Here is a 118,121-nt window from a genome sequence, read left to right on the forward strand (position 1 = left end):
CAGACTGATATTTTATGTAGCCTTGTAGCCTATAAAAAATATTTTAGATAGTGTGGTTGGCATGAGTTGCATGGTAGCGTATAGCTTGATAGCTCTCTTCGAGTGTCCATGCAATTTGGTGGCTGGGGGGTAGTGTAATTGTAATGCGTGTATATGGGAGGCAAAGTCAAGTGGAGTATAATAAGCAGGCACACTTTAATAGCGGTTACCAAATGACAGCACATAACACATACAAGTGCCAAAAACACGGTCTAAAACAAAAATGCAACGCCTGACAATTATCCACGTAACAAATAACAATCACTCACAAATACAACATGGGGAACAGAGGGTTAAATAATAAACAAGTAATTGGTGAGTGAAGCCAGGTGTGATATGACAAAGACAGAACAAATGGAAAATGAAAAGTGGATCGGCGGTGGATAGAAAGCCTGTGACGTTGACCTCCGAACGCCGCCTGAACAAGGAGAGGGACCGACAGTAATTTTGATATTGCAGGCTGGCTGGTAGATGGAAGCAGCTGTATTGGGAATGTACCGGTGTAAATCCTGCAATTTCTGTTTCCTAAATATTAAAGCATTCATTACTCATGCAAAAAAACAATGTGGCGAACTACAGTTTTGCTTGTGGGGTAGAGTGCCCTTGCACCAAAGCATCACTACTTGTTACACTACCCCGACCTCATCCTGCAATTTGGGCGACTCATTTGTTTGTGGACACCGAGGTTTAAGAGCAAGCACTCCTGCTTCAAGGAGTGTGCCAGAAAACTTGTCTGAGAGCCACCAGTTACTCCAATCTTACTTATGCAGCTGCCAATTGTTTCCACATAGCATTGCAGTTGTTGGTGTCATGAATTAATGTGAGGAGCAATTATATAACAACGCCATTCAGGGAGCTGTACAGTCAAAAGGGTTCACAAAGCAAAACACTGCAGAGGTGTCAAAAATGCAGAGGGGCAGAGGTGTCAAAAAAACTTACACTAAAGGCCTTGTTGTAATGGGAGAAAATGATGACGGATACACATTTGGAAAGATCTCACCGATTCTGGTCACAGAATCACAGGTTCATTTAATTGTTGGAGTGTATCGGTCTGTGTCACTGGTCGATCTCGGGGTTCATTTTATACCAGATATTCAGATTAATTATGTGTGTGTTTAATGAAGATTGTCTAATAATTACTCACCCACTACCAGTTTATAAAGTGTCAGGTTTCTCTGTTTCCCTGCATCACTGTGTTTTCTCCTTAAACCAGTGTAGGCATGGAGGGTCTTCAAGATGCAATTAAACAGCGCAGCGCATAGCCTAAAAGTTGTTTTTCTTTGTATTATTTTTTAAAGAAAATGAAGAATGGATAGGATTTGTAACAATGGGATAGGACACTTGTCCTTCTCCAAGCATCAGTGACCTCCAGGAACAGTGGCCTTTCCGTGGCCTTTCCTTTTCACCAAGTTATGGCTCTGCAACCACTTCAATACTCGTGATTGACAGTCACCTGACTCAAGCTCTCCTGAACAAGGGTAAGAGAATTGTCAACTTTTCGAAAAGCCAAAAGACCAAGTTGAGAGAGTTCCAGTGCCTCTGCTGAATGAAATCGGCGGGTTACATGAAAGGCAATGACGGTCCAACAGCCACTGCTGCCATTATTCTGTTGATGACCCACTTCAAAGAGAAGGACACATCTCTGTTCCTCTTGGCAGATGTAAGGAATAGTGTTTTTATACTTATAAAGTTTATATGATTAATGGTGTTTATACTGTACTATTACACATGATTTGAATATTTTTTATATAGGTACAGTTGAAGTCGGAAGTTTACATGCACTTAGGTAGGAGTCAATTAAACTTTTTTTTCACTTTTTTTCCACACATGTCTTGTTAACAAACAGTAGTTTTGGAAAGTTGATTAGGACATCTACTTTGTGCATGACACAAGTCATTTTTCCAACAATTGTTTACAGGCAGATTATTTCACTTATAATTCACTGTATCACAATTCCAGTGGGTCAGAGGTTTACATATACTAAGTTGACTATGCCTTTAAACAACATGAAAATTCCAGAAAATGATGTCATGGCTTTAGAAGCTTCTGATAGGCTGATTGACATCATTTGATTCAATTGGATGTGTACCTGTGGATGTATTTCAAGGCCTACGTTCAAACTCAGTGCCTCTTTGCTTGACATCATGGGAAAATCAAAACAAATCAGCCAAGACCTCAGCAATAACATCGTAGACCTCCACAAGTCTGGTTCATCCTTGGGAGCAATTTCCAAACGCCTGAAGGTACCACGTTCATCTGTACAAGCAATAGTACGCAAGAATAAACACCATGGAACCGCACAGCCGTCATACCGCTCAGGAAGGAGACGCGTTCTGTCTCCTAGAGATGAACGTACTTTCGTGCGAAAAGTGCAATCTATCCCAGAACAACAGCAAAGGACCTTGTGAAGATGCTGGAGGAAACCGGTACAAAAGTATCTATATCCACAGTAAAACGAGTCCTATATTGACATAATCTGAAAGAGCACTCAGCAAGGAAGAAGCCACTGCTCCAAAACCGCCATAAAAAAGCCAGACTACGGTTTGCAACTGCACATGGGGACAAAGATCGTACTTTTTGGAGAAATGTCCTCAGGTCTGATGAAACAAAAATATAACTGTTTGGCCATAATGACCATCGTTATGTTTGGAGGGAAAAGGGGTAGGCTTGCAAGCCGAAGAACATCCCAACTGTGAAACACGGGGGTGGCAGCATCATGTTGTGGGGGTGCTTTGCTGCAGGAGGGACTGGTGCACTTCACAAAATTCATGGCATCATTAGGAAAGAAAATTATGTGGATATATTGAAGCAACATCTCAAGACATCAGTCAGGAAGTTAAAGCTTGATCGCAAATGGGTCTTCCAAATGGACAATGATGCCAAGCATACTTCCAAAGTTGTGGCAAAATGGCTTAAGGACAACAAAGTCAAGGTATTGGAGTGGCCATCACAAAGCCCTGACCTCAATCCTATAGAAAATGTGTGCACAGAACTGAAAAAGCATGTGCGAGCAAGGAGGCCTTACAAACCTGACTCAGTTACAACAGCTCTGTCAGGAGGAATGGGCCAAAATTCACCCAACTTATTTTGGGAAGCTTGTGGAAGGCTACCAGTAACATTTTACCCAAGTTAAACAATTTAAAGGCAATGCTACCAAATACTAATTGAGTGTATGTCAACTTCTGACCCACTGAGAATGTGATGAAAGAAATAAAAGCTGAAATAAATAATTCTCTCAACTATTATTCTGACATTTCATATTCTTAAAATAAAGTGGTGATCCTAACTGACCTAAAACAGGGAATTTTTACCTGGATTAAGTGTCAGGAATTGTGAAAAACTGAGTTTAAATGTATTTGGCTAAGGTGTATGTAAACTTCCGACTTCAACTGTGTATAGTATTGTGGTACCTATCTAGAGATTAGAGGTCGACCGATTAATCTGAATGGCCGATTAATCAGGGCAGATTTCAAGTTTTCATAACAATCGGAAATCAGTATTTTTGGGCGCCAATTTTTTTATTATATCTTTATTTAACTAGGCATGTCAGTTAAGAAAACATTCTTATTTTCACTGACAGCATAGGAACGATGGGTTTAACTCCCTTGTTCAGGGGCAGAACGACAGATTTTCACCTTGTCAGCTCGGGGGATTCAATCTTGCAACCTTACAGTTAACTTGTCCAACACTCTAACCACCTGCCTCTCATTGCACGCCACAGGGAGCCTGCCTGTTACGCGAATGCAGTAGAAGCCAAGGTAAGTTGCTAGCTAGCATTAAACTTATCTTATAAAAAACAATCAATCAATCATAATCACTACTTATAACTACACATGGTTAATGATATTACTTGTGTATCTAGCGTGTCCTGCGTTGCATATAATCAATGCAACGCTGGGGGATGATTTAACAAAAGCACATTTGCGAAAAAAGCACAATCGTTGGACGACTGTACCTAACCATAAACAACAATGCCTTTCTTAAAATCAATACACAGAAGTATATATTTTTAAACCTGCATATTTAGCTAAAAGAAATCCAGGTTGCAGGCAATATTAATCAGGTGAAATTGTGTCATTTCTCTTGCGTTCATTGCACGCAGAGTCAGGGTAAATGCAACAGTTTGGGCAGCCTGGCAAATTGCGAACTAATTTGCCAGAATTTAATGTAATTATGACATAACATTGAAGGTTGTGCAATGTAAGAAGAATATTTAGACTTAGGGATGCCACCCGTTAGATAAAATACCGAACGGTTCCGCATTTCACTGAAAGAATAAACGTTTTGTTTTCGAAATTATAGTTTTCTGATTCGACCATATTAATGACCAAAGGCTCGTATTTCTGTGTGTTATTATGTTATAATTAAGTCTATGATTTGATAGAGCAGTCTGACTGAGCGATGGTAGGCAGCAGCAGGCTCGTAAGTATTCATTCAAACAGCACTTTTGTGCGTTTTGCCAGCAGCTCTTCTTTGCATGCACAGCGCTGTTTATGACTTCAGGCCTATCAGCCTAATGGCTGGTGTAACCGATGTGAAATGGCTAGCTAGTTAGCTGTGTGTGCGCTAATAACGTTTCAAACGTCACTCGCTTGGAGTAGTTATTCCCCTTGCTCTGCAAGGGCCGCGGCATTTGTGGAGCGATGGGTTACGCTGCTTCGAGTGTGGCTGTCGATGTGTTCCTGGTTCGAGCCCAGGTAGGGGCGAGGAGAGGGACGGAAGCTATACTGTTACACTGGCAATACTATAGTGCCTATAAGAACATCCAATAGTCAAAGGTATATGAAATACAAATGGTACAGAGAGAAATAGTCCTTTAAATACTATATTAACTACAACCTTAAACCTCTTACCTTGGAATATTGAAGTCTTGTGTAAAGGAACCATCAACTTTTATATGTTCTCATGTTCTGATTAAGGAACTGAAATGTTAGCTTTCTTTCATAGCACATATTGCACTTTTACTTTCTTCTCCGACACGTTGTTTTTGCATTATTTAAACCAAATTGAACATATTTAATTATTTATTTGAGGCTAAATTAATTTTTATTGATGTATTATATTAAGTTAAAATATGTGTTCATTCAGTATGGTTGTAATTGTCATTATTACAAATAAAAATAAAAAATCGGCCGATTAATCGGTATCTGCTTTTTTGGTCCTCCAATAATTGGTATCAGTATCAACGTTGAAAAATTATAATCGGTCGACCTCTACTAGAGATGTCTAGTAAGTATACACTAACACCCTTACTTTTGTGTATTTCAGGAAATACTCTATTGGTTTCCTCAATGGATTGTGTCGATCCAGGGGAGCGTGGTCTGTGTTTTGGACAGTGAGTCCAACTTTGCTGCTGCCCTCTCTGTGCTCTTCAGCACTTTCTATGGTTTTAACATAGAATACCAGGAGTCAGCCTCTGCAACATTGGAGCTGATACAGAGGTAAGAATTGAACATTCATTGATCCAACACTTACATTTAGCATTTCTTAGTTACATTGCAATGATATTTCTTTTTGTTATTTTTTTCAATGCCTCAACTGATTTAATCTACTCTATATTTGGTTGTACAGGTTCCTGGTTCGAATAAACCCTGAAGGAACCAAATGCACAGTGAAAGCAGGAGTGATCCGCAAGACCGGAAAGGTCGCTCAGAGGAAGCCGTTGCCAATTGAGCCACGTGTTACACGCTTTCTCGCAGAACTGACGGAGTTTGAGTGGAAAAACTCCAACATGTAAGTGCACAAACACACACCTGAGGAACACAAACTTTATTTGTCAGTTGTAATAGCCTTTTTACCTAGCGAGTAGTGATAGTAGTAGTAGTAGTAGTAGTAGTAGTAGTAGTAGTAGTAGTATTGATAGTAGTATTAATAGTGGTAGTATTGATAATAGTAGTAGTATTGATAGTAGTAGTAGTGATAGTATTGATAGTAGTAGTGATGGTAATATTGGTAGTAGTAATAGTAGTGGTAGTAATAGTAGTAGTATAGATAGTGGTAGTAATAGCAGTAGTATTGATAGTAGTAGTATTGATAGTAGTAGTGATAGTAATAGCAATCTCTCTCTCTAAGGAGGATCAGAGTTTCGAAGATTGGGGTGATAACCTGCACGCCACCGAGATGCCACCGAGATTTATTTGAGACTTGTTTGCAGCTCTCATTCTGTCAGAAATCCTGCCATGCGGGTTGGGTCAGCAAATGACCTGCTTGTGCCATCCCGGAGCCCGTGCTGGCTTGCGGTAGCATGCTACTCTGGCTCCAGTCTAGCCCTGCTCGCTCCGCTCTATCCATCCTTCTCTCTCAGCCTCTTTCTTTCTCGATCTCTTTTTCTCATTTCTCTCTCAAAGACAGGCAGGCAAGCAGTTCTTGTTATAGTTTTTTGTAAAGATTTCTCCCTGTTCAACTGTTGTTTTCCTATTTTTCATTGATCTGTTTACATTTTATTTTTTTCTTACATAATCCTGTATTTTCAAGAAGGACCTATTCTGATGTCTTGGTTTGTGTATGGTGAAGTACATTATTTGCTAGTATTTGTCAATGTTCTTATCACTATCTCTCTCTCCCCTACTATCTGGAGTTGTAATGTTGCTCTTTTCAAATGTTGTTCTTTGTGGTTTAAGTGCAATTCATGTGATGAAATTGGATAAATATATATTTGTACACGCATTGTTTTTCTTACAATATTACATTTCAGCGAGCTGTCTTCTAAAGACAACCTGAAATGCTGCTTAGTACTGTAAAATAATTGTATATTACTGTATGTATTTTCCTGTAAATGTACAGCATTATACTGGCACCACAGTTGCCAGTTTAATACTGTCATTTTGCTTTACAGCAGTGATGCTGTAATATAGTTTATAGCATGATTTTCCTTATTGTAAAATATATTACAGCATCCTTGCTGTAAATTTACAGGGAAAAGTTTTACAGTGTAGAAGAAACTTAGAGAGGAACCATGTTCTGGGAGGTGGCCAGTCCTTTTCTGGCTGTGCCGGGTGGAGATTATAAGAGTACATGGCCATTAAGGCCAGATCGTTCTTCAAATGTTCATAGATGACCACCAGTGTCAAATAATAATCACTGTGGAGTTGAGGTCATCTCTATCACTTGAATGGCCCAGAGTGATGTATCGAAGGCTGGCAGAGTATAGCAACGGATAAAGTTGTCATCTTACCTTCTTGAGCTGGTTGGGAAGCCTGGGTTTCGATAGCTATTTGGTCACAGACACTCGTATCCCCCCAAAAAATTCTGAAATGTACAATTTCACTTTGTGAAACACTTCACACAAATTATGCCCAATGTTTCACAGGGAGTATCGTATCTAATTTAATTCAGAGCATATAGCTTTCAAAGACATTTGGACCGTGACCAAGGTTATGGTAGTGAGTATGAAGCTTCCACTGTGTGTATGCAGCATGTGTCAATCCTGCTCTCAAAGCAATGTGCTTTCCCCTGCGATGACCAGGAACCACAGAGGACATCTATATGGGTCATGGGCAACCCCCTTACACTTCATCTGAATAATTCAGTGGTGTGTGTGTGTGTTAGGCTATATCATGCTTTCAATACTCACTGTGTGTACAACATGTAATATTGTTGGTATACTTTGATGGCTGTGGTGATACGATATGGGTGTGTGTTTGCAATGCCTGATAAAATGCAAATCTTGATAGCGCACCTGCAGAAGATAAGTTATATATTTGCCTAACAATGGATCATACACTGCAGGCTTATTGTGCATCCTAACTAGTATTGCAGAGAAACAGACCACATAGGCTACAGGGTCCAAGATAGGCCACTGCATTGTAAGCACATGTGAAGGTCTTTTGCAAACTATATGCAGAGGTAGGGGAATGACATTTTGCCCTGTTATGGGTGACCTGCACATCTCTCATCTCCATCCCATCCTCCCAGAAGAGCACATAATTGAACCTGGGTCGTTGCCATGACTACGGGAGGGACCAATGAACTGCACCATAGGCTACTGCACTAGGCCATTTTACACGTGGAGGAGAACACAGCATCATCCTCGCATACAACCGTCCTTTCCCTGGGAAACAAGGATGCAGGCTCGAGCCATTGGATGATATCTCATAAACGCGAACTGTTCCTGGGCTGTCAGATTGGCGGCACCTAGCCGCGTCGCTACGCGCACCGATCATGCGGGAACAATGTGAGCTCTCGTCTCCTCCTCTTCAGCTAGCCCCTCTTCAGTCAAGAGGTGTTGTCGTGGTGAGACGGCGTTTTGTCAGGAGTAAAGGGACAGTTTTACTGCAACGCTATCTCCATAGCTCCGAATGAGAGCAAGTGACCCGGAAGAAAGGTTGTTGCCTTGCTTTTGCCTGCCCGTGCACGGTGTAGTAGCAACGGCCATGCGCCGTTTGCTAATTTGAAATTGGACCGAGCTAATTGAGGACTTCGAGGCAGGTGTGCGGTGTCATTCGTAATTCTGCTGGCCAAAAGCGTATACGCGGTCCATTTTCCCTTCTCTCAGATGTGTATGGACTTTAATACCGTCCAAGCAGGCTCCTGTCGACGAGGTTGATACAGTATTTTGTTGCAGAGCGAATTTCTTTCAGATGTCTCCGTGTTCGCTTTGAGGTAAGCAATGTCGCAACAGCCACTGCAAGCTACCGCTACTGCAATTAACGCACATCTGATATTGTAGCTAGGTTATATACATAGTTTCATATCATAGACAAAACATTATCCAATATCCTGAGAAAAGTCTACAATGTTGCCAATGTTCAAATTAAGGCAACATTAATGGAACATCGTGTTTTGCGGTTTGTTTATTTGGGAATGCATTCACGAAAACAACAGTGCGGATGCTTAGCCTAAATGTCCTCTGCCATAGTGGAATAGTTGTTGTTACGTATCCCAATACATTTTCTATATTGTAGCATATTTATAAAACATAATTTGAACAACAAATTTGAGCTTTTATTATGGCGAGTTTCTCCTTGTCAACTTCTCGATAACTCGACTTCAATTCGATCGAAGTGGGTTTGACCACATTCCAATGGACCGGTGTTGCCAGTTCTTGGCAATGAATAATAAGGTTTACGGTAACCCAGTCTAGCTTGACCTTCTTGAACAAGAAAGGATGCTCTCGAGTTGATGCGCCAATATTTTTCCACGTTAATTAACATAACAATTAGACAAGGACCATCATTAAACTGTCATTAGTGGAGACGGGCCCAGGGGGTTGTGAGTAGAAAAGTGGATTTCTTGTTGAATACAATAATTACATTGTTGCTCTGTTCTTGCTTGTGTGTTTCCCAAACTCGGTCCCGGTGCCCCCGCTGGCAGCCTGGTCTCATAGACTAGACGTAACGTAGTAAATGTAAATCCGGCACACTCAAATTAGTGTAATATGTTACGTTTGTTATGGTTACATAAAACAGATGGTTACTTAATATTAAATTAAGGCAAAATTGAAAGTATGTTGGATGGGTGAGCGCATAACTTAACCCTAGCCTAGCTAATGTTAGCCAGCTAGCTAACGTTAGCCACCTAGCTAGAGTTCTGAAGATATCATACGTTTGCAAATTCGTAACATATAATACAAATTGTATTTCGTAACATAATGGGGTGGGGGATGGACATCCACAAATTAATACATATAATACTTTTTGTATGGTATCATACTAATTGAAAGGTCTTAGATTTGCATACAGAATATTACAAAATGCTCTGAGACCATGTTGCCCCTGGGTGTACATTTTTATATTTTTGCCCTACACTCTAAAAAGAAAAGGTTCCTGGAGTATCCTTTAGGGGTTCTTTAAATTAAAACTGTAGGTGAACCCCTTTTAATGGTTCCTCGAATATCCTTTTTGGGTAATTTTTTTAACTACCCCTTAATAATAATACTACGCATAACAATAACATTTGAGTTGTCAGTGTTTATTGTGTTTTTTAGTGTCAAAGCAGAATTAAAAAATCCAAATATGAGAAACTCCCACAGAGCCCCAAATATATTGGGTATATCCTCTAGTGTGTTAGTTTCCCCAAAGAACCCCCACCAACTAAGGAGGTCCCTCGATGAATCCCACCTCCCATGGAAGAACCTTTTGGGGGCAATTTTCAGTGCCAAGAACCCTAAGGTTCTTCAAATAACTTTACAGCTATTAGAATAACCCCTGTTGAACCCTAAGTTGCCAAAGCTTGATGATGAGTTGTTTATTTGAATCGGTGGTGTTAGTGCTAGGGCAAAAACCAATCCATGCACCCAGGGTGCTGGTGTGCCCAGGCCTGAGTTTGGGAAACCCTGGACTAGGTGATCATTAGCCAAGCCAGCAATCAACACCATCCATGTTTACTTTGTAAGTTGTGTAGGAGATGTTGAGTGAAATGATTATAGCCTACTTGGAAAACCGGACATTGAGTAAATTACGTTATGTTTTCTCCAGTTTTCATACTTACCAAATAATGCCCTCTTCTTCCTTTGAATATTTTAAAATGAATACAGTGATACAATTGATTTTAATTTGTTATCACCCATTCACTTTCACTGAAGAAAATCCCTTTCTTTGAATTCAAATGCTCATTAACCTCCCTTCACTCACTAGGCTCTAGCAGAATGGACTCGCGTCATTACACCATCCCCACTGCATGGGCATAAAAGGCTTAGTGCACATTAAGAAGATTACCCTGGCCAATTGTTGCAGCATTACTGGGGTTTCACTTCCTTCACTCACTGCTATGCCCTTCAACAATGGCAATCAGTCTTAACATTTGCCATAGTAGGCAATTATTGATTAGTCTTAAAATTATAATAATTATCAGCCTGAAGGTGGTCGTATGATGTCGGTTATGTTTTGCATAAACTATCAAAATTAAGTCGCACACTCCATGTATAAACTCCCAGCAATTTAATGGGTATTTACCAACGTTTCAGCATCACTGTGCCTTCCTCAGGGTGTTTTGCATCACATTAGTTGATCAATTGTATTTGTTATATGCAGTAGCACAAAATAAATGACTTGTTTTACATTATCATTTTTTATTTTGAAGAAAGTTGATGGTATTTCATGGCCTATTCAATTGGTGAAATGAATTCTGTCACATAGAACAGCTGAACTGTCATGTAGGCTATTTAAGTCAGACACGATACGGTGGCTGTGAAAAAGACTACCGTGTCTGACATACAGTAGCTCTAGTGAGCTCACTCATGCCCAGCGATCTGACAGGAAATGTTCAAGACTGTAACTCGGTCCCACCCACAAATAAAGGGATGACATAATGAGAAAAAGTGAAAGGCCGGTGGTGACTTCCTGTTGTCAGTCTAGTCATTTAGACACACACATGCACGTACAAACACACACACTCATTTTAATGTCTTCCCTTCTTCCTGTTCAGTTCCGATGTGTTTTGTTTTGAATGAATACTGTGTAATGCTATCACTATGGGAACCGTATACCGTGGTACCTGCGAGCGAGTCTGGGGTGTGTGTTTGCAGAATTGTCAGTGTGTGGGTTTGTGTGTAATTCTGGAAGTAGGTGTGTGTATTTGGAAACTACTTTGTAATGTGTGTTTGTGTGTAAACAAGAGAGAAATCCAACCTAGTCCAATGAAACTCATAATGGGAATCAACAGTTGGCAACTTGGCATTTGAATGGATGTCACTAAGACGAGCTAGCCAATAAACAGTCCGGAGGGACGGCTTAAATATAACCATACATTAATGAGACAATCATCGCATTTTCACTTGATTGATTTCCCAGGGAGGGATGGCGTTAGTGTCCTGCCTCTACAGCTATGTGGCTGCACCTGCTACCTGCCAGTTAGAGTTACTGAGGGGAGTGGTGCAGGATCTAGGCGGGCCATCTGGGATTTGGAGAATGCGATACGGTTTCTCCCGAAAGTACAGAACAGGGGTCGCACATTCTCTCTCTCTCTCCCTCTTTCACTTGCTCTTGCTCTCTTTTATTACCTCTTCTCTCCAACTCTCTTCCTTTCTATGTCCCTTTCTTGCCCATTCACCCTTCCTTTGTGTGTCTCTCTCTCTCTCTCTCTCTTTCTCTCTCTCCTGCTTTAGAAGAAGAGCTGATGTCATGGCTCAAGTGGTCTGTCTTTGAAAAGCTTGCCTGACCTGTTTCTCAGAACCCTTTTGATTAAAGTGCTGTGGAGGATATTTGCTGGTCTCCAATACAGCAACTCAATTACCTTTTATTTAGACATACTGTAGTTTTCCCATGACAGTTTTCCACAGAAACGTTCATCTTAGTAGCCCTTCCAACTATCTACTGTGTTTGCCATCAGTTTAAATGGACATTTTAGTCATTTAGCAGACACTCTTATTTTACGGAGATTTAGTCAGTGAATTTAACTGAAGTAAGTTAAACGACTGCATATCACGGTAAATGTTAATTGTTCGAAATGATGAAGTGAAGCTGAAGGTTGCATGCCGTGGACTTTAGGGCTTCCCTCATAGTAAGCGGCTCAGTTGCCCTTAGCCTGATTTAGCTATAGTGGGATTACAGTCACAAAAGGCTAGATTTTGTCTTGTTTTTAAATAGTCATATTGTTCTTAATTCATAGTGTTCTTAGTTTAAATTTGTGTTGCTGTTCTTTTCCATTAGTGTTTTGTGTGGACCCCAGGAAGAATGGCTGCCGTTTCTTATAAGAATCGTAACGGATTGCGTTAGGAGATGGGAGGCTAGGATTTGAGAAAGGTGAATTGAGGTGGCGTGACAGAGGAAGCAGGGATCCGTCCAATCAGCTTTTCTTTTTTTTTACCCCCCCCCCCCTCCTTTTCTCCCCAATTTTGAGGTATCCAATTGTCTCATCGCTGCGACTCTCGTACGGATTCGGGAGAGACCAAGTTCGAGAGCTGTGCGTCCTCTGAAACACAACCCAACCAAGCTGCACTGCTTCTTGACACAATGCCCACTTAACCCGGAAGTGAGACACACCAATGTGTCAGAGGACCATGTCAGCGTGCACTGCGCCCGGCTCGCCACAGGAGTCGCTAGTGTGAGATGAGACAAGGACATCCCTGCTGGCCAAACCCTCCCCTAACCCGGACGACGCTGTGCCAATTGTGCGCCCACCCCATGGGTCTCCCGGTCGGCTGCTACAGAGCCTGGACTTGAACACAGAATCTATAGTGGAACAGCTAGTACTGCAATGCAGTGCCTTAGACCACTGCGGCACTCCGGAGGCCACGTTAATTTAAAAGTTTAACAAACAATATGCACCAGGACTAGAGGTCGACCGATTATGATTTTTCAACACCGATACCGATTATTGGAGGACCAAAAAAAGCCGATACCAATTAATCTGCCGATTTAAAAAAAAAAAAAAAAAATATATATATATATTTTTTTGTAATAATGACAATTACAGCAATACTGAATGAACACTTTTATTTTAACTTAATATAATACATCACTAAAATCTATTTAGTCTCAAATAAATAATGAAACATGTTCAATTTGGTTTAAATAATGCAAAAACAAAGTGTTGGAGAAGAAAGTAAAAGTGCAATATTTGCCATGTAAAAAAGCTAACGTTTCAGTTCCTTGCTCAGAACATGAGAACATATGAAAGCTGGTGGTTCTTAACATGAGTCTTCAATATTCCCAGGTAAGAAGTTTTAGGTTGCACTATAGTATTGCCAGCCTAATCTCGGGAGTTGATAGGCTTGAAGTCATAAACAGCGCAATGCTTGAAGCACAGCGAAGAGCTGCTGGCAAATGCAGGAAAGTGCTGTTTGAATGAATGCTTACGAGCCTGCTGCTGCCTACCACGGCTCAGTCAGATTGCTCTATCAAATATCAAATCATAGACTTAATTATAATATAAGAACACACGGAAATACCAGCCTTAGGTCATTAATATGGTCAAATCCAGAAACTATAATTTGGAAAGAATAAACGTTTATTCTTTCAGTGAAATACGGAACCGTTCCGTATTTTATCTAACGCGTGGCAACCCTAAGTCTAAATATTGCTGTTACATTGCACAACCTTCAATGTTATGTCATAATCATGTACAATTCTGGCGAATTAATTACGGTCTTTGTTAGGAAGAAATGGTCTTCACACAGTTCGCAACGAGCCAGGCGGCCCAAACTGCTGCATATACCCCGACTCTGCTTGCACAGAACGTAAGAGAAGTGACACAATTCATGTTAGCAGGCAATATTAACTAAATTGCAGGTTTAAAAATATATACTTGTGTGTTGATTTTAAGAAAGGCGTTGATGTTTATGGTTAGGTACACATTTGTGCAACGACAGTGCTTTTATCACAAATGCGCTCGTTAAATTCGATGATAAATTAACAGGCACCGCATCGATTATATGTAACGCAGGACAAGCTAGATAACTACACATAGTTGATGATATTACTAGTTTAACTATTGATTATGTTAAGATTGATTGTTTTTTAGCAGCATCATGCAGTGAGGATGTTTTTCAGCAGGAGGGACTGGGAGACTAGTCAGGATCAAGGGATAGATGAACGAAACAAAGTACAGAGGGATCCTTGATGAAAACCTGCTCCAAAGCACTCAGGATCTCAGACTGGGGCGAAGGTTCACCTTCCAACAGGACAACGACCCTAAGCAGTGGCTTTGGGACAAGTCTCTGAATGTCCTTGAGTGGTCCAGCCAGAGCACCATCACACCACCACCTCCATGCTTCACTGTGGGAACCACACATGCGGAGATCATCCGTTCACCGACTCTTTGTCTCACAAAGACAACGCAGTTGGAACCAAAAATCTCAAATTTGGACTCATCAGACCAAAGGACAGATTTCCACAGGTCTAATGTCCATTTCTTGTGTTTCTTGGCCTAAGCAAGTCTCTTCTTCTGTGTAGAATTCTGAAGAGGGTGGCAAGCAGAGATGGGTGGAATGGGAGTGGAGTTGCTTTGCGGGAGATTGAATGATGGTCAAAGATAAATCAAAATAAAACATGATTAAAAAGTGAGTTTGAATGACACTGAAGGGCAGTGCTTTTACAGCTAATGCCGGTTTGCCTGAGGCTGATGATGTGCAGGTGTTTATACACATGCATATACACACACTCTCATTCAAATACACACATACACATGTAATAGTGCCAGATGTGCACTCAAAATATACAGTTGATTTTGCTGTTATGATTTTAGTTGTCCTTGATGTCCTTTTTTTTTCTTTGGTTTGCTGTTTTCTTTTGTCTTTTCTCTCTTTAGTTCATTTTCTTGGTTGTTGGTGCTTTGGGGGGGGTGGGGTTCTTTGGGGTGGGGAATGGAATTAATTGTATTACATCTTTTCATGGGGGGGGGGGCTGTGGGAGGGGTCTCAGATGGTTGAGTGACAGCTATTGGGGAATTGTGGGGGGATCTTGGAAGGTTAGGGTTCACGTCTTTTGGCCTGGTGGGAGATCTGTCAATGTGCCCTTGGTTAGGGCGTTGACCCTGGATGCTTCTGTGTGTCGCTCTAAATGGGAGTCTGTTGGATGATTTGATGTGATGTAGTTGTTGAGCGGCTTCACTGCAAGTATATTATATGTTTTGGAAATTCAATAAAATCTTCTTATTGGTGTCCTTTTAGTAGTGGTTTCTTTGAAGCAATTCAACCATGAAGGCCTGATTCACGCAGTCTCCTCTGGACAGTTGGTGTTGAGATGTGTCTGTTACTTGAACTCCGAAGCATTTATTTGGGTTGCAATTCTAACATATCCTCTGCAGCAGAGGTAACTATTTCCTGTGGCGGTCCTCATGAGCGCCAGTTTCATCATAGCGCTTCATGGTTTTTGCGACTGCACTTGAAGAAACGTTAAAATTTCTTAATTTTCCACATTGCCACATTTCTTAAAGTAACGATGGACTGTCATTGTTCTTTGCATGTTTGAGCTGTTCTTGCCATAGTATGGACTTAACCCTATTTGGTAAAATACCATCTTCTGTATACCACCCCTACCTTGTCACAACACAACTGATTGGCTGAAATGCATTAAGAAGGAAATAAATTCCACAAATTAACTTTTTTTTATCAAGGCACACCTGTTAATTGAAAAGCATTCCAGGTGGAGCTGGTTGAGAGAATGCCAAGAGTGTGCAATGCTGTCATCAAGGCAAAGGGTGGCTACATTGAATAATCTAAAATATTTTTGGGTTACTACATGATTACTACATGATTCCATATATTTTATTTCATAGATTTGATGTCTTCACTTTTATTCTACAATGTAGAAAATAGTACAATTAAGAAAAAATCTTGAATGAGTGTGTCCAAACGTTTGACGTCAAATGTTTTTATAAAGCCCTTTTTACATCAGCCTATGTCACAAAGTGCTGTACAGAAATCCAGCCTAAAACCCCAAACCGCAGCAATGCAGATGTAGAAGCACAGTGGCTAGGAAAAACTTAATAGAAAAGCAGGAACCTAGGAAGAAACCTAGAGGAACCAGGCCCTGACGGGTGGCCAGTCCTCTTTTGGCTGTGCCGGGTAGAGACTACAAGAGTACATGGCCATTAAGGCCAGATTGTTCTTCAAGATGTTCAAACGTTCATAGATGACCAGCAGGTTCAAATAATAATCACAGTGGTTGTAGAGCATGGATCGGGTCAGAACCTGAGGAGTAAATGTCAGTTGGCTTTTCATAGCCGAGCATTCAGAGGTAGAGACTGCTGGTGCGGTAGAGAGAGCGTTGAAACAACGTAGCACGTACGGTGAACAGGTCAGGTTTCCCTAGCCGCAGGCAGAACAGTTGCAACTGGAGCAGCAGCACGACCAGGTGGAGTGGGAACAGCAAGGAGCTGTTCCCACTAAGTAGTCCTGAGGCATGATCCTTGGACTCAGGTGCTTCTGGAGGGGAGGGAGAGAGAATTAGAGGGAGCATACTTAAATTCGCACAGGACACCAGATAAGACAGGATAATGACACCAGATATAACAGACTGACCCTATCCCTCCGGCACATAGACTATTGCAGCATAGATACTGAAACGGGTGGGTCGGGGGCACACTGGCACGGTCCGACGATACCCCCGGACAGGGCCAACCAGGCAGGATATAACCCCACCCACTTGAGGGATATCTTTAACCACAACTTACTACCCTGAGACAAGGCCGAGTATAGCCCACTAAGATCTCCACCGCATGAGCATGAGGGGGGGGGGGGGCAGAACCGGACAGGAAGATCACGTCTGTGACTCAACCCACTCAAGTGATTCACCCCTCCTAGAGAGGGCATGAAAGGGCACTAGACAGCCAGTGACTTATCCCCCCCGTAATAGGGTCAGAGGCAGAGAATCCCAGTGGAGAGAGGGGAGCCAGCCATGCAGATACAGCAAGGGCAGTTCGTTGCTTCAGTGCCTTGCCGTTCACCTTTGCACCCCTGGGCCAGACTATACTCAATTATCGGACCTACTGAAGAGATGAGTCTTCAGTAAAGACTTAAAGGTCAAGTCCGAGTGCATCTCTCTCATGGATAGGCAGATTATTCCATTAAAATGGAGCTCTATAGGAGAAAGCCTGCCCTGCCTCCAGCTGTTTGCTTAGCAATTCTAGGGACAGTAAGGAGGCCTGCGTCTTGTGACTGTAGCATACGTGTAGGTACGTACGGCAGGTTAGCAGTAAAACCTTAAAATCAGCCATAACCTTAACAGGAAGCCATTGTAGAGATTTTCTGTGTCAAGGTTTGGCTTTTTCAAGAGAGGCTTTATTACTGCCACTTTTAGTGAGTTTGGTACACATCCGGTGTATATGGTAGAGGTCGACCGCTTATGATTTTTCAATGCCGATACCGATTATTGGAGGACCAAAACAGCCAATACCAATTCATCGGCCGATTTATAAAAATAAATGTATTTGTAATAATGACAATTACAACAATACCGAATTAACACTTATTTTAACTTAATATAATACATCAACAAAATCAATTTAGCCTCAAGTAGATATTGAAACATGTTCAATTTGGTTTAAATAATGCAAAAACAAAGTGTTCGAGAAGAATGTAAAAGTGCAATATGAAAGCCAACATTTCAGTTCCTTGCTCAGAACATGAGAACATATGAAAGCTGGTGGTTCCTTTTAACATTCAATAATCCTAGGTAAGAAGTTTTAGGTTGTAGTTATTATAGGACAATTTCCCTCTATACCATTTGTATTTCATTACCCTTTGACTATTGGATGTTCTTATAGGCACTTTAGTATTGCCAGTGTAACAGTATAGCTTCCGTCCCTCTCCCTGGGCTCGAACCAGCAGCACAACTACAACAGCCACCACATCAAAGCAGCGTTACCCATGCAGAGCAAGGGAAACAACCACCCCAAGGCTCAGAGCGAGTGACGTTTGAAACACTATTAGCGCAAGCTAACTAGCCAGCCATTTCACTTCGGTCACACCAGCCTCATCTCGGGAGTTGATAGGTTTGAAGTCATAAACAGAGCAATGCTTGACGCACAACGAAGAGCTGCTGGCAAAACGCACGAAAGTGCTGTTTGAATGAATGTTTACGCGCCTGCTTCTGCCTACCACCGCTCAATCAGATACTTGTATGCTTGTATGCTCAATCAGACGCTAGATAATATCAACCATGTGTAGTTAACTAGTGATTATGATTGATTGTTTTTTATAAGATAAGTTTAATGCTAGCTAGCAGCTTACCTTGGCTTACTGCATTTGCGTAACAGGCAGTCAGTCTCCTTGTGGAGTGCAACGAGAGAGAGGCAGGTCCTATTGCGTTGGACTAGTTAACTGTAAGGTTGCAAGATTGGATCCCCCGAGCTGACAAGCTGAAAATCTGTCTTTCTGCCCCTGAACGAGGCAGTTAACCCACTGTTCCTAGGCCGTCATTGAAAATAAGAATGTGTTATTAACTGACTTGCCTAGTTAAATAAAGGTGTAAAAAAATAATAATAATCGGCGCCCAAAACTACAGATTTACGATTGTTATTAAAACTTGAAATCGGACCTAATTAATCGGTCGACCTCTAGTATAGGGAGCCATTTATTATGTTCAACATAGGAGGACCAAGCACAGGAAGTAGCTCCCTCAGTAGTTTAGTTGGAATAGGGTCCAGTATGCAGCTTGACGGTTTAGAGGCCATGACTATTTTCATGAATGTATCAAGAGATACAGGATCTAAAAACTTGAGTGTCTCCATTTTTCCTAGGTCCTGGCAGTTCTGAGCAGACTCCGGACAAATGAGCTTTGGAGGAATACGCAGATTCAAAGTGGAGTCCATAATTTGCTTTCTAATGATCATGATCTTTTCATCAAAGACGTTTATCACTGCCGAAGTGAAAGCTATCCTCTCGTTCAATGCTGTTTTTTGCGACAGTATCAAAAATACATTTTGGTTGTCTCTTTCTCCTCAATTAGTTTGGAAAAATAGGATGATTGAGCTGCAGTGAGGGCTCTTCGATATTGCATGTTACTGTCTTTACAAGCTAGTCGAAAGACTTCCAGTTTGGTGGAGCGCCATTTATTTTCCAATTTTCTGGAAGCTTGCTTCAGGGCTCGGGTATTTTCTGTATTCCAGGGCGCAAATTTCTTGTGACAAATGTTTTAGTTTTTAGGGGTGTGTCTGCATCTAGGGTATTACGCAAGGTTAAATTAAGATCCCCAATTAGGTGGTTCAATTATTATTTTTACTCCAACATCCTTGGGTAGGTGGAGGTAGTCTGGAAGGGCATCTAGGAATCGTTGGGTTGTCTGAGAATTTATAGGACAGCTTTTGATGATCCTTGGTTGGGTTCTGAACAGATTATTTGTTGTGATTTGCAAACGTAATAAAATGGTGGTCCGAAAGTCCAGGATTATGAGGAAAAACATTTAGATCCACAATATTTATTCCACGGGACAAAACTAGATCCAGGGTATGACTGTGACAATGAGTCCAGAGACATGTTGGACAAAACCCACTGAGTCAATAATAGCTCCGAAATCCTTTTGGAGTGGATCTGTGGCCTTTTCCATGTGTATATTAAAGTCACCAACAATTGCAATATTATCTGCCATGACTACAAGGTCTGATATAAAATTCAGGGAACTCAGCGAGGAACGCTGTATACGGCCCAGGAGGCCTGTAAACCGTAGCTATGAAAAAGTATTCACTTCTTCCTAATATTGAGTTGCACTCCCTTTTGACCCTCAAAACAGTCTCAATTTGTTGGGGCATGGACTCTACACGGTGTCAAAAGCATTCCACCGGGATGCTAACCCATGTTCACTCCAATGCTTCCCACAGTTGTGTCAAGTTGGCTGGATGTCCTTTGGGTGGTGGACCATTCTTGATACTTACGGGAAACTGTTGAGTGTGAAAAACCCAGGAGCGTTGCAGTTCTTAACACACTCAAACCGGTGCGCCTGGCCCTTACGACCATACCCCTTTCAAAGGCACTTAATAATTTTGTCTTGCCCATTCACCCTCTGAATGGCACACATACACTATCCATGTCTCAATTGTCTCAAGGCTTAAAAATCCTTCTTTAACCTGTCTCCTCCCCTTCATCCACACGGATTGAAGTGGAATTAACAGGTGATACCAATAAGGGGTCATAGCGTTCACCTGGATTCACCTGGTGAGTCAATGTGCCTCAGTGTATATGCCTTCATAGACTCTTAGCTTTCATCCGGCACCCAATTGTACATGCTCTTATGAACTTCACATGTTGGTGCTCATGAGTCCTTTACATGGAAATGACCTGGATAAGGAAGTCCCACGGCTGAGTTCTTTGTGACAAAGGACCCCATTGACCTTTACCATTAGGCAGCGGGATATGACAAGTTGAGTGTCCCAAATGGCACCCTGTTCATAGAGCTATGGTTGGAAGTAGTGCATTATATAGGGGTTAGGGTGGCATTTGGGAGCCAGGCGTTATTTTCACAGCATTAAGAGGGGTCGATGTCACTGGAACACCAACAGATCTTCTCTGTGTGAAAGAGGACACACAAATGAGCTATTTTCACTACATGTAGCAGGACTATTGTACTTTTCGAAAGTGCTTCAGTGGGGAACAAAGTTACAGTTAGTTGAATTGACCCCCCCCCCCCCCCCCCTCTAGAAACAGCTATCGCTGAGTTAAGCAAATCCTCTATAATGCTTTAGGGCGCTGTAGAATATTGTAGATATCAACATAAAGTACTGAAAGCTTAAGCCTGCAGTGTTTTCAAATGTAGGAGTTATTTCTGTGGTTATTAAATGTACGAAGCCTACGTTTCTTCATGAGACCGTTATGTTTTTATAGTGTCAAACCAGCTACTCCCTTCCCGTGTCTCGTTTGTTTACGTCCTGTTTGTTGCTAGCGGTGGAAAAAGTGTGCAGTGATTCATGGTGGTCAAAGGTCAAGCTCTCTCTGAAAAGGCACAGTGGTGGTGCCCCTCTTGGCCCTGGCCCAAGGCTTGTTCCTCTGTGACCTTTCTGTGGGCCCGGGATAAGCTGTGAAAATGAGCGGTAAGGATTACGGAGGAGGAAAGTATTAATGACAATCCTACATCCGTTTCACTCTTTTTCTCTCTCGGGCTCTCTCTCATTCTCTCTGTGTATTCTATTGTGGCGATGACATACGCTACCGGACGGTGCACCAGCTGCGAGAGTAGTTTGCGCCAACAACTGCAATAAATGCCGATATGGCGGAACTGGCGTTGGGGTATGTAGAGGAAGTAAGGGCTACACACACACACACACACACACACACACCACCTCTCTCTTTCCCTCCCTTGCTTCTGTCTCTCCGGTTTGATGAGAGGTATAGCGCTAAAGAAAGCCCTCCCGTCTCTAAACCTTGCACCAGTCAAGTATGTGTAAATCCCGGGGTCGACACGTCCTAAGCCAAAATGGCTGGGCGCCGCCGTCAACAGTTTGGATCCCGTTACCGGGCAGAATGCGAGGGAAGTAGTGAGCGTGGGTGCCCGATTGGCTGCCGGGCGAGGTGGTAGGAAATGGGCCCGTCGGTGCGTCCCAGGGCAGAGCTGTGAGGGAGTCTGGGAGAGGTTGAGCAGGGTTGATGGATGACTCGTGTCATAATGTTCATAACATTCTTACGGCACTCTATCATAGGAGAATAATGTTCCCACTTATGACATCGATCTCCCAACACTTCACGTCCCAAAACGTTTGATAAGGTTCAGGCTCAACAGTGGGATGCAGTTTATTTTATATGTGAAGGGTATGTTAACTTTAGCCACAGCCTACTTTGAATTCTATTTGGGGCCATTTTGACATTAATCTTATAGGGCTGCATCTAGCCTTTACATGGCAAAGGTCACATAACCTGCTACTGTATACTGTAGCTCTCTATATGATTTAACTTAGACCTAGTTTAAATAGACTATTATAACAGGTTTTATATAATCAACATACCAGGACAGTGTTCCTTGTTATCCGTAGGTGACATACATTAAGCCAACCATAGAGTATTTGTATGAAGCCAACCACCCAAACATAAAAGTCACTGGGCTTAAGGTTCTTTTCTGGGATGTTTGCTAGTGGGGTGAAATATAGGCCTTGGTCCTCGTTTTTATATTTTTGGTCCACCCCTAAACTGAGTTCATATGTGCCCCAAATGGCGCTCTATTCCAGGGATAGTGCATTACTTTGACCAGAAGTAGTACACTCTATAGGGGAAAAGTGTAATTTGGGATGCAGACATTGTGCCACTGTAATGTGTGTTTATCCTGCTCCTCTCTGCTTTTTATAACTTGTCACTTACTTAGCTGGGAATGGCTGGACCCATATTGGTGCTGATAATGGATTGGGTGTTGAAATCAGGCCGGTGAGACAATGTTGACGTGCCCCGTCTAGTCCTGATTGGCTCATAGGTTTGTGTGTGCGCCAGCTTTTCGTCTCTGGTACTTTAATGTAATAATTCCAGAGCTGTTCGTGCAACATATTTGGTTCATTAGTTTCTCCCTTTAACAATCATGTATTACTGAAGTCTCTACCTGAACAGCAATCAGCGACAATGCCCAATTTGTGTTAAAATGCCGTAAGACTGGCCAGTACCAGGTTGGATGAAAACGTCCCATTTTATCTTTCTTCATGACTAGAACTGAAATGGAACAGGCTGAAAATTGCTCTCTTTCTGGCCCTCAGAATAACAGACAGAATGACAGACCGTTCCTTTTAGGTGCATGATTTGTCTGAATAGGTTACATCATTAGCACATGTCAATTCTCTGCTCGTCGAGATACCGCAGCTGGCGCTGCCAGTTGCCACTTAATCATGACAGCTGACACCCCAATCGCTGTGGTCCTCAAGGTGCCAGGCTTAGAATGGGACTAATTCAGTGGCAGGAGACATGTTATCATGTCGTCAGCGCTGCTTATTTCCATAGTGGCCGTCTGTACCTTTTTTAGAGGGGATTTGAACGTTACCACTTCATCATTGGCAGGGTGACAGGGACTCGGACTGTGTTGATCCAGGACGGGCAGCTGGCTGAATCGATGCTCCATTTACCTTTTTGTCACACTGCATAGTTGCTGGACATGCAGGTGGTTGAGAGTTTCTCTGGGCCTGCTTGTTAGCACTGAGCTAGCTAGCGGTAGCGGCTCAACTGTCGGTAGCTCTATTGCTAGGACTTAGTTTGTTGTTAGCATCAGTTAGCACCAGGTTGTTGTTGTTAGCACATTTCGCGGTTGACTTGTTGCTAGCTCTATTGCTAGGAGTTAGCTTGTTGTTAGTATACGTTAGCATCAAGCTAACTAGTTGAAAGTATGAGCAAAGACTGCGCAGTATGAAGAGAGGCTGTAATTGCTTCTCAGTGTGACATTGGCTAAGCTCATGTGCAGAAACACGTCATCGGGTCTAACAGTCGTCTCGCGCCAAACTTCACGAGAATAAAAACATGCCAGTTTGCCACTTCACGAAGTTGGAGTAATAACATGTACGACTTCTTAGGGCTGCAATCCCGTTAACGGGATGATATGACAACAGCCAGTGAAAGTGCAGGGCGCCAAATTCAAAACAACAGAAAACTCATCATTAAAATTCCTCAAACATGCATGTATCTTATACCGTTTTAAAGGTAATCTTGTTGTTAATCCCACCACAGTGTACAATTTCAAATAGGCTTTACAGCGAAAGCACCACAAACAGTTATGTTAGGTGACCACCAACTCACAGAAAAACCCAGCCATTTTTCCAGCCAAAGAGAGGAGTCACAAAAAGCACAAAAAATTAATCACTAACCTTTGATGATCTTCATCAGATGAAACTCATAGGACTTCATGTTACACAATACATGTATGTTTTGTTTGATAAAGTTCATATTTATATTAAAAAAAATCTGAGTTTACATTGGCGCGTTACGTTCACTAGTTCCAAAAACATCCAGTGATTTTGCATCATAAATGTAGATGAAAATACAAGTTATACACATGGAATTATAGATATACCTCTCCTTAATGCAACCGCTGTGTCAGATTTCAAAAAAACTTTACGGAAAAAGCAAACCATGCAATAATCTGAGACGGCACTCAGAAAATAAATAAAATTTTCTGTCTTCGCTATCATGTGAAATGCGCGTGACCAGCCCTTGGCTCTCTGCCAGACACCTGGCTCATTCAGCTCCCATTCAGCCCCACAACACAGTAGAAGCCTTTTTCAAGTTTCTAAAGACAGTTGACATCTAGTGGAAGCCCTAGGAAGTGCAACTTCATCCATATCCCACTGTGAATTCAATAGAGGCTGGGTTGAAAATCGTGACCAACCTCAGATTTCTCACTTCCTGTTTGGATTTCTTCTCAGGTTTTTGCCTGCCATATGATTTCTGTTATACATCATTCATACAGTTTTAGAAACTTCAGTGTTTTCTATCCAATACTAATAATGATATGCATAAATTAGCAACTGGGACTGAGGAGCAGGCCGTTTACTCTGGGCACCTTTCATCCAAGCTACTCAATACTGCCCCTGCAGCCATAAGAAGTTAAGACATTGGCGCCAATCTAGGTTGTGCCTTTTTTAGATTTCGAGAAAATGAACAACTTAAGAATTGTTCATTTCTCACATTGACTTCTCAAACCACAAACCCTGGTCTGCTTGGTTGGCTTCACAAATGTTCCCGGAAGTTTTGCGATTTCGCGCTACTGGGTTTAGAAACTATGTGGTGTTAGTTAGCATCACATTAGTTAGTTAGTGTCAGAATCATTTCAACACCTATTCTATTAACAGGGATTTCTGTGTCTCGAAGCATGTGGATGATAAAGACTTGCAATTCAGGTTGCATGACCTTAACTTTACAATTAGACTACTTTCATTTCACACAAAGTATATTTGTCTATGTATTGTATGGTACATTCACATGCGAGGCATGCATATTTATAGCTCAATAATACATGATGTTAAGTAAAGTTCGCAAGTAATCTTTGCAGACCATTTTAGCCATTTTAACGCAAGAGGAAGTTCTAGCAGTGGATGGAATACAACTTATTTTTCCTCTCATCACAGATAGGGATAGCATTGTCCTCATCTCTCCAACAACATGAAACTCTCCGTTTCCCTTAGCACGTTCACAGTGGGGACCCCATAATAGACACTGTGCTGTACATCATTGTGCCTTTCTGCAAACAGCATAAATGCATCGCAGACCTCACAACACACAAAGCTACACCCCAAATGGCCAAAGTAGCTCTTGTGGTTGGCAATTGTAGGAGTCACCCAAAATCCACAAGAAAAGGGAGTGGTTGGCACAGCAGTTTCTGTAGGCATGTTTGTTATGGAAGCCTCTGCTTCAAAATGGTAACAAGTAAAACATCAATCTCTCTCTTTATTCCACTCCTTATTCCTCTCCTTGAAAGCTTCCTCATCTCATTTCCTTCATGGCCACTGATTTTTAAATGACTTATCTTGATGAAAAAATTTAATTGAAAACCTATCCAGTCTTGTCATCCATCTGTTTTGATTGGAAAGTAGCAAATTAAGTATGAGTAAGTAATGATGTATTACAGTATATTGGGGCGAAGCCGGTGAAGTTCACCGGAGAAATTGCGGTAATGAATTGAGGTTCGTCCACGATAACTAACTCCTTTTGTTAAATATGTTGAATAATTTATCAGTCTTGGCTACCTCATCAGTGACCACCAGTGAGTTTAATTTGACTCATCCAAAAGGGATCATTAAAGGAACTTAATGAACATCTCAGGGACCAGGCGGATGAAGCTTATGTTATGTTGTGTATGTCCCTTGCTGCATCTATTTGTGTCTGTTTGGTTTACTGCTGCGTTTAGAGAGGTGGAAGTTGCCCAGTAGCTGTGTTACGTTATGGGATGACCAGCCTCTAAATGCAAGGTGAATATAGCTCTAGTTACATCACTTGCCTGCGAATAGCAGGTCGGGATAGGGTGGAGGAGACGGTGTGCGCGACGTGTGTGTGTGTGTGCGCTTAATGTTTATGTGCTCACGGATCATCACACTGAGCCGGGCCAACTTTTCTGACGGATGATCAAACCGTCAACAGCAGAGAGCAAAAGCTTGTGTCCTGCATGGGGTATATCAAATGTGGCTTGTTGCTCAACATAATTTCTGTGTGGGAACTCCACTTTACATGGCGCCCATTAAGTTAATGGCACACACATAATCGTTCAAATAGCGACGCTGTGGAGAGATGGTTTTGCGTTACCTATTTGACACCTCACTCCGCGCAGTCTGCCCATTCCGTCCCCCTTCTAGTCTATCCATCATTTATTTTGACTCTGCTGCTTATCCTGACAGAGGAATGCCTGTCTGCTACTGAGCTACTGCCCCGCTGACATAGCTCATGCCTGGGATGGGGAGGTGTGTGTGTGTGTGTGTGTGTGTGAGCTTGTGGGTTTGTAACTGCGTGATGGCTACGTGTATTGTATGTATGTATGTAGGCATATATATTCAGAAGCAGATCCTGTCACTTTATCCACCCCCCATACACATTCCCACACACTCTGACCCACCTACTCTAGGGGTAACTTTCCAGTCCTGTAGTTGCAGCATGTCTGTGTCTCAAAATAGCCCTCTCTCATCACTGCTTCACCTAAACAGGGAACTCTCTCGCTCTCTCTCTAACTCTGTTTTCCTCTTCTCTCTGTTGCATCTGGGTGCTTCCCAGGATCGGACAGACTAGGCTCTGGATTTAAAGCCTGAGGAGGAGTGCGGAATTCTCCGGAACGAGTGAAGAATTGAGATCACTGATGCCCGTCTCTCCCGAATAAGTCTCCCAGCTTTTGATTTTTATGACGGTAAGATTTTTCTTTTTGCCACTCTTGCACTAGCTGTCTGTACGTGAAAGGTCATGAGTTTTTGCTGTGTTTGCAGGTGTAATGTCAGTCAGAGTAGGCTTTGTTGGAACGGACATGCCTCACAAACCATTGGGAGTCGAGCACTTGCGTATCAGTGGACTGGATGTATGATTTTGATAACAATTCATAAGATCAACAATGAGGGCAAAGTGAATGGAATAGTCCAGCAGTAATTTATTTTTTATTTATTTATCCGTTATTTTACGAGGCACTCCAAAATTATGAATAATAAACAAGTATTTATTTTTTACTATTTTTTTAAAGTCTATTTGCTTTTTGCATTATAGTATTTGATTTTAGTAATTTGTTTTTGATTGAGAATCTGCAGTTTAAAAATGTTTTTGTAATATGATTAGATCGGATACTCTTTGTCTGTTGGAACAGAACAGTACCACTACATCCCAGCACTACACCATAGCCAAACCCAACAGTGGACAGGACAAAAATGGTTTCAATTAAAACCAGGGTTTTTCTTCCCGAACCTCTAACCTCAGGAAAAAGCCAGACAAAAAAACCATACTCTGCTTTCGTTTGGAACATAGGAACATCTAACCCAAACCAGGCTCTTCAAATAGTCTACAATACAGCCACAAAAAAACAATACGTTGCTTGCATTTTCAACTCTAACATGTCGGCTGCCTGTCAAAATGGTGTATGGCCTTTAGGGCTTTCGCCTCTGCAGTCTTGTCAATGCTCATCATGTTTACACAGCCTTGCTGGTCCCGTGCCACTTGTCTGTCTTGAACCCTGATGTGTCATCATATTGCAAATACAACATGGCTAAAATAATGAGAGGGAGAATGGAGGGAAGATGGAGGCAGAGAGAGAGAGTGACATGGATTGAATTTTGTGCAGTATCCGGAAAGGCTTCCATAACTCTAATTTGAACCCATATTGAAAGACAACCGAAACCAACCAATTCCCCAAACCCTCCCCTGCCTTTTCTCTCCCTCTCTCTCCCTCCTACTTCATTCTACCCTTTTCACTTTTTCATCCTGCTCTTTTTCCCCTCCACAATTATCTGTCCATTAGGCCAGTCTCTGAGGTGTTGTGGAATGCCACCTTGACCCCACCCACCCCTTGAGTCCACACTCTCACATGCAGAGAGAGAGAGAGAGAGCGCGGATCCCTTGGCCCTTGTTCCCCCTGACCTCACACACACACACAGGGACGCTTTGTTGCATGCCCATTGGCGAATGGGACAAGGACATTTTTACCCCCCCCACCACCACCACACTTTCGGGTGACTATTTCACCTCACAGGGTTGTGTACGCACAGTGTCCACAGTGATCAATCGATAGGGCGTTAATGGATGGAATGTGGTTCAGTTTTATTTACAGGAAAAGGATTTCAATTTAGTTCAGGAAGATGAGGGCTGGATAGGCAAGAGGTCTCAGTTGAAGTATTAGCAGATTTCGGGTTAGGTTGAAAAATGTTGAAGATAAATGTGTCTGGTTTGGCAACTCTTGTTTTTTATTTATTTTTATCTTCCTCATACCATGCCGTTTAGGGTCATTTGTTAAAAGTCCCTGTCGTACACAAAGACAAAGATTGCTTTGCAGCAAGCAGTGAAAAACAAGCTTCTTGAGTTACAATGCCGTGTAAGAAAGTGAAACTCGGCAAACACGTATGCACAGCTACACCAACACGCGTGCATAACGACAACCACACGCATACAAACAATTGCATGCTCACACACACACACTCACTCACACACACACACACACACACTCCACACACACACACACACACACACACACACACACACACACACACACACACACACACACACAGAGGTCAGCAAAGACACCCACAGATCTGCACAGACAATAACACACACACTCATTTTCAGTGCTATGTAATGTCTGCTATTGCTTACCGTTAGCTGGGCGAGTAGTGTGTCAGGGTTGTGTCACAGCGACACTCTTGAGGCCTGTTGCTATTTGATGACGGCAATGAAAATAGAAGTAGAATTGTCTGTAACAAGAGCCCAAAACACCAGGAGGGTACTTCAAGTATTTTTCTGGTACACAGTCCTACCCCACAAGATTGAGACTGGTACCAAAACAAGGGCTCTCCAGTCCAACTATACACACCAAGAGTTTGTCTTTACATGTCAAGCCTTTGACTTTGTCCCCTTTCCCAGATACTTTAACCTCTGAGTTTATAAACGTTGTTCGGTGACCTTTTCTGATCCACTTGCCCCACGATCTCGCGGGGAACTTTCGGAGTGTTATGAAGTTGCCCCTTGAAGCTGATCAGAAGACAATTTTGCATTACCCCCCCCCCTATCCCTTACTCCACCCTCACCTCCGAAGGTTGGGGGTGATAAGCTGAGCTTAGATCAGTGTCTAAGGACAACGACTCAAAACTCAAAGTTAAATGCGGCACCATTACAGAGTGCCTATCCGACAGTAAAGCATCCTAGCCCGGGAATATCTTAACTCGCAGAGGTTAGTGTTACCCTCTCTGACACAGATCCTATAAAGTCCCCTCCTGATAGGCCAAGGCGCTAAACCCTAATTGCTCTTGTAAGTCGCTCTGGATAGGAGCGTCTGCTAAATGACTAAAATGTAAATAGACTTCTCTCTCTGCTCCAGAGCCCTCTGGAGGGCAAAGGGCCTGTCTAAGGGACGTAAGTATAACCCACTCGCCCCTCGTTTAAAGACCACCTTATCCTACAACACACAGTTCACGCTGGCACCTGGGGAATTCAGTCCGTCTATGGGGAGGTAATACTTTATAAGCTACAGCTGATAGTCAATCTTGTTGTGTTGACGTCTACGTCTCTTTTTAATCATGCTTGTCTAGTAGCCTGATTGTAGGTTAAATGAATATTAATGTTATATCCACCATGTATTCATTGAGTGGGGTAATTCATCAGCCATACCGCTAAATTGTCTTTTGCAAGGATGCAGGGAGCGCTGTCCCCCTTTGCAGTTGAAGGGCAATTGTCTTAGCATGACATTACCCCTACTGGTTCATTCCCGCAGATGGCCACATTCACCTACAAACCATTAGCATTGAGCCAGAAAGTTTGAATTCATACGTGTCTCATTTCTCTTCACTGGAAGGGCAATTCTCTTTGCGCCAGCTGCTTCACCCCTCATTCCACATTCCACCTTCGCCTTCAAAACATTTAGCAGTTAGCTATTATCATTAGTGATGTAGCATTAGCATTGAGCCTGCCTGAATAATGATCCTCTCTATCCTTCTTTCCTTCAGTGCTAGGCTAGCTGCTTCATTCTTACTACCACATTCCCTCCAACTTCAAAGTCGTTAGTGTTAGCATTAGCATTAGCATAGGAGTGTTTTAGAATAACGAGGCTCTCTAGCCTGCTGTCCAAAGACTCTGCAGGTCCCCCGTGGGGCTATTTAGCTCTTCGCACGTCACAAAAGGTCTTCTTTCCAAGGCTAAACACCCAGTTAACAGACGGTGCTCTCGCTCCCAACTTCCCCATAACGTCTGTCTCCTCCACACCGCCTAGCCGCGAATAGGAAATGTCAGGCCGGCTTCACAGAGATGGAAAGACGGTATAGAAGCCCTCACCAAGGCCTTTTAATCACAGGCCTGCAGAGCTTCCGTTTCCTTTTCTACCTAGTTGCTCGCCAATGGATTGATTCGTGTCGCGATTTAAAACGTAGATGAGGAACACCAGCAGTGTTTGGGGCTCAGCCCTCCAAGCATGGAGTTGAAAAGTTCTGCGTCCTATGCCCTCCTAGGACTTCAGAACCTATTACCCTTCTCAGCAGTGGGACGTTTTAGTAGGACCCTTCTCAGATGCTTAGCAGTGACTTTTCACTGATTTGACTTACCAAACTTGGCCTGTCAGGAATGCCTGCTGTTTTACAGAGAAAGTCTCTTTATGGAGACTATCTGGCAGGGCAAATAGCCATTTCTGCAGCATTCAAGTAGACGATTCCACGAGACTCCATAGGACTGAGCATGGCACTTGACAGGTGAAATATGATCGCGAGACAGTGGTCAACATTGGGCTTCCGTCATACTATCAGTCCACTGACTCCACTCTTTTCTGTTTTGTTTGTGAGGTCACATGGTGCCAACGTCTGCCAGGTCTATTCATCAGGGTATGCAATATGGAGATGATGGCCTGTGGACAGACAGTCCCTCAGTAGAATAAAGATGTGAGCTGAAATACCACCGCTGACGAGGCTCCTCCTCCAGCGTGTCCACACACACACACACACAGAGAGATAGGCAGTCCTGCCAGACTGCAGACTTTGCAGGTCTACAGAGATGGAGGGACAGACCGAGGAACTGACAGGACCACAGGTAGACAGAATGACAGAGACGGGCAGACAGAACAACAGAAAGAGTGCCAAAATGAGCAAGATTTATGGGCAGTCCTTTCACTCCAGGCTACCTTGACTTGTTTATCCTTATCCACATCTCCACACATTGGTAGGGAACCACATTTTGAATGCATACAAATTACTCATATGATAATTCCCTACTTTTCTGATGAACCGGTTCGATCTGGTTTTGGATAGCAGTCCATCTCTATACTGCAATTACTTCCCGTTAGCGCTAACTGTTAATCGTTATGGCCATGGTCCAGTGGGGTGGAGGAGACCGCAGAGGCAACTCTTGAGGTATTGTTCACTGCTAGAGGACCATTCTGCCATACAGCTTACATAACGCTACCATGCTAATCGTAGCTAGCGCTCTTGCTAATGCTAATGCTCTTTCTCTGTTTCTGCCAGATGGGATGAAGTGGTGACCTGAACGAGTCCTATTCTGCTCCCCATCTCTATTTCTATCTCTCGTTCTCTGTCGTCATGGTTTTTTCGAACTGTCACTTTGCTCCCTCTGGCTCTGCCCCTGTTTTCCATTTTCTTTCTCACTATTTTTCTGTCTTTCTCTCCTCACTCTTCTAATCATCATCCTGTGCCTCCAGAAGTTTCTACTGCTGCTCTATAACAATACAGTGTAATCCCGGACCCACACTGGACAGAAGCAACACCGCAGGTTGTCATATCCAATTGCTTTTGCCCCCAGCCACAGAGCAGGGCCTTGTGTTGCGTAATTGCATTAGCTTACATTAGCGCTCTCAGGGCAGTGGCTACTGCTCGTTGGCGGTTAGCCGCCATAGCAATGATGTGATGCAACCCTGCTGGACAACACTGGGCTCTGTTGTTGCCGCCTCGGACCCAGTATGGGTATTGGGAATGAGGGGGTCAGCGTATTGTCCCCCACCCCCCTCCCAGGCTCATTCGTTCACACAGAGGGGGGTCCGCTAATGAGTAGAGAGGTTGAACAAACAGATCCCATGTAACGGGGAGATATTATTTGATTTAAAACTGTTAAGTCCAGTGGAGGGCTTTTTGGGGATCAAATCTGATATGGGGTCTAAGTAGTTTGATATTTCCATTCATGCATTTAGCAGACGCTCTTATCCAGAGTGACTTACAGGAGCAATAAGGGTGAAGTGTCTTGCTCAAGGGCACATGGGCAGATTTACTATCCCATAGCAGCTTATAGCTCCTTTTAGTAAAGAGGCGTGGGCTAAAGATGTTCTCAAGTCTTCTACACTCCAGCTGCCTATTTGGCCGGGGATGTGACGGAATTGTCATACTCTACGTGCTGTTTAGTGAATAATACTTTAGGACTGTAAGTAAATAAATAGTAGTTGCCTATTTGGCTAGGCCTTTGACCGAGTTATCATAAATGTACTATGTATACTGAACAAAAATATAAACGTAACATGTAAAGTGTTGGTTTCATGAGCTGAAATAAAAGATCACAGAAATTTTCCACACGCACAAAAAGCTTATTTCTCTCACATTTTGTGCACAGGTTTGTGGATTTGCAAATTGTGGGTTTTAACAACCAAAGGATTTCTGCACAAACTGTCAGAAACCATCTCAGGGAAAATCATCTGTGTGCTCACCGTCCACACCAGGGTCGTGACCCGACTACAGTTTGGTGTCGTAACTGACTTCAGTGAGAAAATGCTCAATGGCCACTGGCACGTTGGAGAAGAGTGCTCTTCACAGATTAATTCTGGTTTCAACTGTACCGAGCAGATGGCAGACGCCATGCATGGTGTTGTGTGGTTGTGCGGCTTGCTGGCATAGTTGTGAACAGAGTACCCGGTGGTGGTGGGGTTATAGTATGGACAAGGAACACAATTGCATTTTAGCGATGCCAAATTGAATGCACAAAGATACCATGACGAGATGCTGAGACCCATTGTCGTGCCGTTCATCCACCGCCATCACCTAATGTTTCAGCGTGATAATGAACGGTCCCATGTCATAAGGATCTGTACACAATTCCTGGAAGCTGAAAATATCCCCGGCATGACTACTCACCAGACATGGCACCCATTGAGCATGTGTGGTATGCTCTGGTTTGACGTGTACGACAGCGTGTTCCAGTTCCTGACAATATCCAGCGACTTTGCAGAGCCATTGAAGAGTAGTGACACAACATTGCACAAGCCACAATCAAAAGCCTAATAAACTATATGTAAAAAAATCTACGTTTTTGTCACGTGCGCTGAATACAACAGGTGTAGACCTTACAGTGAAATGCTTACTTACAGGCTCTAACCAATAGTGCAAAAAAGGTATTAGGTGAACTCCATAGATTAGGGCCTAATGTATTTATTTAAATTGACTGATTTCCTTATACGAACTAACTCAGTAAAATCATTGAAATTGTTGCTTGTTGCATTTTATTTTTGTTCAGTGTAGTAATACAAGCTACTAAATATTGAGAATTCTGGGAAAAGGTATTCTTTATCACAACGGCACTTCCTGATTTTAAAAGGCTAAATAAAAAGTCAGAGTGCTGATTTACAGTGCATTCATAAACAGATACCTTATTTACATAAGTATTCAGACCCTTTGCTATGATACTCTAAATGGTTTCCGTTGGTCATCCTTCATGTTTCTGCAACTTGATTGGAGTCCACCTGTGGTAAATCCAATTGATTGGACATGATTTGGAAAGGCACACACCTGTCTATATAAGGTCCCACAGTTGACACAGCACGTCTGAGCAAAAACTAAGCCATGAGGTTGAAGGAATTGCCCGTAGAGCTCCGAGACAGGATGGTGTCGAGGCACAGATATGGGGGAAGGGTACCAAAAACATTCTGCAGCATTGAAGGTCCCCAAGAACACAGTGGCCTCTATCATTCTTAAATGGAAAAAGTTTGGAACATCCAAGACTCTTCCTAGAGCTGGCTGACCGGCCAAACTTAGCAATCGGGCCAGAAGGGCCTTGGTCAGGGAGGTGACCCTAAAGGACGCTCAGACCATGAGAAACAATATTCTCTGGTCTGATGAAACCAAGATTGAACTCTTTAGCCTGATTGCCATGCGTCATGTCTGGAGAAAATCTGGCACCATCCCTACGGTGAAGCATGGTGGTGGCAGCATCATGTTGTGGAGATGTTTTTCAGCGGCAGAGACTGGGAGACTAGTCAGGATCACAGGAAAGCTGAACGGCGCAAAGTACAGAGAGGTCCTTGATGAAAACCTTCTCGAGTGCTATTTAAAAAAAAAAAAAACATTTACAAAAATGTCTAATCCTGTTTTTGCTTCGTCAAAAAACGATTTAATACATTTTAGAATAAGGCTGTAACGTAACAAAATGTGGAAATAGTCAAGGGGTCTGAATACTTTCAGAATGCATTGTATCTGACCGATATATGAAGGAAATCCACTTGCAGCCATTTGAATGACAGGCGTTAGCTGATGGGCACATTTTAATTGACACATTTCTAGATCAGATGTTGCTCTTAGAGAACGTGCTGACTGTGTGGACAACAGTGGGTTTTACTGACCTTGGATCAGTTAACAGAATAAACTGTTCTAATCCTGGATTACGACCCACATTTTCATCTATTTCCTTCTCAGGAATTGTTCAGTACAGCAGAGGAGCTTTTGTATGATGTTTTGTTTATTGTTTTGGGTTTATCAGATTTTTTTATTTCAAAGCTTAATGGGAATCATGCTTTTGCTCGGACAATACCGCTTAGAAGTGCCGCACTAAAATACCCACATCTGAAACCACAATTGGACCTTTTTTACCTTCTCTTTGCTTTTGTATTTTGTTTTGTTCATTGTTTTGGGTTTATTGATTTATATTTCAAGGCTGAATGCAAATCACGATTTTTCTCTGACAACACTGCTTTGAAGTAACGCACCAAAATACCCGCAGCTAAAACCCCAAGCAACCCATAAAATGGACCGTCTCCACCAAAAGCACACTAGCCCTTCTCAAGGTCTTATTTTGTTTCCCAAGCGTCTCTTTTCCTGTGCCACCGGCCCGAGTTCCCCACATATTTCCCACCAAAAATACACCACTAAAATAACTTGGCCCCAATTCAGTTAATTGTGGAAGAGAGTAATTGTGGATTCTATCCTTTTTTGGCCGTAGCGTTGAGGTGCCCCGTCGGCATCGGACGATTTTAAGGTTGAGTCTCAGACTCACCATGTCGTGACTGAGATTTACTTTGGATTTGACGGACATTCCTTTGCTTTTACATTTCTGGTCTCCGTCTCTCATTCTCTGTCGTAGAGATCCTCACCAAATTGCCAGGCTATGGTTTATTCTCAACCCCACAGTACATTAACTGGGACTTTGAAACCATCTCTGGGGCTTCAATTACCGGTAATAATAAAATGAACTAATTTCACATTTACCTCCGGATATTGCACTTAGTCAACCTCCATTAGCACCAGAACCAAAGAAACATTTTTCACAGACAGTTTAAGTAATTCTTATGCGTGCCTAAAAATAGACTCAACCCAAAAAAGGCTATCGGCTGCGTTTTTGGTGTGCATCTTTAAATAGCCCTTCCCCCACCCCCTTAGGACTTGCTGACCTCTTGCTAGCGTGTGTGGCCACTGTGGGGTCATGGCCCCCTTGTAGAGGAGACCATAGTCAGCTTATCTAACAGCGGCCGCCCGAGTCGCTCATGTGTCTGCGTACACACAAACGCGTACAGACACTCACGTATACTGTACAAATTCAAACAGTCTGGCCATGTTCACCAACTAACCTGAACTGACACATATATATATATATATTACACACACACACACACACACACACACACAAAGGAACCTTCCATGTACACTAACCAAACTGAAAACATAACCAGACGCACAATCAATCCTCTTTTTAAACGCTATATGTTTGAATGTGTGTGTGTACATGCGTGTGTATCAAGGAACACAGAGATCGAAACCACCATCTGCACCTGGCTTTTTTCCAATGGCAAACATTATGCCTCCGTTTTTTGACTTTTTAAATGAAAATTACAGTGAGCGCAACTGCAGTGTATTACCTTGGTCACGGATGTCAAACGGCATATAGCATGTCTCTTTTGCATCCATTATTTCATCAGGCCTTTCCAATACAATACACCAACCAGCTCCTTTTGAGACATAACCCTAGCCTCTAGTATGATTAGGTCTTTGATTTGAAAAGTCTGTATTTGGAGAGGCAGAGATTGGAGACATTGGCAATGCTTTTCCCCCTCAGCCTCTTTGCCGAGATTTTCCTTGACGTATATAAGGATGCGTCCCAAATGGCACCCTATTTGCTGTTAGTGCAGTACTTTTGACCAGGCCCAATAGGTGCCATTCCAGTCTCTGTTTCCAATAGACTTCCCCTATATTTACTGTCACTGAGTGATGCTAGCGGATGGCCCTAAGCTTAGTTTCATTTTCTGCTCTGTTTTTATTTACCTCCAAGGCTGCAGCCAAGCTCGCTTAAATGCATTTGAGGGACCCATGTAAAGCATCTGCGATCACACTCCCTTTCTCTCCTACTCAAATAACATTTGTGGCCAATAAGTTTTGTTGAGGTCATCATTATTATAGCACTAGCTCCGACAGGTCGGGAAAAGTGCCAAGTCATCGGGGGAGATGGAACACCTCAAATGGCCACAGATGGAAGAGAACGCTTTAAGAGTCACCACCTCTCTCCCCAGTTATCAGCACACAAGGACTCTCTAAAGTGGGAAACGGTGGGAGGACGCTCTTCACACAAGTCACTATCTAATCTCTTGAGTGCATTTAACACCCCTGTGCATCAGGAGTGGTTCGATCCACTGATAGAAAGTGACTGGTGATCCCTGGAGGTCATTCATTCAATCAATCAATCAATCAAATGTATTTATAAGGCGTTTTTACATCAGCCGATGTCACAAAGTGCTATACAGAAACCCAGCCTAAAACCCCAAACAGCAAGCAATGCAGATGTAGAAGCACGGTGGCTAGGGAAAACCTCCCTAGAACCTAGAAAGGCAGGAACTTAGGAAGAAACCTAGAGAGGAACCAGGCTCTGAGGGGTGGCCAGTCCTCTTCTGGCTGTGCCGGGTGGAGATTATAACAGAACATGGCCAAGATGTTCAAACATTCATAGATGACCAGCAGGGTCAAGTAATAATAATCCGTGGTTGTAGAGGGTGCAACAGGTCAGGAGTAAATGTCAGTTGGCTTTTCATAGCCGAGCATTCAGAGTTAGAGACCGCAGGTGCGGGACAAGGTAGCACGTCCGGTGAACAGGTCAGGGTTCCATAGCCGCAGGCAGAACAGTTTAAACTGGAGCAGCAGCACGACCAGGTGGACTGAGGACAGCAAGGAGTCATCAGGCCAGGTAGTCCTGAGGCATGGTCCTAGGGCTCAGGTCCTCTGAGAGAAGAGAAGGCAAGAGAGAGAATTAGAGGGAGCATACTTAAATTCACACAGAACACCGGATAAGACAGACTAGAATGGTCCAAACACACCAAGACCGCCGTGAAGAGGGCACGACAAAGCCTATTCCCCCTCAGGAAACTAAAAAGATTTGGCATGGGTCCTGAGATCCTCAAAAGGTTCTACAGCTGCAACATCGAGAGCATCTTGACTGGTTACATCACTGCCTGGTACGACAATTGCTCGGCCTCCGACCGCAAGGCACTACAGAGGGTAGTGCGTACGGCCCAGTACATCACTGGGGCTAAGCTGCCTGCCATCCAGGACCTCTACACCAGGCGGTGTCAGAGGAAGGCCCTAAAAATTGTCAAAGACCCCAGCCATCCCAGTCATAGACTGTTCTCTCTACTACCGCATGGCAAGCTGTACCGTAGTGCCAGTCTAGGACAAAAAGGCTTCTCAACAGTTTTTACCCACAAGCCATAAGACTCCTCAACAGGTAACCAAATGGCTACCCGGACTATTTGCATTGTGTGCCCCCCCCAACCCCTCTTTTACGCTGCTGCTACTCTCTGTTTATCATATATGCATAGTCACTTTAACTATACATTCATGTACATACTTCCTCAATTGGCCCGACCAACCAGTGCTCCCGCACATTGGCTAACTGGGCTATCTGCATTGTCCCGCCAATCCCTCTTTTACGTTACTGCTACTCTCTGTTCGTCATGTATGCATAGTCACTTCAACCATATCTACATGTACATACTACCTCAATCAGCTCGACTAACATGTGTAGCCTCGCTACTTTTATTTTTTACTGTTTCAAAAAAAAAATCTTTACTTACCTATTGTTCACCTAATACCATTTTTTTCCACTATTGGTTAGAGCCTGTAAGTAAGCATTTCACTGTAAGGTCTACACCTGTTGTATTCGGCGCACGTGACAAATAAACTTTGATTTGATTTGAAGACCGGAGAAATACTCCAGATATAACAGGCTGACACTAGCCCCCCGACACAAACTTTTGCAGCATAATTACTGGAGGCTGAGACAGGATGGGTCGGGAGACACTATGGCCCCGTCTGACTATACCCCCGAACAGGGCCAACCAGGCAGGATATAACTCCACCTACTTTGCCAAAGCACAGCCCCCACACCACTTTAGGGATATCTTCAACCACCAACTTACTACCGTGAGACCATGCCGAGTATCGCCCACAAAGATCTCCCCCACGGCATGAACCCGAGGGGGGTGCCAACCTGGACAGGAAGATCACATCAGTGACTCCACCCACTCAAGTGATGCACCCCTCCTAGGGACGGCATGGAAGAGCACCAGTAAGCCAGTGACTCAGCCACTGTAATAGGGTTAGAGGCAGAGCATCCCAGTGGAGAGAGGGGAACCGGGCAAGGCAGAGACGGTAAGGGTGGTTCACAGCTCCAGTGCCTTTCCGTTCACACCCCTGGGCCAGACTACACTCAATCATAGGACCTACTGAAGATATGAGTCTTTAATAAAGACTTAAAGGTCAAGACCGAGTCTGCGGCCATCACTCATTCATATATTTTTATGTGCATGTTCTTATTCATTCCTTTACACTTGTGTGTATAAGGTAGTTGTTGTGAAAGTGTTAGGTTAGACTACTTGTTAGATATTACTGCATGGTCGGAACTAGAAGCACAAGCATTTCACTTCACTCGCATTAACATCTGCTAACCATGTGTATGTGACAAATAAAATTTGATTTGATTTGGATAGGCAGACCATTCCATAAAAATTGAGCTCTATAGGAGAAAGCCCTGCCTCCAGCTGTTTGCTTAGAAATTCTAGGGACAATAAGGAGGCCTGTGTCTTGTGACCGTAGAAGAAGGTATGTACGGCAGGACCAAATCGGAAAGATGGATTGGAGCAAGCTCATGTAATGTTTTGTAGGTTAGCAGTAAAACCTTGAAATTAGCCCTAGCCTTAACAGGAGGCTAGCACTGGAGTAATATCAAATTTGTTGGTTCTAGTTAAGATTCTAGCAGCCGTGTTTAGCACTAACTGAAGTTTATTTAGTGCTTTATCCGAGTAGCCGAAAAGTAGAGCATTGCAGTGGTCCAACCTAGAAGTTAGAAAAGCATGGATACATTTTTCTGCATAATCTTTGGACAGAAAGTTTCAGATTTTTGCAATGTTACGTAGATGGAAAAAAGCTATCAAGACTGTTTCAAGGACATGTTCAACAAAAGAGAGATCATGGTCCAAAGTAATGCCGAGGTCCTTTGCACTTTTATTTGAGACGACTGTGCAACCATCAAGATTAATTGTCAGATCCGACAGAAGATCTTTGTTTCTTGGGACCTACAACTAGCATCTCTGTTTTGTCCGAGTTTTTAAAAGTAAAACATTTGCCGCCATCTACTTCCTTATGTCTGAAACACAGGCTTCCAGGGAGGGCAATTTTGGGGCTGCATCGTGTTTCATCGAAATGTACAGCTGTGTATTGTCCGCATAGCAGTGAAAGTTAACATTATGTTTCCATATGACATCACCAAGAGGTTATATATTATATATGTGTAAACAATAGAGGTCCTAAAACAGAACCTTGAAGAACACTGAAAATTACAGTTGATTTGTCAGAGGACAAACCATCCAGAGCCGAACCAATATATTTTCGACAGATAAGATCTAAACCAGGCCAGAACTTGTAGACCAATTTGGGTTTCCAGTCTCGCCGAAAGAATGTGGTGATCAATGGTATCAAAAGCAGCACTTAGGTCTAGGAGCACGAGGACAGATGAAGAGCCTTGGTCTGACGCCATTAAAAGGTAATTTGCCACCTTCACAAGTGTAGTCTCAGTGCTATTATGGGGTCTAAAACCAGAATGGAGTGTTTCGTATACATTGTTAGTCTTCAGGAAGGCAGTGAGTTGCTGCGCAACAGATGTTTCTGCATTCTAAAATGCTTTTTCTAAAATGTTTGAGAGGAATGGGAGATTTTGATATGGGCCAATCTTTTTTTCTGGGTCAAGGTTTGGCTTTTTCAAGAGAGGCTTTATACCGCCTATTTTTAATGAGTTTGGTACACATCCGTTGGATATGGAGACGTTTATTATGTTCAACATAGGAGGGCCAAGCATAAGAAGCAGCTTTTTCAGTAGTTTAGTTGGAATAGGGTCCAGTATGCAGATTGAAGGTTTAGAGGCCATGACTATTTTCATCAACAGACTATTTTAATTCAACAGACTAATGAATCTCGTGGGTCTTGTGGGGGCGAACCGGGGGCCTTTCTGTGGCTTAGACATTGCTAGCTCTGGGCTGTGTCTCTGGAGACCCAGTGAAACTATACTGAACAAAAATATTTACACAACATGGAAAATGTTTGAAACGTGTGCCATATGCACAAAAACATACAGTGGGGCAAAAAAGTATTTACTCAGCCAATAATTGTGCAAGTTCTCCCACTTAAAAAGATGACAGAGTGGCCTAGCCAGTCTCCAGATCTCAACCCCATAGAAAATCTTTGGAGGGAGTTGAAAGTCCGTGTTGCCCAGCAACAGCCCCAAAACATCACTGCTCTAGAGGAGATCTGCATGGAGGAATGGGCCAAAATACCAGCAACAGTGTGTGAAAACCTTGTGAAGACTTACAGAAAAGTTTGACCTCTGTCATTGCCAACAAAGGGTATATGACAAAGTATTTAGAAACTTTTGTTATTGACCAAATACTTATTTTCCACCATAATTTGCAAATAAATTCATTAAAAATCCTACAATGTGATTTTCTGCATTGTTTTCTTCTCATTTTGTCTGTCATAGTTGAAGTGTACCAATGATAAAAATTACAGGCCTCATCTTTTTAAGTGGGAGAACTTGCACAATTGGTGGCTGACTAAATACTATTTTGCCCCACTGTACCTCTCAAAATTTGTGCACAAATTTGTTTACATCCTTGTTAGTGAGCATTTCTCCTTTGCCAGATAATCCATCCACCTGACAGGTGTGGCATATCAAGAAGCTAATTAAACGGCATGATCATTACACAGGTGCAACTTGTGTTGGGGACAAAAGGCCACTCTAAAATGTGCCGTTTTGTCACACAACACAGTGCCACAGATGTCTCAAGTTTTGAGGGAGCGTGCAGTTGCTATGTTGACAGCAGGAATGTCCACCAAAGCTGTTGCCAGATAATTTAATGTTAATTTTTATACCATAAGCTGCCTCTAAAGTTGTTTTAAAGAATTTGGCAGTACCTCAAACCAGCCTCACAACCACAGACCACGTGTAACCACGCCAGCCAGGAACTTCACATTTGGCTTCTTTACCTGTGGGATTGTCTGAGACCAGCCACCTGGACAGTTGATGAAACTGAGGAGCCACCCCCTTTTGTGGGGAAAAACTCATTCTGATTGGCTCCCAAGTAGTTGGGCCTATGCCCTCCCAAGCCCACCCAAGGCTGCACCCCTGCCCAGTCATGTGAAATCCATAGATTACGCCTAATTAATTTTTCAGTTGACTGAGTTCCTTCAGTGAACTGTAACTCAGTAAAATTGCTGGAATTGTTGCATGTTGCGGTTTTATATCTTTGTTCAGTAATTATATACACAACTCTCCAGAGGTCTCCACCAACACCTAAATTACAAGCTACGGATAAACCACTGTGACTCAATAAAATATAACGGCTCTAGGCAATCTCAATGTATGTTTTTAGGGCTTGTAAACAGAGGAAGAAGGGAATAGTACTTCTTGGAAATTTGGAGTTCCTCCTCTCCAGGCTTTTTGCTTGGCATTAGCCACAGATTTTGCAGTTAGCTTAGTTTATTTTAACTCTTGGGGGAGGATTCAATAAATTGCAAAGCTGAGAACTGAAGAAATTCAAGTATGAGAGAGAATCTCCATGTGGGAAAATAAATTAAATGCATTATTTATCCATACAGAGCTTCTACATTAGGCTCAGATTGAATCACCTTTTATGTCATTCAAAACATCTGTGGTATAAAAAGAGCGAAGTTAGACTCATAACATGCTCGGTGGCACCACAAGTGTCAGCTGGATATGATTTATGAGCCTACCCTGGACGTTTTCGTCAAAATTAGATTTTACTCTATCCTCAAAGGGCACGGGAGTATGGGAGTAGCGCATAGTGCTGCTATGTCAATAGACTTCTGAAAGTTATGAGTTTTTCCCCAAGAACAAGCCAACAAAAACTCCAGAGAAGTAAAAAAATATATATATATATTTATGCGAGCTGGAGTCTGGCATTTTATGTCTTAACTTTGGGAAGGAACTACAGTCCCATTGTTTGCCCCGGAGTACAATTGGAAGTTATTATGGACATTATTTTTGTTGTCGACGTTTTGATAGTGGCTCTTTGTGTACAGTAGGTCCCTTGATATGAGGTTTAGTGTTTTTATTGCCCACCGATAAAGGTAGACTGACGTGTTCCTAGGACTGGGGCTGTGAATCTTTATAGAAATATAACATTTTATCATAAACCATAACTTAAACCACCATCCTGATTCTGTTTTCTTAAGGCTACAAAATATAACTCAATTTAAAGAACTGAAATGGTCACTTTTTTAATTGAAAACTGTGCATTGTCAATCGGCTGATAATGTGCCCCACTAGACTCTGACTAAACCAATAAAACTCATGGCTAATCTACCTTTTTAATGCCATTAATCAAATGACTTCATGGTAAAGGCATCATTTCTTATCCCTTAAGGAAGAGTCTGATCGGTACCCGACTGAAAGGAACCACCTGGTTAGAGTGATTTCACAATGCTTTCATACTCAGATGGCTTAAATTACCATCTCTAACGGATCGTTTCACATCCACTTTTGGAAGTATGAAACACCTTTTAAACTCCGTGATCACACCGACAGCGCCATTGTGCAAAATAGTACGCGGCATCACCTGGGTATGTGTGCAACAAAAGTTCAACATTCACCTTCTGCTACCATTTTTGTCAAGCCCTCTCTACACAGACAGTTTGACTCATACTTTTGATAAATCCAACGTATGCACCACACAGACGCACTGCGACTGCCTCTGCAACGCAATGCTTCAAGGCAAACGCAACGTTCCATTGGAAATGAATGTTCTTCTGCTGTACCAAAATGCATTGACTGTCGTTGTAAGCAAAGTTCCCTCAGAATGCATGGAGTAGGATCCTATTGCATAACTCAGGCCCCTACTCGACACAGACCGGTACGCCATAAACAATCAGAGCTGCAGTAGGCCTATATGCAAATAGACCATTGCCATAATGTGCCATTTATATTGAACTGGACTGTGTTTACAGCATGATCGGTCATGAGTAGATGCGCTTGTTATGAGATCAATATGAAAGCTGCTTGTAGCCATGTGTGCACATTTTGTTCATAGCCTTTGCTAGTATGGGAGTTCTAGATCATTTGTAGTCTGCAACGGTGGAGTGATTTCTTCCTACAAGAGCACAAAACGTGTACATTTCTAGACATCTTTGAAAAGCGAGTCACGTAAAGGGGCAGTGTGTATTTTAAGACAGACTTGAATAAGCAGAGGGTAGCATAATTTGTCTGATCCTCTAATTATGGTATGGAAATAATGCATTTTATTTTGTAAAGTGGTTTCTTGCATCAAGCTACACATCAACATTTTCAGTCACCTCCTTGTCTGAAGGACAAGTGGATTAACAGGTTCATTTCAAGCCCTGCATTTTTGTTTTTCAAAAGTCTGAAGGAATATAGGCCCACATTGGCTGCTACTGTAGGCTGAATGAACAGCTATTCCATGTTGTCGTGTCTTTGGCTATGCCAGATTAAGTGATATGACATGCTATTCTATTAAATCCTTTCTCTGTAATTAATATTACCTGATTGAGCTAATCATGTCAATGTAATTAACTAGAAAGTCGGGGCACCACAAATTAATACTTATAGAGCTGTTATCTTCCGAATAAACTCTTAAAGACCTAGTAATATTTTACATCAATAGCAGTCAATATTAATCGTCACCTTATTTCAGTCTCATCTGAAAGTTGTAAATTCTTGGTTATCTTCACGAACCCTGGCTAACAAGTTGAATCAGCAATACAAAATTGGGTTTAATTATTTATTTACTAAATACCTAACTAATCACACAGAATTACATATACACAGAATGAATCATACCTTGATTACAAATTATGTCATAAAGGAAAACGTCCCTAGCGGGCGGAACAGATATGACAGCTGGTTACACAAAGAAAAGGGGGTTGGGTTTGAGTGGGAAGACTGAAGAACAAAGGGAGAAGCGATGTCTTTATCCGGCCGTAGGCAGCTACTCTATCGTAAATACAATATCCTATGCATTCTAAATTACCGCCCATTTGGAAAAGGAAAATGCAATAAATATTTACTCTGAGCTGCGCTTCAATAGGTTGGTGGTAGATGGAAGGCCGTGTTGCCCGACAGTCCTTTTGTCCTTAGAAGCGTGTCTCTGATGGTGAACGGGATACGTTGTAGTGTCGTCGTTGTGTGGTAGACGGGATACCCTGTCTGTCCTTTCCTAGCCCACGTTTACAGCTGCTGTTGCTAACTCAACGGCTAGGATGTCTCACTTCTTTAGTGAACAAGAGTTCAAAGTTCATACCATTCACAACCAAAGCTCACGCTGAGGTTGGCTTAGTTCTGTAGTTGACATGTTAGTCCTTTTTAACGTATGGACTGTCGTTCTCACGTCCTCGGAACAGGAGGTTACATTTTCATCAAGGGCTTATATAGTGGAGGGAGAAGGGTGTGTTTTCATAGTTTTATAACCCATGTCTCTTCACAGGGGCGGGCCACTGATTGAGCTGAGCCCTAACCTTATGAAAACCCAAATCTCTCATTTGGAAGCTAAAATTACATTTAATCTTTTTACCAATAATTTTATATTCAAACATTTAAATTGCACAACAATTCCATCTGATAACTATAATGTGTAGACTTTCCACTGTACCGTTTATGTCATCCTATCATTGATGAGAATGTCTCAGATGACAACCGAACTGACATCATATTCATTAAGTACCAACGCATATGTCCAACTGGTCGGATTACCAAAATATGGTTCATTTCCCCCCCCTTCTGATGTTCCCAGAATCTCTACGTTAACCAATAGTCACATCAGTAGGGTAGAGAGAGGGAAAAAAGGGGTGGAAGAGGTATTTATGACTGTCATAAACCTATCCCCCAGGCCAGCGTCATGACAATGTTATGGGATGTGTTTTCTCTGGTAAGCCTACATTATGATCATCCACAGTAGCCTACTTGACCTCAGTCTGAAACTGTAACTTCAAGCCGGTACAGCCTCAGTGTTCACAGTAAGCGAGCATAGAAAGTTGCACAGAATTTTCACAAATGTTAGTTTGAGTTCAGCAGACCTGAAATTTGCTCTGTGCTGAAGAAAATTTGAGGGAACATTGCTTCTAAAGCAACATTTTAATAGCTCCACATTGCTCTCTTAGCCTGACAACTATCCGATCCATGCAATATATCCTCTACACCAAGGTTTCCCAAACTGTCTTGCCCCGCCCTCCCCCCGGACTAGGCACAGATTAAGCCTAGTCCTGGACAAACAAATCATTCTTAATGGAATTTTGATGCAAAGGCCGGCCCGGGGGCCGTATGCAGCCCGCAACCTGATTTCAATACGGCCCGCAGAATCATGCTCAGATCACATAATGAATTTGCGATAGTAAAGTGGTAAACTTCATAACAGACAAATATTTAAATCACAGGCAGTTTGTCTCACTGTTGGAAGAGACAGAGTCGGGTCATGCAGATCTCCCCTATCACACAAACGTGAGATGGCTGAGTTTGGGGAAGGTGCTTAAAAGGGTGTAGGACCTGAAGTGAGAGATTGCTGAGTTTTTACAAATGAAAGGAAAATATGTGGATTTCCCTCAACTGCAAGATAAAGAATGGTTGGCAGATTTGGCCTTCACCGTGGATATCATGGCCCTCATGAATAAACTGAATTCCAAACTACAAGGGAAGGGCCTTTTTGTACATCAGATGTACAGGCTTGTCAAAGCCTTCAAATGAAAATGACTCATCCTGACCGGCCAAATAGAAGACAACAATCTCACCCAGCTTCCGACACTACTAGTCTGTTCCCTATCAGTAGACCAGCAGGAGAAGTATACATCACTGCTGCGTTCTTTGAACCTGGAGTTTTCTCATCGTTTTGAGGATTTCAAAGTGTTGGAAAATGACATGCTGTAATGCTGACTTGCATCTTGAGCTTATCGATCTTTACTCTGATGCAGTGATTGGAGAACTATTCAAAGCAATGTCACTGACGAGGTTCTATGCATCTCTTAATGAACAACACTTTCCAAAGATGTACCTTTTGGGTCAACAGACATTTTCAGGGATGAAATATAAAAAGTCAAGGCATAGATCTCTTACTGACTCTCACCTCTCAGCAATCATAGCGACGTCCGAAACTATACCTGACTTCACTGCTCTAGTCAATGCCCATCAGAGACATCACTCCTCACACTGAGGAGTTGAAATGTAATGTTGAGCTCTCTCTCTTCCTAGTGTTTTTGTGCATACCCGTTAACAAGAGTTCTGTCCGTGGTGCTGAATGCACAGTGTACTTTTCCCTCTGTGTAGTTCATTGCATGTTTAATAATGAAAATACTGAGCAAAAGGAGAACATGGATGTGGTTTATTTCTGTGCATGTTAAGCAAGTAAAATAAGTAGCATATCTGGATGTGATTTACAGTAGATATATCGGTCAACACAGTCATACACATGTAATATGATTCTGGCCCGTGATGGCAAAAATATATTCTATTGTGGCCCTCCATGGAAAATAATTGCCCATGTCTGCCCTAGCACTCCACAGCTGATTGAAATAGTCAAAGCTTGATGATCAGTTGGTTATTTGAATCAGCTGTGTAGGACTAGGGCAACAAACTAAACATGCACCCAGTGGGACCCCAGGCCTATGGGGTGGTTTCGCTGGCACAAATGGTCTAGTCCTGGAAATTCCATTTGGAATGTGTTATTTTGTTTGTTCTTGAACTAGGCTTGATCTGTGTCTCGGGAAACCGGACCAAAACATTCAGGGTTATGGGTAAAAGGGGTCCATTTGAAATTGGGTAGGAGTCTGCAAAAAGTATATGTTTTTTTGCCCAAGACCTACTAGCGTACATAGTCAAACGCACATCACCTGGGACGAAGACGTCTTGTATAGGAAAATCCCCCCACTTGTTCGCATATGTGTGTGACTGAGTACGCCAATGCTCCCAAGGGGTGTGATGCATTGGACATCCGAGAAGCTCAGAGGGTTTTATTTTGAGGAGTTCCCGAAATGTCACAGTGAGATACATTGTTTGTGGGTCATCAATGATCAGCTGTGTGCTGGAGTGTCTTCCTTTTGTCATGAGAAGTGCACAGGAGAACGACGTGGGTGCTCGGTTGGTTGTCGACGCAAAGCGAAGAGATTTGTATACTGATGACCCAGCGAAATGCAACACTGAGGCTGAGCATATCTGTTCACGTGACGCAAAGTTAAGTGGTCACTGCAGTGGCAGAGAATGGCACGATTCGACCATGGTAGTCTCATTTTACGAGTGAAATGGTTCAGACATTGTGTATGTATGTATCCATGCAATAAGGAGCTCTGGTGAGAGCATCAAGCAGTTATCTCACATCCCTCCCTCTCCCTCTTTTTATCCTCCCATCCGGCTTACTCGTTTCCTGTTCGATAAATGATTCCGTTGATGTGTGGCGATGTGTTCGTCTGGGGATTCATCAGGTGCTGGCAGCTAATGCCTCGTAAACAGCGCCGCCGCACTCGCCGATTAATCACAGCGGTACGCGCCAGGCCTCAATATTTACAGCCGCTGTCACAACCGTCCCCATGACCGTCTGATACGAAGACTGTGACTTGTTTTATAGGTATTAAAGCTTTCGACACTGGAATGGCTCCATGCTGGTTATCTGGGTCAGAGGTAGGGTAGGCAAAGTGTAGGACACTGCCCCCCAAAGGGGACTCAGTGGAATTGCAGGTGGATATGGGGCTCGGTGTGGAAAGACATTTTAGGTGTACCTGCGTATTCCCAGATTCCAATTGGACACAAGTTGTGAATTATAGTTGTTCTCTCAGTCAACTTGCGTTGTGAATTAAGGGTTAGACAAAAATGTCTTCCTATTGGACACAAGTTAAAAAAAAAATGTATAGCTTAAAAAGTTTGAATACCATTATTTACATTCAGAGAGGGAGGGGGAGAGAGCGAGAACGTGTGCTCGGATCCAGTGTCCCACCATAACACTTCCCCTGTGGGCCGTGGTGGCCACAGCTGCTGTGTCGCCGCTGGTCTGTCCCCCGGAAATATGATCCTTTTAATCTGGCCCTGGTTTGGATGGCGACAAGCCACGACGCCGGTGCCGTGATTTACCCCAGTGTGCGTGTGTGTTTGTGTTTGTGTGTGTGTGTGTGGCCATGTAAGATTTCTAAATGGACAGACAGCTAGCCATTTTATAGCAGCATTTACCATCTAGTATCATTGGCGCTCTATAGAAACCCATCACAGTGCTAGCCCCTTGGCTAACACCACCAACACTGGCTGTGTTGGCAAGACATATGGCGTGTGTTTTTTTTTAAATCAATAGAGTCCTAAGTGCTTCTCTCGCACATTCTTTAAAACGGAGAGAAATTAATTTTCCAGTTTGCTGTTCAAGCAGAGGTGGCCTCGGTTGTTGGATGGGCTTTATCGGCCGTCTGTGAGCTTGTTTATCTGTTAACGTTCTAAAAGGACCAAAATCGATAGGTTCTCTTTTTCAGCCATTAAATGATTATTGAGAGTACCCTTTGTTTTAATCCATCCATGATGGTGCATTTGGGGATTTCTGAGCTGCTGTGGTTTTAGCAGAGCAACTTTGTATCAGATGTCAAAAATATACGTTTTGTAGTCAACTGTCTAAAGTGTTGTCCACGAACAACCTAATCCTACTGTATATGTTAATTAGGGTAAGTTGAGACACCTGAAAGTTAGTTGGAGGTTTTGTATATTAACACGCTTATATTGAACTGTGAGAGTATTTACTGCCATTTCACGTCTTCCTATGGATGTAAAAGATGGTTCTATTTCCAGTCCCCTCCGTGTGACAAGTGTGGTGTGGTGTGTCACTAACTTGTAGACATGATGTGTGGAGGAGTCGTCACCCGGTGATGGCTCTTTCCCACATATCTCAAAAAGTCTAAAAATGGCTTCCTCCCTGTGTGTCATGTGGGTTTGGTTACCCGATGACAACCATGTCAGAGGAGACGCTGTTTCAGTAGCTTTTAGTTAAACATCACTTGTGGGAGCAGCAAACAAACGGTGTCTGGACATAAACCTTTTTTGAAAGTGACTTCCTCCCCTCATCCTCTGCGATGTTCTGAAAACACAGGATAGGTGAAGGCAATGTGCAGGATGCCTGCTATTGTAAGTTGCTTTCACTTGTTCAGCTCTAATGCCAGTGCAGATGTGGAGACCATCTTTGGTATATTGAGATGTCCTCCTGGCTCCTGCCGTAACCAGAATGCAACACTTCCCCTGTCAGTCAGACAGGGTGTTGGTATAGTCATCATCTTCCTGCTGTAATATGTTCTCAACCTCCCGGGTCCATTTTCACCTGCTGTATTTTTAGCCACCTTTTGCCTATTTTCAATGCTGCATAGAGGCTAAGTGGTTTGCCATGTACTGTACTGGCTGCCAGGAAAGAATTGTGGGTAATGGGCATTTCCATGTAAAGGACCCATGAGAACCAATATGTGAAGTTCATAGGAGCATGTCAAAGTGGGTGTCAAATGAAAGCTACGAGTCAATATTTTAGAAATGAATGCATATATATATATATATATATATATATATATATATATATATATATATATATATATATATATATATATATATATATATACACAATTTTCAACCATTTTCCATCCTAAAATGAGGAATGAGCAAAGGTTTTGATTTCTAGTCAAACAGACGGAAAAGGGGTCTTTGACAACATCTGCCAGAAAAAGTATTTCAAAGGGATTAGAAACACAATAAAGCTGAAGTAAAGACCTCTGCCAACTAGACTGAACAAAAATATACATGCAACATGTCAATATAAACATGTCATGAGGTGAAATAAAAGTACACAAATGTGTTTACATCCCTGTTAGTGAGCATTTCTCCTTTGCTAAAATAATCCATCCACCACAGGTGTGGCATATCAAGAAGCTGATTAAACAGCACGGCCATTACACATGTGCACCTTGTGCCACTCTAAAATGTGCAGTTTTATCACAACACAATGCCACCGATGTCTCAAGTTGAGGGATCGTGCAATTGGCATTCTGACAACAGGAATGTCCACCAGAGCTGTTGCCAGAGAATTGAATGTTAAATTCTCTACCATAAGCCGCCTTTAAAGTTGTTTTAGAGAATTTGGCAGTACGTCCAACCGGCCTCACAACCGCAGTATGGCGGTTTGCTGATGTTCACCATGGTGGAGGTGGGGTTATGGTATGGGCAGGCACAACCAAATGTGGTCTTGTTTGAGAGCGGAGCTTATAACACCATTAGCCAATGTGTAGTATAATACCCAGAAATGCAAAATTATGAATTTCTGTACAAATGAGGGACCCACGATGTAATTCCCTTACCAGAATTCTGTTACCAAGTGTAAATCCACTTCACTTACTGTAGTTCAATAACCAAAAAAGATGTGTTCAAAGTCCAGGTGTCATGTCATAGCTGACACACCATTATTTCTGCTGACATCTTTGAGTCTTATTTCAGAGCAGATACAGTGCCTTGCGAAAGTATTCGGCCCCCTTGAACTTTGCGACCTTTTGCCACATTTCAGGCTTTAAACATAAAGATATAAAACTGTATTTTTTGTGAAGAATCAACAACAAGTGGGACACAATCATGAAGTGGAACGACATTTATTGGATATTTCAAACTTTTTTAACAAATCAAAAACTGAAAAATTGGGCGTGCAAAATTATTCAGCCCCCTTAAGTGAATACTTTGTAGCGCCACCTTTTGCTGCAATTACAGCTGTAAGTCGCTTGGAGTATGTCTCTATCAGTTTTGCACATCGAGAGACTGACATTTTTTCCCATTCCTCCTTGCAAAACAGCTCGAGCTCAGTGAGGTTGGATGGAGAGCATTTGTGAACAGCAGTTTTCAGTTCTTTCCACAGATTCTCGATTGGATTCAGGTCTGGACTTTGACTTGGCCATTCTAACACCTGGATATGTTTATTTTTGAACCATTCCATTGTAGATTTTGCTTTATGTTTTGGATCATTGTCTTGTTGGAAGACATATCTCCGTCCCAGTCTCAGGTCTTTTGCAGACTCCATCAGGTTTTCTTCCAGAATGGTCCTGTATTTGGCTCCATCCATCTTCCCATCAATTTTAACCATCTTCCCTGTCCCTGCTGAAGAAAAGCAGGCCCAAACCATGATGCTGCCACCACCATGTTTGACAGTGGGGATGGTGTGTTCAGCTGTGTTGCTTTTACGCCAAACATAACGTTTTGCATTGTTGCCAAAAAGTTAAATTTTGGTTTCATCTGACCAGAGCACCTTCTTCCACATGTTTGGTGTGTCTCCCAGGTGGCTTGTGGCAAACTTTAAACAACACTTTTTATGGATATCTTTAAGAAATGACTTTCTTCTTGCCACTCTTCCATAAAGGCCAGATTTGTGCAATATATGACTGATTGTTGTCCTATGGACAGAGTCTCTCACCTCAGCTGTAGATCTCTGCAGTTCATCCAGAGTGATCATGGGCCTCTTGGCTGCATCTCTGATCAGTCTTCTCCTTGTATGAGCTGAAAGTTTAGAGGGACGGCCAGGTCTTGGTAGATTTGCAGTGGTCTGATACACCTTCCATTTCAATATTATCTTGCACAGTGCTCCTTGGGATCTTTAAAGCTTGGGAAATCTTTTTGTATCCAAATCCGGCTTTAAACTTTTTCACAACAGTATCTCGGACCTGCCTGGTGTGTTCCTTGTTCTTCATGATGCTCTCTGCGCTTTTAACGGACCTCTGAGACTATCACAGTGCAGGTGCATTTATACGGAGACTTGATTACACACAGGTGGATTGTATTTATCATCAATAGTCATTTAGGTCAACATTGGATCATTCAGAGATCCTCACTGAACTTCTGGAGAGAGTTTGCTGCACTGAAAGTAAAGGGGCTGAATAATTTTGCACGCCCAATTTTTCAGTTTTTGATTTGTTAAAAAAGTTTGAAATATCCAATAAATGTCGTTCCACTTCATGATTGTGTCCCACTTGTTGTTGATTCTTCACAAAAAAATACAGTTTTATATCTTTATGTTTGAAGCCTGAAATGTGGCAAAAGGTCGCAAAGTTCAAGGGGGCCGATTACTTTCGCAAGGCACTGTATGAGTTTTTGGAAAACATGGTCGCACAAAGAACTGAGGGAGATTTTTACGTATTTTTCAAAGTTTCCAAACTTTGCATCTGCATAGTTCTTCCCGTAAATGTGCTTTTGCGTGAATGTTCAGTGGAAATTGTTCAAATTAGTCCTTGTGCATAGAGTTTTACATGATTTTGTTCAACTTAGTTTTTTTGTTTGGCACACATTTAAAAGTGAAAAATCGGAGTCAAAGCGTAATTCCATTATCATGTAATTGCCCTAATGTTTAAATGTTGGCTACCACTTTTGAAGTCAATCCCCTGAAAACGTATCTTCCTGTATCTGAACTAAACCACTATTGCTTGTATGGTAGGCCACACAGACCTCCTGAGATGATCCAACTCAACTGGACTGGTCTGTGTGGCCCTAGCTTAAGTAAACCGTTTGAAATAGTGATCTACTAGAAAATTGCTGTTTTACAGCCTCAATGACATTACTCAATGACATGGCTCACATTCTATTCAAGCAGACTAGATTCAAGAAGCAGCGCTATGGTGGGGAGGATCTGTGTTGACAGCCATCTGAGGCAATGCAGTAAAGAGTGTGCATGTGACCCCAACCATTACTCGAGTCACCACACAAGGCAATATCACCATTTACTTCAAAAGGAGTTTGTTTACAATGTACCCCTATAAGCATGCTAATAAGAGGGCAATTATCAGCATTTGGGGGGAAACCTTTTAAAATGAGCCTCTCGGCTTTCAAACTGATGAACTGGACCAGCAAGCAGACCTAGGTTAGAATACTGTCAAACTGATGAAAAGGACCAGCATGCAGACCTAGGTTAAAATACTGTCATACTGATGAAAAGGACCTGCACGCAGACCTACAGTAGGTTACAATACTGTCATACTGATGAAAAGGACCAGCATGCAGACCTACGGTAGGTTATAATACTGTCAAACTGATGAAATGGACCAGCATGCAGACCTACAGTAGGTTACAATACTGTCATACTGATGAAAAGGACCAGCATGCAGACCTAGGTTACAATACTGTCATACTGATGAAAAGGACCAGCATGCAGACCTAGGTTACAATACTGTCATACTGATGAAAAGGACCAGCATGCAGACCTAGGTTACAATACTATGGGAAATCTTTCAAATAATTTGAGCTTGAACATTTGCTCTCGCCTGACTGGTTGAGGTTTGCCATTTTGGCTATATTCTATTGGCACATAAAGATTTTTCTCTAATTTAGCTTGGGGAGAAAAAAACACTTTTGATCGGCGAACTTTGAGTGCACTAAAATGGTTCCGTGGCGGCTTTCCTCGTGCCAATTCTGTGCCCTCTGCCTAGTAACATCTCTCTGTGGCTAACCTAATCATCTGTGTCACGACTGCTAACTTGTGCATTTGTAAACAAAACGTTTACAAGGCTTGTGATTTAAGACATTACTGTGCATTGCCTTTTGTTTAGCTTCTTTGTGGACCATTTACTATAAATGGTTGGCTATAAATAATGGAGTGATGGTGTTTCATAGGACAGTGTTTTTCAACTCCGGTTTAGGGGTACCCTCCAGGCTGCACATTTTAGTTCTAACCCAGCACTAACACGTTCTCATTTAAACTAATAGTGGGTCTGGGTGAATAGTTAAGTAGCTGAATTAGGTGTTTGTCATAAGGCATTTACAAATTCTATTCTTCTAGAATCAATTGGTGTACAAGCCTATCATTATGAGTCGAGGTTCACATCATTTGAAATGGCCATTGAAGAGCAGATCATTGTACAGATTCTACCTTTCAAACATGGGGACATGCGCTTGAACACATCTTGGAATGATACCTATCAACAAAAGCCCAGGCTAATCTCTGAACACATGCAAGTGTCATTAGCAGGATTCACGCCCGTGTGTTGCAGCCATCTTCATATCTGACACGTATGATCGCCGCCACAGCCCCTGTGAGCTGACACTAGCTGGATCTGTCATGCCCAAAGCCTCAGTAATGAAACGCATATGCACATACTGTGCCTTCAGAAAGTATTCATACCCCATGACTTATTCCACATTTTGTTGTTACAACCTGAATTCAAAATAGATTTTTTTTCACACCGGTTTTTCACACCCACAATAACCCATAATGACCCCCAAAAAAATATTCTCCAATTTATTGAAAATGAATGTAAGTTTTCACACCCCTGAGTCAATACTTTGTAGAAGCACATTTGGCAGTGATTTAAAGCTGTAGATCTTTTTGGGTAAGTCTCTAAGAGCTTTCCACACCTGGATTGTACAATATTAGCCCATTTTTGTTATTTAAAAAAAATTGTCAAGTTGATTATTGATCATTGCTAGACAACCGTTTTCAAGTCTTGACAGATTTTCTAGACGATTTTTAAGTCAAAATGTCATTTTGGCAACTCCCGTATAGATTTGGCCTTGTGTTTTAGGTTATTGTCCTGCTGAAAGGGGAATTTGTCTCAGTGTCTGTTCAACAGCAGGCTGAACCAGGTATTCCTCTAGGATTTTGCCTCTGCTTATAGCTGTATTACTTTCATTTTTATCTTTAAAAACCTCCCTAACCCTAACCCTAACCCTTGCTGATAACAAGCATACGCATAACGGGATGCAGCCACCACCATGCTTGAAAATATGGAGAGTGGTACTCAGTGATGTGTTGGATTTGCCCCAAACGTATTCAGGACAAATCGTTTTTTTTCCACTATTTTTGCTGCAGTATTACTTAAGTGCCTTGTTGCAAACAGGATGCATGTTTTTGGAATATTTTTATTCTGTACAGGCTTCCTTGTTTTCAGTTTGTCATTTAGGTTGGTAATGTTGGGGATCCATCTTCAGTTTTCTCCTATCACAGCCATTAAACTCTGTTTTAAAATCAACATTTTCCTCATGGTGAATCCCTGAGCAGTTTTCTTCCTCTCTGGCAACTGAGTTAGGAAGAACGCCTGTATATTTGTAGTGACTGGGTGTATTGATGCACCAGCCAAAGTCTAGTTAATAACTTCATCGTGCTCAAAAATATATTCTCTCTTTTTTCATTTATTTTCTTCACATCTACCAATTAGTGCCCTTCTTGAAAAACCTTGCTGGTCAGTGGATTAATCTGTGTTTTGAAATTCACTACTCGATTGAGGCACCTTGCAGATAACTGTATATGTGAATACAGAGATGGGGTAGTCATTCAAAAATGGTAACCACTATTATTGAACACTGAATGAGTCCAAGCAACTTCATTATGCAATTTAAGCACATTTTTACTCCTGAACTTATTTAGGCTTGCAATAACAAAGGGGTTGAATACTTATTCACTCAAGACATTTCAGCTTTTAATTTTACATTCATTTCTAAATTCCATTTTGACATTATGGGGGGTGTGAATACTTTCTGAAGGCACTGTACATACACACAAACACACACGCGCATAAAAACACGTACACACATACTCATACGTGCGCGCACACCGACTGTCGCCTTTGTCGGGTAAGGCCTGAACTTTCCATCAGGGCCTTTTTTCCATGGACAAGGGTATTTTCAGAGCCGATTTATCATCTAGGTCATGTCTTTACACTATTAAGGAATTACATTTGGTGTTACAACCTGGCTCAAGATTGTACCTAACAATGGGAAACCACACACTGAGTATATAACAAAAATGAATTTATTCCATAAATAAAGTAAACATTCCCAACTTTTGGAAGAGGAGATGCAAAGTGCCTACCTCGCCCAATAGTCCCCTCCCTTAAGGTCCCGACCAGACTCGGATTCAGTGTGATGATGGTCAGCAGTTCTACTCCGACTGGAGCTGTCTCTACAGCAACCCTGTGTCTCATCAGCTTACACCCGTCTCCCCAAACCTGGCAGAATCCCTACTGTGGGACGAAGACTGCCAATCTCACCTGGAATCTCTTGCTACTACCACTGCACCCGTTGAGAGGCAAGCACACTCCTCACGGCCATACCGGGATGGGTTCAACCAGCCCTGCGTGGGCACCGCTGGGTATAGGAACTTTAAGCCACAGACTGTAGCTGGCTCACAGGTAAGATAGTCATCAAACCTCAGTGGACCAGGTTGTCCCCTCCCGTCCGCAGCAGATGTACTGGGATGTGACTCAAGGACAGGGTCATCATCCTCAGGTGGGCCCCCAGACCTCCATTGGATACATTTCAGACCTGATCTATACTGCTGCTATTGTCACCAACTTCCTGGAGTTCAAATTTCCTGCCCCTGCTTACCTATTGTATAGCCTGGTGGTCCCAGCTCTGGTTGTGCGGTCAGTAAATTAGGTGTCACCTGCCAAAACCACAACGAAACAACCATAAGTATGCGTGGAGAGAGGATAGTCTTGCTGAATGGGGAAACAGTGGCTTTATGTCACAGCTGATCTTTCACAGGTGTGCCCCATCAGCACTGATGACCCTCCCAGCTCCGCTCACCTCTCCTACTCCGCCCACCAATCTCCAGCATGAAGTAAGCACAGCAAAACCCAGTCGACAGAGCAGGGAGGGGCCGTCACAGTGTATGTTTGGTACGGGTACAGACAGTACAGTTAAGTAGCTGTACTGTCGGCCTGTACCACTTATCAGTCCCTTATCAGGGTGTTATTCCAGTATGACAGCATGGACATTGAGTATCTCCTATTTGTTTGTATGTTCCTCAAAGAGAATATCTGTCATACAAAGGTGATATTTTGCTCCATCTGCCAGGGATATTCTGTGGAAGATACCTACCCTGTTGTTGTAAGTTGGAAATGGCCTCATCATTTAAAGTAAGGTTAGCTTTGTTTCCAGTCGACAGCGTGGCAGGGAGGATGCATAAAGACGTGTCGGGTCTGAGATACACTAATTGATTTTGATCAGCTCAATACTCCATAAAGTGAACCAGTTTGTTTCTGCCCGTCCCTCTGTTTGGCACTCTGTCATAACTAGTTATGTATCCGTGGCTCTAACTTGTGACAGAGCCCTTGTGCTCAGTCAAGCATTTCGCTACACCACAAGCATTTCGCTACACTCGCATTAACATCTGCTAACCATGTGTATGTGACAAATAAAATTTGATTTGATTTAAAGTATATTTTTGTCTGGTCTTTTGTGTGATGGTCTATGTTTAGCTTATAATATTATACAATATTTTATAGATTAATACATTCAGTTATCCATGTATAATATTTTCAGTGCTTCAAGTTCAAGTCATATCATCCACATGTTTGGTGGAATTCCTAAATTTTTATTTTGTTACAACAATAAATTGGATATATTTGTTTCTTGTTAGGTCCCCCTGGGAAATGAGCTGCAAAACTCAAGGGGGTTTCCTCATACAATATATATATATATATATATATATATATATATATATATATATATATATATATATATATATATATATATATATATATATATATATATATTTTAACGGAAGGAAAATGAAAACATTTCACATTCCACGACTACTTGCTTTTGATACTCAAATGCAGGAGCTACTCTATAGAGATACTGCTAGGGCTTCCCGAGTGGCGCAGTGGTCTAAGGCACTGCATCACAGTGCTAGCTGTGCCACTAGAGATGCTGGGCTCGAGTCCAGGCTCTGTTGCAGCCGGCCGCGACCGGTAGACTCATGAGGCGGCTCACAATTGGCCCAGCATCGTCCCGGTTAGGAGAGGGCTTGGTCGGCAGGGGTGTCCTTGTCCCATCGCACACTACCGACTCCTGTGGCGGGCCGGGCGCAGTGCAGTGTACGGTGTTTCCTCCAACACGACACATTGGTGCGGCCGGCTTTCGGGTTAAGTGGGTATTGTGTCAAGAAGCAGTGCGGCTTGGCTGGGTCGTGTTTCGGAGGACACACTGCTCTCGACCTTCGCCTCTTCCGAGTCTGTACGGGAGTTGCAGCGATGAGACGACTGTATTGAATACCACGAAATTAGGGAGAAAACAGAGTAAAATAATATATATAATAAAAAAATGCAGAAAGATACTGCTTCCCTAGCCACGGTATGACTGCGTGGACTGGTGTCCAGCCAAGCAGTAATCAACCTGATTCTGAAGTCAAGACAAACACAAAGAACCAAGATTTAATGTTCATTTTAAACTACAAGCACTATTGAGCCTGAACTAAAACTGCTGCCATAACGCCAATGGAAGGAATGAATGTTGGAACTATTTGAGGAAATTGTCTATTTTTAGAACTGCACTGCTTTTTGTAATAACAATCTCCCCCTTAAAGATTTTAGATTTTGTCTCAAGTTATTCCTGATGGAATTGATTTGTTATTCACAATGTCCATTTCACAAATACACATTGGCAGTTTGTATGGCATGTCAAACTGACTTGCACCAGGTAATGTGAAAGAGAAGTAGGATTTCTGTTTCTCTGAGGGCATTACAGTGGGTAATAATCTAACCTCTATCTCTGATTCCTTTATTCCAGGAAAGTGTACCCAGCTACGGTGGAACTGTTAGGAGACCTCTTCAACATGAATACAGGTATGTGATATGCCTCTTTTAAACACTACGCAACACATGTGCACACACACACACTAGGATGTTGAACTCGAGGCATTCCGCTGTGTCTGATCTGAATCATTTTAACCATTCATATCAATGTTTTTTTTTAAAACATTTGCCAGCTGTTGAATATTGCTTGCTGTCGGAGTTGCATAGCTAAGCAAAATGTAACATTTAATTCATAGTTTTTTTTATTTCAACCAACTCATTTGATTTGACGATTCAGATTGAAGTAAGTTCGCAAAACAGGACCTCCTCTTGTTTCAGAAAATAACAAATGATCTGTTTGAAGGCTTTTAGAGCTGTAAGTGTGGACATCCTGTGAAGGACGGGCGATTCCGATCTTGATCAATTCAACATTATTTAGCAAGGGAGTACACTTTCTTCCTGGAGAGCTAGTCTCCTGCAGGGTTTCACGCCAACCCTGCTGTAACAAACCAGCAGCTGCCCCCCCCCCCAAAAAAAAAGCTATATAGGAGGAGGGATGGCCTCCCCTGCTCTATAATGTGGAGGCATAGAGGCATTACACATATTGCATTGCTTTATGGTCTTCTTATACACCCACGTAATTCCTCTCATTCATAAATCGGCCTCCAAAGCTCCATCTTAAACTTGGCCCGCATCCCAAAATGTATAGAGTATTTCACTACAGTAGCTATGATGACGAATCATTCACTTAGTGTTATTACACTCCTACGCCCTCTGTTACTCTGCCAATGAAAGTCTTGATTTGTTCCTGCTATGGTAATTGTTTACAGCACAAGATCTATCGAAGTGCCAATATCCTCCGCACAATCTAGAATGCTCTTATCAAGTCCACCAGGCATATGCTCTCATTAAGTTTCCATGACATTGCAATCAGAGTTTTGCTTCAGCTTTGGTAAATGTTTACATCACGGGTTATTGAGTCACGGAACATTCCACGGTGTTTGCGTACGGAACATTGCCCCGTTGTGGGGATTTATTTTTGATTCCCTTACCTTCGTAATGGCAGGGTGTGCTGAAACGTTTTGCATGCGGAGGGATTCTGTGCCCTCTTGGAGAAATGAACAGCGTTTCATTACTCGATGACCAAGCAAGCATGAACATTAATCTGCGCTGAGGTCACAGTTCATATGAAGTAGGAAGGGGGACGTTTTAATTGCTGTGTGTTTACTGCATGCCTGAATCAACCAGAATGTAAACAAACATAAAATCGTTTCAGATAGGTTTTTGCCGATGATTGTTCTAGAGTCTTGTTTATAGTTTTGGTTATATTCGGTATATTCGGGTGTGAAAAATGGCGCCGGAGGAGATGGCCGCCGTTTTACGGTCTCCTAACCAATTGTGCTATTATGTGTTTTTTTATCTGCAATATTTGTAAATTATTTTGTACATAATGTTTCTGCAACTTTATCTTTCGGAAGAAAAGAGCTTCTGGATATCAGGACAGCGATCACTCACCTCAGATTAGAAGAAGATTTCTTCAACAACAACAACAACAACAAGCAGGACTCACACGATATTATATTCTCCAAACACCCCACAGGGCAGACATCCCAATTATTCGTAAAAGGAAGCGACGCAGAGGACGAAGAGCCAGATGCCTCGTCCGGACCCGCAGAAGACAACTAGGAAAGCTGCCGTTACCGTCAATATTACTCGCCAACGTGCAATCATAGGCAAAAAAACATTCTAGATCACCTGTACTCCACACACAGAGACGCGTACAAAGCTCTCCCTCGCCCCCCATTTGGTAAATCCGACCACAACTCCTCCTGATTCCTGCTTACAAGCAAAAATTAAAGCAGGAAGCACCAGTGACTCAGTCTATAAAAAATGGTCAGATGAAGCAGATGCTAAACTACAGGACTGCTTTGCTATCACAGACTGGAACATGTTCCAGGATTCTTCCGATGACATTGAGGAATACACCACATCAGTCACTGGCTTTATCAATAAGTGCATTGAGGACGTCGTCCCCACAGTGACTGTACGTACATACCCCAACCAGAACATTCGCACTGAGCTAAAGGGTAGAGCTGCCGCTTTCAAGGTGAGGGACTCTAACACGGAAGCTTACAAGAAATCCCTATATGCCCTGCGATGAACCATCAAACAGGCAAAGCGTCAATACAGGGCTAAGATTGAATCATACTACATAGACTCCAACGCTTGTCGGATGTGGCAGGGCTTGCAAACTATTATAGACTACAAAGGGAAGCACAGCCGCGAGCTTCCCAGTGATACGAGCCTACCAGACGAGCTAAATCACTTCTATGCTCGCTTCGAGGCAAGCAACACTGAGGCATGCATGAGACCCTCAGCTGTTCCGGTCGACTGTGTGATCACGCTCTCCGTAGCCGACGTGAGTAAGACCTTTAAACAGGTCAACATACACAAGGCTGCGGGGCCAGACAGATTACCAGGACGTGTGCTCCGGGCATTTGCTGACCAACTGGCAGGTGTCTTCACTGACATCTTCAACATGTCCCTGATTGAGTCTGTAATACCGACATGATTCAAGCAGACCACCATAGTCCCTGTGCCCAAGAACACAAAGGCTACCTGCCTAAATTACTACAGACTGTAGCACTCACGATCGTAGCCATGAAGTACTTTGAAAGGCTGGTAATGGCTCACATCAACACCATTATCCCAGAAACCCTAGACACACTCCAATTTGCATACCGCCCAAACAGATCCACAGATGATGCAATCTCTATTGCACTCCACACTGCCCTTTCCCACCTGGACAAAAGGAACGCACGCTATGTGAGAATGCTGTTCATTGACTACAGCTCAGCGCTCAACACCATAGTACCCTCAAAGCTCATCACCAAGCTAAGGATCCTGGGACTAAACACCTCCCTCTGCAACTGGATCCTGGACTTCCTGACAGGCCGCCCCCAGGCGGTGAGGGTAGGTAGCAACACATCTGCCACGCTGATCCTCAACACTGGAGCTCCCCAGGGGTGCGTGCTCAGTCCCCTCCTGTAGTCCCTGTTCACCCATGACTGCATGGCCAGGCACGACTCCAACACCATCATTAAGTTTGCTGACGACACAACAGTGTGCTGATCACCGACAACGACGAGACAGCCTATAGGGAGGAGGTCAGAGACCTGGCCAGGTGGTACCAGAATAACAACCTATCCCTCAACGTAAGCAAGACTAAGGATTGTGGACTACAGGAAAAGGAGCACCAAGCACGTCCCCATTCTCATCGACGGGGCTGTAGTGGAGCAGGTTGAGAGCTTCAAGTTCCTTGGTGTCCACATCAACAACAAACTAGATTGGTCCAAACACACCAAGACAGTCGTGAAGAGGGCACGACAAAGCCTATTCCCCCTCAGGAAACTAAAATGATTTGGCATGGGTCCTGAGATCCTCAAAAGGTTCAACAGCTGCAAATCGAGAGCATCCTGACCGGTTGCATCACTGCCTGGTACGGCAATTGCTCGGCCTCCGACCGCAAGGCACTTCAGAGGGTAGTGCGTACGGCCCAGTACATCACTGGGATGCCTGCCATCCAGGACCTCTACACCAGGCGGTGTCTGGAGGAAGGCCCTAAAAATTGTCAAAGACAAAGACAAAAAAATAAAATCATCCACAGTCTTTTAGCTGCCTTCACAGTTCTACTTGTTTGTACCGCATGGCAAGCGGTACCGGAGTGCCAAGTCTAGGACAAAAAGGCTTCTCAACAGTTTTTTCCCCCCAATCCATAAGACCCCTACCCGGACTATTTGCATTGTGTGCCCCCCCAACCCCTCTTTTACGCTGCTGCTATTCTCTGTTTATCTTATATGCATAGTCACTTTAACTATACATTCATGTACATACTACCTAAATTGGCCCGACCAACCAGTGCTCCCGCACATTGGCTAACCGGGCTATCTGCATTGTGTCTCACCACCCGTCAACCCCTCTTTTACGCTGCTGCTACTCTCTGTTTATCATATCTGCATAGTCACTTTAACCATACCTACATGTTCATAATACCTCAATAAGCCTGACTAACAGGTGTCTGTATATAGCATTGCTACTCTTTTTTCAAATGTCTTTTTACTGTTTTATTTCTTTACTTACCCACACACACACACACACACACACACACACACACACACACACACCTTTTTTTGCGCACCATTGGTTAGAGCCTCTAAGTAAGCATTTCACTGTAAGGTCACCTGTTTCACCTGTTGTATTCGGCGCACGTGACAAACTTTGATTTGATATTGACAACCTAAGAGAGTGGACACAAACAGACAAACGTGCCGGTTTTAAAGGTAGTCAACGATATGACATCGCAGTGGCAACTTCCTGCTGACAGACCAACCACAACATAGCAGAAAGTTGCCCCACTGGGTATGACGGTATCATATTGCTGAGTCTACATTTCTGGGGCAACTATAGGTTAAATGATGTTTGTCAGTACAGTCGACTCCCTCCATCCATCTTGATATGAGCTGTCATCCTTCTCCTGTCCCCATTGCTTATGAGAATGGAGCCATTGTAATGCATGTGCTTTGCCTCTTTCCTGGGGGCTTTGGCGTGTGTGTGCGTGCATGTGTGTGTGTGCTGCTTCTGCTGCCATGGCTGCTGGCTGTGCTTTCCCAGACAGTGGAGGATGTGCTCGCAGCAGCGCTGCCTTGCTACTCACCCTCTCCCACACGAAGCGGGTCCAGAGCGTCCCCAATCTGGCTACAGGTACACACACACACACACACACACACACACACACACACACACACCAACAAAACACAACCCTTATGCCTAACACACTACTGTGTCATTGAGTCACACTGATGTTGAAGGGGGTAAGTGAAGGCCATGCTAACAAAGTCGAGCAATGCAACTTTTGACTGTACGCAAATAAGACGTGCGGTGCGTTGGGAAAGCATTCAGACCCCTTGACTTTTTCCACATTTTCTTACGTTACAGCCGTATTCTAAAATGGATTCATTATAATTTTTCTCATCAATCTACACACAATACACCATAATGAAAACAGATTTTTGGAATTTTTTGCAAATGTATAAAAACAATACCTTATTTACGTAAGTATTCAGACCCTTTGCCATGAGACTCGAAATTGAGCTTATGTGAATCCTGTTTCCATTGATTTCATTGTACAACTTGATTGGAGTCCACCTGCGATAAATTCAATTGATTGGACATGATTTGTAAAGGCACACACCTGTCTACAGTATATAAGGTCCCACAGTTGACAGTCCATGTCAGATCAAAAACCAAGCCATGAGGTCGATGGAATTGTCCTTAGAGCTCCGAGACAGGATTGTGTCGAAGCACAGATCTGGGGAAGGGTACCAAAACATTTCTGCAGCATTGAAGGTCCCCAAGAACACAGTGGCCTCTACCATTCTTAAATGAAAAAAGAGAGCTGTCCACCCGGCCAAACTGAGCAATCAGGGGAGAAGGGCCTTGGTCAGGGAGGTGACCAAGAACCCGATGGTCACTCGGACAGAACTCCAGAGTTCCTCTGTGGAGATGGGAGTACCTTCCAGAAGGACAACCATCTCTGCAGCACTCCACCAAGCAGGCCGTTATGGTAGAGTGGCCAGACGGAAGCCACTTCTCAGTAAAAGGCACATCACAGCCTGCTTGGAGTTTGCCAAAAGGCACCTAAAGGACTCAGACCATGGAAAACAAGATTCTCTAGTCGGATGAAACCAAGATTGAGCTCTTTGGCCTGAATGCCAAGCGCCATGTCTAGAGGAAACCTGGCACCATCCCTATGGTGAGGCATGGTGGTGGCAACATCATGCTGTGGAGATGTTTTTCAGCGGCAGGGACTGGGAGACTAGTCAGGATTGAGAGAAAGAAGAATGGAGCAAAGTACAGAGAGATCCTTGATGAAAATCTGTCCCAGAGAACTCCGGACCTCAGACTGGGGGAAAGGTTCACCCTCCAACAGGACAACGACCCTAACCACAGAGCCAAGACAACACGGGAGTGGCTTCGGGACAAGTCTCTGAATGCCGAGTTGCCGAGCCAGAGTCCGGACTTGAACCTGATCAAACATCTCTGGAGAGACCTGGAAATAGCTGTGCAGCGACACTCCCCATCCAACCTGACAGAGCCTGAGAGGATCTGCTTATAGCGTCATTCCCAAGACGACTCGAGGCTGTAATCGTTTCCAAACACTGTAAATTAGAGGTCGACCGATTATGATTTTGCAACGCCCAAACTGATACCAAAAAAGCCGGTACAGATGAATCGGCCAATTTTATTTATTATATATATATATATATATATTTGTAATAATGACAATTACAGCAATACTGAATGAACACTTTTATTTTAACTTAATATAATATGCTCAATTTGGTTTAAATAATGCAAAAACAAAGTGTTGTAGAAGAAAGCAAAAGTGCAATATTTGCCAAGCAAAAAAGCTAACGTTTCAGTTCCTTAATCAGAACATGAGAACATATGAAAGCTGGTGGTTCCGTTGAACATGAGTCTTCAATATTCCCAGGTAAGACGTTTTAGGTTGTAGTTATTATAGGACTATTTCTCTCTTTACCATTTGTATTTCATATACAGTGCCTTGCGAAAGTATTCGGCCCCCTTGAAATTTGCGACCTTTTGCCACATTTCAGGCTTCAAACATAAAGATATAAAACTGTATTTTTTGTGAAGAATCAACAACAAGTGGGACACAATCATGAAGTGGAACGACATTTATTGGATATTTCAAACTTTTTTAACAAATCAAAAACTGAAATATTGGGCGTGCAAAATTATTCAGCCCCCTTAAGTTAATACTTTGTAGCGCCACCTTTTGCTGCGATTACAGCTGTAAGTCGCTTGGGGTATGTCTCTATCAGTTTTGCACATCGAGAGACTGACATTTTTTCCCATTCCTCCTTGCAAAACAGCTCGAGCTCAGTGAGGTTGGATGGAGAGCATTTGTGAACAGCAGTTTTCAGTTCTTTCCACAGATTCTCGATTGGATTCAGGTCTGGACTTTGACTTGGCCATTCTAACACCTGGATATGTTTATTTTTGAACCATTCCATTGTAGATTTTGCTTTATGTTTTGGATCATTGTCTTGTTGGAAGACAAATCTCCGTCCCAGTCTCAGGTCTTTTGCAGACTCCATCAGGTTTTCTTCCAGAATGGTCCTGTATTTGGCTCCATCCATCTTCCCATCAATTTTAACCATCTTCCCTGTCCCTGCTGAAGAAAAGCAGGACCAAACCATGATGCTGCCACCACCATGTTTGACAGTGGCTATGGTGTGTTCAGGGTGATGAGCTGTGTTGCTTTTACGCCAAACATAACGTTTTGCATTGTTGCCAAAAAGTTCAATTTTGGTTTCATCTGACCAGAGCACCTTCTTCCACATGTTTGGTGTGTCTCCCAGGTGGCTTGTGGCAAACTTTAAATGACACTTTTTATGGATATCTTTAAGAAATGGCTTTCTTCTTGCCACTCTTCCATAAAGGCCAGATTTGTGCAATATACGACTGATTGTTGTCCTATGGACAGAGTCTCCCACCTCAGCTGTAGATCTCTGCAGTTCATCCAGAGTGATCATGGGCCTCTTGGCTGCATCTCTGATCAGTCTTCTCCTTGTATGAGCTGAAAGTTTAGAGGGACGGCCAGGTCTTGGTAGATTTGCAGTGGTCTGATACTCCTTCCATTTCAATATTATCGCTTGCACAGTGCTCCTTGGGATGTTTAAAGCTTGGGAAATCTTTTTGTATCCAAATCCGGCTTTAAACTTTTTCACAACAGTATCTCGGACCTGCCTGGTGTGTTCCTTGTTCTTCATGATGCTCTCTGCGCTTTTAACGGACCTCTGAGACTATCACAGTGCAGGTGCATTTATACGGAGACTTGATTACACACAGGTGGATTGTATTTATCATCATTAGTCATTTAGGTCAACATTGGATCATTCAGAGATCCTCACTGAACGTCTGGAGAGAGTTTGCTGCACTGAAAGTAAAGAGGCTGAATATTTGTGCACGCCCAATTTTTCAGTTTTTGATTTGTTAAAAAAGTTTGAAATATCCAATAAATGTCGTTCCACTTCATGATTGTGTCCCACTTGTTGTTGATTCTTCACAAAAAAATACAGTTTTATATCTTTGTTTGAAGCCTGAAATGTGGCAAAAGGTCGCAAAGTTCAAGGGGGCCGAATACTTTCGCAAGGCACTGTACCTTTGATTATTGGATGTTCTTATAGGCACTATAGTATTTCCAGCCTCATCTCGGGAGTTGATAGGCTTGAAGTCATAAACAGCTCGATGCTTGAAGCACAGCGAAGAGCTGCTGACAAATGCAAATCATAGACTTAATTATAAGATAAGAAAAGGTGATATTTCAGTTTTTAATACATTTGCAAACATTTCTAAAAACGTGTTTTTGCTTTGTCATTATGGGATATTGTGTGTAGATTGATGAAGGAAAAAAACGACTTAATACATTTTTAGAATAAGGCTGTAACATAACAAAATGTGGAAAAGGTTGAGGTTTCTGAATACTTTCCGAATGCACTTTAATTGAGTAAATTACTGTCACAGTTGTTAATTTTATTAAGATGCCATTCTATTTAATAGATTCATTGGTGGGGTTTCATGTTCTATCAAGACATAAATGGCCCCTTTGTTCAAATGTTGTCTTTTCTTCCACCCTTCCCTTCTACTGCCTTGACATCATTCACTTCCTGTTGCTTTCACTTGTCTGACTCCCTGTGACAAACCGTCGTTTGTCATCCTCCGGGACCAGCGTCCTTCTCTCTATCTGTCACTCCTTTCCGTCTCCTTTCTCCTCTGCTATCACTCAATATCACTCTCTTTTCCTCATGTCAGTTTCTCAGAGCTTTGCTGTGATTGGGTAAGACTGGGCTCTGTTTGAGTTAAGAGGGAATTCCCAACCTGCTTTGCAGCGGATGTGTGCACTGTACACGGTTGGGCGTGACCACTAAAAATGGTACTGTGGTGGCTCGAAACCATAGCAACCCTGACTCACTCTTACCATTTTTGCACTGAACTTGGATCTAGTGGGATACCGACAGGGATTTTGTGTGTTTATTAATTCATAGACTGATATCAAACGCAAATATTGCTTCTATTGAACAGTGTAAAGCACGGTTCCCCAACTGGTGGCACGCGGGCCAAATCTTGCCTGCCAGCAATATTATTTGGCCCCACAAATTAATTCTGAATATCTCTTATGCTACCTACATAATGCAATAGTTACATTTAACTTCATTCATGAGGAGAGAGAATGAAGAAGACAGTCAACTAATAAAGCAGGCAACGGACCATTTTGTGATGCTGAAACGTAAAGCTGCAACCCCAGCGCAATCAATAGGAGGTGAACAGCACCTGGTACTGAAAATATAGCTAAGTTGTTATGCAAGTTTTGCACAGCAACAGATGGAGAAAAACTACACCAGTTGAGTAATTGATTTCAACAAAAATCTTCATTTTAATTCACAAACAACAAGAGGGCATAATTGAAGTCTATTTCTTCAGAGCCTAGGCCTAAATCAAATAACTTGGCCTACCTCAGCCAGAGGCCTACTTACAATGGAAACTGACCAAAAATGTAGCATCCTACATAAAACAATAATTTAAAGGGAAAAAAAAGGTGCTGTCTGTGTCTGAATGTCTATCAGGATAGCCTGCTCCTGTAACGACAGAACAAACATAAAATACTGTCCGCTTGAGACTTAAATATCCCCGGATAAACACTCACAATAATGTTAGTATTTGCTAAATGCAGTTTTATATAGGCTACTAAGTTACTTACTCAATGGGAAAAGTTGAATTTCCCCAAACGATCTTGTGGATGTTGGGTGAGATGGATGTGATTTTGATGTGCAGGCAGTCCACGATTTGATTTATGTGAAAGCCGGTTCCTATCGTGACTCTATATTGCGTTCATGGAGGAAAATGAGGACTTGCAGGTGTAAGGCGCCGCAAACATTGTTAGCACATAAAATGTACGTTTCTGTGTTTTTGTGCTGTATTCCTCTGAGCATGCCCCCCAAATCTCAGCACTCCTGAGCACATCCTTGATTTGGCTCGATGTCTGTAATTCAATCAGCTCAGTTTGAATTGCGGCCTCATCTAGCTAGGGTATGGTTTTCTTAGCGAGAGACGATAATTCTCCACTTTCAGAGGATCACGTACAAATGCAACGATATCCTCGGGCATGCTCTAGTCTTCAAATCTGGTGGAGAAGGGATCCCTCAGCTGCTTGGTGAAATCTTCCATCACTTCTGTGACAATGCTGCCACCGGGTCCCTCTGCCTGTCGTTTCTTCAGTGTGCTGAAGTGCAGTAGCCTTCCAGATGACAAGTCCAAATCCAACAACTCAAGCTTCTTTGTAAAGGCCTCAAGTTTGTCCATGTCCACGACTGTTTATCCTCTTCCTTGTCACTGCAGATTTAACCCGGTTTAAATGACAGAAAATGTCAGCCCAAAAAAAGCCGTGGGTGCAGCTCGCGTCAATGTTTCTGCGTTGGACCTCTGTGTGGGGCAGGAAGGCCACTTTGAAAGTTCCATGCTTAGATTCATAATGACGTCTGCGATTTGAATTCTTTTCCAACAGCAACATTTTCATTGCAAATAAGACAGACTGGCTTGGCGTTGGGAAAATATGGTAATATTAAAGCGTATCTCAGTGTGCGTTCCTTAAACTTCCATTTTCAATACTTTTTGAGAGCGACATTGTATCTTGCTGTCAAGGAAATTGTTCTGAACAAATGTTGACGTTAAGAGAGTAGTGTATCGTACAGTAGGCGGTTTTCCCCACCAATCAACGCAGAGAGAAATAGGCAACAATTATCATTGAATAGAGCCAAGGTGATTTTTAGGATGCGAAATTATTATGCTATTGTCACTGAATTTATTATGTAGTAATCAGATGTGTTAAACATTTTATTCAATTTGTAGTGTAGGCCAATTAACTGTGCTAATATTATATGCTAATTATGTTCTGGCCCACTGACTATTATCTCAGAAAATAATTTGTCCCGAGGCCAAACCTATTTGACAAACCCTAGTCTGGTGCACTAGTCACTGATACAGGATCAGATATTATGCCATCCCCTATGACTAAAATCAGGATTGAGATGTACAATAATCTGATCCTAGGACTGTGTTTAAGCACAACTTCTACCTCAAATCTGCTGTTTAGAACAAGATGACAGATTGAAGTGCGGCCTGCCTCAGGCTGTTCGTTTTAGGAACCCTGCTAGCGCTCCGTAGGGGGTGAAACCACATGACAGGACACTTTAGCGTTTTAATTTCCCTGCCCTGAAAAGTAATGGACCGCTCCCCCACGTTGCTCATGGGTAACGTAGTGAAAGACATTTCCCCCGAAATTACAATGCAAGGCAACAACGGCTTCACACACGGCGGCATCAGCTATTAACGACATATCCTGTCAACGCCAAATATCTCCGGATACCCAGAATTCCCTGGGTGATGGCGTGCAGCGGGCGAGAGCTATTAAGCCTTGCCAGGGATATCAAAACACCCTCCGCACCTCATGAAATTTTCAACACTCGTTCCGGCTACACACACACACACACACACACACACACACACAAACATGCGCACAGAGAAACACTCTCGCAACACACACACATATACACACACATACACACACACACAAACATGCGCACAGAGAAACACCCTGTGGACGGTAACATGTCATGTCATGTTCAATAGGGCACAGCGTGGCAAAACGTTTTGCAACGGAAAGTTCAGGTGGTACCTCCCCCTTTCACTCTGATGTGTTGCGTTTGGTGCTGAATGAGCACGACCCTGGTTTCTATCTCTCTCGCGTGCCCTGGGTCATAATGTCCTGGCTTTGTCTCTTGGCTCCATTGGCTTTTGTAAGGGCTGCGTTCAGAAGGGCACAATGTTGAGATGAGAATAGATTGTGTAGAACACAACCTTGGGGAACATTCTGATAGAAATCGATTGTGTAGAACAGACATGCCTCTGACAGCACTCTATATTAACTGTGTCCCTTCTATGTATCATTGAGTTGTCCCCTTTTCCTTCCCTAAATGTTCCTCTCACCCTCTTTCAGCAGTCTGTCGCATTCATTTGGATATGTGTTCAAACTACTGAACCCACCATTCAAATGTCTCTTTTGCTGCATATTGTTGAGGATCATGCATACTAAAAGTCCCATGTTAATGTGTGTTCATTTTATCCTCACAGGGAGTGATTCTCACTCGTCAGATTCAGGTAACTACCATTCAATGTAGTACGTCTTGACACAATTCTCATATCCAATTTATCGTTGACTGTTAGTTGTGAAAAGGGATACACCGTGTGTTGGCATCAAGGGGTCTAGTTGTTATGTAAGGCCTGTCACCTGTGTGTGTGTGTATGTGTGTGTGTGATCCAGATGCTTGGAGGTCGCGTAGCACCGACGGCCTGAGGAACGGCGACGACGTCAGTTCTTCCCTGGCCGCCAAGGGCTTCCGCAGCGTTAGACCCAACCTGCAAGACAAGAAGTCCCCCACACAGGTGAATACACACACACACACACACACACACACACACATACACACACATACTGTGCCTTGTTGAATTCCTATACAGCTTTTTACTGTGTTTAATCATTTTAACCAGAGTATTCACACCACACTGATTGATTTTGGTGGCAAAGCTACCATTGTTGAATCCGTAGTATTAAAGCAGTATGAATCATTCTTTATCAGGGAGTTTATAATGTGAATAAATCCTACAGTGTTATTCCTTCATCCCTTCCCCACCAGTGCCTCCAGATAATTTCCTGTGAAGTTTTTCTGTTGATTCAAGTTGATAAGTTGTTTTCCCCAGCGGCTGTAAAGAGACTAATCAAAGATTCCTTTCATTCTCCAGAGGAGTGTGTGTTCAGTGTTTATGCGTCATTTGAGGAAGATGATAAACTCAGCAAGGAAGCAGTCGGCTCCACACATCTCTTCAATCTTCTAAAATGATCTTTATTTGATTCCAGGCCACATTTTTGTGACGCTGGCGTCAAAGTGGAAAATAAACCGCACCACAACCTCATAAAATGTTTACAACAGAGAGGGAAAAAATGAATATATTCCGGTCAAGGGTGTATTGTTCTTGTATTATACTTTGGCCTGGATTTTGTCTGTCTAAGATCTTTATGTCAATCATTCCATTGGTAAACAATGTGTGTTTGTTTGCTGTTTTCTCTGATTCTAATTGGCTGCGTAGGCTGTCAATCAGGTCCCCCTCCCGCCCCCTAGGAGAGAGAGCTACCCCTCCCCCGCCACAGGCGCTATCCCCCCCTCCTACAGCTCCCTCCTAGCCGAGACCCTCGGACCCGGGATGCTGGCCCTCTCCAACGAGAAGGCCATCCTCAAAGAGTCTTACACAGTCAAGAACACGTCTTCTTACTCCCACCATCAGACTACTACCACCACTTCTGTACCCCAATCTGAACCCGAACCCGAACCCAACCCCCAGCCCCCACAAACAAACCCTCAGTCTCCCCTCGCCAACCCCATCCCTAATGACACCAGCAAGGTCAAAGCCTCCACAGCTACTTCCTCCACCACCACCCAGCTTCAGGCTGCAGAGCGCAAGGTGTCCTCCCTCAGACTCACCCCCGTCACCATCCCTGATCCCCCCTCCCACCAGCCCATCCCCCAGCCTGAGACTCTCACCACCTCCCTTCCTCCCCCTAACCTTCCCCCCCGTAGAGACTCCTCCATCGGTCCCCAAAGCCAGCACACAGCCTCTCTCTCCGTCCAGATGGCCCCGCGGAACCCCAAACCACCGGGCTCCAAGGCCCCTACCCTGGAGCCCAAGGCCCCAGCCCCAGCTTCTGACCCTGGGGAGGGCAGGAATGTGAAGGCCCCCCCTCCAGTTCCACCTCTACCGTCCGCAGCGAATGTGGTGGTACTATAACTGACTTCCAGTTTCCTAATCAACCTCTGTCAGTTATTCTCCAACTGCACCACTGTGGTTTGTCAGGCACAACCAACCAACCAACCAGACTAACTGGGATTGTGTGCGTGTGTTTGTGCATTTGTCAGGGGGATGGCCAGATTTAGAAGCACAGTGTGTTTTGTTCAGTGTCCGATATCTTCAAACACCGTGATTGCACTAATCCAATCTCTTACCCCACAGTGAAGGTAACAACAGTCTGCCCACTATAATGCAGTGTGACAAAACACCACATCGTTTCCTGTCACACTGTGTCACTTCCTGTCCTGTTTGGACCACCCAACCATGCACAGCCGCATCAGTTTAAACTGTCTCACCTTCCCTTTCTTCCTCCTCCATAACCCCCTTCCATCCTACTAGGGCTCGCCTCCTCACCCCTGCTTCCCCGACCACAGAGCCCGGCGTTCACCTTACAACCGCCACAGCGCCGACTCACTGGACTACCTGGCGGGCTTCAAAGCCCTGTCACCCACCCCGTACGCCCCATCCCCATACGCCACCTTGGGGCGCGGTGGGGGGGACCGATTGCACAAAATTGGTGTAGTCGGCGGGGTTAGAGTAAGCGTGGTTAGTGCTGATGGATGTATGGGGGGCATGTCACCCTCGCTCTCCCCAGTGACAGTGTCAGAGCTCAGCCAGTACTCATCCTCCACGGCAGGCCTCCTGGAGGAGCTCCAGATCTGCAGCCTAGACTCCCCCGGCGTGTCTCCCACACCCTCGCCCACCCTCAGCCACATGTCGACCTCCGCGTCCAGCACGGGCAATGACGAGGCGCCGCCGCTAACCTCCGCCGCTGCTGCCACTAACGTAACTATCCCCCCCCCCCCACCCCCCCCACCCCCCCCCCCCCCCCCCACCCCCACAACGTCGCTAACTACTGGCTACACCAAGGAAGCTTGAGTCCCCCCCCAACCCCCAAACCTGTTACCCACCCAGACATTCCAGTGTTTACAAGCTCCTCCAACTAATCCACTCACCCGTCTTTGAGTGAGACGCTCTTGTATGCCCTACCCCCTTGTCCCTGTCATAACATCTCCCTTCGCTCTCTTCTGAGGGTTTAGTCTAACAACGTCTTTGTGCGCCGTGGTCCCACCTATGTAACGTGTCTTTTGTGTGTGTGTCCAACTGCCATTAACTCTTAGGCACTACAACTTCTTTCCTATGTCTGTTAAATCATTGTGGGAGTTTTGATTGTTGGTCTTTCAATGTGACAGTGATGTGACACAGTCTTCTATGTTTGCACTGTGTCGTTTCTAACCAATAAGGACATCCCTGATTGAAGTAAGCCCATGTTTGTTGATTTCCAGCTACTCGACTACTTCCTTTGAACTAACCTGTTTATGTTCTCTCTGATGCAGCACCATTTTCCAATACTGTCTGTTGCACTCCTCTCCTAACAATCAGATTGACCTATTTCACTTTGGCCCTTAAAATCTACTCGTATGGTTATTTCAGTCTTACTGGTAACAGACTCATCGATTCTTAGTAGCGAGTCTTTGATTCTTAACCAGCTGATAACATCATGCGGGTGTCTGTCTCATCAGTTTTGACAGCTATAAACTTTTACCCTCTGGTTCTGATGTCCTGTCTGTCTGTCTGTCTGTCTTCTCTCTTTTTCTCTCACTCTTCATCTCCCCTCGCTCTCTCTTTTTCTCTCACTCTCTGTCCCCTCCAGGGCCAAGCTATTCAAGTGGCTATGAATGGAAGTGCGCCCCACCCCCAGAGACCCTCCTCACCCCCGGCCTACCCCCCTCTCCCCGCCTCGTTCAGCCCAGGGGTGGTTCACATGCAGAGTCGGAGCGCAGGTGAGAGCGGGGATCCCGACCTGTGTCAGCCTGGGCTGATTTTAGAATTTTTGTCTTGTGCAAGCAGGCATTTGTTCTGCTATGAACCACAGTGCCATATTGCTGAGTCTACCTTTTAAAGAAAATAATGAGCACAGAATAAGGCTTGACAAAACAAAAAAAATTCAATCAACCACTACATAACCAGGAACTCTTACGCTAAGAACGGTCCTGAACCACAATGTACGCCTCCACACAAAGTAAGCCAACTGATTACTGGTATTCTGATGTCTGTGAATGTACGCGTAGTCACGACACTGTGGTGATTTACCTTAAACCCAATCTTTGACTTTGTTCTGATGTTGATCCCCTCACTATTACTACCGCCCAGAGATAATGGCTCTTTAATGCACTTGTCTAGTTAGTTGATGTAATGGGACTATTGAGGTTTGCAGGATATGATGTATTTACACCCATTAGAGGCAGACGGGACCTAATCGATAGGGGAGCACAGTGGAAAATGAATGGCTGACAAAGTGGACCTGGCAGTGGGAATATGCTTATCGGCTCATAACTCGCATCAGCGTTGCACAACCCTACATTTACTATGATATACTGGACACACTGTATACACACTGAGTGTACAAAGCATTAGGAACACCTCTTTCCATGACACTGACCAGGTGAAAGCTATGATCCCTTGTTGATGACACTTCAATCAGCGTAGATGAAGGGGAAGATTTTTAAGCCTTGAGACACTTGGGTTTTTCATGCTCAACATTTCCCCCATGTGTATCAAGAATGGTCCACCACCCAAAGGACATCCAGCCAACTTGACACAACTGTGGGAAAAATTGGAGTCAACATGGGCCAGCATCCCTGTGGAGCACTTTCAACACCTTGCTGAGTCCAATCCTTGACGAATTGAGGCTGTTCTGATGTCAAAATGGGGGGGGGGGGGGGGGTGCAACTCAATATTAGGAAGGTGTTCTTAATGTTTGGTATACTCAGTGGATATCTCTAATAAACTTGTTTCCCCATTACTCTGAAGTGCTTGGCTAACCAACATTGTGGATAAGAGTGTGTGTGTGGTGAGGGGGCTGCTGTTTAGTACGTTTGTTTGTGTGTGTGTGACTGCGTGTGTACGTCTGTATGAAATGCAGAATGTAAGGAGAGCGTGTACGTTTGTGTGTTTTCTGGGCCAGCCCATCCAAATCACTCACGTCAGTTCACTGTCCTCTCTTCCTTCCTCTATTCATCCCTTTTTTTATCCTCTTCTCTCCCCTTCCACATACTACTCTACACCACACACACACACACACACACACACACACACACACACACACACACCATAAAGAAGATTCAGAGTCGGTGATGTCGGGCCACACCAGCGTGAGCAGCACGGTGCCCATCGCCCGCTTTTCAGAGGAAGAGAAGAGGGTGTCGGTCATCAAGGCGCCCCACTACGAGGGCATCGGCCCCGTGGATGACACGGGCATCCCAATCGCCATTCGCACGGTGAGGCGAGGACCCACGCAGTCACACACATACATGCATGCATGTACACGCAGGCATACAGACAAGACAAGTGCAACAAAACAAACTCTTTGGACACCTACTTTAAGAACACATTTTAAGAAGGCTTAAATGCTCTGTTTCATTTTAAGTGGGATGAATTTCGCTACAGAGCAGTAAGCCTGTATTCCATATCTGGTGGTCGTTGACGGTGGCTCTGTCCCACACGGCACCCGATTCCCTTTATAGTGCACCACTATTGACCGGAACCCATGTAGCTTGGCCAAAAGTAGTGCACGATGTAGGGAACAGGGGGCCGTTTGGGATGCACTCAATGTGTGTTGTGGAGTTTCATGACTCACCATTGTGTTTTTCCTTGGGGAACGTGGAGTACCTCTGGCCCTGACTATCCCTGTCTGCTTCTGATATGTGAGCAGGGCCCAGTGGGAGGAATGCTTTTGAGATGTCAGCAGCTTTAGACCCCTTATTCAGAGCCCTTTCTCTCTCTCTCTCGCCCTCTTTCTCTCTCCCTACCTTTTTATGTCCGCTAGCTATAATTAGGGACTTAGTCAAAGTCCTCGTTATTGTACTACAGGGCAATGAGCAGCCTTTTTCTCTCTCTCTCTGTCTCTCTCCCTGTGTGTGTGTGTACCCGCATCCAAGTGTGTATGTATCTCAGCCGTCTATAACAGTACTTCAGACACTAGTCCTCGCTCTATTGTGAAGCGCATGGAGAAGGGGAGAGAGGCAGAGAGAGAGACAGATGCGCTGTGCGGAAAATGTTTCTGGCCCCTCGCTGGTAACCATGGTATTAGCGGGGGTGTAGCCAGGCTTGGGCCATCTGGGTACGTCTGGTCAAACACACACACACACACGCACACACACTCTGGACTCAAAACATACACTTTTCTGCCTAGTCAGGTCGCGGTTGCGGTCAATGCTATCGACTGGCCAAGAAATGAACTTCCGCTGTCAGCCGATGACAGATGACTGAGTGTGTGGGAGTGTGTTTGCGTGACAAACAAAAACACGTGGCTATGCACACAGACTTTTCTTTGCACGTGTCCTGTCCATCCATCTATTCATCCATCGATCCGCCTCTCTGGCCGCCCGTCTGTTTGCCTGCCTATCTGTCCGTCTGTCCGTAGCCTACATTGATTTCTGATTGTTTTCTCTCTCCCCACAGACGGTGGATAGGCCGAAGGACTGGTACAAGACCATGTTCAAGCAGATCCACATGGTTCACAAAGCAGGTGGGGTGGATGTACAGTAGACTGGAGGAGACCGTACACTGTGTCCATTGCAATGTGTACGGTCATCCCATTTTATTGGTCCCATGTGCCTAATACGACGGGGGGGGGGTGCACTATATATACAAAAAGATGTGGACATCCCTTAAAATTAGTGGATTCGGTTATTTCAGCCGCACCCGTTGCTGAGAGGTGTATAAAATTGAGCGCACAGCCATGCAATCTCCATAGACAAACATTGGCAGTAGAATGGCTTTACTGAAGAGTTCAGTGACTTTCAACGTGGTGCCGTCATAGGATTCCAACTTCCCAACAAGTCAGTTTGTCAAATTTCTGCCCTGCTAGATCCCCCGGTCAACTGTAAGTGCTGTTATTGTGAAGTGGAAACGTCTAGGAGCAACAACAGCTCGGCCACGAAGTGGTAGGCCACACAAGCTCACAGAACGGGTCCGCTGAGTGCTGGAGCGCATAGGGTGTAAAAAATTGTCTGTCCTCCGTTGCAACACTCACTACCGAGTTCCAAACTGCTTCTGGAAGCAACGACAGCACAAGAACTGTTCGTCGTGAGCTTCATGAAATGGGTTTCAGCCTAAGATCACCATGCGCAATGCCAAGCGTCGGCTGGAGTGGTGTAAAGCTCGCTGCGATTGGAGCAGTGAAAATGCGTTCTCTGGAGTGATGAATCACGCTTCGCCATCTGGCAGTCTGACGGACAACTCTAGGTTTGGCGGATGCCAGGAGAACGGGACCTGCCCCAATGAATAGTGGCAACTGTCAAGTTTGGTGGAGGAGGAATAATGGTGTGGGGCAGTTTTTCATGGTTTGGGCTAGTCCCCTTAATTCCAGTGAAGGGAAATCTTAACGCTACAGCATACACTGACATTCTAGACGATTCTGCACTTCCAACTTTGTGGCAAATGTTTGGGGAAGGCCCTTTCCTGTTTCAGCATGAGAATGCCCCCGTGCACAATGTGAGGTCCATACAGAAATGAGTTGTCGAGATCGGTGTGGAAGAACTTGACTGGCCCGCATAGAGCCCTGACCTCAACCCCATCGAACATCGTTGGGATTAATTGGATCGCTGACTGCAAGCCAGGCCTAATCGCCCAACGTCAGTGCCCGACCTCACTAATGCTCTTGTGGCTGAATAGAAGCAATTCCCCACAGCAATGTTCCATCTAATGGAAAGCCTTCCCAGAGGAATGGAGGCTGTTATACCAGCGAAGGGGGGACCAACTCCATATTAATGCCCTTGATTTTGGAATGAGATGTTCAGCAGGTGTCCACATACTTTTGGTCATGTAGTGTATATGTGTGTGGATGGACATGCATGTATTGTGTTTGTGTGTGTGGGTTTCTCTATGTGCCTTTTTTGAGCCAGAACTCATTAGACAGAGAGACAGAGTGTAAAAGGGGGAGAGACTGAGATGGATACAGGGAGGGCAATAGACAGAGAAAGAAGAAGGAAGGACTGAGACGGATACAAGGAGGGCAATAGAAAGAGAAAGAAGAGGGAGGGACTGAGTGGGAGAAGCGGTGTCTAATCGAACCTACAGATGCACTGCCGCGATCGCTGCTCTGTTGTGTGGGCGTCACCAAATCACATAGTCAATACAAGGCATATTTGTTCTTAACAACACACACACACACACACACACACACACACACACACACAGTATATTGTAGTTCTCAAAGGTTTATGTCAATAGTCAGCCCTTCATTATCCTGGGTCCTTATACTTTGATCTTCAGTATTCACCCTGCTGATAAGCTACCTAGGGTGCCTTAGTGTGCCCACTGATGTTTTCCCTGAGACGGGCAGAATATTTCTGCAGTAATGGAGGTAGGGAATCTATGTGTGTGTGTGCGCACAAATGGAGGCGGGGAAAAGGGTGCTCTCGGCAGGGTGTGTGTGTTCTGCTCACCTTCTTCCGTGTTTTTACAGATGACGACTATGCCGACTCGTACAACGCCACATACACTGTCAGCGGTGACAGTGGTAAGCGTCTCAAAGATCTCTTCTTGAAGATTCAAATGTATGCCGCTGGTTCGTCACGTTGTCCTGTGTTCAAGGACAATGAAAACACCTGACTCACAAGAATGCTTAGTTTACCAGCCCCTTCTTCTCCTTTCTTTTCACTCTTTCTGTCTTTATCGCTCTCTTTCTATTTTTCCCGCCCCACCATATCTCTCTCTCTCTATTCTTCCTCCACCTCTTTCTCTATTTCTCTCCTCTCTTCTCTCCTCTCTCTCTCTCTTCTCTCCTCTCTCTCTCTCCATCTCTCTCTCTCCATCTCTCTCATCTCTCTCCTCTCTCTCTCCTCTCTCCTCTCCTCTCCTCTCTCTCTCTCTCTCTCTCTCTCTCTCCTCTCTCTCTCTCTCTCTCTCTCTCTCTCTCTCTCTCTCTCTCTCTCTCTCTCTCCTCTCCTCTCCTCTCCTCTCTCCTCTCTCTCTCTCCTCTCTCTCTCTCCTCTCTCTCTCTCCTCTCTCTCTCTCCTCTCTCTCTCCTCTCTCTCTCTCCTCTCTCTCTCTCTCCTCTCTCTCTTTCTCTCTCTCTCTCTCTCTCTCTCTCTCTCTCTCTCTCTCTCCTCTCTCTCTCCTCTCTCTCCCCTCTCCTCTCCCTCTCCCCTCTCCCCTCTCTCTCCCCTCTCCCCTCTCTCTCCCCTCTCCCCTCTCCCCTCTCTCCCCTCTCCCCTCTCCCCTCTCCTCTCTCTCTCCTCTCTCTCCCCTCTCCTCTCTCTCTCCTCTCTCTCCCCTCTCCTCTCCCCTCTCCTCTCCCCTCTCCTCCCTCTCCCCTCCCCTCTCCCCTCTCCCCTCTCCTCTCTCTCTCTCCATCTCTCTCATCTATCTCCTCTCTCTCTCCCCTCTCCTCTCTCTCTCTCTCTCTCTCTCTCTCCTCTCCTCTCTCTCTCCTCTCTCTCCTCTCTCTCTCCTCTCTCTCTTTCTCTCTCTCTTTCTCTTTCGCTCTCTCTCTCTCTCTCCTCTCTCTCTCCTCTCTCTCCTCTCTCTCCCCTCTCCTCTCTCTCTCCCCTCTCCTCTCTCTCTCCCCTATCCTCTCTCTCCCCTCTCCCCTCTCTCTCCCCTCTCCCCTCTCTCCCCTCTCTCTCCCCTCTCTCCCCTCTCCCCTCTCCCCTCTCCTCTCTCTCTCCTCTCTCTCCCCTCTCCTCTCTCTCTCCTCTCTCTCCCCTCTCCTCTCCCCTCTCCTCCCTCTCCCCTCTCCCCTCTCCTCTCCTCCCTCTCCCCTCTCCCCTCTCCTCTCTCTCCTCTCTCTCTCCCTCTCTCCCTCTCTCCCCTCTCCTCTCCTCTCTCTCTTCTCTCCTCTCCTCTCCTCTCTCTCTTCTCTCCTCTCCTCTCTCTCTTCTATCCTCTCTTCTCTCTCTTCTCTCCTCTCCTCTCTCTCCTCTCTCTATCTCTATATTTCTCTATCTATATCTCTCTCACCTATCTATCTATAGACACATATGGTCAGTCCTCCAACCCCACCGTGGCCTACCCTCCCCCCAGGACACAAACGTACCGGCCCCTGGCCAAGAGCCCGTCGGACAACGGAGGCCCCGGGACCTTCAGGGAGCCCTCCCCCGTGCCACCGCCACCCCCGCCCAAGCCCTCCCTCTTACAGCTGAGGTCCAGAGACAGCGACCGGGAGCGAGACTCGCCCGACACCATGTAAGACACTGCGATCTGGTTTTCTTTCGCTTGGTCCTAGACCAATGGCCTGTTAGTCTACATCTTAGGCCTAGTCTGCAATGTAGGCCTAGACATAGGCTTTGTCCTTACCGAGGCCTAGTCACTTGAGACCCTCACCGTAGGTGTTACCTTAAACCTAGTCCTAGAACCTAGGTCTAGGTCTCATCTTAAACTAGGTCCAAGATCACACTGATGTTTTTTTATTTATTTTCGCACCAGGAATCAGTGGGGCCCTCCCGATAGGAAAGTGGACACTAGAAAGTACCGCGCTGAACCCAGGAGTATATTTGAGTACGAGCCAGGGAAATCATCCATTCTGGAGCAGGAGAGGCCGGTGAGTGCCCAAAAGCACGTCTTGTCACTTTTTGTATTAGCCTACATCAGGGTGTCAAACTCAATTCCCGGAGGGCCATGTGTTTCCTGGTTTTTGTTATTCCCTTTCAATTGATGTCCAATTAGACTGCCATAAATGAATAAATGAATCCAACAACCAGGTGAGGGGAGTTCCTAACTAATCAAAGGGAGGAGCGAAAACCCGCTGACACTTAGCCCTTCAGGAATTTAGTTTGACACCCCTGGCCTACATTGTCATTATCTAAGCCATTTAAAACTCCCCGTAATCACCCTCTAATCTACAGCGTCCTTGTTTCCTAATAAGCGAGTGATCTCCAACTCTCGGTCGTGGAGGGCTAAATGGAGGTGTAGGCTTTTGTTCCTGCCCAGCACGAGCATGCCCAGGCGTTGTAGGGTGGTCATACAGGCATGTGGAGGCCACACACACTACTGAGCCTCATTTTGACTTGTTTTAAGGACATTACATCAAAGTTGGATCAGCCTGTAGTTGTGGTATTCCACTTTAATTTTGAGTGTCACTCCAAATCCAGACCTCCATGGGTTGATAAATTTGATTTCCATTGATAATTTTTGTGTGATTTTGTTGTCAGCACATTCAACTATGTAAAGAAAAAAGTATTTAATAAGAATATTTCATTCATTCAGATCTAGGATGTGTTATTTTAGTGTTCCCTTTATTTTTTTGAGCAGTGTATATACAGTGCATCCGGAAAGTATTCAGACCCCTTGACATTTTACACATTTTGTTACAGCCTTACAGTGCCTTGCAAAAGTATTCATCCCCCTTGGCGTTATTCTTATTTTGTTGCATTACAACCTGTAATTGAAATAGGTTTTTATTTTGTTTTCATGTAATGGACATGCACAAAATAGTCCAAATTGGTGAAGTGAAATGAAAGAGTCTCAGAGCCTGCAACACCACTAATCAAGCGGCACCATGACGACCAAAGGAGTACAGCTCAGGGTTGGGTTATAAAAAAGTATCCGAAACTTTGAACATCCCATGGAGCACCATTAAATCAATTATTAAAAAATCTAAAGAATATGGCACCACAACAAACCTGCCAAGATGGCCACCCACCAAAACTCACAGACCAGGCAAGGAGGGCATTAATCAGATGCAACAAAGAAACCAAAGACGACCCTGGAGGAGCTGCAAAGCTCCACAGCGGAGATTGGAGTATCTGTCCAAAGGACCACTTTAAGCTGTACACTCCACAGAGCTGGGCTTTACGGAAGAGTAGCCATTGCTTAAAGATAAAAATAAGCAAACACGTTTGGTGTTCTCCAAAAGGCATATGGGAGACTCCCCAAATACATAGGAGATGGTACTCTGGTTAGATGAGACTAAAATTGAGCTTTTTGGCCATCAAGGAAAACGCTGTGTCTGGCGCAAACCCAACACCTTTCATCCCCCCGAGAACCCTATCCCCACAGTGAAGCATGGTGGTGGCAGCAGCATCATGCTGTGGGGATGTTTTCATCAGCAGGGACTGGGAAACTGGTCAGAATTGAAGGAATGATGATGGCGCTAAATACAGGAAATTTCTTGAAGGAAGCCTTTTTGTCTTCCAGAGATTTGAGACTGGGGCGGAAGTTCACCTTCCAGCAGGACAATGACCCTAAGCATACTGCTAAAGCAACACTTGAGTGGTTTAAGGGTAACATTTAAAGACCTCAATCTAATTGAGAATCTGTGGTATGACTTAAAGATTGTTGTACACCAGCGGAACCCATCCAACTTGAAGGAGCTGAAGCAGTTTTGCCTTGAAGAATGGGCAAAATTCCCAGTGGCTAGATGTGCCAAGCTTATAGAGACATATCCCAAGAGACTTGCCAAGAGTAATTGCCTCAAAAGGTGGCTCTACAAAGTATTGACTTTGTGGGGTGAATAGTTATGCACGCTCAAGTTTTCAGTTTTTTTTGTCATGTTTGTTTCACAATAGAAAAATGTTGCATCCTCAGTGGTAGGCATGTTGTCTAAATCAAATTATCTATTTTAATTCTAGGTTGTAAGGCAAGGAAATAGGAAAAATGCCAAGGGGGGTGAATACTTTCGTAAGCCACTGTATTTTAAAATTGATAAAAATTACTTTTTTTCCCTCATCAATCTACAGACATTACCCCATGATGACAAAGCAAAAACAAGTCATTATTTTATTTATTTTTTGGCTATGAAACTCGAAGTTGAGCTCAGATGCATTCTGTTTCTATTGATCACCCTTGAGATGTTTCTAGAACTTGAAGTCCACCTGTGGTATATGCATTTGATTGGACAGGTGTGTGCCTTTCCAAATCATGTCTATATACGTTCCCACAGTTCAAATCAAATCAAATTTTATTTGTCACATACACATGGTTAGCAGATGTTAATGCGAGTGTAGCGAAATGCTTGTGCTTCTAGTTCCGACAATGCAGTAATAACCAACAAGTAATCTAGGTAACAATTCCAAAACTACTACCTTATAGACAAAAGTGTAAGGGGATAAAGAATATGTACATAAAGATATATGAATGAGTGATGGTACAGAGCGGCATAGGCAAGATACAGTAGATGGTATTGAGTGCAGTATATACATATTAGATGAGTATGTAAACAAAGTGGCATAGTTAAAGTGGCTAGTGATACATGTATTACATAAAGATGCAGTAGATGATATAGAGTACAGTATATACATATACATATGAGATGAATAATGTAGGGTATGTAAACATTATATTAGGTAGCATTGTTTAAAGTGGCTAGTGATATATTTCCCATTTCCCATCAATTCCCATTATTAAAGTGGCTGGAGTTGAGTCAGTGTGTTGGCAGCAGCCATTCAATGTTAGTGGTGGCTGTTTAACAGTCTGATGGCCTTGAGATAGAAGCTGTTTTTCAGTCTCTCGGTCCCAGCTTTGATGCACCTGTACTGACCTCGCCTTCTGGATGATAGCGGGGTGAACAGGCAGTGGCTCGGTGGTTGTTGTCCTTGATGATCTTTATGGCCTTCCTGTAACATCGGGTGGTGTAGGTGTCCTGGAGGGCAGGTAGTTTGCCCCCGGTGATGCGTTGTGCAGACCTCACTACCCTCTGGAGAGCCTTACGGTTGTGGGCGGAGCAGTTGCCGTACCAGGCGGTGATACAGCCCGACAGGATGCTCTCGATTGTGCATCTGTAGAAGTTTGTGAGTGCTTTTGGTGACAAGCCGAATTTCTTCAGCCTCCTGAGGTTGAAGAGGCGCTGCTGCGCCTTCTTCACGATGCTGTCTGTGTGCGTGGACCAATTCAGTTTGTCTGTGATGTGTACGCCGAGGAACTTAAAACGTATTACCCTCTCCACTACTGTTCCATCGATGTGGATAGGGGGGGTGTTCCCTCTGCTGTTTCCTGAAGTCCACAATCATCTCCTTAGTTTTGTTGACGTGCGTGGCCATGCAGTCGTGGGTGAACAGGGAGTACAGGAGAGGGCTCAGAACGCACCCTTGTGGGGCCCCAGTGTTGAGGATCAGCGGGGTGGAAATGTTGTTGCCTACCCTCACCACCTGGGGGCGGCCCGTCAGGAAGTCCAGTACCCAGTTGCACAGGGCGGGGTCGAGACCCAGGGTCTCGAGCTTGATGACGAGTTTGGAGGGCACTATGGTGTTAAATGCTGAGCTGTAGTCGATGAACAGCATTCTCACGTAGGTATTCCTCTTGTCCAGATGGGTTAGGGCAGTGTGCAGTGTGGTTGAGATTGCATCGTCTGTGGACCTATTTGGGCGGTAAGCAAATTGGAGTGGGTCTAGGGTGTCAGGTAGGGTGGAGGTGATATGGTCCTTGACTCTCAAAGCACTTCATGATGACGGAAGTGAGTGCTACGATAGTCGTTTAGCTCAGTTACCTTAGCTTTCTTGGGAACAGGAACAATGGTGGCCCTCTTGAAGCATGTGGGAACAACAGACTGGGATAGGGATTGATTGAATATGTCCGTAAACACACCAGCCAGCTGGTCTGCGCATGCTCTGAGGGCGCGGCTGGGGATGCCGTCTGGGCCTGCAGCCTTGCGAGGGTTGACACGTTTAAATGTTTTCCTCACGTCGGCTGCAGTGAAGGAGAGTCCCCATGTTTTAGTTGCGGGCTGTGTCAGTGGCACTGTATTGTGCTCAAAGCGGGCAAAAAAGTTATTTAGTCTGCCTGGGAGCAAGACATCCTGGTCCATGACGGGGCTGGTTTTCTTTTTGTAATCCGTGATTGACTGTAGACTCTGCCACATACCTCTTGTGTCTGAGCCGTTGAATTGAGATTCTATTTTGTCTCTATACTGACGCTTAGCTTGTTTGATTGCCTTGCGGAGGGAATAGTTACACTGTTTGTATTCGGTCATGTTTCCGGTCACCTTGCCCTGATTAAAAGCAGTGGTTCGCGCTTTCAGTTTCACGCGAATGCTGCCATCAATCCACGGTTTCTGGTTTGAAAATGATTTAATCGTTGCTATGGGAACGACATCTTCAACGCATGTTCTAATGAACTAGCTCACCGAATCAGCGTATTCGTCAATGTTGTTGTCTGACGCAATACGAAACATATCCCAGTCCACGTGATGGAAGCAGTCTTGGAGTGTGGAATCAGATTGGTTGGACCAGCGTTGAACAGACCTCAGCGCGGGAGCTTCTTGTTTTAGTTTCTGTCTGTAGGCAGGGATCAACAAAATGGAGTCGTGGTCAGCTTTTCCGAAAGGAGGGCGGGGCAGGGCCTTATATGCGTCGCGGAAGTTAGAATAGCATTGATCCAAGGTTTTTCCAGCCCTGGTTGCGCAATCGATATGCTGATAAAATATGCTGAGTCTTGTTTTCAGATTAGCCTTGTTAAAATCCCCAGCTACAATGAATGCAGCCTCCGGGTAAATGGATTCCAGTTTGCAAAGAGTCAAATAAAGTTTGTTCAGAGCCATCGATGTGTCTGCTTGGGGGGGGAATATATACGGCTGTGATTATAATCGAAGAGAATTCCCTTGGTAGATAATGTGGTCGACATTTGATTGTGAGGAATTCTAAATCAGGTGAACAGAATGACTTGAGTACCTGTATGTTGTTATGATCACACCACGTCACGTTAACCATGAAGCATACGCCCCCGCCCCTCTTCTTACCAGAAAGATGTTTGTTTCTGTCTGCGCGATGCGTGGAGAAACCAGTTGGCTGCACCGACTCCGATAGCGTCTCTCCAGTGAGCCATGTTTCCGTGAAGCAAAGAACGTTAGTCTCTGATGTTCCTCTGGAATGCTACCCTTGCTCGGATTTCATCAACCTTGTTGTCAAGAATCTGGACAATGGCGAGAAGAATGCTAGGGAGTGGTTCACGATGTGCCCGTCTCCGGAGTCTGACCAGAAGACCGCTCCGTTTCCCCCTTTTACGAAGTCGTTTTTTTGGGTCGCCGGCTGGGATCCATTCCGTTGTCCTGGGTGAAAGGCAGAACACAGGATCCGCTTCGCGAAAGTCATATTCTTGGTCGTACTGATGGTGAGTTGACGCTGCTCTTATGTTCAGTAGTTCTTCTCGACTGTATGTAATGAAACCTAAGATGACCTGGGGTACCAATGTAAGAAATAACACGTAAAAAAACAAAAAGCTGCATAGTTTCCTAGGAACGCGAAGCGAGGCGGCCATCTCTGTCGGCGCCGGAAAACCAAGCCATGAGGTCGTAGGAATTGTCCGTAGAGCTCTGAGACAAGATTGTGTCGAGGCACAGATCTGGGGAAGGGTACCAAAAAATTACTGCAGGATTGAAGGTCCCCAAGAACACAGTGGCCTCCATCATTCTTAAATGGGAGAAGTTTTGAACCACCAAGACTCTTCCTAGAGCTGGCCAAACTGAGCAATTGGGGGAGAAGGGCCTTGGTCAGGGAGGTGACCAAGAACCCGATGGTCACTCTGACAGAACTCCCGTGTTCCTCTGTGGAGATGAGTACCTTCCAGAAGGACAACCATCTCTGGGCACCAATCAGGCCTTCATAGTAGAGTGGCCAGACGGAAGACACTTTTCAGTAAAAGGCACATGACAGCCTGCTTTGAGTTTACCAAAAGGCACCCAAAGGAATCTCAGACCATGATAAACAAGAATCTCTGGTCTGATGAAACATAGATTGAACTCTGCCTGAATGCCAAGCATCATGTCTGGAGAAAACCTGGCACCATACCTACGGTGACTAATCAGGATTGAGGGAAAGATGAACGGAGCAAAGTACAGAGGTCCTTGATGGAAAACCTGCTCCAGAGCCCTCAGGAGCTCAGACTTGGGCGTAGGTTCACCTTCCAACAGGACAGCAACCCTAAGCACACAGCCAAGACAGCACAGGAGTGACTTCGAGGCAAGTCTCTGAATGTCCTTGAGTGGCCCAACCAGAGCCCAGACTTGAACCCAATCAAGCATCTCTGGAGAGACCTGAAAATGGCTGTGCAGCGACGCTCCCCATCCAAACTGACGGCGCTTGAGAGGATTTGCAGAGAATGGGAGAAACTCCCCAAAGGCAGGTGTGCCAAGCTTGTAGCCTCATACCCAAGAAGACTTGAGGCTTTATTTGGCTGCCAAAAGTGCTTCAACAACATCCCGAGTAAAGAGTCTGAATAGTTATGTAAATGTCATGTTTAAAATAAAATGTATTTGCTTTGTCATTATGGGGTATTGTGTGTAGATTGATTAGGGAAAAACTAACAATTTAATTCATTTTAGAATAAAGTTGTAACGTAACAAAATGTGGAAAAAGTCAAGGGGTCTGAATACTTTCCCAATGCTCTGTAGGCCTAGACGCAAGCTTCTATTTTGATTTCCATAAAGTGTATCCATTTAAATGTATCCAACGGACAGTGTTCACTCCTTTTTAAATGGTTTCCTTTTCACGCAATCACCTTCCGGAGGCCGTCAAAACTGAAGCGGAGGTTTTGTGTTGTGGTGTTGTGCCCAAATATAGCAATTGTGTAGGCTAGAAGCAAGGGGAAATAATGTCTAGATGCATTTACAGTGGATATCAGGTTAATGAATTGGCTGGCTGGGCTGATGGGACAGTGAATGCGTAGGGATTTCTCAGATGGAACAGAAAAGAAAATGCCCGTTTTTGCGTCAAATGCTTACCAATGCTAAACTTTTTTTTTTTTATGTATGGCTTAGAATGCGTCTCAACCAATCACAATGCTTATTTTGGCCAACCCGTTGTAAAGCATTTCAGTGACCTTTTTAACAAAATGTAATGGACCACAAAGGCAAAAGGTTGGAATCTTCTTTTCACTTCCTATCTGTGTGTCACCCATTGTATTGGTGAGGCTGGGGTTATTTGCTACATGGAATTGAGGGCAAGAGGTGACGTGAGGGGATAGTTGTGTACTATATCAGCTGTATTGGATTGGTCAACCATCCTCCTGGAGAGCCTGTCGCAATGCAGGGTTTTGCTCCAACCCTGTTGGAGCGACATCTTGCAGGAAGAGGGTCGGCCATCCACGTGCTAGTCTGTCTGCTCCATGGACTTGAGGGTGATCGTTTAGGAGAGAGAGAGGGAGGTAAAGGAGGAGGGGGGTGAAAGAGAACTCTTCTGAAGTTAAGGACGTTGTTTAGCTTAAAGCAGTCAAAAACGTTTTTAGTTTCTGCAAACGTATACATGATTTTCCTATGTTTTATATACATTTCCACACTATAGAATAAAACTGTAAAATTGTGGAAATGATGGTAACGCTCTTTTAGTGTAAGAGCTGTTTGAAATGGCTGCCTGAAAATGTCTGCCTGTTTTGGTGGGATGGAGTTTTGTCCTGCCTGGTGACAAATGAGTTAATAGACCAATAAGAAAGGTAGTTCCAAACCTCTGTCTATAACAGCTAGTTTTCAGTTTTCCCCGCCCCACTCAGACCACTCCCAGACAACTAGCTAAATTAGACAACTAGCTAAATTCTTGCTTGAGAAATTGCTCTTTGCTCAGGAGCTATAATTGTTTGTTTTCAATTAAAATGATCAAAAATAATCACGGTAACGTACTTCATTCTTACCCATAAATGATTTGATATTAAGATAAAAACGGTTGCATTGGACCTTTTCAATGTCTTCAGACAAGTTCTCCAGAACAACATGGCTTCCTCCCAAAGGGCACCCTATTCCCTATATCGATGGTATTCAAAGTCAGGGTCAACTGCCCTATAGTGTAGGGAATAGGGAGCCATTTGACGCACACCCTAATGTGGGAATCAATCCACGTAGAGCACAGGGAGAGGAGCCGGCGTGGGGAATATCAATGAGTCGGGGATGTCTGTAATGCAGGGTGAGCTATAGGCTTCCTCATGCATCCCAACTACGCTGTCTCTCTCCCCGTTTCTCTTAAAGAAAGCCACGATAAATCATGTTTCTAGCCTTCGTCACATCACCTTCGCGTGTGTTTCTGGTCGCGGTGTGTGTCTCTCCGCTGCTGATGGAGAAACTAGTTCACACACATCTACGCCTCCTGGATATGGCCTTCCATAAAGAAGGCTATTATTGACATCTTGTGGTCCACTTCTTGGATTGTAGTCTGATCACTGCAATGGCTGGAAGTCTATGGGCAGCTACTAGCATGCTAGCAGAACTGTACCCATAGACTTCCAGTCAGTGCGCTAACGCTAGTTACCGTTGACTCGCGAAACTACCTCTTAACTTCCGTCATACTGGACACGGAGACATAAAAATGGTATCACACGTGTTTGTCTGACTCATTGCCAAAATCCCAAAGTATCTCAAAATAGCTCCTGGACATGGGTCACCCAGCGAGAGCTGGGGCTCAGCTGAGCCAGCCTTGTGGCATGAAGTAGCCAGAGGGGAAGGGGGGTGGTTGGTTGACCTCTATAAACCTTTTCTTCAGCTACGTCAGGCGCTCTACTTTTTTATGGGCACGGCCCACATAGAGGCGCCTCCCGTTCAGCTCCTTCCTATTAATTTTATCGACCGCCTAAGGAGGTCAGATGTACTCCAATTAGACATAGAGATAGCAATGAGAGTACACTCCCCTCCACAGTGCAATTCACCCCTTCCTGAGCTGAAGTAGCTGTTTTGCAAGTCCAATACAAAAAGCCTTTCCCCCCAGCAGCTCATATACTACATTTCCCAGTAGACACGGGTGGTAAATGTCACTGCCAGTCTGCAGTGTGCCGGGCACTGCAGTGAATCACTCCTCCGCTCCACAGTAAACCTCATGGAAAGTGACTGAGGGATAAGCCCCAGGGCTGGTGCGTAGGAGTCATTCTAGCACTCTGTAGTCCTTTGGGAGAGGAGGTGGGAGAGCGAGAGTTCCTGTATGTTCAGTTATGGTGAGTTTTGCTCCAGGTGTCAAAGTGAACTTTTAATATTAAGCTCATAGTACAGAGTATTGGGCAGAGTAAATGTTGAAGGTTTAAATGAGACTTAGAAAGAATCCAGCCAAATAATCTACACTGCTCAAAAAAATAAAGGGAACACTTAAACAACACAATGTAACTTCAAGTCAATCACACTTCTGTGAAATCAAACTGTCCACTTAGGAAGCAACACTGATTGACAATAATTTTCACATGCTGTTGTGCAAATGGAATAGACAACAGGTTGTTATAGGCAATTAGCAAGACACCCCCAATAAAGGAGTGGTTTTGCAGGTGGTGACCACAGACCACTTCTCAGTTCCTATGCTTCCTGGCTGATGTTTTGGTCACATTTGAATGTTGGCGGTGCTTTCACTCTAGTGGTAGCATGAAACGGAGTCTTTGTGCAAGGAGGAGCACTGCCAGAGCCCTGCAAAATGACCTACAGCAGGCCACAAATGTGCATGTGTCTGCTCAAACGGTCAGAAACAGACTCCATTAGGGTGGTATGAGGGCCCGACATCCACAGGTGGGGGTTGTGCTTACAGCCCAACACCGTGCAGGACGTTTGGCATTTGCCAGAGAACACCAAGATTGACAAATTCGCCACTGGTGCCCTGTGCTCTTCACAGATGAAAGCAGGTTCACACTGAGCACGTGACAGACGTGACAGAGTCTGGAGACACCGTGGAGAACGTTCTGCTGCCTGCAACTTCCTCCAGCATGACCGGTTTGGCGGTGGGTCAGTCATGGTGTGGGGTGGCATTTCTTTCCTGCAAGAGGAACTGCTGACACACTCCAGCCACATGAGGTCTAGCATTGTCTTGCATTAGGAGGAACCCATGGCCAGTTGCACCACAGACTGTCCAGGAGTTGGCGGATGCTTTAGTCCAGGTCTGGGAGGAGATCCCTCAGGAGACCATCCGCCACCTCATCAGGAGCATGCAGGTCATACAGGCACGTGGCGGCCACACACACTACTGAGCCTGATTTTGACTTGTTTTAAGGACATCAAAGTTGGATCAGCCTGTAGTGTGGTTTTCCACTCTAATTTTGAGTGTGACTCCAAATCCAGATCTCCATGGGTTGATAAATTTGATTTCCATTGATAATTTTTGTGTGATTTTGTTGTCAGCACACAACTATGTAAAGAAAAAAGTATTTAATAAGAATATTTCATTCATTCAGATCTAGGATGTGTTATTTTAGTGTTCCCTTTATTTTTTTTGTGCGATGTATTAACAGTTAAACCAATGTTCCTTTTTTACCTCGCTTACTTACTCAGGGCCACGTTCAGCAGGATGCAGTGGTGTGGGACGTTTAATTCAGTGGATATGGTGCTGATCTGAACATTCAGTTGAATGGTGTGAATGTAATTGCCCAGAGGGTGATTTCGTATGGTGTGCTGCACAATTTCAAAATGGTCACGACCATATTGATCAGGTCACACCCACCAAACGAGAGCAAACAAACCTCGAAAGACCGTTTGGCGCTCAACTGTATGACGCGTTTCGGCAGTTCCTAACGTTTTGAAACATCCAGATAGAAATGTAATTTGGAGAACAAACATGACTCTCTGACATGTAGAATAAGGAATCACGTTGGCTCTGTTTGTGGAATTTCTATCTGCAACGTTTGATCGTGTTTGGCTACTTGAATGTGGCCCAGGTGTGCTGAAATGAACCAGAGTTGTACAGGGCTTTATGACAGGGAGATGTTGCCCTCTGCTGGATTAGTTTGCACATTACACAACTTTTTTTGCTCTGCTTTGGCGCTTTATAGTGAATGACTGTGTGGCGTCACAAGCTAAAGGCAGCTAAGACACATCATACAGGACTGTTCAACAGATGGTGATGCAGTTTAGTCTCTTAACCTCAGGACACTTGATGAGCCAATGTTATGTCTTTACTACTCAATTTAACTGACCGTTCTCCTACAACCCATGCAACTTTTTATCCGTTTTTCCATTATCTGAATGAGAAATTTGACAAGTAGCTAGGTAAAATGAATTGCACAACAATGCTTTCTATGACGAGGGCCATAGTTATCCCCCAAAAATGATTTGTGTAATGGTGTGTGTGTGTGTGTGTGCGCCCCGGTAACAACACTGTTTTTGTCTCTTTACCCTGGTGTTAAACTCTCCATCTGGACCCACTCTTCTTTACCCATCAACCCCTGCAGCCGTGCGCTGCACACCCCTATCCTAACCACGAGATCCATATTGCTCTGTGCTTTCTCTTCCTCCTCTCTCTCCCTCCCTCTTTCTTTGTCACTCTCCGCTCTCTCCAGACCTATAAGCTAAACCCAGATGACATAGATTTAGAGAACGAGCCTTGGTATAAGTTCTTTTCCGAGCTGGAGTTCGGCCGTCCGGTAAGTGAGGGTCCGTAACTCCCACCTAGGCACCCCCAGCCTTAGGTATACCCCACTCCCCTCTACCCGTTCAGTCTTCACCCCGCTGTAGCTGGGTGGGAATAATGTCGTCCAAGTCTCGGACTGGAGAGCTAGTGGGTGTACAGGCTTTTCTTCCAGCCCAGCAGTAACGCACCTGATTCAACGAAAGGCTGTTTGTTTTTATTTCGCAACCCGACACTAACGCATAATGTCAACGGTCTTCAGTCTGGACAGAGATGGGTCGAATCCGGTGTGTTAGTGCTGAGTTGGAACAAAGGCATGCGCACCAGGAGCGGAGTCTGGGGTCCTTCCTGTTGTAGTTGCTTTGGCATGCTGCTGGGTGCTGTGGTGGTCACTGTGGCCTGTTGTGTAGCTCCTTGTGACTGGTCTTCTTGTGTCTCTGCATCTTGGTGAGTTGGTTTAGCATAGTGTGGCTGTCTCGTTATCAGCTGGCCTCGCGACACGTTGAAAGCTCGAAACACTGCAAAACAAAACAAAGTCCCAAGTTAACATGGATTGGTCCTTTTACCACAAAAATCCTCCTACTAAGGGATACCTCTCTTCCTACATTGTATAATTTCCTATTTTTCACCAGCAAAATTCAGGTTGTTTTGCAGTGTGTGCTTACCAGTGTTGATAAGCTAGTGGAGCAGCCGATAGAACCGAGCAGAACAGAGATCAATCGAAATAACATGCTAATTAAAATCGACAAATTAATCTGGTCAGAGCATCGTTCTGCACCGTTCTTCATGCTCCTCTTGTATGTTGCAGCTTGTGCCGTTTGTTTCTGTTAGCCAGTTTAGACATTTTGGTTTCTACCCCTTCTCCCAAATTGTCAACTCATTCACTCCTCCTCAACTTTAGGCAACCTAAGGCATTAAAGGTATTGGATTGGTGTAAACTTGGGCTGGATTGAGCTCCTGTTTTCCATCATATTCCTTGCACCAGTCCCATTCCTTTGAAATCCACGAGAGGAAGTGTACAAGTGCACACTTTGGGGGAGAAGGGCGAGATACACTGTTTGTTGGACTGTTGTTAGGTTGAGGAAATGGACTTATTCAGAATGTTCAGCTAGAAATATGCAGTCTAGAAAAGACACGACTCTGATGTCATGCAGAATAAGGAATGATCAGATTTTATATATCACATGTCTAGCTGTAATATTCTTTCTGTTGCACCCTGACCCCACCACTTGAATAAACCCAAGACAACATACTCTGAGAAAGATAGAAAAGGTTCCTTAATGCACATGACTGGAGGTTAGTTTCGAGACAGAGGGTTCCACCAATGTCATGTTTTAGCTAGTCCGTCTTCACAACCGAATCACTGCTCTGTAGTGCCTTATGTCCTTAGTTCTGCTTTCTGCCTCTTGCTCCCACAATCTGTGTGTGTGTGTTGCTTTGTGGTTATGGGTTTGTAGATGTGCCTAGCAGTAGTGAGTGTGTGTTGGAGCTAACATAATGTACTAGATGTGTGTTCAAATTGGCTTAATCATTACTTCAATATGTGTTTGTGTGCATAATATGTACGTGTGTGTGTGTGTGTGTGTGTGTGTGTGTGTGTGTGTGCAGCGCGTCAAACTCGTCAGTCTTCAGTTCCTCTGTGTGCTCTAACGGATGTCACTTTCCTCTCTCGTTTTTTGTTGTTGTTTTTTCTCCCCATGACGCCACTTCCTCTCCTCCTCCACCACCACTCCATCTTCACCACCTCCTCTTCCTCCTCCTCTTCCTCCTCACCGCTGCTTGGGGCTCAAGCCTCCTAAAAAACGTCTGGATTATAATCCAGACATCTGCCCTCGCCGACTCACCGAGGTAAACGTTGGCATTCATGAGCATCGTGGGAATGGGAGGATTGGGTGGGAGTTAGCCTGAATAGCCTGGTTCCAGATAATTGTGTGCTGTTTTGCCAACTCCTTGTCACGCCAAACATGTTAGGCATGACTAAGGTTGCAAAATCCTGGTAACTTTCCCAAAAATTCAAAATTTTTCCAGAAATCCTGGTTGGAAGATTCCTGGAATATCGAGGGAATAAGCAGGAAATCCGGGAATCCTCTAACCAGAATCTCTGGAAACTAGTGGATTTTGGGAAAGAGACCCGGAATCTTGCAACCCTAGACACGGCAACTCCATAAGGAGTTGGCAAGAGAGTACAAACAGACTGGCAAGAGTTGAACGCAAACCTCGCTAAACAATTGTGGTCTTAGATTGCTTTATTACTAAACTCTGCGTGTTGTGTGATTTGGATGCAAACTACCAGACGTACTGTGACTATGCATTTTATTAGGCTACCTACCGTATGTCAACACAGGCACAATGTGTACCTACACCATAATTACACAGTACCCGAATGTAACCGTGTAACTAGATGACTGATTGGGGACGGTTGTCGCCATGTGTAGTACACCATTGCAGGACCTTATCATAGGGCCTCATCTTTCAGCATCCGTATCAGTCCTATGTCATTTATCAGTCAGTCATCTCTTTATTGTATCTGCATCTACAACGGCCTCTCTGCTAGTGACTCAATTCAGTGTGTTATTACTAGATGTAAACAGGGTGGTTCGAGCCCTAAATGCTGATTGGCAGTTCTAATTCAATTTGTAACCAGTTTATCATAGCTATAAGGGGGGTTGTGGCCAATATACCGCGGCGAAGGGCTGTATCCAGGCACTTCACGTTGTGTCATACAGAAGCACAGCCCCTAGCCGTGGTATATTGGCCATGTACAGTAAGTAGCACACCTGCTCTGGCCTTATTTCTTAAATATAACAGCATAGACAGTACTGCTCTTATGTATTTCCAATATGGATGACCGTTACACAAGACAATCTAGCTCTAATCGTGATCTCGCTCTTGTCTTATCAATTATGTCTATCAATGTGTCTCGCTCTCGCTATCTCTGTTCACTATCTGTCTATCAATGTATCTCTCTCTCGCTATCTCTCACTCTCTAGTTGATCTATTGACAGCTTATTATTGGCGTGAATCTCAGGACTGTATAAATTGCTATCAACCCATGTATGTATGTATCATGTCAGATGTGAAGCTCATATTTGAGTAGGTGTCCTTTGGGATTCAATATGTATCTGCTGATCTAGGATCAGTTTTCCTGTTGGAATCAAAAAGAATAAGATGATATGGACAAGGAGGACCTGATCCTAAATCAGCAAATGGCTCAGGTCTGTATCATAGGGTAGAAATGGCTGTGCTTTATGCTTTGTTACCACATGGAGCCAATCCTATGATCCAAAGAGTCCGTTTTGGGTCTTCCAGGGGCGCGTCTTCATCTCCAAGACGGAAAGCGTGATAGAGCACCTCCCTCACGCTACCCTTTATAGTGCATCACTTCACTCATGCCCTTTCTCCCTCCTGAACGAACCCCTCAAACAGACCACGGTCAGAGATCAACAGAATCAGCGGTCGCAGCTCCCAGCGCCAACCGGTAGGCCCATTCGAGATTCCATACACACGCCATGTGGAACCTACCTCCGTCACGCCATAAGCCGGGGGAGTGTTTTGAGCGTGAAGGCGCGGCGGCGGTGGAGGCGGCGTGCGAGCTGAGCATTGTGTCTCCCGCCGCCGCCACCTCCACCAGTCTTTGTTCGCGCTGCGCTCACTCTTCCTCTTCCTCTCCCTCCCTTTTGTTGTCTGCCCTCTTTCAGACGTCGCTGTACTTCACTCCCACTGCTGACCGGGTTCCAGAGAGGCCGGCGAGGTGAGTCTTCAATTCTCTCTCTCTCTTTCTTTTATTCTCTGCTTTGCTCTTTCCCCCTCCTCCCTCTCGCTCTCTCCCCCTCCTCCCTCTTGCTCTCTTTCTTTCACACCAGCAGTAGGTCGTGTTGCGGCGCGGTGTCCCAAACTCTGTGACGGTGACTCTCCACACATACTCTCCCCCCCCTCCTCCCCAACCCTGCATACATTATCCACTCAGCCTATTGATTCTGCCCTTCAACCTTGTCCCCTTCTCTTCTCTTCTCCTCCTCCTCCTCCATTCCCTTTCACAGATGCTAGGCTTAATCGGTTCTATTTGCTCTGAGTGAATGGGATGGTCGAAAAGAGGATGTCATGAATAACCCATGTTATTCATGGAAGGCTGACTGGGATTGTATTCAGTATAGTTGAAAGTCTAGTAGCCTGGTTAACCCACACTAGAAGTCTTGATCTTTTTTTTTATTGACGAGGCAGTTAAGAACTAGATTGGGAGAGGTTTACATATAGGAAAGGCACAGCCAGTCGGCCGACCCTGGGTTCGACTCGTTCGTCCCCAGCGGTCATGTGTAGTCCGGAGTCGGGACTCTGGCGCAGGTCTAGGGCGTTTTTAAGGAACAATAGCAGTCATGCTACATCATCCTAGTGTGAATTGAATTGACGGTGAGGATGACGTTTTTTTGTTCACGAGTTGGTAATGTTCAACAAATGAGCTTTGTTCTTTTAAAGCTCTATTTTACCGCTTTCTTTTGTTCCTTTAGGGTCTCTTTGTTGAACCACGAAAAGGCGGTGAACGCTATTATACCAGAGGGAATTATAACCCAGGATATTCAATGAACTGGGTCAAAGGAGCTATCTGTAATATTTCCTTGAATTGAAATGTGAATTAAGTGCGAGAGTATTTGGCATACATTTCCCATCGATGTATCTCATTCTGTTCGAAACAAAGTGGTGGGGCCGTCGTTGGGCTGAAACACAGGCCCTGTTCGAATCATTTGAAAACGTACTCCCTTAAAGTAATGACTGATTTAGAAATGATGGCTGAACAGGTGACAGCCTGTGGAAGGTGGCTTTAAAACCGTGTGTTCTATCACTTTGTGTTCCAGTGCTGCCAGTGACTACAGGAAGAGGAGGAAGTCGGAGCCGTCAGGTGACCAGGACAAGAACCAGGTCTCCCCAAAACCACCGGACCCGTACAAAGGCAGCAGCACACTGAGGAAACCTGTCATCCGCTCCTCCCCCTCCTCCCCCTCCAGAGTCAAAGGTACACACACACACACACACACAATGCAAACAGAGAGACGTATGTACACACGCACACTCACACAATCATAGGCATATACACACACTGGATCCCTATAGAGCCTGCACCCTGAGGAAACTGGCCATGAATGAAAAACCCATAAAGGATACAGATACACACACACACACACACATACAATACAATCAACCTCTCTCTCTTCCAATGTATAAGCATTCTCAAATGTGCAAACCCACACAAAAACACACTCGCACACAATCTCAATCTTAACAACCTCTCTCTTGCAGATGTACAAACGTTCATAAAAACACACACACATTCTCTGCGCTCCCTCACTCTATACCCGACAGCAATCAGACAGGACACAAGCCCACTGAGAAACTAATTTCCTCTTCTCACGCTATGCTGAGGGCCTCTTCCAGGTCAAAGAGCATCCAACCCAGTCTAAATAGCCTTGTGTTGACACTGTAAACAAACAGCCATGTTCCACGAGCTAATGGGAACGTTCTAACTCAGTGTTTCTCATTCCAATTCAGGGGTTGCACATTTTTGTCCTAGCCCAGCGCTAACATAGCCAACAGAGCAAATCCGCTAGGATTCCAGGCTAGCGCTAACACTTGTCCCAAACAAATTGACAAATCAACATGTAACTACGCTGTTGATTAGTCGAATGAGGTGTGTTAGTACTGGGCTGGAGCAAAAAAAAACATCGGGATCACCCCAGGAATGGATTGGGAAACAAAGTCTGTTGTGTAGTGTTGTCTAATTACGCTCATTATGTCCACAGGTTTCCTGTCTCATAGTGGGGTGACCACAGAAAAGATTAGCGGTACTGTTTTGTCATCTTTTGGTTGTCTGCCTTTGTCAGTTGTACATCTGTCCCTGTTGCATGTACACTGACAAAACATTTAAGAACACCATCCTAACATTGAGTTGCAGCCCCCCTTTTTGTCCTCAGAACAGCCTCAAATGGTCAGGAACGGACTCTACAAGGTGTTGAAAGTGTTCCACAGGGATGCTGGCCCATGTTGACTCCAATGCTTCCCACAGTTGTGTCAAGTTGACTGAATGTCCTTTGGGCGGTGGACCATTCTTGATACACACGGGAAACTGTTGAGTGTGAAAAACCCAGCAGCGTTGCAGTTCTTGAAACAAACCGATGCTCCTGGCACCTACTACCATACCTCTTTCAAAGGCACTTAAATCTTTTGTCTTGCCCATTCACCCTCTGAATGGCACACACACACAATCCATGTCTCATAAAAATCCTTCTTTAACTTGTCTCCTCCCCTTCATCTACCCTGAAGTGGATTTAATGAGTGACATCAGTAAGTGATCATAGTTTTCACCTGGTCAGTCTGTCATGGAAAGAGCAGGTGTTCTTAATGTTTTGTACACTCAGTGTATAGTATATTGTGAAAAGGATGAGAGAGGTGTAAATGTAATTCTCTCCACCATTGTCCTCTGTGTTTGACACAATGGTACTGATGTTCAAGTGCTCCATTTTAGCTTCACTCTCGTTCTCACCCTCTCTCCACCATTGCATGATGAAGGCTACAGTATGTTCAAGTGTTCTGTTATAGCCTCTATATTTCTCCTTCTGTATTTCTTTATCTCTGTATTCCTCTCTCTGCGTGGTTAATATCCTCCTCCTCTTTTCCTCTCTACCACGCTGCTCTGGTTTATGGGATCGTCTGAAAGGTGGGGACACGTGCGAAATTACCTACTCCCCCCGTTTGAGCTCTTCCCCGGGCCCGTACCTCCGCTCCCCTCTCTCCCCCATGCCCTCCAACCTCGCCCACCGTCGCTACGACGACGATGCCAACCCGGGGGCAGCCTCTTCGCCCTCCTCGCCCCTCAAGCGTGCCATCTGCTTCAAGAACGGCTGGCAGACGCGGCGGCAGGACGCCGAGACATGGAGCAGCACAGAAGACGCGCCGCCCTCGCCCGCAAAGCTGAAGTCGCGTAGCTGCGACAACCTGCTCAACGACGGGCACCCAGGGGGCACCGGCGGGCACAAGGCTACCCGTTCGGAGAGCGCCGGGTCACTAGTATTCAACAACCCATTGGGGCAAACCGCATCGTCCTCTACTCGCTCCTTGCCTCGCCCGCACCGGCGACGTGCCCACGACGCGCCAGGCTTCCTGAAGCTCTACCGCAAGATGCACCACATCGACCGCGCCCAGCTGCTACCCTCTGATGTCATCCGCTCGGTCCGTGCCCGCATCCTGGAGCTGGAGCGCCAGCCGCACCTCTTCCCCCGAAAACTCTCCCCCTGGGGACCGTCGTGGGGCCTGGAGGTCCCTCGCGATACGGTGCCAATGCGCATCTCCACGTACGAGCAACTCATCCAGAAGTCCAAGTCCATGCCCGACTTGGGAGACAGCGAGGTCCCATCTGGCGCAACCACGCCCGGCGGGTCATCGTCCCGTGCCAGTAGTAGCGGGGGAGGCGGCGGCGGGGGTAGGGAGACACCCGGGTACCCCAAACGCCGTTTCTCCATTGAGTCTCTGCTAGAAGAAGACATTAACAATGGGAATGGTAACGGGACGTCCCATCACACTTTTGACCACCATCACGCTCACCAGGGGGCAAGGAACCCGCCTGAGGGTCAGCCCCGCCTCACTCTGGACCCCCACCACCGCGATTTCCCCGACCCCCTCGTTTATCGACGCGCCACTGTCCCAGGGGCTGAGTACTCTGAGTCAGAGCAGGATGCAGCCGCCTCGGACCTCAGTGACTTTGTCCAAGTCGAAGGATCCTCCTTCTGCAGCGAGAGCGACTTCGACCACTGCTCGCTCACCTCGTCAGTCGAGAGCTTCTACGGCCCCTCCTCCCATCACCACCTTCGACACCACCACAGCCACGGCCACCACAACCCCAGTCATCAGTCTCTAGGTCAGGGTCAGGGCTACCAGCACCGTCACCTCATCAGCTCGTGTAAAGGACGCTGCCCGGCCTCCAACACCCGCTTTACCACTATGCTGCGCCACGAGCGGGAGCAGGCCCGCCAGGAGCTCCGGCAGAAACCCCCCCAGACACAGCAAACCAGACACGGGGGAAGGGGAGGGAGCGGAGGGGACCACCATGCCCTACCCCCCTCGTCCCAAGCAGCCCAAACCCAGCAGGGGATGTCCAAACTGGCCTTCCTCATCAGTCCCGTGCCTTTCCGAAGGAAAAAGGGTGACTCTCCACCCACTTCGAGAAGGAGTAGTGGAGGTCGAAGTACCAGGCCCAAGTCTAAAGAAGCCGTCTATGAAGCTTTGGATGCGGCCTTGAGGGATATCTACGAACACATCCAAACGGAGCGAGGCCGGAGCGGCGCTAGGCAACCAGACGATAGCATCCTCCGGAGGCTACTGGCTGAGATCCTCCCGGATGTGCCCGAGAGGAGCTCCTCGTTGCGGGGACTGAGGGGGAGCCGCAAGGAGGGTCCCTCCTCGAGCTCCTCGTACCCCGACGGGAGTCCCACAGGGTACAGCTCGTCACCGCGGCTACAGTCGCCGCTAAGTACCTCTTACAGTCTCCATACAGATGCCTCCAATAACAACGACTTTGGAGAGGAGCCAGGCAACGCAGGTGGAGCATGCACACACATATATATACACACACTTGTACTACAAACACACGCACACACACCAGCCCTCAGTCCATCATCTCCCTCCTCGACTCTCCCCAGCACTGCCTGACTGTGACCACCTCCCCTCCTACCAGTCACTGTGCTTCAGCAACGGGCCAATGAACAGAGCTGAGGTTAAAGAAGCCCTGTTCCTATTGGCTCATCCTCAAGACACCCAGGGACCGCATGCTTCCTCTTCATTCCCTTATATGGTTAAAGGATTGTGTTGTTTACTGAGATGTATGTTGTGTTATTGTCGGCATTTCTCTTTTTGCTGCTTGTTTCCCAGTTGTTTTTGGTGTATTGTTTCACTCCCCTTCAGTACGTACCTTGTTATGTTGAACCACTTGCATTTATGATTTTGTCAGGGATGGTTTATCAATTTGGATGAATATATTTTTAGGAATGTACACCATTGTTGTTTGGGCTCTGTACTCCAGCAAGTGTACACTTTGGATTTGAAATGATACAATGACTATGAGTTTAATCCTTAAGAGTCTCAAAAGTCACCCGTTCGTCAATCTAAGTAACATAATAAAAGAATCCCAGTCGAAATCCGTCGGCTTAAGCTAGCGATATTGCACGGGCTGCGTCTCAATCCACCGCATCCTCCTACGGTGGCCTTCTGCAGTGGAAGGTGGCCGAGCTACAGCGGTGTTTGTCAGACCATGAGACATCCCGATATGGGCGGTTTATCAATTGGATTTCATATTTTTTGGGAATACGGTGAGCTCCAAAATGATTGGGACAAAACAACAACAACAATTGTCACACTCCCAATACTTTTGGAGCTCACTGTATGCGCTTGCTGGTCTGAATGACTTCTCCTTCTGTGCTCTTCTGTTCAAATGTTCTGTTCTCGTTTTGTGACGTGGGCATGCTTTTCCTTTTAATCATACTGTGCTACACTATCCGAACCATGTGTTTTCCCTGAAATGGAAATAAAATGCATTTTAATTTATTATAATTTTATTTTGTCATTTCCTGCCCGACACTCATTTCCTGGATGACATCACTACCCTGAATGACATCATCACCCATTGTGTAAACCAACGTGGTTTACTCAGGGAGGCGCAACGCTACAGAACGCTAAGACACAGATTATATTGACTAGAACTGACATTCCTCTTTTGATCATGGAGAATAGACAATTGTGTCAGACGTTCTGCACATTTCACCCTTCTGAATCCTCCCATGGGAAATGTAACAGATAAAGCCAACATGATATTCTGCATAAAAGACGATCATGTCAGTTTCTGCACAATGCATTTCTATCTGAGCATGCTGTAACGGTTTCGCCCTTCTGAACATGCCTCCTGGCGTCGCTGTGCACGTGTCGTCCCATCGCCATGGCAACACTGTTTTGTTGACCCTTATGATAACCCTTGACCCGTGTGCTGTTCCCCCTCACAGAGCAGGATGCCTCCAGGGGGTACAACACAACCACCAGCGACGGGGGAGGGGGGCAGACCAGACGAGCCACCCCGGACAGAGAGGTAGCCAAACCAGAACTTTGATTTTCCAGACTAACTTTGATGATGAATGAGACTAGCTAAACCAGTACATCCCAGTGTTTCCCATAGTTGACTTATTTTGCAGGCGCAACATTTTCAATTGCAATCATTTGAAGCCACATTCTTTTAGGTGGGGTCCAAAGGGCTAGACACCCCGTCTATTCAATGCAAAGGGAAACACTGGTACTCCTATTTAGAAGATGTATTTTATTTTTAGCAGGCTATTACAAAGTACTAATGGTTTTCTTCTCTACCTAGTACTTGATTGATTCAAATAGAATAATTTCACTGTCCTGATAAGCTTTACATTTCAATATAATTGTATCCTATCTAGTAACACATGGCTGCTCTCTTTCTCTTTACCTCGCTCGCTCTCTCTCCCTCTTTACCTCTGTCTTATCTCTCTCGCTCTCTCTCTCTCGCTCTCTCTTTATATCTCGCTCTCTCTCTCTCTCTCGCTCTCTTTATCTCTCTCTCGCTCTCTCTTTATATCTCTCTCTCTTTATCTCCTCTCGCTTTCTCTCTCTTTCTCTCTCTCGCTCTTTATCTCTCTCTTTATCTCTTTATCTATCGCTCTCTCTTTATACATCACTCTCTCACTCATCTTCATAGGTCTCCCATAAGCAGATGACCCAACTCATTCTCTTCTCTCTCCTCCATCAGAAACAGCCTGCCAGAGCTATATATGACTTTAAGGCACAGACCGCTAAGTGAGTAAAGTGACTGAATGCAATGAAATGCATGTGTGGAGGGGAGATACAGGGACCTCGGTATGTGCTGCACTGGTTTGCAAGCAAGTAGGCTGGGCATGCACAACGCTTGAAACAGACAGCCCGCTTTTCTTTGAGGGGGCCAAGGTTAACCTCAGTTATGGGCAATAGCCTCATTCATTATCTCCAGCCCATTCCAGTGTCTACAGGTGAAAACTGTGATTATGATATGTTTTATCAGAATCAGTTTTCTAGGACTCTTCCTACTTATGTTTTTTTTTTTTTACTAGGGAACGTAGAAAATGGCTTTGTTCCCATACTATAGACACTGGTATGGTGCAGTGGGTAATGCATTTTAGGTTTAAAAAGCAGTGACTTGCTTACCTTCACATCCGCCTGCTTAATCATTTCCCTACCTTGAAAGGCGTGCATGGACGATTGTTGCCCCCCATTGCTCTTCATACTAAAATGGTGCTTGGCTAGTCTCTCTAGACATTGAGGTTGCCTCCCACAATGTTCCAGCTTAACACGCCTAGAGTCTGGGCTTGAGACTAGTGCCTGGCTGGTTAACAATGTCACATGGATGATTCCAGTGACTTAATGTTTGTACCCTTTGAACACAGTGCTGCCAACACCAGGGTTTTGGGTTTGATCCCTGCACGGGCCACATATAGTCAATACATGTCATTGGTAGCCGGTTTTCCAAACACGGACCAAGCCCAGTCCTGGACTGAAAAGCAATTTCAGTAGAGATTCTCCATTGAGCGTGCCTTTTGTAGTTCAGGACTGCTCCATCTGGGAAACGGGCCCATAGAGACTGGTGTTTGGGGGTTATAAGAAGCATCTTGTGACCGTTGTTTCAGAGAGCTGACGTTCAAGAAGGGCGACGCGGTGAACATCATCAGACAGATCGACAGCAACTGGTACGAGGGGGAGCACCGCGGACGACTGGGCATCTTCCCCATCTCCTACATAGAGGTAGAGCACATTGAGTGTGTATGAGGTGAAAGGAAAGGGGGATACCTAGTCAGTTGCACAACTGAATGCTTTCAACCGAAATGTCTTCCGCACTTAATCCAACCCCTCTGAATCAGAGGAGAGAGAGAGGAGTTGTTGGGGGTTAACGGCCTTGCCGTCCCAGGGGATTTGAACCAGTGACCTTTCGGTTACTGGCCCAACACTCTTAACAGCTAGGCTACCTGCCGTGTGTGTGTGTGTGTGTGTGTGTGTGTGTGTGTGTGTGTGTGTGTGTGTGTGTGTGTGTGTGTGTGTGTGTGTGTGTGTTTCAGATGATGATGATTATGTTGTGTGAATGTCTAGGTGTGTGTGCGTTGTCACCACCCAGCTTTGTGTGCAGTTTAATTGATTACTTCTTGGACCTATACTCTCCCCACTCTCTCCACACACACACACAGAAGATGCCGTTGCCAGATAAGCAGCAGCCGATTAGGCCTCCTCCACCAGCACACGTCAGAGAGATCGGGGAGGGGGTGGCCCGTTACAATTTCAACGCTGACACAAACGTGGAGCTGTCCCTCCGCAAGGTAAGGTGTGTGTGCACGGATTTGTGCGTGTGTGTTGGTGTGATTGTGCATGAGTCAATGCGCATGTCTGTTCACTGACGTGTCTTCATTTCCGTGTGTGTCTGCCTGTCTGTGTGTATAATCTGCAGGGTGAGAGGGTAGTCTTGCTGAGACAGGTGGACCAGAACTGGTACGAGGGGAACATCCCAGACACCACCAAGCAGGGCATCTTCCCTGTGGCCTACATAGACATCGTCAAACGCTCGACCTCCAAGAGCCCCGCCCCCTCCCACCACCCAGACCCACACGGCTACCCCAGCAACAGGACACAGGGCTCCACGCCCACCAAGGTAGTGACAGAAGAAGAAGAATATTGTATTAGTCCACACAAGACTTAGTCCAAACTGGAGTAAGCCAATAGTGACAGTCTGTTGTTTTTTATGTCAGTGAGCAGCAAGTTTCCCCGCTGTGTATAATGATGTTTTCACTGAAACTACCGTTAAGTCTTAGGGTGAGTTGCACCAACATGGATTATCTGGGTTAAATCAAGCTTTATCTATTCATCTTGTTACACCACGTTTTAAACCTAGTTTTTAAATGAATCCTAGGTGAATGAAATCCTTCCTCTAATCTAAATGTAGTTTTCACTTTAAACCTAGATTAAAATAGCCCAGGTGTCTTCCTTCTTTTTGACAGTGGTGTTGTCTGTCTTTTTATCCTCCACTACGTTGCTAAATTCCTCCATCAGCTCCGACAAGAGGTTTTTCTTTCATAAGAGGAGAAATGTGAACTTCTTTGACGTGCCATGATCAGGTGACTAGCGGACAAATAATAAAAGGCTAAATAACGTTAAGTAATGACAATAATATACATGATATTGTACGCTAGCTAGCTTGGTTCATAAACTGGCTAGCTGCAGTAGCTAACAAATTAGTTTTCTGTCTAGTACTGGCAAATAACGGATTTTATTTCAAGTCAGCCAAGCCGTGAGAACCTTTCAGTGATGGAGCTACAGTAGTTCTAACGTTACATTGTTTATTTTATCCGGGAACAGCAACTTTGTGGCCTCATTTGTGGCTAGCTACTTCGTTTTCAACTCACAAAATACCTTGTATATTGGTGTAACACGTCACTAATCATAGTTTAAAACCTTTTAATGATAGATTTACTGATCCAGATTTAAAATGAAGTGGTGCAACACATTCTCTGATTAATTATAAACCTAGATTTACAAAACCTAGATTAGCTCTAATCCTAGGTGAATTTAAACCATGTTGGTGCAACCCACCCTTAATCAATCAACCCCCCCCCAAAAAAAAATATATAAAGCCCTTTTTACATCAGCAGTTGTCACAGTGCTTTAAAGATATCCAGCCTAAAACTCAAGCAAGTCTTGTCACTTGCATAGTTTCCTCTTTCTGGATGTTGTGTAAAGCTTTTCCTAAGCGCTGTAAATGCGTTAGGGATCCTACTACCTCCCCTTTAAGAAACCTACATGTGTACCATGCTGTCTCAAGTGGCTGTCGACATGCTATGGCTTAAAGAGGAAGTCCTGTCCACGCAGAGTGATAGCATTTCAATGCCTAGTAGAGGTTTTGAGCGTGGAAGACAGTCTCTCCTTGTCCATAGACTGCTTTCACAGTAAGGAAACAAAATATGTCAAATCTCTGTACTATCCCTTTAACGGAGAGGCTTCACACAACTGGACCCAGATGCATTTATAACATTTGAGCCTGGTGAAGTAAGTGTGTGTGTGTTCGTGCGAGAGAATGAAATGAGATGGAGAGAGGGTACTGTTGGGTTTGGATGGCAGGGGAGAATGAGTGTGGATGGGTTTGTGTGCATCTCCTCTTTCCCTCAGTCCCTCACACCTCTCCACTCCTGGTGTGTAAGTCTCCGCTTTTTTATCCCCCCCCCCTCCTCTCTCTCTCTCTTTCTCTCTCCCTCCGGAGCCATTCAACAGAACTCCCACCCCCCCTTCCCTCCATCACCACCACCATCCTCGCTCCACGCCCCCCTCCCCCCACACCCCTCCTCCTCCTCCCGTGAAGACCCTCTGTCTGCAGGCCGTCACCAGCGAGTGGCTCTCCCTCACCCTCAGCCCCCCCTCCTCCGATACCCCCATACCACCCACGCCGCCCCCCTTCCCCCCAAGCCTCCTCCCTTTCCTGGAAGATCAAGAACGGAGGGCCACCCCTCCCGCGCCACCCAAACGAGGGCTCACCCCTCCGCCACGAAATGCATCCAGTTGTCTCGCCTCCTCCCGCCCGGCTGTCAAGCAGTGGCTGTTTGACTTAGACTCCCCCCCCTCAGCCCCTCCTTTCTCTCCACCCCCTCCTCCTGACTCCTCCTCTCCCTCCGCCTCCCCCGTGCCCGACTCCTTCCTGGGATACCTCGAAGAGAGGGGCCTAAGAGACAGTGAACAGAACAAACCACTGTCCCTAGCAGGCAGAGGGGGGTTCTTCTGCACTGAACCCGAGCCGGGGGACACGCCCGCAGATTTGTTACTGTGGTACAGGCCAAGTGTTCCGCCAGTATCCTTAGAACTAGAAACGGAACCCCCCCCTCTTCAGCAGCAAGTGGAAGATCCCTATGATCAGTTGTTGTCTATGATCCTGGATCAGCCCATGTGTGACGAAGATGGAGGGGAGATTCTCAAGCCGGCCGTGGCACTGACCAACGAATCACAGAGCAGGGTTAGGCTAGAGTCTGAGTTTCATAGGCCTGTGACTATGCAGCCCCTGTCCATCACGCAGGACAGCCAATCAAAAAGGGTGAATAGGCGGACGGCAGGGTCTCAGAGGCCGATGACGTTGTACATTGAGGAAGAGGAGGAAGCTATAGGAGGGGAAGAAGAGGAGAAGGAAGAAGAAAGGAACATTGATGTAGACTGTGGTACTGTAACTGTCCACAGAGAGGGGCTGAAAACAGAGGTAGCGCATGATGTGTGGACCAGGTTTCAGACTCAGTTGAAGCATACACACATGCTTGCTAACACCTAACCCGAGCCAATTCCAAACAGTTTTACAGAGTTTGATAATAAAGTAAGATGTACTTATTATAATGAAAAATACAGGATTAACCTGGGCTTTGGTAAATTTGGATATATGGATTGAAATGGAATTGACCCTAACCCCCGTAGTTTCACATCATGCCTTTTCTGGATCGTTTTACTTGATTATGCAGAGTAATGCTTCGATACTGAACCTACATTTTGGAATATTGATTCAGCTCGAGGTTTGACGCTGGGTGTGATTGGTGTCACATTTTCCTTCCCTTCCCAGGCTGATGTCTATCCGACCCGCTGTCACAGCACTTTGTGCAACCCGGCACAGTTGGAACCCATCACCCTCCTCCCTCCCCCTGTCTCTCCTCCCTCCTCACCATCCCCCACTTTTTACTCTGCCTCACAACCAGCTGAAGCCCTGGCTATGCCTTCTTCCTCTCCACTGTCCCATCTTCCTACCCCTCCCCCAATTCCCCTCTCCTCCTCGCAACAGATTGTGCCACCCTGCTCTCCTCCCCCCACTTCCCTCATCTCTACCTCCTACCTCTCTTCTCCTTCACCCTCTTCTCCCCTTCTCATCTCTCCGCCTCTCACGACCTCACCCCTCCCTGCCTCCCGCCCATCCTCTACTCCTCCTCCCCCCACCCCTCCCTCTTCCTCCCTTTTGGCCTCACGTCAAGCCCTAGTCTCCCCTCCTCCTCTCCAACCATCTCCTCCAACCTCCCCCATCCCTGACACACAACACTCGCTCCCATCCTCCCCTCCACCCTCTTCTCCTCCTCTCCCTCTCTCCCCTCCACTCGTACCCTTTCCAGAACCTAGGTCTCCTAAGATCAAGGTAAAAGACACTGCAGGTGCTCTTATTGCGTTATACAAAATTATAAGAAAAGCTAACTAAAATGAACCCTGACGGACTGTGTGTGTTGTGCCCTAATTAATCTGTATTAATCACCTGTTGGACCAGTGAAGTGTGTTGTGCGGCTGTGTGATGACAATGTGTGAATTAGCAGCATGTTGGACGCCTGGTTGCAGATGCCCATATGCTCAGTGTATGCCAGTGTTAATGAGAGAGCACCAGTGTGTTTACCCAGGCTAGCTTCTTTTAGATGTATTGTGTGTAGCCTATAAGAGGTGTATAAATCACCTATACAGTATAAACTATGTACAGTTGATGTCGGACGTTTACATACACTTAGGTTGGAGTCATTCAAACTCGTTTTTCAACCACTCCATCAATTTCTTGTTAACAAACTATAGTTTTGGAATGTCTGTTGTGTCATGCACAAAGTAGATGTCCTAAGTAATTTTTCCAACAATTGTTTACAGACAGATTATTTCACTTATAATTAGAGGTCGACCGATTATGATTTTTCAACGCCGATACCGATACCAATTATTGGAGGACAAAAAAAGCAGATACCAATTAATCGGCCAATTTTATTTTTTTTACATGTCATTATTACAAATACAAATACAAAAATACAATTACAACAATACTGAATGAACACTTATTTTAACTTAATATAATACATCAATAAAATCAATTTAGCCTCAAATAAATAATGAAACATGTTCAATTTGGTTTAATAAATAATGCAAAAACAAAGTGTTGGAGAAGAAAGTAAAAGTGCAATATTTGCCATGTAAAAAAGCTAACGTTTAAGTTCCTTAATCAGAACATGAGAATATATGAAAGCTGGTGGCTCCTTTTAACATGAGTCTTCAATATTCCCAGGTAAGAAGTTTTAGGTTGTAGTTATTATAGGAATTATAGGACTATTTCTCTCTATACCATTTGTATTTCTTATACCTTTGGATGTTCTTATTTGCACTTTAGTATTGCCAGTGTAACAGTATAGCTTCCGTACCTCGCTCCTACCTGGGCTCAAACCAGGAACACAACGACAACAGCACCCTCGAAGCAGCGTTACCCATGAAGGTACCATGTTCATCTGTACAAACAATTGTACGCAAGTATAAACACCATGGGACCACGCAGCCGTCACACCGCTCAGGAAGGAGACACATTCAGTCTCCTAGATATGAACGCACTTTGGTGGGAAAAGTGCAAATCAATCCCAGAACAACAGCAAAGGACCTTGTGAAGATGCTGGAGGAAACAGGTACAAAATTATCTATATCCTCAGTAAAACAAATCCTATATCAACATAACCAGAAAGGCCTCTCAGCAAGGAAGAAGCCACTGCTCCAAAACCACCATAAAAAAAGCCATACTACAGTTTGCAACTGCACATGGGGACAATGGAGAAATGTCCTCTGGTCTGATGAAACAAAAATATAACTGTTTGACCATAATGACCATTGTTATGTTTGGAGTCAAGGTAAGTCAAAGTCAAGGTATTGGAGTGGCCATCACAAAGCCCTGACCTCAATCCCATCGAAAAGTTGTGGGCAGAACTGAAAAAGCGTGTGCGAGCAAGGAGGCCTACAAACCTGACTCCGTTACACCAGCCCTGTCAGGAGTAATGGGCCAAAATTTATCCAACTTATTGTGGGAAGCTTGTGGAAGGCTACCTGAAATGTTTGACCCAGGTTAAACAATTGTAAAGGCAATGCTACCAAATACTAATTGAGTGTATGTAAACTTCTGACCCACTGGGAATGTGATGAAAGAAATAAATAAAAGTAATTCTCTCAACTATTATTCTGACATTTCACATTCTTAAAATAAAGTGGTGATCCTAACTGACCTAAGACAGGGCTTTTTTACTATGATTTAAATGTCAGGAATTGTGAATAACTGAGTTTAAATGTATTTGGCTAAGGTGTATGTAAACTGACGACTTCAACTGTATGCCTTTGTATACATGGGAAGACAGCCCTTGCATACAGCACGAGTGCTCAGGAGTTTGCAACTGAAGTGTTTTTGTATCAAATTACAATGTACTCCCTATATAATGCACTAACCTTTAACTTTGTAAAAATAATTGTGCATTATATAGGGTATAGGGTGTCCTTTGGGACAATACCAGTGATTCTCTGTGGTCAAAATGGCTGCTCTTGTTCTTTCTGAAACTGGAGGCTGACGGCCGTCTGTCTTGTTGTTGTGTCGCATTTCTGGTTCTCAGCCTCCTTTTAAGCACGACCTCCTCGCGGTCGATGGTAAATCCTCCCGTAGCCCCGTCAGGACCCGAAAGGTCCTGTATGTCACCTGTTAGAGGTCAAAGGGTAGGGGCGTGACACTAGCAGCTGTGCATTGTGGGGAACGTAATCTTTGTTCTCTAATAATACCCTGTTAGTTACCCCTGGATTTCAGTGCATATTATTGTTTGACTACATTGTAGTGCATTTTCTTCTTTGTAGGGGATTGAGCTTTGAGATTTGGTGTGTTTTTGTTAGTGGATTTGGGGGTTTATTGAATTTGGATAAGTGTGACTCTCAAAGCAGTGGATTTATATCACCATATCAACTATTTGTCAAACTACTTATCTCTCTCTCTCTGTGTCTCTCCCTCAGAGGTTTGTGCAGGATTTGCTCCATGGTGGAGGAGACCCGTAAGTAACAGTAGAATCTCAATCATCGTCATCATTGTGTGGGTTATATTTCCATGGTTGTGGCCCCATCGGTTGTTCTAGTAATCAGCAATATCTTCAGCAATATCATCACAGATGTCCTACATTTACATGCATTTCATTTGGAGTCTGACATTATCTGTCAGCATAACCTCCTAAATACTTTTACAATCAGCATTATCATCAACATACATGTTCCTGTTATTTTCACTGTTATTCAGAGCAATTAGGGCTAAGTGCCTTGCTCAAGGGCAACGTGGCAGATCTTTCACCTAGTCCGCTCTGGGATTCGAACCAGCAACCTTTCGGTTACTGGCCCAATGCTCTTAGCCGCTAGGCTACCTGCCTACATCAACATCCACCATCAATAATGATCTCATCACAAAGCCATAGCGGCGTGGGCCATGTTTCTCACACATCCCTGGTTCCAGGTTCCAGGCCCTGTACAACTATCTGCCCCGTAACGAGGATGAGCTGGAGCTGAAGGAGGGGGACGTCGTGGACGTCATGGAGAAGTGTGACGACGGCTGGTTTGTCGGTAAGAGAGGAGAATAAAGGCGTCAACCTTTCCTCACAGAATCACCGTACTTGATTGTTGAAAAGCTAAGCTGTTGTTGAAAAGCTAAGCTGTTCTCTATCCAGTCATGACAGAAGATCGGAAATAGTTTCGACGGGTGCAGCGCTCTGGTAGGCTGTAGTAGAGGGTTTTCCAACCCTGTTCCTGGAGAGCTATCCTCCTGTAGGTTTTTGCTCCAACCCCAATTGTAACTAACCTGATTCATCTCATCAACCAGCTGATTATTAGAATACGGTGTGCTTGATTTGGGTTGGAGTGAAACCTACAAGATGGTAGGAACAGGGTTGGAGAGCCCTGCAGTTAGTAGATTTGCAGCAGTGGATACTGTAATGGCATTTATGTTCAACTTGTACCCCACTCTCACCAGTTGGTGGTGCTCGAGTTCCTTGTGCGAACTAATACCTTTAGTTCTACTGCCTGTGCCCTGAGTACAACACACTTCAGCCCCATCCTGAAACAACCCCTAGCCTGTAGGCACTTAGGGCGTAACATCTAAAAGACTTTGATAAGGATAAGAAATGGGGTTATAGTCCCACCTTGCCCTCTGATAGGCAAGCTGGAATTTCTGCCACATTACTTAAATCTATTCAGTCCTCTCAGATTTACAAATGCCTAGGAGCTAGGAGAAGTGCTTAGGAGCTAGGAGAAGTGCTTAGGAGCTAGGAGAAGTGCTTAGGAGCTAGGAGAAGTGCATAGGAGCTAGGAGAAGTGCTTAGGAGCTAGGGGAAGGGGCTAGGAGTTGTTTCAGAACAGGGACTTCCTCTCCCACTCTGAAATGTCCACTTAATCCATTTTGACAACTCAGCTGGATACCAAACGGCAGTATTATCCACTAAAGACTGGTGGCACTGAGAATACATTTCCACCCCCTCTTCTAGGTCCTTGTATTTCCTTCCTTCCTCAACATTCAGCCATGTTGCAATGGGAAGTTTAGCTGGACGAGATCATTAGTTTCCTGATCTGGATATTGAGTACATTGCAGTGTGGTAGGAATGCTGCCATCTAGACAGGCACAGCTGCTGAAAAACTAAACTTTGAATCTATTTTAAAGGTGCAGGGAATCAGTTGTGTTTTTTTGCAATATTTGAATACGGTATTTAATACAGCAATTATCTGGCTAGTTCTCTCTGCGTATAAGAACCACTGAATCACTTCTAGTGAGCTGTGTGAACGGACACATTCGATTGTTTATTATTATTAGCCTTCATTAAACACGGTCTCTTTTACATTTACGACCTACAACGACGTTTCGTTGTGTCACCGTTGGGTGTCCACATACAGTGGAGAATGTCATCTCTGTTTTTTTGTGTTTTTGCAAAGGGACTTCTCGACGGAGCAAGCAGTTTGGAACCTTCCCAGGAAACTACGTCAAGAAACTATAATGATGAATCCGGTCCACCCCCGCACCCTCCTTACTTGGGCCCTTCCATCTCTAGCACAACCCATATTGGACACAACCAACCCGGAGTAAAATGAAGTTGCTCCTAGACACTGATTTGGGTCAGTTTTGCACTTTCCCCACCAATGGTTATGGTTAGGATTGGGGGAGGTGGAGCTGACCCTAGATCTGTACCTAGGGGAAGCCTCACCCCGGAACAACACGCCCCCACTGTCGGGTCATCCAAGAAGCCTTTCCCAAGCGTGTGTGACGTCACAGCAAGTATTTTGTTTTAGCTCTAACTAGCCAACTCTACAGGAGACTATTCCACTAACTAAACGGTTATTTTCTAAATGATGGAGTAGAGGTTGAAGAAGATCCATACTTTTGTATTCCTGTCACCTCAGATACTGAAGGAAGGGTAGCCAAACAAGATGGCCACCTTTTTAGTGTTGACATCTGCTGTTATTTGATTCATTAGATCTATTTTGACCCAATAATGTGATAAGTTGATTGTGTAACATTCAGAGAGGTCAAATGTGGTAAAGAGAGAGTTAAAGATGCCAAGTAAACTGCCACTCAGGATTGCCTTGACATCATAATGTCAGCCGTGTTTCTTTTCCCTTTTTCCTAAGTGTTAAATGAGTACAGAGACCCCCCTAAGCGTATTATCTGTAATAGGAGGGCATGGTATTTTCAGAGCAGTATTGTCATAGGATATTGCAACACATTTCAATGTTTAGTCATTTGGCAAATGCTCTTATCCACACCGACTTTCAATAAGCAACACGAAACAACCACAGCGTTATTAGTACAAAAATCTTCATCAGATGTTACATTTTCATACCCCAACACAGGAACACTCACCTATTTGCCCAGTGAAAATGATGATGCTGTGTAATCCATGATACCCAAAAGTGTTGCTGGATACCACGGGATAGGGTATGACATGTTTGGAGGCAAATGCATTGATATTGAATGCATATATGTATATCCAGAGCCTTTTATTCGCAACGGAAGGTTCTGGATATCTGCCCGCTATGGGTCTACAGTCAATTCCAGTTTTTCATTTTAGTGTTTGCAAACTCCTATATGGATGAGTTACTTCAAATGTGGAAGTGGCAATCGTTGATATTTCCTTTTGAACCCTTCTGCTTGAACAAGTATGGTACATTTTGTACTTTTGATGGAAGTAATATTTATAGATCTTGGATTTTATTGATTGGTTGACTTGGCGTTTTATCCTTTCTCTCTCATGTAAAAAGTTACACTACGGAGTTACACTACGGATTTTACAAGTGAAAGCTAGATTGGATTGTCGATAGGGCTTTGGGAGTTTGATACATATGCAAAAGCAACTGGTTTTCCCCACTTTTTTCTGTATGTATAGATGTTTCTAATGGGGGAAAAGTATTGAATATTGATGAAAGGTCATTTAGACGTCTCCGTCCATAGATATAACTCATGGAATGGATGGAGCAGCATCAGTTTCTCAGCTTACTTTGTCTACTTTCTTTTAGTTGAAGTGGCCTAAAGTTGACGTGTACTTTTGGCTAATTTCAACCGCAGCAAATCCCCTTGTCATGTTTAAGATAACGAGACGATAGGCCAATTTTTGTTCCCAGTTAAGTCTGACATTTTACATTTGTCAATATACAACAAACGTTCAGGTCTCAACAATAAAACAAACCTCCTTTTTTGAAACGGTGTTTATTTTGTTCTACGACAAGGTTTTTCTTTTTACGATTGCTGTTGAATACCGTATTAGGAATGTTGCCACATTCGTTGCCTTTTTTGTCCAAATGGGATGTTTTACTTCACTCTAATATAATCAGATAAGCGGTGTAAATGAATTTGATTGAATTATACAGTTAAGTTCCTGGAGTCGTTTTTTCTCTATATAGGTAATTCTGACGGCGACCTTTCTTACTGTCCGGGATGAATAAAACGATTAGAGACAGTGTCACTGCAATAGCTTTTATAACAATGTATTTGAATAACATTGGTTAGGCATACTTTTTGTGTTCCATGAATATGATTTATGACATTTTGTTTTTGCCTTTTTCGTGTGTAAATGAGTATTGTATTCATATAGGAAGGACACTGCCCGCAGAACAATCGTTTAAGCACCTTAATATGTAATTACTTTATTTTTTTGGTTTCTGTCTTTGGTTGGTTTTGTTCTAGTTAATTTTTTCTCCCCATCCCCTTTTCATTCACTCTTCATGTTCGTGTTCATTTAGGCACCAAAAGAAAACGGACTCGCTGGACATGTCCAATAAGAAATGCACATTTTCATGTTCTGTTGCAAACATTTCCCGTTGCTATCCCTAATGAACACGACCCTGGCATGTGAGAGCACTGCGTGTCTGTTGCCGTTTTTTCTTTTGTACGTCTTTTGTATGGAGCTGTAAATCGATGACACCGATCCACTGCTTTATAAACTCTTATTTTTCTCACCCACCGTCAGTTTGAGTTGCCTTTTCTTTCTGGTTGTCATTTTTCCACACCACCTCTTCCTTCGTCCACCTCATTTGCCTCAAACAGCCATACCTCCATTATCCCTATGGTGCAAAAATAAATAACATTTATGCAAAAACAGAACACTTTTGTAGTGGGCTACACTACTTTAAGGTTCTCTTTTATGAAGGGTACCTTAATGTAAAGTGGTACCTTGTAGTGTTAACAGGGATAACCACTCTGGAGAACAAAATTGAGTATAAGGGAATGTACTTTACCCACAACTTAAGGATAGACTGTAATGTTTAAAATATGTATAGTCTGCCTTTGCTACCACTTTCGGGGACTTTAAAGGATTTGGACTGAAGACATGGAGGATCCCCGGCTCCCATTGGAGTTGTTTATATTGAATCTGAAAGGGGGCCTAGAAGTGCAGATTCTTAGCTTTGTCCAAATGTAAACTCAAGTGGATGCATTGCAATGACATTCTTATTACAAGTCTTTCTGCTTTAATTTACGATTTTTGGGGACTGTATTCGTAATAAATTCTGCCTGATCATTTCAATATTTCTCTCTCTTTGGAAAGTCTGAAAGCAGGCGAACTTCTTTTCTCACTGGTGTGACAAAAACATGGTTATTACGGTAGTTATAACTAGTGCTGTTGTCCATGTAGGAATTACTGTACATTTGATACTGTATGTAATTAAACTATTTATCCAAAAAACATAATTTGCCCCGGGATACTTCAA

The 118,121-nt window shown here is 44.3% G+C and overlaps 1 protein-coding gene across 1 annotated transcript; it reads left to right on the top strand.

Moving 5' to 3' along the window:
* The first annotated feature begins 8,156 nt into the window (after positions 1-8,156).
* Positions 8,157-117,376, top strand: LOC139418856 (sorbin and SH3 domain-containing protein 2-like). Its single transcript, XM_071168612.1, has 28 exons — positions 8,157-8,640; positions 27,071-27,200; positions 59,768-59,823; positions 72,046-72,072; positions 72,236-72,357; positions 74,155-74,601; positions 75,470-75,599; positions 76,936-77,096; positions 78,280-78,346; positions 80,288-80,341; positions 81,798-82,008; positions 82,249-82,363; positions 93,979-94,062; positions 95,838-95,894; positions 97,745-97,797; positions 98,897-99,054; positions 99,839-99,880; positions 100,753-102,630; positions 104,084-104,166; positions 104,848-104,894; positions 105,758-105,872; positions 106,310-106,438; positions 106,567-106,767; positions 108,370-109,350; positions 109,702-110,262; positions 112,902-112,939; positions 113,389-113,495; positions 114,855-117,376. The coding sequence occupies exons 3-28, from the start codon at positions 59,814-59,816 to the stop codon at positions 114,914-114,916; spliced, it is 5,940 nt and encodes a 1,979-aa protein (XP_071024713.1). The 5' UTR covers positions 8,157-8,640; positions 27,071-27,200; positions 59,768-59,813; the 3' UTR covers positions 114,917-117,376.
* Positions 117,377-118,121: the final 745 nt, after the last annotated feature.

The sequence above is a fragment of the Oncorhynchus clarkii genome, chromosome 10, assembly GCF_045791955.1.
Source record: "Oncorhynchus clarkii lewisi isolate Uvic-CL-2024 chromosome 10, UVic_Ocla_1.0, whole genome shotgun sequence".
NCBI lineage: Eukaryota > Metazoa > Chordata > Actinopteri > Salmoniformes > Salmonidae > Oncorhynchus > Oncorhynchus clarkii.

Bases quoted from the DNA above. Each gene is read 5' to 3' on its own strand.
- LOC139418856 (XM_071168612.1), top strand. The intron at 102,631-104,083 runs GTGGAGCATGCA...TCCCCCTCACAG, and splicing joins AGAGGAGCCAGGCAACGCAG to AGCAGGATGCCTCCAGGGGG. The intron at 104,167-104,847 runs GTAGCCAAACCA...CTCCTCCATCAG, and splicing joins GAGCCACCCCGGACAGAGAG to AAACAGCCTGCCAGAGCTAT.